At 48.5% G+C, this 132,421-nt stretch overlaps 2 protein-coding genes across 15 annotated transcripts; one reads left to right on the top strand and one right to left on the bottom strand.

The window, feature by feature from the left end:
• Positions 1-18,732: 18,732 nt before the first annotated feature.
• Positions 18,733-27,253, top strand: LOC116938520 (transcription factor Sp3-like). 3 transcript variants are annotated; one of them, XM_032945673.2, is made up of 6 exons: positions 18,733-18,793; positions 19,018-19,100; positions 19,325-20,786; positions 22,304-22,505; positions 23,643-23,845; positions 24,610-27,253. In XM_032945673.2, exons 2-6 carry the CDS (start codon positions 19,035-19,037, stop codon positions 24,873-24,875), a joined length of 2,199 nt encoding a protein of 732 aa, XP_032801564.1. In that variant the 5' UTR covers positions 18,733-18,793; positions 19,018-19,034; the 3' UTR covers positions 24,876-27,253. The 3 variants fall into 3 exon arrangements, with proteins under 3 accessions (XP_032801564.1, XP_032801567.1, XP_032801565.1); XM_032945676.2 differs by lacking the exon at positions 18,733-18,793 and having other exon boundaries at positions 18,821-19,100; positions 19,556-20,786; XM_032945674.2 differs by lacking the exon at positions 18,733-18,793 and having other exon boundaries at positions 18,822-19,100; positions 23,646-23,845.
• Positions 27,254-42,678: 15,425 nt separating this feature from the next.
• RAPGEF4 (Rap guanine nucleotide exchange factor 4) lies at positions 42,679-131,087 on the bottom strand. Of its 12 annotated transcripts, XM_032945677.2 has the most exons (32): positions 130,438-131,018; positions 121,604-121,746; positions 120,177-120,265; positions 116,735-116,881; positions 88,250-88,319; positions 86,721-86,785; positions 73,306-73,377; positions 71,181-71,287; positions 69,495-69,616; positions 68,268-68,451; positions 63,655-63,739; positions 62,575-62,635; positions 62,083-62,159; positions 59,273-59,419; positions 58,278-58,393; positions 57,666-57,754; positions 56,668-56,746; positions 55,320-55,476; positions 54,338-54,426; positions 54,185-54,221; positions 53,863-53,938; positions 53,083-53,229; positions 52,183-52,280; positions 51,323-51,448; positions 50,082-50,260; positions 49,260-49,350; positions 49,035-49,085; positions 48,089-48,176; positions 47,905-47,969; positions 47,565-47,619; positions 46,829-46,879; positions 42,679-45,976 (listed from the first exon to the last, which is right to left on the bottom strand). In XM_032945677.2, the coding sequence occupies exons 1-32, from the start codon at positions 130,515-130,517 to the stop codon at positions 45,849-45,851; spliced, it is 3,171 nt and encodes a 1,056-aa protein (XP_032801568.1). In that variant the 5' UTR covers positions 130,518-131,018; the 3' UTR covers positions 42,679-45,848. The 12 variants fall into 12 exon arrangements, with proteins under 12 accessions (XP_032801568.1, XP_032801569.1, XP_032801578.1 ...); XM_032945678.2 differs by lacking the exon at positions 46,829-46,879 and having other exon boundaries at positions 130,438-131,017; XM_032945687.2 differs by lacking the exons at positions 46,829-46,879; positions 73,306-73,377.
• Between the last annotated feature and the right edge of the window lie 1,334 nt (positions 131,088-132,421).

Raw genomic sequence — 132,421 nt, 5'->3', positions numbered from 1 at the left:
ATGTTCTGCCTATTTGATTAGACGATGCCAAATTCATGAATGACACGAGTGTTATTACAACATCAACACTGGGTCAGCACAGTGTTGAGGTGACAAGTCGACGTCAGTATGGTAATACAGTTGACTCTTGCTATTTGGGTGAAATTACAAGATAATGCACTGTCATTTTCACGCCAGTACCGTACAAGCGCTGCACGTTCATCTCCCTTCACTCCGGTGTCTCGGCGCCGTTAATGTTACGTAATCGAGCAACCCTCCCGTGCGACCGTGGAGCTGTGCTGCCCCATGGAGGGCAGGGTCGGCTCACGCCACTGCCCTCCCCCACCACCCAAGCCCCTTCACACAAAGCCGCCGCTGTGCCGCTCGGCAGGGCGGAGGTGGGCACGCATTCTTTACAAGGGGTCTCGAGTGACTCCGAGAGCGCCTTGCGCTGTACGCGTAAGCACGCCGTTGCCAAGAGCGTCCAGTTAAACTGGTTTCGCGCGTGATACGTCTTGTGGAAGACTTGGGGAAGTTTACTCCGACGAGTTGCCTCGCACGCTTTCTCCGCTTTGCAACGCCACGCCGCCGCTCGACGTGCCAATTGTGGCTGACCACCCCCCCCCCCCCCTCCACGGCTACGGGAGAGCCACGGTACACACCTCGGCACATCACCGGAATTAATCGCCCTCTCCCCAGCAAGGTGTCATTTTTTGTGAGACTCTGCTTCTTTCTGCCAAAATTAACCTTGCGTTTCCATCAACGCTTACTCACAAGCCCCTCCCCCTACTTACCCCACAGTTACTCACAAACCCCCCATGATCACTTACAAACACTCCGTTTTCATCCATAATAAAGGTTTTCAACACTGTAGTCTTGCAAATCTTTTTTGGCTTGGGCCCTCCTTTTCAGAGCAGTAAAAAGGGGGACACGAAGAGCTGCATATGTGGTTTATGTGGCATAACGACGGCGGTGATCGTTTTTGTCATGACTCGAGAAGTCTCCCTATTTCCACGTGCGTGGGGAGATCATCATTTTGTGATGTGCAGTTTTCTCCAGTTTCTTACCCGCATGCGCCAATTGATTTGACGTGCATTCAATAACAAATGCAGTCCCTGCTCAGTGTCAATAGACATCTAAGAGAGCCGCACTCTTCAGTATCTCACAAGACGAAGTAAATTAACACATTTTCGTGAAATGTCAATACGTGTAAATATGCTGCCATAGTCGTATTCGGCGAGGAAATGTTAATGCGGTTCATATGATTGGACGTGCAGCTTCCACTGCACGTCGTTAAGCTCCGACTTCTACAATTTTCGTCTGATGGGATTGACATTTAATTATCGCCGTGAGGCTGCATTCTCCTTCCCCTGCAAAGCTTGTTTAACCTGTGGCTATGCATTCATCTGGCATGCGGCTAAATGAGTCTTTAGTGGACATTAACCAGAAACACGACCAAACACACAGGCGCCCCGTGCTCCTACCGAGCGATGCGTTCGGCGCGTATTGGTCACGTGCTCGCAACCTGGGCTCATGCCATTCCGGTGTAGATCGTGATGGTGATTGTGAAGGTTCGCGCTGCTCAGCAGTGCGGGCTCGAAGTCGCACACAGCGCAAATCACTGGGAGGGTTCGGTTCTTCGGCATGCAAGGGACGGTCCCAAGCTGAGGCGCTCGCTCTCTCTGTGCGTGGACGAGAGAGGCCCTTTGTGGGAGTGCCATGGTGTATCGTGGACGCACGCTGCACGGGCGACCTGCCGTGGACGCGAAGTGACACAAACATCTGCTTATACTGTACCACAGGCGCCAATTGCTGCACCTGGCACAACTCCAATCCCCTCGGAATTCCACTATAAATGGTGTGCCCGTTGATGTCGCGTGGTTGGCTTGGGCCCTGGTGCAAGAAATGAAATTGGGCCCGCTCTACAAATCCCCCCGTTTCCACCCCCCCCCCCCCCTATTTGTAGCCCGGAGCCCAGGCCCCTCTGGGCCGCAGTCTCTAGTTCAATTGAATTTGCAGAACCCTCGATAGTCATGCCACCGGATGTGCCAGTGTCAAGCAAATAAATGTGCACTAAACTGGGTAAGAACGCCATTCTGTCACTGTAAATTGAGCACAATAATATTATAAACAAAGTCCTCCAAAAAGCCGCCATGATGTGGAATTGTAACTTAATGTAAAACTACTGCAATCCTGGGTATATATATATATTTTATTAGAAAATTGGGATTATTCCAACGCATTTGGGACCCAAATGAATCGGTCATGGCCATAGCTGAAAGCGGTCGTGGCTGGTACGACCCTGGCCACAAGGAGGCGCCAGTGTTGCACCTAACCTCCCCAACCTCCTCACTCATCTGGTTGAGTCACCCGTCGTGAGCAGGAGCTGCTAACACAAGAAAACGTCATTCATTGTCCGTCAAGTCATTTACCAAGATTCAAGGGGACTTTGGTTAAAGACAGACTGCCTCCCTGCTCAAGCGCGCATTTAAGTGTGACTCCTCTCCCTCGGCGGGTCCTGAATCAGTGGCGAAAACTCCACATTCTCATGACAGGAACATTCAGTCCCCATGTTTTGCGGAGTAAATGTACTTGGACTATGTTTTCATAGTCCAATTAATATAACACGCAAATTACAATTCATGAAGTCTACATTTTAAATCATTAGTTGGGGGTTGACTTAACCCATCGTCCCTCCTGGGTGGATAGAAGAGCACCACTTTGTGGGAAGTGCTGTGGACTGACTTGCTCCTGCCATAACAATGTATAATTTCCACTACTGGCTCAAGGCTGTAAAACAAAGAAGATGAGCACGGGGCCCACGCTCTGAACGGGAAACCGCAATGATGGTTTTTTTATGTAAGAAAGAAAACCACTTCTGCATATTGTAATTACATATTTTAAGCGTGTACGTGGAGTTTCAGTTTGTTGTAACTTATATGCACATTATACCAGGAAATTCCGTGTAACAAGCCGACTCACTGGACCAAGAAGATATTTTTTGTAAATATCTATTTTAGATTAAATGTGCGTGTACATTTTTTTTATACAGTGCAGTATATGATGGCATACGTTGGTTTATGATGGCGACACTGCAGATGTAGTCTTCCCAGAAACACATAATGATAAAGATGTGTCATCATTCTACGTGACTTACCGAAAGAACCAAGAAGATGTTTAAAAACGTTAACAGGATTGAGATATTGACAAGGCTGTATCTGTGGGCGAAACAGTTTTCAGAAAGAGTTTAATTTGCCATCTTCATGGAGATAAAGGTTTCCATGATAGCCTGATGAGGCTGGTTGTAATTACCGGCGAAACGTCGTACCCAAATTGTAAATGCTGTGGGTTTACCCTGCAACACTCTCCAACACACCAACACTCTCCAACACACCGCTGTGATGTACCAGTAACGAATTGGCATATTTTGTTTACGTGACAAACCCTACTAATTGGCTGTGGCGGGTAGTAGCGGGTTAACGACACAATACTTACGCGATTTAACCCCCACAAAAAAAACCTGTTATGGATAATACTGGTCGCGAAGGCCTACGTGTTAAACAGATAAAGGTTTATCACAACGGTTTAATGTTCTGAGTTTAAAAAAAATGCCATTGCCTTTGCGTCATGGGGGTGACGTTCAGCTGCATGAGGTTATAGTGCCAACTAAACCACACTGTTTTTGAGGAAACCAAACGGAAAGCCACTTAAACATTCCTTCCTCAGTCATGGCCAAAGAACCATAGCGTGGTGTTGTGAGGTGAAGAGATGGATTTGGATCGGACGGCACAGGAGGGATCTTGAGCCATGGATCTGCCCTTAGGTAAAGCACTTTATTGTTGTAAAAAAACTCGATAAACTATTAGAATTGTATGTACTGTACATGAATACATATACAGTACAGAGCATTGGGTTTATCGTCAGAATTAGTTTGTGTTACAATCTGCAACGATTGGCTTAATTTGAATTAAAATCCCTGGTTGTCATTTCCATTCGATGAATACCCTCCCCCAGTGATGTTATCCCTCCCCGCACAACCCCCTCTCCAGCTGATCCCTCCTCTTCCTCTCCGTGGTATACACCCTGATCCCTGCCTCCCTCTCCTCCTTGCCACGCCCGTCCATCCCACTTCCCGCCTCCTGTGTTCCTCCTCTCTATCATCCCAGCTCCTCTGACGCCCTGTTGTTAAACCCACTCCATCCACCACTCCCCGTGTCCGTGCCATACACTTAATGAAGTGCACCGGCGTGCTGCAGTGTTGCGTGGTGCGTAGTGATGGGAGGAATTGCCCGTAAGTCGCTAATACGAATCTGCCCCACGAAAGCTCGAGGTTGATTGCGACACGATCACATGAGCACGCTTATCTCCCATATAGCAGCCAGCTGTGCGCCGCGAATTCAGGGATGGGCTGACTTCACTGATACAACCGAAAGGCAAAATTTCATTCTTTTTTAACCTTTAACAGGTCCCTGCAGGGTGGGCTGGTAGGACAAGTCTCTGCGCTGTCTATTGCTGATTTTACACCCAACAGCACGAGATTTCACTTCGTTAAAGTATTGAAAGGGGACGGACGGACACATTAATCTATTGCAGGCTGGTACACTCAGTTTACAACTTCGTTCCTACCAGTAAAATATTGCTGCTATTCTACCAATTTAGTTATGTTATTGCGTTACAAATAATGCAATACTATAGTTCTAATAAATACGCATGTTTTACCAGTCGTAAACCAACCAACATTGTAATGTAAAAAAAAAACAGACAAAGTCTCCAAAACGACGTATAAAAGTATAATTTACATTTTAAAAACCAGTTAAAGCAATCCTTCCGAACAAAATGTAGGAATAATCGAGCAAAGCACCTGGTGCCGCTCCCACGCGCATCTGCTATTGTGTTTCGCGTGCGCGGCGAGTAGCGGGCGGCCAGGTGCGGCGCACCAGAACGAGACTGACTCAGCAGCTGAAGCGGCTGACTCATAGCTGCGTTGGCGTGCGGGCAGGCGGGCGGTTCTGTTTGTGCCTCCTCGATCCAGGCACGCCCACTCCCCGTTAATTGTCTCTCGAGCACCTGCAGCCACTTCCCTGTTTGTTGCCTTTATTAGTCTCTCATCACCCACCTTCATTCGCCTTTGTGAGGGTGTACATTGATGGGGGACGCCTTAATTAAGAAATATAGACACATTCAGTGGGTTGAATGTTAATAGCTTTTTTATATTAAATAGTATTTTAATCACGAATTTTAGTGACGGTATTTCATGCAAAAGAGATATGGTATTGACACTTGGCCCTCATTTTGATATATTGAATCAATGCGGTTATTCTGGTCACCTTCGCCAACACTGATGATGACTGAGCTTGCTGCACCAATGCAGGAGGAAGTCACCAACAGGTGCCACGGTGGCGAGATGTTACCTCCCTCGCCTGGTATGCAGGAGATCGTGGGTTGGATCCCGATCCCGAAGCCTGTAAATTTGGAGTTTGCATGTTCTCTCTCTCTCTACCCGTAGTCGTGTGGATTTATTTCTCCGGATCCTCCGGGTTTTTCTCTCCACATTTAGAAACATGCCTTTCGAGTGTTTGGCTGCTCTAGATATCCACGTAATAAGCCACTGCGTTGAGCCTTAATTTGTAGCCAGATCGCGTCTGAAAAAGAGCTATAGAGTTTAGTGAGCCTTAACTGGGGCGAAAAAAACATACCTCGTTTTTAGTTTTAACAACTTTCCCTGCCCCACTGCCGATTCAAAGTCACAATATCAAACAATGAGGCGGGTAAAGCAGGACCTTTCACTAGAAAGTAGAAGCTACTGCCAAGTATAGCGCACGCTGCTGTTTCCAGGCACAGGGCTGTGCCACATTGGACTCCCATAGTACAATTCAATTTAAAGCGCTACACTTCCTACACAGCGGCGCTCCAAGAGAGGTGGAAGTCTTAGATTTGGTACTTCAAATGTAGGTTTGCGCACAATTGTGTACCAGAATGCGCCCGATCGTGTTAGATCTTGGAATCTAGCGAGGTCGCGTTTTGACTCTGCTTGGACGGACGATCACCATGCACCAAACAGGTGCCTTAACCAGCAGAGGGCAGTATTCCCACCATCATCTCTCTACTCCCCACCTGCATCCACCCGCACTGATCAACGTGGGTGAGTGAGGTTTGGTCAAATAACCTCCACGACCCACACTCATCCACAAAATGGGTTGCTGTGCATGTACACATAAACAAAATATCAATCTTTTACAATGCACAAGAGATTTAATGGGGATAAAAACAAAATGCAAGAACAAATGTTGTGCAAATAGGGAGGAAGAGTATGCTAGTGGGTAAGGGTTAAATGTCACCCTGCACAGTGCAGAAGGAAGCCCGTTGGGCTTCTGGGGCCCGGTATGGGAGCGGCTCCCACAGGCGTGAGTGCCCGCACGACAGCTCTATGAACGATTAACATGTCATGCCCTAAAACAACAACACGGTGGAATATTACACTTTCGCCATATGGACTCGTGAAAGGTCACGCTTAGACCAATTCCTCGACCACATCAATTCCATACACCCAGCCATCAGATTTACTATGGAAGTCGAAAAAGATGGCAAGCTACCTTTTTTGGATGTCCTAATAAAAAAGAGACCGAATTGTTTAATGAGCCACTCTGTCTACAGGAAAGCTACCCATACGGATGCTTACCTGAAACCGGATTCCCACCACCATCCATCCCAGAAGAATTCCCTCATCAAGACTCTGCACCATAGAGCCCAATGCATATCCGACCAGGAACACACAGCCAGTGAACTCAAGCACGTACACCAAGCTCTTAAGGCTAATGGTTATTCCGACTACACAATCCGGAAAGCTATCACTCCAACCATGAAGAAGGACCCTCTTGAGGAGCCATTCAAAACCATCACTTTACCCTACATTGCGGGGATCACAAAAAAGATCTCCAAAATCTTGAATAAACACAAGATCTAGGTTCGATTCAACACATTACATAAAATCCGTGATCTGGTTCCGTCTGTAAAAGATGTGATTCCGGACATACAATACCCTGGCGTCTACTAACTATGTTGCCTCTGTGGTAGTAGTTACATTGGAGAAACCAAACGACATGTCTCGGACCGCATCCGTGAACACAAAGCAGACCTAAAACACGGTAGGACCAACACCTCGGCCGTGGCAGATCACTGTTATAATTCAGTAGACTCACATGACATTGATTTCTCCAAGACAGAGGTTCTCTGCAAGCCATCTGGCTACCATGAGAGATTTGTTCATGAGGCTATCCACATATACAAACACAGACAATTTCAACCGAGAAGATGGATTTTGACTTAGCAATCATTGAAAGGATTTGATAAACCATTTCGGGTCTTAAGTGATTGTTCACGCTTACGGTGGCTTTCAGACCGCATCCATTATTTTCGTCTCCCCCCTCCTCTTTTCCGAACATAGATGGACTCGTCCATCTGAATAACTGCCAAATCGCTCTCCGTGGTGCTAACGTAAAAAAACCGCCACTTTTTTCAAATTTTCTTGCTGTGGTTTTCACACCTGATGATAATTGCTTGTGTTGCAGTCGAAACGTCGTGAAATTTTATTGTTTTATATTTTTATTATTTTATTGTTTCCCTTCTACGTGACTTTACCGAAAGAACCAAGAATATACGTGTTGATGTTTACCATTTTGGTTTTTATAATTATCCCGGGTTAATCTAGGTCACACCATGCAGATGTGTGTTTTGTGCAATTGTAAATGTGTACCGATTTTTTTGAATGCATATTTACTTCAAATGAGATTGTATTGCAATATTCCACATTCGTAACAGCTTACAGTCAGAATAGGTTTTTTTCCCCCTTCTTTCTGGCAACAAAAAAACACCTGTTGCAAGGAATCATATTTGGAGTTTGCATGTTCTCTCTCTCTCTACCCGTGGCCGTGTGGATTTATTTCTCCGGATCCTCCGGTTTTTCGCTCCACATTTAGAAACATGCCTTTCGAGTGTTTGGCTGCTCTAGATTTCCACGTAATAAGCCACTTCGTTGAGCCTGGCAACAAAAAAAAACACCTTTTACTTAAAATCATGTCTGCATTAACCACTGCTTTTGGTCAGAATGCAAACAAAAAATATACTCTGATAATATATGCATTGTCTTTGAAACTGATTGGTCCACACCAGAGACAGCTTTCTTTTGAGCATCGTTTTAAAACGGTGTTAGACCAGAGGACGCCTAAAGGCGAACAGCACAAAGACAATGCCACTATCAGAGTAATGAGAGCTCGGGGTGAGCATCTACATCATAGGACCTCCTTTGCCAGTACCAAAAGATGAGAATAGGTTTTTTCCCCCTTTTTTCTGGCGTTAAAAAACTATTCTCATATTTTGGTACTGGCAAAAGAGGTCCCATAGTGTAGATGCTCACCCCGAGCCCTCATTACTCTGATAGTGGATTGTCTTTTGGCGTCCTCTGCTCTAACACCGTTTTGAGACGAGGCTTAAAAGAAAGTTGTCTCCGGTGTGGACCAATCAGTTTCAAAGACAATGCATATATCATCAGAATATGTTTTTTGTTTGCATTCTGACCACAAGCATTGTGGTTAATGCAGACATGATTCCTTGTAAAAAGTGTTTTTTGTTGCCAGAAAGTGAGTTTAAAAAAAACTATTCTCATATTTTGGTACTGGCAAAGGAGGTCCCATGATGTAGAACCTTCCAGTCACTGTAGAATTAAAAGCGGGAGATGTAATTTGAGCCAAAATGAACAAAAGCCATAAAAATTACGTTCACATATATATTTATTAACATGGTGCGTCAGATACAAACGGCATGTTTATTATTTATAATTGAATTTCGTGCTAGACCACGTGAATGATCTGACCAAATATGAGTCGCGAGTCCTCCGTCCACCCGACATAGCCAAACTATTTCAATTGTCACGTGTACAACAATCATTTTAACAAGCTATTATTTTCAGCTCACCGGTAGAACATTATTTTAAAATTGTATGCTTCACACAAGAGTAGCTTGCCAAGAAAGTTGGTCAGATCATAATGTGGCATCCCCCAGAAATCAATTATTAATCATATTGGCTACGAAAACACGTGTGTTAAGCATGTTTATTCATGCAGACACCTGGCCTCTGGAGCATTTGGGACAGTGAACCCTGGCAAACGCAGCGAGAACCCTGAGGGCAATGGCTCATGCGCCTGGACAAATAAAAATAACATTGACAGCAACACGCATGGGCTGAACCATTTTCCTACATGGAAAATGTAGCATATGGTAAGCCAACTAACGCTTACATTAAAGACACTTGACACGTGAGCTTTGCAGCTGAGAGATGACATATGGAGAAGGTGAGTTTAAAAAAATGTAAAATCTGCATTTAGAATGGCATGCAGCGATGCTGTACATGACAAAATATATTAACCAATTGTATAATGAATATTTTTTTTCATATACTTTGGAAATTCACAATTTTACTGTGATCTTGATAATGGGTTCATACAGTAGCTTCGAAAGATGTACGCTTTCGACATATCCCTGGCTATTATTAGCACGAGGGTATGTAGTAGTTTGTTGTCATGGTTACAGCAACGGGTATCTGGAAAATTCCAGGATGGGACCGAGACTTCCAGCTGCTCCTTCCCAGGAGAGGTTGTGTTTTGGAAAGGTGGTCTGGTGAATGTGGCTCTAATTTAACACGTGTTTGCACGTCGTACCCGAATCATATCTACTTTTTTTTCTGAACTCTTGTATTATTTACACATATATTTCGCAATTCCAAGAAAAAATAGCACATTTCGGAAAGGTATACTGTTATGGCACTATGAACTCAGTGAACGCAGCTTAAATCCCAACCACAGCGAGCATTCGTGGCGAGCGATATCTAAACCAGTCCTGGGCCTCCCCCTTCACAAAGCAGCACTGACCAGCGTGATGACGTATGGTCAAGCAACCCCCTACGAGCGTCAAGGCATGGATACGCCTTCATTCATAGCAGTGGGTTTATAAACGGCTGTACATTTATATGCCTTTTTTCTATTTCGTTACCTTTATTTTACCAGGTGAGAACTCGCTGAGACTGCTCGTTTCTCCCTTACACTGGTGGCACGGATCAACAGGTGCCATCAAAACTAAAATGATTTCATGTACGAACAGCCTTGCAATAGGTGGCGTAGGTTCTGTCACATATGATCAACAGCAGCTATTGCTCCCATTATCTGGAGAGGTCAGTGACCACCACACTCCCACGGTGTGGCTGTGGATTCAGCAGAACACGCCAACGGAGTGAAATTGGGGTGGAATATAACCACGCTGTGAATTAGCATGAATCAAAACTATTTAAATGCTTTTAAATGTCGTAAAATACTTGTATACCATCCACGTGGTCATTGCCTTACGGTGACTGGCCTTCATAATATAATGTACTGTCCTTTTGTCAATCCACGGCTGGATGACAACCTCTCCATGTTGTGTTGTTCGCACCTCCGATTAGCACGGTTGGCTACGTACGGTGTGAAAGAAATTCAACATACATAGGGATTTTTTGACCATACTTCATCACGCTGGTCAGTGCGGGGGAGGTGGAGGGATGGCGTGTCGTGGACCAGGTGAGATATTTCCTGCCGCCGATGATATTGGCGGCCAGGAATCTAACTCAGATTTGGCCTGGGGTGGGCGAACCACTTCCGCCATAGCTCCGCCATAGGAATGTGTAATTTCCGTCTCCGGCTCTTGGAGTGCCAACGGAGAAGAGCATCGTCACACACTTTGCTCGGGGCAGGGGGAGAGAGGTGCTCGGTTGGGACTCGTTCATAACAGAGAAATTCATTTTCATCTGTCACTCTTGTTGCCATCATCTCTGTTCAAAACCACCAGCCTCGGTCAGACATAGATGGACTCGAATGACTGTATTGGCTGGCAGGTGTTTTGTGAATCGACAGATACCCCTTGCGAGCTGATGCTTTGCCGGTCCCTGGCCGGTTCAATTCACATTCCACACGCACCACAAATCCATTCTTCTCGTGTACGCATGTGTACCCAACCGGCATTACTCCACACAGCACTGTACTTCTTTTAGCAAACGACTCCTGTGGGACGGCCTGCAGTGGGGTTCTGGGCAAGCGGTGTCCTCCACCACCTCCTCCACCACCTCCTCCTCCACCTCCTCCTCCACGAACTGCGCTCTTTTTGTAAAGAGAAAACACAGATCGTCCGAACCTCTACAAACATGACCGAGAGCCTTCCACAAGTAGCCGTGCTGATGGGTTCCGTGCAGGGCCATGTGGAGTGTTAAGGGCATCGATCATTTGGCGTTTGTAAATTGGTGTTTGAGCAGCGTTACGGAGTTCGGACGTGTGGGGTCCAATTTACAAACAAAAACACTAAAAGCACCATAAGTCATCAACCGCTATGCCCCTTCAACAGAATTAGTCATGCGCGTTGTATAACCATCGCACGTTTCCGTGTGTTATCCATAACACAGGGGTTTTTGGGGGGCGGGGGACGGTTAGATCACGTAAAATGTGTTTAGTTAAACCCGCCACCACCCAACACAGCCAATTAGAAATGTTTGTCACGTAAACAGAACGTGCCAATGCGTTACTAGCACAGCAACTCCGGTGTGCCGGAGAGGCAATTCACAACATTTACAATCAAGGGTACGACGTCTGTGTGTGTGTGTTATATTGCACTTTTATCGCCCAGAGGCATCTAGAAGTCGCATTGCTGCTGGAACAAGAACGGAGACTGTACAAAGTGCCAACGGGAACCGAGAGAGAAGCGACGCAATAAGCGAACCGGCATGGGCTGAATGAGCAGCAGTGTGAGTGGTGTGATTTTTACACGCTTTTATTTAACTCTTTTTTATTACACGCTTTCTATTAAATCACCGGCTGTTATCATATCCTCAAATCTTGTAACTCAATTTTAACCCACTTCTCAATGTGGTATCGACTGCAAACGTGGTATAATTATGTCATACTGATGACAATACTATATATTCTATCATTAAAACATAAACAAATTTTAAACAATCTTTTTTTATATGTTATGTTTCGGCTTGGGTCTAATTGTCCACGCTCATCTGACGTTGGCTGTAAATCACCACGGTCCCCTTACGTTATGCCAAGCTTCGGGGCCACTTCCTGGAGTCGTGGAGCTTTGCCATTACTAGTACGGTACATTTAATTAAAGCGTGTTTTTTTAAAGTTTTTTTTAAATATTACGTATTTTTGAACAGGTAAGGTCCACTGAGCTACATAGCTCTTTTTTCACAAGCGACCTGGCCACAAATGATAGCTCAACAAAAGTGGCTTATCAAATCTATGCCAATTTACGCGACCACGGGGTAGAACATGCAAACTCCAAATACACAGGGGTTAGGGCCGGGATCGATCCCATGACCTCCTGTATACCAGGTAAGGTAGTTAACATCTCAAATCCGACAGGCGGCTCTGGCAGCGCCGTCGTGGTGTGCCATGGCTCCTGCGGTGATGGGGTTGCCAATGCCATCACTTTTCCTGCCACTGCTGCTACTGCTGTACGAGGTGGACGAGGAGGTTCTGGTGGGATACCTCATCGGGGATCTCAGGCAAAGCAAGGAAGTAGCTGATATGGGACCTAACCTGGAATTTAAGGTCATGTATTCGACAGAGAGCCAAGCATCTCATTAAAGGTAAGCACTGGACACGGGTTTAAGTTCTGCGACCAATTGCATAACACTTTCTTAGTGAAAATCTCTCTTTACTGACACTGATTCAGATCGGGGTAGCTAAGAGATATCATATTTTAAGTTGTGATTATTTACATTATTTTGCTGCTATAAATGTCCAAATGATGGGCCACTTTATTGAACTTGTATTTGTGGCCAGGTCGCTTGTGAAAAATAACTTAATACCTCAGTGGGCTGTGCTTGGTAGGATGGGGATAGTTTATTTTTATTTGCATGCGTTTGGGTTATTTGTTTACATTTCTTGTACTTTGCACTGTAATCATGTTTTTGTATTGTTTGTTGTTATAACGTTCTTAGCCGCCCCGACTGGACATCTTGAAAAAAGAGCTTTATAGCTCATCGGATTTCTCCAGTATAAATATATTCTGATTCTGATCTCACCACCGTGGCGATACGTTCACTAACTAGCAAGACGAGTGAGGAGTGATTGTGATGACATTGTGGGGCGATTCTAATTAAGTGCAGCGATTGTCATGAGTGAGAAGTGTGAGTAGTGATTGTGATGATAGTAGTGATTGTGATGATTGTAGTGATTGTGATGATAGTAGTGATTGTGATGAGAGTAGTGATTGTGATGATAGTAGTGATTGTGATGATAGTAGTGATTGTGATGATTGTAGTGATTGTGATCAGAGTAGTGATTGTGATGATAGTAGTGATTGTGATGAGAGTAGTGATTGTGATGATTGTAGTGATTGTGATGAGAGTCGTGATTGTGGTGATAGTAGTGATTGTAATGATAGTAGTGATTGTGATGAGATTAGTGATTGTGATGATAGTAGTGATTGTGATGAGAGTAGTGATTGTGATGAGCGTGAGTAGTGAATTATGAGTCCTGATTGTGATGAGCAATAGTGAGGATTCTCATTACAGAGGTTGTGATGCGCGAGTGTGATTAGTGAAGATTCTCATTGGAGTGATGAGTGGTGAGTACAGTATTGTGGTGAGTGCAATTACTCTGAGTTCGTGAAGAGTGATTCTCATAAACGAGCCTGTGATGAGTGTGAGCAGTAAGGAGTCGTTTTTATTGGAGCGTGAAGTTGTTATCATTTGGCTGAGAAGTAGTTTGGAGTGATTGCGATGAATGATTCCACGCAGCTCGGCTCGCGCGCACTGTACGGGACGCCGGTGGCCATGGCGAATAAACACAGCGACACGTGGGTGGGCGCGTCCTGCCCGTGTAGGCCGCTGCCTCCCCTGCCCTCCCCCACTACCCCCTCTCCCCTCCCCCTCTACACCCTCTCCCCTCCCCCTCTACACCCTCATCCCTCCCATTCCCTCATCCCTCCCATTCCCTCCCCCTCTACCCCCTCTCCCCTCCCCCTGTACCCCATCACCCCTCCCCTTGTACCCCCTCACCCCTCCCCCTGCACTCCCTCATCCCTCCCACTCCCTCCCCCTGTACCCCATCATCCCTCCCCCTCTACACCCTCATCCCTCCCATTCCCTCCCCCTGCACCCCCTCATCCCTCCCCCTGCACCCCCTCATCCCTCCCCCTGTACCCCCTCATCCCTCCCATTCCCTCCCCCTGTACCCCATCACCCCTCCCCCTGCCCCCCTCATCCCTCCCCCTGCACCCCCTCATCCCTCCCATTCCCTCCCCCTGCACCCCCTCATCCCTCCCCCTGCACCCCCTCATCCCTCCCCCTGCACCCCCTCATCCCTCCCATTCCCTCCCCCTGCATCTCCTCATCCCTCCCCCTTGTACCCCCTCACCACTCCCCTTGTACCCCCTCACCACTCCCCCTGTACCCCCTCACCCCTCCCCCTGTACCCCTCCCCCTCCCTCCCCCTGTGTGTACTCTCATCCCTCCCATTGGCATCAACTCATCACTCGCCCCTTTCACTCCGCATCCACTGCACCAGCCTCGCATCCCTTCCCCTCTGCCCCCTGAATTCACCCTCTCGCAAGAAGGGGGACTTTCGCCGAATCGACGAGACGAGTGAGGCAGTGGAAGCGGCCAAAGGACACGCTGGAGAGAACGCGCCACTTGTGTGTAGTTAGAAGCGATTAGATCAAGACATGCGCCGGAGTCTGATACGTGCAAACTACTGTACTGTGTTGGCATTTCAAACGAACGATCGCGAGGAACGGGGCGACGTGTGAAGACACACATCCAGCAGTGGATGGAGAGTGACGGCCTCATCCCTCCCTCCCTCCCGCCTTCTCTTCAGCTCACGACGTTTTTTTACACCGAATCTCGTCCCCCCACCTCCGATTAGCACGGTTGCCTACGTACGGTACGAAAGAAGAATCAGAAAGGAGGGTTTTATTCGCCGTGAAAGTTCACACAGACGCGGAATTTACTTTGGCAGGATGGTGCATACATTTCAACATATCGGAATCTAAAATCTTAAACAAGTGGTAAACACGTCTTACTATAATAAGGGTTCAAAGTCTAACTAACACCAAGGGGCTAAAGTATATAAAATTGAATAAATGTCGAATATAAAATAGCTATAAGATACAATCTAAAAATAAAAAAATACAAATAGGGTAACGTAGTTAATATTGTTTAACATACGTGCAATCCCACCCCGTGGCTTCCGGAATCGACTTGCAATTATGGCTTTATTTTTTGGTGATTTCGAAAAAGTTTTTTGGTTTGGACATGTTTGTTTTGTCGTAGTACGGAGTTAGACTGATGGCTTTAATCTAAGTTTTCTTGTGGTTGTTGTTGTTTGACTTGCATCCCACTGGGATTTTTTGCACACAGCGTTGGTGTACGGTGCTTTTTTCAGGAATATTTTGCTGTTCTTTTTAATGAATTTTCTGATTGCACAGTCACACAAAGTCACTTTAAGATGTTTTTCTTGTTCGTGTTTTTGTTTGTCGTGGTTGCACCCGATTCAAGAGCCGAATGGCTCACAGGGCTATACCTAAATAAATAAACTGAAAACTGACTTCTATCCATTCTCATCCCTCCTTTTTCCCCCATCCTCCCATCAATCCCCTCCCACTGCCTCCTCTCTCCGTGTTGTCCTCCCCTTCCCACGCCTCTCTCTCCTGCATGCCTCCTCCCCTGCTCCCCCCGTGTGTTTACTCTCCTCGCCCCCCACCTCCACCACGCCTCCCCCTGTCTGTACTCCGCCCCAGCTTCCTCTGCGACCTCCCCCCACCCCGACGTCTCCTCCCCAGTTCCCTCCCGCCGACCTTCTCCCCCTTGGCCCTCCTCCGCCTCCCCTGCTTCCACCCGCCCCTCCCACGCCTCCTCCCCTCCTACCGGGGCAGCTGCATCGGCCACGGGCATTGTGTCCGCCTATCGCCAATAGGTAGTGCGGCACACGCGTATACAAAACCATACGTGTACACGTAATCCTACACACACACATACACGCGCGTGTATATAGCACACACACGCCGAGTACACACACCGCTACACAACCACGTGTACACGTCACGCACGTATACACACATCACGTGTACACGTCACGCACGTATACACACATCACCAGTACGTGTACATGTCACGCACGTATACACATCACCATCACGTGTTAACGTCACGCACGTATACACACATCACGTGTACACGTCACGCACGTATACACACATCATCACGTGTACACGTCTCGCACGTATACACATCACCATCACGTGTACACGTCTCGCACGTATACACATCACCATCACGTGTACACGTCACGCCTATGCCCCCCCCCCCCTATATCCCTACCGCCGGAAACGCTCCGTGGCAGGCGGAGGCACATAGACCCCTCCCCCTCCTCCCTTTGAGCACCTCCCCCTAACCCGCCCCCATACACAGCCCCCTCCCCACCTCTCCCCCCACTTCTCGATCCCCGATCCTTGTGCCCCCCCCCCCGGCTCCTCAACCCCTCCCATATCCTCCCTCCCCCAATTCTCCCCTCCCTCACACCCCAGGCCCCCCCCACCCTCCCCTACTACCCACTTCGCGAGCCCCCCTCTCCTCCCCCCGTTCCCGATGTCCCCTCCTCCCACTTCTCATACTCACCACCCACTCATAGCCCAAGGGACCGTCCATAAATGACGTCACGCGATTTTGGACGATTATTTACCCCCCCCCCCCTCGTCACACGGCGTCACAAAAAGTCAGACCCCCCTCAAATATGACGTCACAAAGCTCTGCCCCCCCCCCCCAAAAAAAATATATAAAACATGCTTCAAATCGCTTTAAACTATTGTCATTGTAGTGCATATTTAATGTGCCACTGCACTCTGATGTTGTTGGAGAAAATATTTATTTTAAAAAAGTCTATTTAATTAAGTAGAACGTGTTGTCTATATTCATTTAAAGTTGCGCATTTTGATGTGACGTCACATTTCTCAAACCCCACCCCCCCCTTAGGGGCGTGACGTCATTTATGGACGTCCCCCAATCACTCACCACCCACTCACCACCCACTTCCCGCACGCGCCCACAGCAGCGCTGACATTTGACCGTTAACTATGGCCGTGCAACAACAACAACAATAGCAAAACACACACACGCGCACGGCCAATCCGCGTTTGCTTTGGGGACCCAGGGGACGCGACGATGGTGCGCAACATGCCCGTATATGGGTGGCCAAGGGGGGTAGGGCTACGGTGAGCAACAAGGGGAGGCAATGAGAATGACCCTTCGATGTGTTGTAGGAGAAAGGCAAATGCCCGAAACGTCGCCTATTTTTTTTTGTTTCAAAGGCCACAGTGTTGTTGAATTTGTTGAGTTTGTTATCGTTGTTAATTGTGCTTTGTGCACCACTGCTAAAGCAGCGGCAGCATCACCAAAACATTTTTTTCAATAATAAGTTAAATTCCCGTTTAATATTTAATATTTTAATCCAGTAACTGCCCTAGATATGCATGCAAGTACTCTTAATGCTATTTACAATTGTGCCCCGCTAACAAATATGAAATTGGTCAAATAAATGTTTTTGTGTTCATGACTTTAGTTTCGCTCAGATTTATCTTGTGCCCAAATTTGTTTGCATCCTTCTTGATAAAGTTATTTAATCAATTTCCCGACGATCATTTCCATTGGTTGTGACTATAAAGTATAAAGGAAGGCTATGTCATAAATATAACATGGCAGACTATGAAATTGCATTTGACTCGACGCACCCAGTTGAAAATGGTGCAGTCATCCAAGCTGTCACCGTCATAGATTTAAATAAACAAAATAGATTTAGAATGAATACAGATAACATACAAAAATGGAACGGCCTACACCGAGACCGCAGAAAGTTAAGCTGACAAAGCTTTCGTCTTTTATTCACGGCCACATTGGAAGATGTTTTCTGAAATTTGGAAGAAAAAAAATGCATAAATACAAATGGAAATAATTATGACCCAAGCCTCCTCTTTTTAGACTCTTGCATCACCCCCTCCCCAGTTCCTCCTCTTCCCACCCCCCCCCTCAGTAATTCGCCCCCCCCTCAGTTATTCACCCCCCCTCAGTAATTCGCCCCCCCTCTCAGTAATTCGCCCCCCCCTCAGGAATTCGCCCCCCCCCTCAGGAATTCGCCCCCCCCCCTCAGTAATTCGCCCCCCCCTCTCAGTAATTCGCCCCATCCCCAGTTACTCGCCCCCCCCCCCCCCCCCAGTTACCGCCCCCCCAAGCTACTCGCTCCCCACCTCCCAAGTTAGTCGTCGTCGTCCCCTCAGTTACCCCCCCTCAGTAACCCCCCCCAGCTACCCCCCCCCAGTTACCCCCCCCAAGTTACCCACCCCCCAAAGCTACCCCCCCAGCTACCCCCCCCAGTTACCCCCCCCAAGTTACCCACCCCCCAAAGCTACCCCCCCAGCTACCCCCCACAGTTACCCCCCCCCCAAGTTGCCCACCCCCCAAAGCTACCCCCCCCCAGTTACCCCCCCAATTACCCCCCCAGTTACCCCCCCTCCAAGTTACTCGCTCCCCACCTCCCAAGTTAGTCGTCGTCCCCCCCTCAGTTACCCCCCCCCCCCCCCCCCAGTTACTCGCTCCCCCCCCCTAGTTACTAGCTCCCCCCCCCCCCATTTATAACTCTTCCCCTAACCCCTCCCCCTTTTCCTCCGGGCCCCTCCCCCTACCCCCTTCGGCCCCGCCCCCCTCCGCCCGCCCCTCTCCACCTCCGCGCCATCACCGGTACCGCTCTCGCCGCGTCTCCCGCCCTCTCTCTCCCCGCCTCCATCGCTCCTCTCTCCTCCTCGCGTCGCCTCTGGGGTTTCGGGGCGGGATCTGGAATCGGGGATCGCGGGGGGGATCGGAGATCGGGGCGGGATCGCGAGGAGGGATCGGGGCGGGAGTAGGTGGGAGGAGGAGGAGGAGGCGGCGAGGCCTCGCCTCTCACTGTTGTTTTTCCCGCCCAGAGCTGGAGAAGGGCGGCATGGCCGCCTCGCTGGATGCCGACAAGAAGGGCGACTACCTGCAGCCCAGCAACCCGGCCAACAAGGTAAGCGGCGCGGCGGGGCGAGCGGGCGGGCCGTGCGAGCGAGCGAGCGAAGCGGCGGGGCGGGCGGGTACACGGGGCCCGGCGCTTCCTGGCGAGCGGGCGGGCGGGCGGGCCGGACGGACAGCAGGCGGGACAGACAGGCGGGGACGGGCGGGACATGAGGGCGGGAGGGAGGCCGGGCCTGACGCTCCCCTCCCCGATTTCACCGATCCCGCCCCCGGCAGGACTCGCAGCCGTCCCCGCTGGCCCTGCTCGCCGCCACGTGCAGCAAGATCGGCTCCCCGGTGCTGCAGCCGGTGGAGCTGAGCGCAGCGGGCCCGGCTGCGGGCACTGCATGGCAGATCATTGCGGCCGGGCCCGGCACCGCCACCATAGCCAAGGACGCGGCAGGGAACCTTGTCCAGCTGGCCCCGGCTTCGGGCTCCGGGGGCCAACAGTTCGTGCTGCCCCTGCAGGGACTCTCGGGCCAGGCCGGGGGCACGGTGCAGTACCAGGTGGTGCAAGCCGACGGCGGTCAGCAACATCTGGTGGCGGCCCCTAGCGGGGGACAGCAGCAGGAAGCTTCGGGCCACATCCACATCATCCCCGCCTCCAACCAGGCATTCATCACTCGGGGGTCGCAGGCCAGCATCATCGGCACCACGGCCGCGGGACAGAACGTCATTCACATCCAGCCGTCAATGCAGCTCCAGGGCGTGAACCTGGGCGGGCAGGCGCAGATGCTCGCCAACCTCCCCGTCAACCTGGCAGGTAACGTCACCTTCGCGATGCCCTTTGCCAGTGTCACTCCCATGGCCGCGGTTCAGCAGCAGCAGCAGCCTCAGCAGCAACAGACAGCGACGACGACGACTGCGTCGGCTTCGACAACTACGAGCAGCAGCAGCAGCACGAATGGAGTGGCGAACGGCGGTGACTCTGCGGAGCCAGGCCCCGGCGGGGAGGATACGTTGGCCACGGAGGATACCCCCGCTGACAACTCGGCGCTGGAGCAGGGTGCCGAAGAGTCCGAGGCAGCAGCCTCTCCCAGTGGGGCTTCCTCCCCCCTGCCTTCCACCACGTCCACGGTTAACGGGATGGCTTCCTCCACGTGCTCCACGTCCGCGCAGACGCAGGCCAGCATTGCGCAGCTGGTGTCGTCGCAAGCTCAGGGTCAGCAGTACCAGCTGGCTTCAGGGCAGGCCGTATTCCAGCAAGTTCAACTGCAGCAGCAGCCTGGAGGCCAAGCTCAGATTATACAGGCCTTTCCCCAGCAGCAGACATTCCAGATCGACACGCAGGGGCAGACCATCCAAGCACAATCCGTGCCGCAAAACATACAATTTCAAAACGCGGTCCCCATAGTCCTGCGTGTCCCGACTCTCAGCGCTGATGGGCAGATCACCTACCAGACCATCCAGATTCTGCCCAGCCTGCCCAATATGCAGCTCCAAAGCGCATCGCCGCAGCAGCTGACCCTGGCCCCCATGCAGACGGCTGTGATGACTCCCGTGAGCCAGGCGGGCACGGCGGGAGCACAGCAGCTCACCTCGGGCACCACGACGTGCGTGGCCATGAGCTCCCCACAGGTCACGGCGCTGCCCAGCTTGCAGACCATCAACCTGAGCTCCTTGGGGAGCACGGGCATCCAGGTGCAGCAGATCCAAGCGTTGCCCATCTCCACGACCTCGGCCAGCACAAACACCGGCGGTAAGGACCGGGCCCTCGGCAACAGCTGCACACACACACTGCCGTTCATCGTCGCCGCATGGCAATGGCACTTGCACAAGAAGAGGTTGTTTTTTTATATTCTTCCAATTCTGGTATGCCTCACGAAGCACAGAGAAGTAGTCGTTCGAGGAGTTGGTAAGCACGGTGCATGAATCGCAAGCGATCAATAAGCCGCGGTTTGAGTTGAGAAGCACCCGGAGTTGAAAACTAACAGTGATACAACTTGCATCTTTGGCGGTACTTCAGGGCTGCGGCTCTTAAACGCTGTTATGTAATAATGTACTTGTATTTATTCTGTAGGTTATATAAATATAAAACTTTACAATGAAAAAAATGTTGTTCATTCATTTTAGCCCTTTTAGTGAAAACATGTGTTGCATCCAAGACAACTGTTGCATAACCAAGTTGGTGAAAGCCGCCTTGTGTAGTCGCTTAAAAAAAAACTCACTTAGGTTTATAATGTGAAACTGAAAGCATGTCACCTTGTTTGTTGGGTATTGGAACAGCCGTGTAGATGTCACATTGTCGCCGGGTTGGAGGTCACTAGAGTCGAGCATCCCCTTGTGAAGTGAGGGCTGCGTGCAGGCGTTTCATGTGCAGCACTTAAAGAATGTTTTTTCTGGTATTTTCATGGCCTCGAAAATGGCTTGTGGAAGTCGGCGATGTGTTTCGCAGGATAGCATGAATGTTCAGTCTATTTCTGAGGACGTTTCACCAAATTGTTGGTGCTGATTATTACTTCGTTACCTGCCAAGTAATTCTAGCCAAACTTTAGGGTTGCTTTGTGATGCCTGCTGCTGGGGAACACTGCATAGTTTAATACACTTGTGAATGATTTTGGTCAAAGTGTGTGTTATCGCAGCACAATGGCTGTGCTTGTAGAGGGTAAGAAAGATTATTTCCTGGTGAAATGCCAAATGTGGAAACTTGTGCTACTGTGCTCACTGTATAATGTGTTGCTAAACCGAGCTCCACATTTTCAAGGCTTTTTGTGCTTCTGCAAGGGCCAACTTGTAGATATATTCAGTCGAGCTTTGACCAGTATGAGCACACGTGTTTTGTACATATTTTAGAGCCTAGAATTCCTGGAGAGTTAGGAATACAACATAGCATAATTTTTGTTTGTTAAACTACCAAGTTCAAACTTCTCTTTTCATTCAGTTGGTTGTGTTTTTTTTTTTACAAAATGTATCTTACGTCGGCGTGCCATCACTCTTAAGTCTGAAAGTATCGAAGGGAAACGCGTGGGTGACCTTAACGTTTCTAGGCATCATGCATTTATAATAAAAGTATAGCATGCCTAACCACAAAAAAAAATAATTTACGCTCATTTCATCTCACTGCGTTACGTGGTATGAAAAATGCAAGACCCATCGCACGCCTGTTGTTACACAGCGTTGTGTGACCGAATTCTGCAGCGTCAACCGCAGGGGCTGGGGAGGGGGTGGGAAAAGCGGTGCATTTTGGGACCTGTGCGTTATTGTTGACGCGAGCAGGCCAGCACCTGTCCCAGGAGGGCAGCGACACGAAGTGGCAGCTGGGAGTGGAGGCGGTGACGCCGATGAGCGTGAGCGCGCTCACCGCCGAGGAACTAAGCCAGGTGGCGGCGCAGGTGAGCGGCGAGCAACCCGCCGAGCCAGCCAAGCGCATCCGCCGCGTCGCCTGCGCCTGCCCCAACTGCCGCGACGGCGAGGGCCGGTAAGAGGCTCGCGGCGCGATTGAACCCGAGGTGGTTGAGAGGGGGGAGGCTGTTACCTTAAGTTGGGGTTGTTTTTATTTTGTTTTGTTGTGGACGGGTTGGAGGGGTGGGGAGTGCCTTGAGCACGGACCGGACCGTAGCACGGTCCGTGTTGGAAGCAAAAATAAATAAATTATGGAATGTGGGAATTAGTCCAAACAGCCGCAGCTGCTTTTCCTTAACTCAAAAAAAATATATAGAATTTTTGGTAACTGTAAGCAATGACTTCCTCGTTACAAGTGAAGCCACCAAGTAACTGCCACTGATGTACTGATAACGTTGTGGCTGTTTGCTTTGTTAGCTGGTTTGCACTGGGTTGTTGGAGGGGAGACCAACCAGTCATTTATATTTTCTTGATCGATTATTTAAACGTAGGTGATTTAGTACTTTGTTTGACTTGGGATTTTTGTTATGTATTTTATTTGCATACATCTGCATAGATGATTGGTTGATTGCCATTATCCCTCACAGCGGGTTTCGAAGTGTAAGTAAAACTCGAAAACGTGATGAACCAGAGCCACCAACAAAAAGGTCCCCACTTGCTGTAAAGTCTACACAGAGGCCAGCACTTGCTGTTAAGCACCTCCGCTTAGCACGGTTGGCTACGTACGGTGTGAAATTATTTACATACAAACAGCCACACCAAACTCGACCATCACAAAGGTTGAGTTGCAGTGGTGCAAGCACATGCACGTCGCACTAACTCCCAACACGTTTATCAAACCCACATTGACATGTCAGTGTTTCTGTAGGTGTTGTGGACAAGGGATTGGTTATTTATGAGTAGTTACTCAAAACACATGACCTTGCATCACAATGGTTAATCTTTCCTCTTTGAAAGACCTTGCAATAAATAATTACGTGTAGTTTTTGGGCTACGATTTATGTGGTTGCTAATTTGTATGTTGCGCAGGTGATAAATTATCGTCACTTCAATGTTGCCTGTATCGTACTGTAAAGTCATGGATTTTTCTGCAACGCCCTCTGCCGACAACATAGCAATGCAAAGCAATAGCCTCTAAAAAAAAAAAACAGTTGGCTCCAATTATTTGGTTCGGCATCAGGCATTTGTCATCTTGGATTATGTTTTGCCCCAGCAGGAGTGGCAGTGAGCCTGGCAAAAAGAAGCAACATGTGTGCCACATCCCGGGCTGCAGCAAGGTGTACGGCAAGACGTCGCACCTGCGCGCGCACCTGCGCTGGCACACGGGCGAGCGGCCGTTCGTGTGCGGCTGGCTCTTTTGCGGGAAGCGCTTCACACGCTCTGATGAGCTGCAGCGACACCGTCGCACACACACAGGTTGGTTTGCGGTGGCTTGGCCTCGCGTTGATGCTTGCGCAGCCCTGGCCAATCGCGCTGTGATGTTTACGTTACCCTTGTTTCGAGCGTTTATGCGTACATAAGCATCATCATTGTTGTTAATTAGCAGCTAATTACTTTTTACACTATAAGGCTTGGTTTTTCATTCAGCCTTATAAATATTGGCTTGTATAAAGAATATATACGTGGGCTTTCGCGACCAATATCCATAATACAGGTTTTTTTGGGTTCGATCGCGTAAATATATAAATGTGTTGTTAAACCAGCCACCACCCGACACAGCCAATTAGTAAGGTTTGTCACGTAAACAGAACATGCCAATCCGTTACTAGTACAGCACACCGGTGTGTTGGAGAGCCAAGCCACAACATTTACAATCTGAGTAAGGCGTTTAGCCATTAATTACATCTAGCTTCATCAGGCGACAATTCGTACTAGTAACGAATTGGGCACGTTCTGTTTACGTGACAAACCTTACTAATTGGCTGTGTCGGGTGGTGGCGGGTTTAACGATACATTTATATATTTCCGCGATCTAACCCAAAAAACCTGTATTATGGAATATATTTTCATTTTATTGTTATACTAATACAATTGTGCTGCGTGGTGAATTAAGAAATGAGTTCTTAACAGGGTTTCATCCACAATTAGTGCGTTATACAATAAGTGACCAGTAGCTCTTGTCTCGCACTGTGCATGACCTGAGACCAGGCTGTCGCATGCACGCTGTCGATGGTTTTCAGGCGAGAAGAAGTTCCCGTGCCCTCACTGCAGCAAGCGGTTCATGCGGAGCGACCACCTCTCCAAGCACATTCGTACCCACCAGAACAAGAAGTCGGGCCTCGTGGGAGGGGCTTCTAATGTGGCGGTGGTGCAGAGCATCGTGACCGCCACGGAGGTGATGGAGATGGCGGTGTCGGCCGACAGCGACATTATGGCAGCGGCGGGCATGGTCAACCTGGGCCACTTCAAGCAGGAGATGGGAAGTGCCGGCACGGGGGTGGTGTAGCTCTCGCGTCTCGCGTGAGCACAACGGCGGTGTGAGTACAGGTTTCGGTAAAAGAGGCAGTGTTTATTTTGAGTCTCTTGTTTATTTGCTTGCTTTCAAAGAAAGGGAAAACTTACATTCATGGAACTTGCTGTTATTCTTTTGTATTTTTGCAATACAATTGGGTCTTGACTATCCAGAGGAAATGACAAGCCACTTAAGTACACTCAGTAAGACATGTACTTTTGTACACATCACCAGCTAAGGCTGTTCAACAAAACAAACACAATGCAGCTAAAAAAAGCAACCAGGACAAACTGCTTCACCAGCAATACTTAAGGTGTGTATTCCATTACATTGGAGTGTATGGAAGCATCTAATTTATAAGAAAAGAAAAAGACAAAAATTACCGGGATCCAACATTGTTGACTGTGCCTTCAATAAACAAGAACAGTACATGTGCATTTATTGCACTTAGTCGTATCACTTTCTTAAAAAACAACTCGTACAACACGGTAGTAGTATGTTATTAAGGTGAAGAAGCCTCGTCCCTCACGATTTGTCACGTGGGTGTTTTTTGTAAATGAAGGCAATGAAACATGTGTTCTTTCTTGAATACAGTTTTACTAACATTTGTTATATGTGTCAACAACTTGGCAGATTTCTACCCGAGTAAAATTATAAACTTTATAACCACAGTAGGCGTTTATTTAGGCACGCTTTTTGTGAGGTCAGGTGAACAGTTTAACGGCTAAGATGTTAATTGTAAGCTTAAATTCAATATATTTAAGCCCAACTGACTTGCATTTTAATTGTACTGGATTCCAGTTAAGCATTAAGCAAAGCACATGCACACGTTTTGGCTATCTACTGTAAAGGCCATCTTAATGCATTTTCAGCCTGGTCACTTCAATCATCGCACCCGGTTCCTTCAATCAGACGTGGATGTTGCAGTCACATCCAACGGGGACACTGCATATAGGTCAGAGTAACATGAATGCAGCATTGTGTGTGTTTTTATGGTTGGCCTTGACTTTGGGTAATTACCCGTATGTAGGTTTAGCTACATTCTCAATTTTGCCCATTTGTCAACACGTGCAGCCAGTGCTGTTCGGCAAATCTATGATGCAGATCCCTTTTTACCCAAAGATCGGTCTCATTTTACCAAAAAATGTTTTGTTGTACCGGATAATTTGCTCGTCCTAAACATAATTTAGGCCATGAACAAATGTAGAATTACCAGTATGTCTGCTTTCTAAATATTTTCAAAACATTATTTCAGTATGCATTGAAACAGCTGGCAAATGGCTGTGGGCTAGTTTTGAGAACGAGGCATAATGTTATTTTTAGAGTCATTTTACATTGCATTATTAGTGAGGTCATATGCTATTGAAATAATTATATATGATGTGTGCATACATGAAAATAAGAAACTTTATACAATGCCTGTATAAATACATGTCGAATGCAGCTTATCCTCCGGTGGTCAGGAAATATTTTTTTCTAGCATAGCACAGTATAAATACAGCTGATGTATTAAGTGTGTAAAAAAAACAAATCTCATCCAAAAAGATCTTTGATGGGACTGGCCTTAAGACATCATCAAGTACTCGGTAAAAGCGGAGTCTTAAACATTCAGCACTATCATTTTTATTTTTGTAATTTTATTTAAAATATGTATTCAGACAATTTGGTATTTTGTTTGTTTCCCCTTGGAATAAATCCCCGCTTTTCATTGCATAGATTGGTGCTAGTTTGATCCCAATGTGCGTGTTGGATAGATGCAGAGGCCACAGCTGCCAAGCTCCATTGCTTTATTTCTAATGGGTGTTTCGTGTAATTTCTACTCACATTTACTTTAGTATTTTAGATGCTTTTATTTATATATTACCTTTATTATATATTGCTGTGGTTGGGGTCTATAATTGTTACTGTCATTGGCATGTCTCAATAATAATAATTGTTGTTTGCTTTCCTTCATGTAAAATATGAAAAAATGTAAATATTAAAAAGTGAATATGGAGAAATCATAATGCTTTAGTGGGTGATTGTACTTGGGATGAAGCTATAAATTGTCATTTGTTAGCATACACATTTTTACACAATGTTAGACAACTTAGACTTTTAACAAAAAAATTGCGTTTGTTTTCAATAGATTGTATAAGAATGCGCTTCTGAGTAAAGCCCAAACCAAAAGTAGTTGTGTTGTAAGTCATGAATATCTGGTTTGTGTTCATTAAAACAATCAGGTTGCAGAGCTTCGGTTGATTTTGCTTCTAAATGTAGGATTGCTTGTAAGTACACAGCTGGATAAGGGTACAATATTCCTTTTCGGGCCCTTTTCTAATGTTTTTCAATATTGTAGTCTGCTGTAAAATAAACCTCATTTGGTTCAATTATTTACAAGAGTGACGTTTTTTATTTCACGCTTTCGAATGTTTAAAAAAAAAATACTGTTCAACTCTTACCACGTAGACTTTCACGACCAGTATTAATGATGCCGTTTTTTTTTTGATCGTGGAAATGTAAATGTCTCGTACAATTCTGACAATCACCTGATGATGTTGGTTGTAATTACCGGTGAAACACTCGATTGTAAGTTTTGTGGGTTTTCTCACTAACACACCGGTGCTAAAGTGGTGAAATGGCACGTTTTATTCACGTGAAAAACCTTACTGATAATATATAAGTATCGGGTGATTGTGGGTGTACGACACTTAATAGAATCAGAATATTTATACTGGAGGAATTCGATGATCTATAAAGCTCGTATTAACAGATGTCCAGTAGGGGCAGGTCTAACTGAAAAAAAAACCCATCACGAGTGATGCATACCAACAATACCCTACAAGCATTTGGCCTCCTTAATCAATCTACAGCAGCCTCTGCTAAGAGTCCTTCGAAGCTGGCATCTGCTGTTCGAGGGGCTTTCTCTTCCATGTCTAATAAAAAGAGACTCCGACACGTTTATCAATAACACTGCTTCAAAAGGAAAAGTATATACTAGGTGACGTTTTAAAAATAATTATCCATGCTTCCAGTTTTTTTTAATTTTTCTGGCTGGCAGCTGACTGGGCTCCTTTCCACCCCTTCAATAACTGCTGTTGGTGGCTTTTGCGGTCCGTTACCACCGAAGCCCGTTGGGTAACTGGATTAACGGGATTTTCCGTGTCGCAAACATTGGATTGGTTTGAAATGACGGAGGAAGTTCGGAAGACGAGCAACACCGAAAAGGCAGGAGTTACAAATACATGAGACTTGACATGGTTAATTTTACATTGCTTAAATTTTCCATATGTGCTCTTGTTAATGTTATTACGTCTCCGCGATTTGTTTGTTATTGTAGGGAATATATTTAACATCAAATCACACTTCATGAATATTAGCATTTTATTATGAAACGGCGTTACTTTTAGTGTTATATTCTTTGGGTCTTTCGGTAAAGCCACGTTAGATAGAAAATTAATAATAAAATACAAATCACGACGTTTCGATCGCAACACAAGAAATCGTCATCAGGTGAAAAAATATAGCGGGAGAGCTGCTGAGGCAATATTTTTTCACCTGATGACGATTGTTTGTGTTGCGATCGAAGCGTGATATTTTTTCCTTTATTAATTTTCTATCTACGTGGCTTTACCGAAAGACCCAAATAATATGTATTCCTGCAGTCACGAAAGCTTTAAGTCAAGATTTTAGTGTATTGAGTACAGGATTGTGAGAAGAGTGAAAATGACAGCTGTGGATTATATGAACATTTACAAAGGCACGGCTGTTGTTGCAGAGCCAACACTCAATCGATAGAAAACTTGTCCACTTTACGGAATATTAACTTTAAACCTTTCACCAGCATATACACCTGTCAACAACGTATGGAGAGGGACCTGCTTTTTTCATCATCCTCATGGCTTCAAATGTATGTGGCCAAAAGGAAAACATCGTTTTGAAGATGTTATCGAAAAAATCAACATCGTTGCCAAAACATCAATGTATGTGTTGGAAATAAAACATCGATGTTACCGATGTGTATCTATCCCTATTCTACTGCACTTGCACAGCCACAAGAACCCGCACAAACCAAGGATTCGCGGAGTTTCCCAGTCCACAGAGTCTCCGCACACCCGGTTAGACACCGGGTGTCAAATGTCCTCAGGGCGTGTGTAGATGTTGAGCTGTCGCTCGGTGGATGCCAAGAGGCGACTTGGAGTTTGGGGACTGCAGCGACAAATCCCACACAGCCGAGGGTATGACAGGGTAAGGGGCAGCTAAGATTATCTGGGTAACTCGGGACCCTGAACCCGGGCACCCAGCACCTCGACCCTGGGACCCTGCACCTGGACCTGGGACCCTGCACCTTGGCCCTGGGACCCTGCACCTGGACCCTGGGACCCTGCACCTGGACCTGGGCACCCTGCACCTGGACCCTGGGACCCTGCACCTGGACCCTGGGACCCTGCACCTGGACCTGGGCTCCTTACACTTGCACCTGGAGACCCTGCACCTGGACCCTGGGACCCTGGACCTGGGGCCCTGCACCTGGACCCAGGCACCCTGCACCTGGACCCTGGAACCCTGCACCTGGACCTGGGACCCTGCACCTGGACCCGGGCACCCTGCACCTGGACCCTGCATCTGGACCTGGGACCCTGAACCTGGGACCCTGCACCTGGACCCTGGGACCCTGCACGTGGACCTGAGACCCTGCACCTGGACCCTGGGACCCTGCACCTGGACCCTGGGACCCTGCACCTGGACCCTGTGACCCTGCACCTGGACCTGGGACCCTGCACCTGGACCTGGGATCCTGCACCTGGACCCGGGCACCCTGCACCTGGACCCATGGACCCTGCACCTTGACCCGGGGACAAGAGAGCGATACGATGTGAGCTTAACAAAATCCTCTTTAGTGTACTATTAAGTAATACATCTTACAGTTATAATACCTTATAGAGGAAACGCATACTGATTCACTGATTACTAATCTATTATATAATTACAATACCCCCCCCCTTCTCCGCCTGTGATCTCTGCACCTGATTGGATTCAGTGATGACGTCGTGCTGCTGCTCCATCTAAGACCGCAAGCCGGTGAATTGCTTCACTATTCTGGCAAATCGCCCGATGATGCTGGATGTAAATACCAGCGAAACGTCGTACTACTCAAATTGTTAATGTTGCGGATTTGCTCTCCAACACACCGGTGGGCTGAAGTCACTATTTGGCGTTATTTTGTTTGTTTACGTGACAAATACCTTACTAATTGACTGTGTCGGGTGGTGGAGGTTTACGACACATTTATACTTACGCGATATCACCCAAAAACCTTTATTATGAATAATGTTGGTCGCGAAAGTCTACGTGGTAAACTCTTAAGTGTGACTTGCATCTCGAGACGCTGCACAGACAGGAGCTCCCACGTGCATCTTAGAAACAAGGAATGGAGGATTTGTGTTATTGTTGTTTCTTATTATTGTTGTTTATCGTTAGACGGAGAATGAGGGGTGGGAGAACTCACGATGGTGAAAGACGAAACTTCACGTGGGGAAAGCGAGATATTGAGGGCCTCACCGGCAGAGGGACCAGAGGATTTGAGCCACAACGTGGGCAGGTAACCGTGACTGCAGTTTGCGCGGTCATGGAGGTGGAGGCAACGTCACACCGAGGGAGCAGCAGCGAGCGGGAGTGCCCTCCCACTAAGCGCGTGTTGAGCGAGAGTTTTGAAACGAGGCCTCGGATTTTGGTTTCGGTATATGGTTGGTGTTCGTGATACGTTTAGAGTTAGGGGAAAGTTTAGGGTTAGTGATGAGACCTACAACCTCTATGTGTAAGAGCAGCAGGGACACGAGACTGAGTTGAAGACGACGCCTCAATATCCCCAACTGTGGCTCCCAAAGCCTCTTGTGACACGAGGCGTGTGGTGGCGTTAAAATCATGTGCACTTTGTGGTTAAGAAGTAGTTTCATTTGCAATTATTTTTTTCCATGATGGGTTTTTTTGTCCACGAAATGCATTTTACGTAAAAATTTTTACAATAAGTAGCTTTAAAATACTGCATGAATAATATTTTTCTCAGGTTCAAAGCTTTTAACACAGATTTTTTTTGTAATTAACCTTTTGTCCACTGCGATGCGTGTTCTACCACTAGGGGCGCTGTGCTTGATTACTGTAATGTACATATTTGTCTTACAACGCTCATTTTGAAGCAAATACGTCGATTCACCAAAACAATCGAACTGCACGCGCGTAGATTTATGCAAGATCACTGTCAAAATAAGCCCCTTGAGACATTTCCGTGTTCACACAGTATGTGACATTGTCTGTAATCCCTTAAAAAAACTGTTTATTTTTGTATGGCGTCTAAATATCAAGCTTTAATTCATCTTTAATTCAGCTTTAAATGCCGTCTGCCCTCTATTGCCATTGAATGACCAAATTGCCGCGTGGCGCGCTGTGGTGTCTCGTCGCTCAGTTTCCCGGTGATTTTGCGTAAAACCACTGCTTAAATGTCGGTGAAACGGTGCAAATGGATACATTTGCTTTAAAAAAATGCATTTCAAAGGAAAATATCATAAAACAGCGCCCCCTAGTGATGAAACAGTGGTCTAGGTCAGAGGCTGCAATAGCATTCCACAGCGCAATTCAAGCTTGTGCTCGCAGTTAGATGTTTTGGTTATTAAGTACAGTAGTTGTTAATTGAGGGTATTGAAAACTTTGATATTAAACGCTTGCAATAACGCATATACTGACTGTAATGGTGATTGTTGCTTTAAGTGTATGATTTAAGGTAATTAAATAAATTGTGCTAAAATTGTGTTGGACTTGAAAACACTTCCCTGTGATTCACAACTCTGTGACTCCACTCAACCACCGTGTGACAATGGCATCATCGCAAATGCATCTTTGACATAGTTGATATTTTGTTATTGACAAGGCATCGAATTCAACAGCTCTAAATTATAGTATCCAACACGGATTTTTAATAAAGGCAAGCATTGTATAATATTACCGTATTTAAACTTGATTTGGAGCTTTCGTGACTGCAGGAATTACTTTTTGGTTCTTTCGGTAAAGTCACGTAGAAATAAAATAAATAAAATCATAGAATACGACGTTTCGATTGCAACACAAGCAATCGTCATCAGGTACGAATGCTTGTGTTGCAATCGAAACGTCGTAGTCTATTATTTAATTTATATTCTTTCTACGTGACGATACCGAAAGAACCAAAAAGTAATAACCGTATTTGTTACACATCCCATCGGTTACACGGCCTTCTGCATAATTTCAGCAACATTAGCAAACTGTGGACGGGTTTCGACATGCCAGTATCTCATATCAGCGTCCGGTTTGCGTGAACCGCTGCTGGTGAGCTGGCCAGATGGACCCCTCCCTCTTTAGATATCAGCCCGAGTTCGATTCAAAATTACACAATATCGATTGCTTGTGTTAAATCCAATGCTGTCATTTGAAGGGGGATTTTGTTTTATCATCAAAGAGCTTAAACCATATTTTGGCCTTTTTAAAATTCATGTTCCGATATTAACATAGGGATCTACATAATTATGAAAAAATCAAAGTATCGAAGCCAAATCGTCTACGTCACCGATGTATCCGATGTTTTTGTTGCCCATCTATAATTGACAGCTAGGTTGGTATAGGTTTTGTTGTCTGCTGTTACGCATGCTGTGTGTGCTGTGCGATCACAAAGAATGATCGATGGAAGCTCGTTTGTTTGAAATTAATGGCGTGCATTTCACACTCGCCACAAACATAATGATGTGTGAAATTCCCGCATGCAGATATTTAATTAGAATTAACTGATGGCATGTTACACAGCCTGGCAGCACTTGGCCTCGGTGAACTTTAATTTATAAATGTGCCTTTGCTGCCGATCTCATTATGATGGGCCCTGGTACGGAAACAGCAAACACAAAGCCAGTAGTGGTGTCTAATCGGCCAGCAGGAATCGAAACACAGTCTCGTTGGAGCACACTTGGCGCACTTTCACGAGATTTGACTAATTACAATTTCTCTGTTTTAATTTCAACTTGTTATGTTTGAGTGTGACTTGGCCTAAATAAACATCTCATCTGTTGTCATTGCAAGCGCTAGTAAATGGCAACATTTTCTCCGTGAAAAAAAATGGACAGAAGGCATCCTAAATTAAATATTCCTCGGAGGGATTTGTCTCTAGATGGGTTCTAGCGATATGCCACGACAGCGGCTGCATTTATAATTTAAATACAAACATATGATGACCGTTAAGGTAAATTTTGATTTAAAGCTTTCGTGACTGCAGGGATTAATATTCTTGGTTCTTTCGGTAAAGTCACGTAGAAGGGAAACAATAAAATAATAAAAAATATAAACCAATAAAATTATCACGACGTTTCGACTGCAACACAAGCAATCATCATCAGGTGTTAAAACCACAAGAAAATCACACCTGATGATGATTGCTTGTGTTGCAGTCGAAACGTCGTGAGAATTTAGTTTTATATTTGTATTATTTTATTGTTTCCCTTCTACGTGACTTTACCGAAAGAACCAAGAATATGACCGTTCAGGTGTTAAGATTGTGAGAGCAGTATACATATACCGGGTAGCCCAAAAGTCAGGACACGTATGGTTATTTCATTTAATTTAGCACTGGCATTAAAACATTTGAACGGTTTACTCTTTCAGTTAATATTTAACCGATTATCATTATTAAAACATGTTTCTTCTTCCTGTGAGGATAACTTAAACATTCGTTGTTTAAAAAAAAACTCGACCAAGAACCCCGTAGATCATTTATGCACGTGTAGTGGGTCCAACTGAGTCGCAGACGTTCTTCTTCAGAGGCAACACATTTATTACACAACAAGTATTTACAAAAAGGGTAGCTGCCCCTTTACCAGATACAGCCTAGGGTGGCGACCACCCAGCTAACTACACTACCATACAGGAGTCAGGGCTACGACGGACCGGACCCGGACTCGGGTCCCGGGCCACGTGTTGGTGCCCCCCTTCAGACGTAGGACGTGGAGCTTCCAGCTTGCTGAACGTAGCAACCCCGGTCCCTCCCAGGGACCCACCTTATATCCTCGCGGGTGGGCGGGGCCGGCTCCACCCTTGGCTCCGCCCACCCTCGAGAGCGTTCCAGCTCTCTCTCGATCCCTCTCGAGAGCTCCGGACACGTGATCACCCCCTAGCCCCCCCCCCCACCTGGTGGCCTCCCTATGGACCTTCCGGATCACGTGCCTACGAGGTCAACCAGAGTGCCATGGCCCGGGGCAACCCTGTCCCTAGGCTGACACTTTCCCGCTCCCTCTAGTGGGAGTCCGCAGTGCACGCTATGCGTGGTGCCCTCGCTACCCGAGTGCTCACCAAGCCCCGCCAGGGCTGGCGCTACACCCACCTACGGGGTGTACGCGATGACGGTGCATCGCACGCCGTGCTCTGCTAGAACCGGCATCACTCTGCAACACACACACACGACGCCGTCCGCGATGTAAGTACATCGCACGCCACGGCCGTCTAGGGCCGGCACCATACAGTGACATCCACAATGCCACTACACATGCATTCGTGTTAATGGAAGTCAACTTGAAGCTGTAAAAATAAATGAAATAACCCTGCGCGATTTATTAAAATAAATACAATAACCCGGTGTGTCCTGACTTGTGGGCCACCCTGTATAATGTGAGGTCACACGCGTTGGGCCACGTGTGCGGTGCTGCACATCCCCCCCCTCCCCATGGAAATCTCGGCAAGCGCACAGAGTCGGCCGACGAAGATAATTATTTAGCCCAGGACACGCCGTGCTTACAGGCGCGGGGAGGAGGGCGGGCAGCAGGCAAGCGTCGGTGTGAGCACGCGCGACTCGCTATTCCGGAGCACGACAAATTGCTGCAATTACTGGCAGCAAGCCGGACTTAATGCAAGCACGGGCATCTTGGCTTCCGAATGGGTCGCTCAAACCTTACAGAAAATCGCAGTCGTATTTGTCACGATGCAGGTAATACAAAAAAAAAAGTTTCCTCGGCGGTGTGATTTCAGTGGGTGAATTACTCGTGGCGAAATGTATGCAGATATAGAGCAGGGATTCGATTTTCATTTTCAAATTTTAGAGAGAGAAAAGCAAAATAGGGCAATTTCTGATATTTTTGGGAATTTAAAATATTCGGATAGTTTCCATCGTGCGCTCATGTATAAATAATGTATTTTTGCTAACAATAGTGACGTTAACGATACCACGTGACACCACTTTGGACATCACATTGATTCTGGGGTTTGGATCAATACGAAACAAAACAAAATGATCCGGATTCTCGAAAATGTATCCAGGCTTGATTTTCTGACATATTTTTTAAAACAAAAATCTGAAAGTTCGGAGAATATATCTAGGAAAAAAATACAGTATGTTTGTAAACTTGACATTCGATCGTATTTGTACAAAAGTGTTGTGAAACATAAGATTTAAAAAAATATTATTTCAAACAATAATTGAAATCAAGTTGTACGACATTTAACGACGGAGTATGAGAGTAAACACTTTTTAGTTTTCCATCAGCACAATTTCATCAGAAAGTTATCCTGATGAAATCCATTATATCTGTGTATTGTAATTTATTTCAGCTGGAGTATGATGAGCGTGATGAACTAATTAAAAACGGATGGTGCACGCAGGGTGATTGAACGTATCTGCATGTTTAAATAGCTGTCTAATTAGACTCACAATATGCACGGGCCGGGCGCGCTTTTAAATCTCTCGCTTGACAAGCAAAACTACTTTCATTTAACCTTGACTTCAGAACTGGGAGTCTATCGGCCTTAATTGCTGACATCATTTAACGAGGCAACGCAAACAGCCCCCTTATCTGTTCTGGTCGACGCTTATTGTCACGTGCCTGGTAATTAAATCTGTGGTGGGAACGCCCGCGATATAAATTGGAAATCATGGCCGTGTGATGCGCTGCAGGCTTGGGAGTGGCTCTGCCGGAATCTCGTGTAAATTATGCCCGTCTGTCATGCGGCAAGGCAGCGTGACAAGAGACGCTCGCCGCTGAGGGCTGCCGTTTCATTAGATCCCAAAATGCGGCGGCTCGTCTCCGTCGGCGATTTACAGCCGCTGGGGAAAAAGAAAAAAAAATCTGCAGGGAGAACGGCCGTTTAATGGGATCTCTTTAAGAAGTGGATGCTGGGGCACTCGGTGATGGACGGGACGGGTGGGGGGAGGCCTGTCACGGGCACTTCTCGCTGGGGAATATCAAATTAGGTGAGATGTACGTGGCGTCGTTAAGCTCTTTATGCGTGTGATATTCCTCTCCGTTATATGCACCAAATGCGCGCGTTTTATTCTCCTGTTGCACTCATTAAGCGAGGGGAGTCGTTCACGGGAGGTTAGGTGTCAAAGTGCCGTAGAAGTTAAACTCCACTCGCATTGTCAAACCAAAATTAGGAAGTCAGCCACTGCAGTTTACTCTGCAGCGACACGCGTACCACGTCCTCCGAGTCGTATTAATGCTAATAATATCCACGCAAAATTAATGTAAATAGGTATTCAATTAGAATACAATGTTCTAACTAATTAACTTGACAAAAGCCGTCAATGTTCATTATAATTGTCGAGTTAATGGTGTATAAAATGATCACGCGTGCAAAAATAATTGTACTCCCAGAACGTATTTTTTTTTTTGCAGAGCCGTCGAACCACAGCAAGCGAAACACCGAAATCCGCCGTCCTTCGCGCTCATTTGCTGAGCCAGGATGTGGTGCACCGATCGGGAAGCCCGTTTCGCCAAAAGCACAACTAATCACTGGCGGGTCCCGGGCAGGTCACGCGACACTGGGAGACGAGTGTGGAAAATTGCGATTGTGTTGTGAAAACAGCCACTCAGGCGTGCGAGTGAAAATGAACAAGTAATTTAGCGGAGGACAGCCAGAAGCAATTGGCAGCATGATTCATCCCCAATCTGCCTCCTTGCATAATAAGAAATCAGCGCCTGCCACTGAGGAATTGTCTGTTCGGTTACCGCTGGGTGACAGCCTAATGTATTCATTTAAGTACAGGCAACACGGAAATATGCAATTACTTCAATCAGCCGCGCAGCCTTCAAACTCCAGTCAGTGCTGTTTGTCAGAGGAAGCAGTGCTCATTTACATAGAGTGCAACTAGCTATAACCAATTACAGCAGCTTGTAGTAGTACATCTCACAATTTCATTGCAAACAAATATGCCTCGAGTTCGGTTTGCAAAAAAAGCTGACGACCGGTGCATGGCAGAGCCCCATTCACACAGCAGCACGGGCCGTGAGCGTGCGTCTCTATAAATTGTTCAAACGCGGAAAAATGCCTGTGATGGTTTTTGCAATATGTCAGGACACTATTTCATATTGCGCATCCCTAATATATAAAGTATATATATATAAAATTCGTGTGTGTGTGTGTGGGGGTGAACGGAAGTGTGGTGGTTAGCGCGCTGCGCTACGAACCCGGCGACCCGACACTGAACCGGTCCTGGGCCTATCCTAGGTTGACTCGGCATTAAATGAGTACTTGGTGCGGTGTGTAAACATCAGCACTGGGGAGACAATAGCGGGCGGCCTTCATAGGTGCTAGCTAAAAGCACTTGCCCCAACAGTTTGTAACATGACCAAGTTCCTCTTGCTCATGTTAGTGGCTTGCCCAAGCACTATCAAAAAAAGACAAAACACGCAAAATGTTTGTTTTGTGGGCATGTTCCGTGCCCGTCACCCTTTTTTGTTAGCATTGTAAAACAATTATGACAGATACTGTCAAGTAAGCATCGACACACACCCCCCCCCCCCCTGCTAGGATGAGCAATGCCGCTCTGCCATGCAGGTAGTAAAGGTTGCGTCTGTGCATGTGCCGCGTGCTAACGAGCTGGATGAGTGGTGTACCTCACGCGCAGGACGCCTGTGATCATTAACGAGTCGTCAACGAAACGTCGTGATTTGTTTCATTTTATTTTTAACCACGTGACTTTACCGATAGAACCAATGAGTATGAGTCGTCAACGCGCAACCCGTGCCGGCCCAAGGGTCGCTTTGGAGAGAATGGCTCTGTCTTGCAGGGTGACCTTTTCAACAGCCAATTTGGCCATTTTATGGACAATAAGCGATTGTCAGAAGAGAATTAATCAGTAGGCAGCCCTAACCAGAAGCGCTGTCATAACGGCGAACGCGAAAATCCATTTTGTTTGGGGTTTTACCGGTCATTCCGTGGTTGCAGGTAAAATTACAGAGCCCATAGCTTGTATTGACTCAGTGTTCCTTTGGTGCGGTTTTAGAGGGCTTTGCGCAACGCTTAAACACACTCAAAACTCGCTCAATTCACACCGTTCGCGCTGATGAGAGTCAATACTGCATGTCCGTTCAGGACTCGTTCACAAGGACGCAATGCAATTATCACCCCACATTTGGTTGACTGCCTTAAAGCTCCAGTATTCACTCGCTTTCCAGGAAACGACAGTGACATCGACAGCTGAATATTATCCCACGCGCACAAATGTAGCGACCTTAGGACTTTAATAAATTGCAAAGTTGTCAACAAAAGGTGAGGCATGTGAATTGATATATCAGGATTAACCTAGCGTGCCAGAGGAGCGCTCGGTCACGCTGAGCCTCACGCTCTCTGACACGAGGGTTGAGTCCCAGGCTAGGATTTGGACTAAGGACATTAGTTCACACAGGTACGGCGCTTTTGTCAGTCCACTGCTGGATGACGGGGGCTCCCCACGCCGTGCGGGTCGTGGGGGTTACTCAACCACACTACGCCACGATGGTCAATGGCATGTGATGAAGGCGGGGGAGGGGTATAGATACGAAAGCAGGTACAGGCCAGAACAATGGATGTTCCTGCTGCACCACTGCCCTCTGCTGAGCGGTTGTGTAAGCGGTTAGCGCGCAGTGCAACGAACCCGGACACCCGAGTTCGACTCCCGCTCACGGGCAATACCAGTGACGATTATCTGACACAGGACCTGGGCCTCCCCTAGGTCGACTCAGCCTCAAAACGAGTACCCTGGTGCGGTGTTTAGTAAACATCGCCACTAGGGAGGCAAAGGCGGCCGGGCGTGGTGCCCGGTCACACCCACCCTCTCGTGTGCCGTGCCGGCCTTCATCGGGTGCGCTTATCGGGCCGTCCATAAATGACGTCACGCGATTTTGGACGATTTTTGACCCCCCCCCCCCCCATCGTCACACGGCGTCACAAAAAGTCAGACCCCTCCCCCTCAAATATGACGTCACAAAGCTCTGCCCCCCCCCCCCAAAATAAAACATGCTTCAAATCGCTTTAAACTATTGTCATTGTAGTGCGTATTTAATGTGACGCTGCACTCTGATGTTGTAGGAGAAAACATTTATTAAAAAAAGTCTATTTAATAAAGTAGAACGTGTTGTCTATATTTATTTAAAGTTTCGCATTTTGATGTGACGTCACATTTCTCAACCCACCCCCCTCGTCACACATCGTCACAAATGCCTGACCCCCCCCCCCCCCAGGTGCGTGACGTCATTTATGAACGGCCCCCTAACGCAAGGAGTGGAATCGACGCGCGCCCCTGGCAGCGGTGGTGAAGAAACCCCCTTTGAGGCGTCAGAGTTCCATTGCGACAGACAGCAGTTTCACCTCGGGGGGGGGGGGGGGGGGTTTGGCCGTGAGCGAGCGCCTTGCGGAGCAGAGGGCTGGCCCCCCCAGCCCCCCCCCCTCTCCTGCCCCCCCATGGTGGATTCAGAATCCGCGTCGTTCAATCGGCTCCCCAGTGGGGGTAGGAAGTACAGAGTGGTCCAGATGTCTTGTGACCCCCGCCCCCCAATTTTAGTTTTGTGAAACGTATTATTTTGGAAAGTAAAGTTTAATTAAAACAGGAATGAATATGCAAATAGAAAAATGTGTTATGGGTCGATTAATTGGGGGGGGGGGGGGGGGGGCGGGATAGTCACAATACATCTGGACCTGCAGTACCGTACAGTTGTAGGTATAGACTATAGAGCGATAACCCCCCCCCGCCCTCATCCCACAACTCGCATCCACATCCTCCACGCCGGTTGTTGACCGACAATACCCACGCAACCTTTTACAAGTGGCACATTCCTCCCTGGCGACTGCACGGACAATAGGTGCAGGTGCCGTGGGAAGTGGTACGGCCAGCGTTAGCGGCACCGCTTTAACACGTGGGGCTTTCGCGACCAATATCAACGACAAAGGTTTTTGGGGTTATATCGCGTAAATGTCTCGTTAAATCCGCCGCCAGCACCACCCCGTCGCGACCGATCGGTCAGGTTCGTCACGTGAACAAAACGTGCCATTTGGTGACTGCTTCAGCACACCGGTGTGTTGGAGAGTATTTGGTGACTGCTTCAGCACACCGGTGTGTTGGAGAGTGTTTGGTGACTGCTTCAGCAGCACACCGGTGTGTTGGAGAGTGTTTGGTGACTGCTTCAGCACACCGGTGTGTTGGGGAGTATTTGGTGACTTCTTGAGCACACCGGTGTGTTGGAGAGTATTTGGTGACTTCTTGAACACACCGGTGTGTTGGAGAGTATTTGGTGACTGCTTCAGCACACCGGTGTGTTGGGGAGTATTTGGTGACTACTTGAGCACACCGGTGTGTTGGAGAGTGTTTGGTGACTGCTTCAGCACACCGGTGTGTTGGAGAGTATTTGGTGACTGCTTCAGCACACCGGTGTGTTGGAGAGTGTTTGGTGATTGCTTCAGCACACCGGTGTGTTGGAGAGTATTTGGTGACTGCTTCAGCACACCGGTGTGTTGGAGAGTATTTGGTGACTGCTTCAGCACACCGGTGTGTTGGAGAGTATTTGGTGACTGCTTCAGCACACCGATGTGTTGGAGAGTATTTGGTGACTGCTTCAGCAACCGGTGTGTTGGAGAGTGTTTGGTGACTGCCTGAGCACACCGGTGTGTTGGAGAGTATTTGGTGACTGCTTCAGCACACCGGTGTGTTGGAGAGTATTTGGTGACTGCTTCAACACACCGGTGTGTTGGAGAGTGTTTGGTGACTGCTTCAGCACACCGGTGTGTTGGAGAGTATTTGGTGACTTCTTGAGTACACCGGTGTGTTGGAGAGTGTTTGGTGACTGCTTCAGCACACCGGTGTGTTGGAGAGTATTTGGTGACTGCTTCAGCACACCGGTGTGTTGGAGAGTGTTTGGTGACTGCTTCAGCACACCGGTGTGTTGGAGAGTGTTTGGTGACTGCTTCAGCACACCGGTGTGTTGGGGAGTATTTGGTGACTGCTTCAGCACACCGGTGTGTTGGAGAGTGTTTGGTGACTGCTTCAGCACAGCGGTGTGTTGGAGAGTGTTTGGTGACTGCTTCAGCACACCGGTGTGTTGGAGAGTATTTGGTGACTGCTTCAGCACACCGGTGTGTTGGAGAGTATTTGGTGACTGCTTCAGCACACCGGTGTGTTGGAGAGTGTTTGGTGACTGCTTCAGCACACCGGTGTGTTGGAGAGTATTTGGTGACTACTTCAGCACACCGGTGTGTTGGAGAGTGTTTGGTGACTGCTTCAGCACACCGGTGTGTTGGAGAGTATTTGGTGACTGCTTCAGCACACCGGTGTGTTGGAGAGTGTTTGGTGACTGCTTCAGCACACCGGTGTGTTGGGGAGTATTTGGTGACTGCTTCAGCACACCGGTGTGTTGGAGAGTGTTTGGTGACTGCTTCAGCACACCGGTGTGTTGGAGAGTGTTTGGTGACTGCTTCAGCACACCGGTGTGTTGGAGAGTATTTGGTGACTGCTTCAGCACACCGGTGTGTTGGAGAGTATTTGGTGACTACTTCAGCACACCGGTGTGTTGGAGAGTATTTGGTGACTACTTGAGCACACCGGTGTGTTGGAGAGTAAATGCACAACATTTACAATTCGAGTACGACCTTCTCGCTGGTGATTTACAACCGGCTTCATCAGGCGGTTAGCCAGAACTGTAAAGAAGTCTTCCTGTTTCGTAGCAGCAGCAGCAGAACGCCACACGATGTTCTCGAGGCGACCGCGCAATGTACGAGGCGGTGGAGTTCACGAGCACCGCGCGGGATTCCCTGTCCGGGTCGGGGGGGGGTCTCAGTGGCCCCTATCGCGAGCGCCTTGGCAAGGAGAGTGGAGCTAAAGGGACGCTGCGGCGATTATAGCAATGGCCAAAACAAGAATGTAATTTATCCATCCGCGATGGCAAGGTCTTTTAGTCCAAGCCGAGGCAAGACGACAGGACGGTGACAGTAATGGGCTTAAAAATGGCCAATTGTGGTGAATGCTTTTGGTATAATCATGCATATTTTATTCGGGCCGTTTATTGAGCACAAACTACTAATGCGGCCGCGGAAGCGTGCTTGCTAACGCAGCTGGAAATGGGGCAAACGCATTAAAAAAGGTGCTCGAAGGACGTGAAAGACCCTCGGTTGTCATGGCCGATCCAAAGCTCGGCATCCGTCGTCAAAAGTTTTCTCGCCTTCTTTACCGCAACGGGGGTCTTAATTGCCCCCTGCATCTGCTTTGTCTTTAATCTCGCTTTCACTACCGGCATTTTTACAGAGTCATTGGTGTGAGTGTCCAGAGTGAAAGCATTTTATGAAATAAATCATTGAGTACAGTCTTGTGTTTTCTGTTTTACTATAGAGCCGGCCTTCAGGAGAGAGGGAATTCAGAGAGGTGGCCTTCTCCACTTGAGCAGTAACACCACACTCCCAGGGCTATTTCTGCCGCATCCCAGCAACGCGTGGAGAGAGATCTCATCACGTTAAAATATAGATTTTTTAAATGTCAATAAAAACCAAAGCCATGCCATGATCACACCAACACTTTTTGTATTTTTTTAATGAAATACATGCACGACAAATGGACAGTTGTATATATTATTGCAAGAACCCACTTGCTGCTTTGCAAGAGCATTGCAAAGAGATCCATGTATACTCCAAGGGGCAACTCAGGCTTAAAACATGTTGGCATGTATGCGAGGATGCTGGAGTTACGCTAGCAGCAAGTAATCAGCACGCTTCTCCGTTTAACATATGTACGACTAAAAAGGTCTAATTGCAGGGAGACATGTACATGGTTAATTATATTACAATATAGATGTGCATATAAATTAACAATAAATACTGGGCTATACAAAAGAAAGTAACAGGCTCGTCATTTTCAAAATACTTTTGGCAAAATTAAACCCTAATTATAAGAACAGGTGAGAGACTAATAAGGCTTGCGCCATAGTTTAGTAAGGTTTGCCAATTCAGTAGTTGCAATGAGATTGCGCGTTTAAAACAAAAAAAAAACAGCGCGAAAGGTAATTGTATCATAGTGCGTACTGTGTTCATGTGCAACACATTTGGTTGACAACAGCAAAAAACACATTTTGGCCAAAAACAATACAGTACACAGTGTTTGGATACCTCCAACAGTTTAACACTTGGAATAAAGTTGACCGTTAAATGCATGAATATGGTAAATTGAACGAAACTGGGATTTGCACAGTAGTTCAACATCACTACCCATGTCTGATGACTCCTGGGCAGATTTATTCCTGGGAAGCGCCAAAGTTACTCTTGCAGGAGCGGGGCTGAGCAATGCTAGCTTAAGTATCCCTCCCCTGTTGCCTGGCCCTCCTCATCAGCACCACCACCCAGACCACTTCATCACCACCGCGGCGCACACCACTCGTTACCACTGCTACACCACTCATCAGCACCACCACACGCATCATTCATCAGCAGCATCACCACATGCACCACTCATCAGCACCACCACACGCACACCACTCATTAGCACCGTCACTTCTCCCTGCTCAACAGATCACCATGCATATGCACATCACTAATTACTATCGACAAATAAACACTTGTCAGCATGACCCCCCCCCACACACACACACACCACCACCTACATTTGAGTGCCTGAGCATCAGCCACAATCACCACTGAAACAGGGTGATTGTTCCTTTGGAGACAGTGACATTTACATTTCCCAAGTTCATATCAGGGAACTTGTCACACCACGGCTACTTTCCTGGCGCCGTGCTACACGAATGCAAGCTCAGCTAGCAGGCGATGGAAATGCCATAGGTGCTGCTTGCCAACAGCACTCGCCCCAACAGTCTTGTCAAGGCTACACGGGGGGGGGGGGGGCTCATGTCTTCGGTGTAAAATGCCGTTTGGAAACAACGGCAAATCGCGGCGGTCGGCGACGCCCCGCTCACGGCTCGTACAAACGCGGAGCCGCGTGCGAGCGCGGAGCTCCGGACTCCTCACGCGAGCACGCACGAGCGTCGCGCGCGAGAGCCTCACGCGAGAGCCTCACGCGAGAGCCTCACGCGAGAGCCTCGCGCGCGAGCGCGTGCTCTCAAGCGTGCGCGTGGCCGCTGTGCCACCCCGCGCGCCTCGGCGTGCAGCTGGCGTCGGCGGCCACTCAACGCTGGTTGCAAGCGCTCCGGGTGCGTTTGTCTGGTTGTGACGCGTGGTGTTGTTCGTTCGGCACGATGCACGTACACACGTACGTACGGGTAACTTCTTTCGCATCGTGCGTGGTCAACCGTGCTACGTACGTGTGTACGTTGAACTTCTTTCGCACCGTGCAAAGCCGACGGAGGCGCTAATCGCGATGGCAGCAGCTTCGGGAGACGTCAGGCATCGTAGCCGAGCAACATGCTGCACGGCCACCGAAATACACATCGGAGAGCTGCAGGAGCAAAACCGCAAAAACCTTACGTACGCAGCTTTGTCGTACTCGACGCCGGTGTGCGCCGGTCATGGACTGTGGCACTAACCGGGGCACAGCGGAGACGCGGGAAAGTCTCATCGCAAACCCTGCAGGCTTGCAGGCGTCATTTAACAACTGCAGCCGACGAACAATAACCATGAACGTGGCGCGATGAACGTACGCAAAGGTCATGCACGCAACGCGTGACCGAGCATGTTTCTGAAGGGAGTTGGTAATTCTGCAGTTTTACACCGCAAAGCGGCATCCGGGAGAACACGCGCACGGCTCGAAGGTTTGGGCCGCTGCAAGTCGACTCTAATTTCAATTATATAAAAATGCAAAAATACCATCTCTTCCTTCCCAAGAGAAAAGCAAAGAAATCGCTCCGTTCGCACGCATTCCGTTTGTGTATTTTACGACACAATCTGTTTTTTTTGTCCACAACATTTTTAAAAAGCATTCTGTGCTTTGCTTGGAGCGTGTTTTTTTTTTTTAGGCTGGAAACTTAGTTAAGCCCCTTCTTTGCAACAGGAAAAAAAATCATTAACAAACGGTTAAGACTTCGGTGCCACAGAAATTGTGAAGCACAATTGCAGTCAACGCAATGCTTCGTCGACGAAGAGACAACAGCGATTGAAGGGGCGGTAAAATCGGCCACCTCGGCGTCATGATTTTTACAGAAATAGTATACAAGTGCCGTGTTGACACGACCGAGGGGGGAGGGGGGATGCAGCCTGATAAATCGTCCAAGTTTTAACGCAAGAGAACATAACACAACCGCACGGTGCAATGGGGGTGGCCTCACAGGGTCATCATTCAAAGCCACAAAAAAAAACTGTCGAGAAATGTCAGGAAAAAAAAACATTCAAAATCATATATACCGGCGGAAAAAAAAAATCACCAGAATATAACGAGCTTCATTAGCTGTAGAAAAAAAGTACAAATCTTTGTGAACGTTTTCCCGCTGCAAGTCTCCCCGTGCGGAGATTCACATTTCCGTGTGCTTCAAAAACTTTGTGCAATCGAGACGAGTGCCATGCGGCCGTTGGGGTCGTGAAGTCGATGGGTCGTGGGGGTCGTGGGGGTCGTGGGGGTCGTGGGGGTCGTGGGGGTCGTGGGGGTCGTGGGGGTCGTGGGGGTCACGTGGCGGCGCGCGGAAACGGATCACGCCACCGCCGCCCCTCACTGGGTGCAGCGGTGGTGCCGATCGGAGCGACCTCGAGGGGCCGCGACCTCGAGGGGCAGCGGCGGGGCGCTGGCACCAGGGGGGGGGAGGTTCAGGGGCGCCGCGGCTCCAGCTTGTTGGAGAGCTGCGAGAGCGTGCGCTGGTTGTCGATGACAGACAGCTGCCGCACGTAGGCGCGCACGTCTGCGTGGTTCTTGGCGGCGAGCGATGGGTCGGGGCCTGGGGGCGGAACACGCGCAGGGCATTCACGCCATGTACGGCCCTCGGTAAATCAACTGCTGGACGAAGGCCTCCGCACGCCTCTCGGTCATGGGGGTTGTTTTTTTTACTCTCCTTCACCACGCTCATCAAAGCGGGTTGGTGAAGCGAGGGAGCCTTGCACCGGTTCAGATATCGCTGGTCACTCATGTCGGGCGTGGCCAGGAATCGCCACAACTCCATCTTTAACTACACATTCACAAACATTACAACGGCATTCTCATGGTAATACCACGACGTAGCAGCCTATGACGCTCGTTACGCATGGTGGCCATACATCCTAGGACACTGCCCAGGCCCAACCATGCAAAGCTTCCACTATCTGACGAGATCGGTCGAACTCCGCGTTCATTTGGTCATAGGTTACGTTATGAGTCCGCAGAGGGCGGTCCACTGTAGTACCAACAATAATCTGAATTTGAAACGTGCAGAGTGTCCGCTCACTCAACTCAGCGCGAGGAAACAGCCAAGGGAGAAAGGCAGCCAGGCAGTGACCCAGCGTCAGATTTACCACCCCTCCAAGTACCTCCATATGTGAAAGTGTCATTGGCCACTTAATGAGCATTTAAATGTGGGAGGAAACTGGAGCGTCGCTCCCATCCCGTACAGATCGAATAGGTGGGGTGGTCCCCATTCGCTGTACCGCCTTCTCCTGGGCAAGCCGGGGTACGGCAAACTTCCTCGACAACCTCGCGAAGCGAGTTTCACAACATGTGTGTGCGCTCCACCAACCCTCGCTGCCTCCACAGTGCTGGATTACAGGTGAGTCTCGTTCTAAGCCTCTCGTGTGTCTATGCTCCAACCCCTACTTACCAGCGTGGGGAAGTATGGACAAATAAGCCCGGCTTGTGGAGGCGATTTCATCTAGCGGTGGATTGACAAAAAAGGGCTGTACATGTACACACACTACGTTTGCGAGCATAAGAATGAGCACAGATGGATGTGTGACGGCTGCGTGCATCATCGTAAGTGGGTGCGGAGTGTGGCTCAAGATGCAGATAATCGCCACGTGGTCGTGCAGCGCTACCGTGCGCGCGAGACGTCTGCCCCACGTCTCACAATAAAGGCAAAGCGATCACGTCACAAGGGGCTTTAACGTTAAAATAACCCTTTGCGTCAAGGTGACCGCGGTATGTGCAGTGGCTGACCAATGGTAGGCACGTGTTGCTGGTGTACGTATTCATGCTGAACTTCTATCGGAGCAGCGGAGATGCGGGGGAAGGGCAACAAACTCAATACAAAAAAGCAGTTCTGAAGAAATTCGTTTTCAATTTAGATTTTAAAAGTGCATAGCTCTCGTGGCTTCCTAATATTGGAAGGAAGAGCGTTCCGGACGGCCGCAGAAGCGCATCCGAAAGTGCGCGATGCAGTGGCCGTCTTTGTTCAACGGTTAACCAAAAGCCGCTGCGAGGATGGCCGGAGTTCGCGTGTTGGTTTGTGCTCCTTGGCAAGATCGGCAAGGTGTTGCGGTTCACTCGTGGAAAGCACTTTGTACGTATCGAGTGCGACCTTATGTTGCAAGCGGTGGGTGAGGGCGTGCGACGCTTACTGAAGGACCGGCTGCGACACACCCGCACCGTCCGCACCGTCTCGGCGATCATGTGCTGCGCAGACACACGAAGGAGGGTTCCACCAGCCAAACCGGCACCGCAGACACCACATGCACGGCAGTTTTCAGTTCGTTAGACTTCGCCATGATTGCCTCAACGGAACGATGACGGCAACCGCTCCGCATTGGTTCGGCCACCGGGCGGAGAAGCGCGGCGTTGCAAGTTGCGAGCGCGAGGACGGTGCCGTCGATTACGGTCAAGCTTATATATGGCACCTCACAGGTCGTGCAAGGTGTTTGCAGGCAAAATAAATGAATGAATAAATAAATAGGCGCTCACCATTTTTTCAAAATTCACCAGGCTGTCGATGAACGTCTTGTTCCCCTCGTGCGTAAATGTCATGTCTGTAAAGGAAAGATCACTTAGTCGTGCAATCAGCGCAACACGAATAACAACAACGACGATGACGACGATGATGATGGTACTCAGGGAAGTACAGTGACGATCGTGTGGCCGAACTCACCCTTCATGAGCAGCGGCATGAACGGGATGTACGGCGGCTCCAGCTTGGACACAGCCATGCGGTACGCGCGGTGGTTGCGAGAGGGATCCTGGCGTACCAACGGCAGCACAACGGGGACATACTGATGAGGACCAGCGCGGTGGAAACGCGGCGATGAGTCTCTCTTTAGCCGCTTGTAGCTCAGCCGGGACGAAAAAATAAATCACGTCCATGTGGGGGGGGGGGGGGGGGGGGGGGGGGGGTTGCCCCCACCATGGTGACGGCCATGGAGGGGGGGTCCGGGGGCCACTTGAGGAGTTTTATTATTTTATTATTGTTGTTTTTTTTTTATTCCAGGCAAAGTCGGAGCCTTCCCCCTCAAGGGAACAAAGGGACGGCACTCATCCCCATCTAAAATGTAACTGTAAACAATTTATATTTTATTTTACCAGGTAAGGGCCACTAAGCTATGTAGCTCTGTTTCAGAAGCGACCTGGCCACAAATGATAGCCCAACAGAGTGGCTCATCGTGTTGGAAATGTATAGCAGCCAAATACTCTAAACGGAATGTTTCTAAATGTGGAGGAAAAAACCGGAGGACCCGGAGAAAAATCCACGCGACCACGTGGAGGAGAGACACGCAAACTCCAAATATATAGGCGTCAGGGTTGGGATCGAATCCACGACCTCCTGCATACCAGGCGAGGGAGATAACATCTCGCCAACGTGGCACCGACATCTGACACTTCTGCAAAGCATATGACTTCTGTAATCAGTGCTGGAACCTCCAAAATTCCTATGCCAAAAAATATCTTAACCGTCCGCTAAACTGGTACTCATTTAACAGATCCCCCGCCCACAGGAGTGATTGGTTCTGTTGATTGCCGCCTGATTTTTTTTATACTCGCAACTTTCCGATCGTTAGTCGAGTCCTCTGACCACATCGAACCCGGTCCGGTTTCCTCACCATGAGACTTTCGAATTCCGAGTAGATTTTCTTGAACTTTCCGGGAAGTTTCTAAAGCCACGCAAACACAAAAAAAACGCAGCATTGTCAAGGCGTTAAAAAACTCAAGGCGTCGGGTGGCGCGTTTCTCGGCGGCACGGTGACGCCAATGCTGCTCGTCACGGAGCGGCGCCGTTTTTTAGGCCGGGCCGTGATGCGAGAAACCGCGGGCGGCGTCACTTTTACCTCCCAGGTCTGCGTGAGGCGGCTCACGGCGACGTTGCTCAGCCCCATCACGATGGCGAAGAACGAGTTGAGGTTGCGGTACTCCTTACAGCTGGGGAAGCACAGCACAGGGGAGGGAGGGGGGGGGCGATGACACGGGAGCGCACGCAAGCCAGCTGTAGCCCCACAGTGCCGCTGCGGTGACCGACGCAGGCCGAGGGTGTGTGGGTGGTGGTGGTGGTGATGTCGGGGAGCGGTGGCGCAGTGGTTAGCGCGCCGCTCGACGAACCCGGTGACCCGAGTTGGATCCCCGCTCACGGCCAACGTCCGTGGAGAAATATCTGAACCGGTCCTGTGTCTCCCCTAGGTCAACTGGGTGTGGCGGGTAAACATCACCACTGGGGGAGACAAAGGCGACCGAGTGCGGTGCTGGCCACCTACCGCATCACGTGCCGCGCCTGTGCACGCGAACAGCGCTTGCTCCAACAGTCTGTTAAAACCGATATGGGGGAACTTTGTCCTTGTGGTGATGCTATGTTGGTGACATGTGATTGGTGATGCGTGCTGTGGTGGTGGTGTGTTCGTGGTTGGTGGTGGTGGTGTGTTTGTGGTGACGGTGTGTGCGTGATGGTGGTGTGTTTGTGGTGACGGTGTGTGTGTGGTGGTGTGTTTGTGGTGACGGTGTGTGCGTGGTGGTGGTGGTGCCAGGTTGGTGATAATGTGCAAGGTGGGTGGCAGCGGATGCGTGTGTATGTTGGCGAGTGCTGTCCGTGTCGATGGCGCGTGGCTGCCCTCTGCTGGCCCGTGAGTTTCATCTCGCCTCGTCGTTCGAGAGAGACTTACTGTGCGGCCACCTTGATGAACTTGCGCAGCAGCTGCACGCGTTTGCTCAGCTGCTGGCAGAGGCAGATCTCGGTGAGCACCCAAAACTGCAGCTCGTTAAAGCGCCGCAGGAACAGGTCCAGGTTTGCCGTGGTCCTTCTGAAGTTGTGTCGCCCAAACGTGTGGTATATGAGCTCCAGCTGGGATGCGAGCCGCGTGGCCGCAGGGAAGAGCGGCGGGGATGGGGAAAATGCGAGCAGATGAAGGTAAGGATGGGAGGGTCGGAGTAAACGCTCAGCGGCAGCGATGTGTGTTTAATCTGCAACAACGCTTCAAACATTAATTTTGCACGTATCTATAGCTCGTCCACCGCCATTGTAACTCTTAACACATTGCACCACAGCCGTGCTTTTAACTCGGAGAGACAATCTGTCCACAGGCTCGAAAGCTGGATGTAGGTATTGCAAATTAAAATGATAAATAAATCGTAATTTACTGCCCTCTAGTCACTCCACGGCTGGGTGACGGCCTCCCCAACGTCACGTCGCTTGTTGGGGTTTATTTGGCCATACTTCACCATGTTGGTCGTTGGGGGGTGGGGGGGGGTGAAGGACTGAGGGGTGCCCAGGACCTGTTTAGGTTATTACTCGGCACAGATGCCGGAACTTGAACTGAGGTCGCCGGTTTCTCATCGCGCTGTGTTAACCACTGCGCCACCGCTCCACCACCACAACAACATTAGTTCTTCAGATTCGAGAATCACGGAATCACGGAGATTGCATGATAATAGAGGGGTCGGGGGGGGGTTTGGGTTACTTCGCGGGTCTTTCACCCCTTTCTAAAACCTCCCGATTGCTCTCAGTCGTCACCGTGAGATCGATTGCAATTCCGGTAGACTCCTGGAAAACCCGGGAGGGTTGGCAACCCGAGTAGCATCTCGCCTGACACAGAGGTTGCTGGAGCGAGCGGATGCTGTACCTCGTGGAGCCTCACCTCGTGGGCCCTCACCTCGTAGGGCCTCACCTCGTGGGGCCTCACCTCGTGGGCCCTCACCTCGTAGGGCCTCACCTCGTGGGGCCTCACCTCGTGGGCCCTCACCTCGGGGCCCTCACCTCGGGGCCCTCACCTCGGGGGACCTCAATTCGTGGGGCCTCACCTCGTGGGGCCTTACCTCGTGGGGCCTTCACTTCGAGGGCCCTCACCTCGTGGGCCCTCACCTCGTGGGCCCTCACCTCGGGGGACCTCAATTCGTGTGGCCTCACCTCGTGCACGCAGTGGAAGAGCTCCCAGTCGTAGACTGTGAGCTGGTGAGCCAGATCCTTGGAGCCCATCACCTCGAAGGTACCGACTGAGCCCACGGCGGGGCCCTCCTGCTCCGCCAGTGGCGTCTGCGGCCACACGCACACACGCTCGCGTGACCACGCGCGCTCCCTCACACCGGCCCCAGGTCTCCGGAAACCAAACCCACCCGCAGTGGGGGCTGAGCCCGGCAAACGGCGACATGGAAAATTAAGTAAATTTATTGTAACGGGCGCAGTGAAACACACGCGTGCGCATGCACGCACGACGGCCCGCTTAACGTTTCATAGTTACGACATACTGTAGGTTTAATTGCCGATGACCAAATCACTCAGAAACCTTTTTAAAAATCATCTCAGAAACTAACCAGGGTTTTAAAGGCTGGATAGTGCTCGGATGGGCAACTCCCTTACGTAAAAAGGCTGCTGTGGGGCTACATTGTCAGCAGAGTGCAGTGCTGTATCACGCTTCAACGTTTCTCTTCTTGACCCACGCTGACCAGCATGGTGAAGTATGGTGGAATAATCTCATGACCCCGCACAACGCGAGGAGACCCTCACGCAGGGGCGGAATCACCGTGAGTGCGTGCACACACATGCAGGTTACAGCCCACGCGCATGTATACGCGCCAGTTTTTAACGATTCATACAAAAAAAAAAGCTGTGCCCCACAGACACGGAGCGCTGAAGCAGAGCGGCGCTCCTCCTCTTCGCCGCCGCACAGGGGGGGGGGGACAAACGCGGGGCAGATTGCGGAGAAACGCCGGGCTCAGGGCGGCAGGGGGGGGGCGGGCAGGCTGTGAGCGGCAGGAAGCGGCGCCCACCAGGGAGTCGATGACGTCGCGCGCGCACACGAAGAGCCGCCCGTTGACGCTGAGCGTGGTGAACACCGACACGTCGCTGGGCTTCAGTACCACTTTCTCTGCAGCGTCGCACGCGCCGGGACGAGTTGGAAAAATGACGACAACAACGACAACGACAAAAACACGTTTAATTTGAAAGGGAGAGTTTTATCATTTGGCAAGGCGAACGGTGGATTTGTTTTACACGTGGGGGATTAATTTTTAACACGTAGGCTTTCATGACCAATATCATCCATAATACAGGTTTTTTTTGTTGGGTTAGATCGTTTCAATATAGAAATGTGTCGTTAATACCGCCACCACCCGACACAGCCAATTAGTAAGGTTTGTCACGTAAACAGAACGTGGCCAATTCGTTACTAGTACAGCACACCGGTGTGTTGGAGAGCCAAGCGGCAACGTTACGAGTAACGAATTGGCATGCTCTGTTTACGTGACAAACCTTACTAATTGGCTGTGTCGGGTGGTGGCGGGTTTAATGACACATTTATACATTTACGCGATCTAACCCAAAAAACCTGTTTTATATGGATTATTTTTGTTACTTTTCTTAAATTAAGTAGGGCCCCCCCCCCCAACCCCCCGCTGGCCCCAACCAAGTGGGGACCTTGTGCAAGGGGGAAGATGAAGATTTCAATGAGGGGGGGGGGTGGGGGGGGTGAAACAGGGAGGGGGAAAATAAGAATAACAACGAAGCGTGCTAAGGAAAAGCCAGGGGTGGGGTGTGGGGGTGTGGGGTGGGGGTGTGGGGTGGGGGTGTGGGGTGGGGGTGTGGGGTGGGGGTGTGGGGTGGGGGTGCACGTGAGGAATATTTAAAGAGGGGATCGCCCTCCTTGCGCGCTCCCCGGCTCGCCGTCTCACCACCGGCAGAGCTGACTTTGACGAGCACCAGGTCCTCGGCGGAGCCCAGCTTGTCGGTCGTTGGCGCTATCGCCTCCCTCACGGTGGCGGCCATCGGCACCCGGATCGTCATGTAGGTGTGGTCGGTGCAGTAGACCTTGAAGAGGACTGCGTGCCAACCGGGGGGGGGGGGGGTGCACAGAGGGAGGCAACGGTCACCCGCAGCTCGCTGTGCACGTGGGAGTGCAAGAGGCACCAGCACGTAGACAGATGTGGGGGGGTCAAGCAGCAGTAGTTAGGGCCAAAAACGGGAGGACAGGGGAAGTGTCATCCTATAATCATCTTCATGATGCACACTTAGTGCACTCAAGATAGCAGGGTTTTATATATATAGTCTGCAATTGTGCACCGAACGTCAGAGACTTTCACAGTAATTGCATATCATGTAGCAAATAAAATTGCTTGGACACTCCATTAAGGCCCCTTTCATATTTAAACCGGGATAAAATAATGTTTCTCATCGCAGCAGGTAACGGGCGCAATCTTGAACAAACACTCTTTTGAAAGGCCACTATAATATCCAGGTCCCAATTGTCTGTGGTCTCTTTTGATATGTCATTTGCGGAAAAACTTTACCCCACCTGTGCGTCTTTAAGCCCTGCAACATCAAATTTTTGTCTCTTCTACCGGGGAAGTTTCTGACGACGCGAGGCGTGTTGCCGACTCGGAATCTCGCACGCGCAACGCAGGCGAAGACGCCGGTCGTGTATTGATGACGGCTGCGTGTGGGGCACTGCTCACTCTCATCAGTCCCTCGGATGGGCTGGCACTTCTGCAGACGCTCCTCTCCGATGCTGAACTGTCGCAGGAGACGTTTCTGTGGGGGGCGGGGGGGGGGGGCGGGGAGGGCAGACATGAATGTGGAGCGCGGGAAAAAAGCTCGTATCCCCGCCGCTCCCCTCAACTCCGCGGTGCACAGGGGTACACGGGAGAGAACGTGTCATCGCGAGACCCACGGAGGCCAATGATGAAATTTTTGTTTCTCCGTAACACCGTGCATCGCTGAAGTGTCAAGTGTTTTCGTCGTTTGTGCACATACGCATGGGTAAGTAAGGACACTTGCCTTCGGCGTGGACTTGTTTTGGATGCCGTTCGATAAACTGAAAAGCAAGTACGAAACTTCGTTAACAGAAATGCATAAAAACACAAAGACTAAAACAACATGCGGACACGGACATTTGCTGTCGTGTTTAAGCCTTTGCTCGGCCGTGCTCACGTCTTGGCTTTGAGCTTCTCCAGCTCGATCAGGTCTTCCTTGAGGATGGGATGCAGACGTGCGTCATCCAGCACTGAGATGTGGAACTCCTGCACAATCAGAGGCACACCCCACTCAGTCAGTACCCTCACCCCACTCACACCCCACTCGCTCAGTACCCTCACCCCACTCACACCCCACTTAGTCAGTACCCTCACCCCACTCACACCCCACTCGCTCAGTACCCTCACCCCACTCACACCCCACTCGCTCAGTACCCTCACCCCACTTACACCCCACTCGCTCAGTACCCTCACCCCACTCACACCCCACTCGCTCAGTACCCTCACCCCACTCACACCCCACTCGCTCAGTACCCTCACCCCACTCACACCCCACTCGCTCAGTACCTTCACCCCACTCACACCCCACTCGCTCAGTACCCTCACCCCACTCACACCCCACTCGCTCAGTACCCTCACCCCACTTACACCCCACTCGCTCAGTACCCTCACCCCACTCACACCCCACTCACTCAGTACCCTCACCTCGCTCACACCCCACTCGCTCAGTACCCTCACCCCACTCACACCCCACTCAGTCAGTACCCTCACCTCGCTCACTCAGTACCCTCACCCCCACTCACACCCCACTCACTCAGTACCCTCACCTCGCTCACTCAGTACCCTCATCCCACTCACACCCCACTCACTCAGTACCCTCACCCCCACTCACACCCCACTCACTCAGTACCCTCACCCCCACTCACACCCCACTCACTCAGTACCCTCACCCCCACTCACACCCCACTCACTCAGTACCCTCACCCCCACTCACACCCCACTCACTCAGTACCCTCTCCCCCACTCACACCCCACTCACTCAGTACCCTCACCTCGCTCACTCAGTACCCTCACCTCCACTCACACCCCACGCGAGTGTGCGCGTACACACGTGTACATGCGCGTGTACGTGCGCGTGTGCGTGCGCGAGTGGCTGGAACCTCGAGGAAGGCGGTGGCGGCGACGTCCTCATGCAGGAGCTCCGCATAGACGGCCGCCCACTGCAGCACGAGCCGCACGACGCGCCGCTTGGTGCTCAGCGAGTAGTCGGCCTTCTCCTGCTCCGAGCCCTGCGACCGCGTCGACTCGGCGTGGTACGTGCGGCGGCCTCGTCAAGGACACGCACGGGAGCCCCCTACTCGCGGTGTCTCGCCCAACGCGTCGCGCACGGCCGTCGCGCGTCGCGTTCGGTTCGCCGTCGCACCCGCTTCGGAGACTTGGCCGGCCGTACGCCGCCGGCGGGCGGCCGGCGGCTGGAGCTTCGCAAGCGTTCCGAGATGTTGAACGGCGGCGTTTTGTTCGGACGACCCCCCGGCGCGTGGAGCGAGACGCGGGAGACGTCACGCCGAAAAGCGCGCGGGGGCACGATCCGGAAAACGCACCGCAGAGCTCGGCTGCGCGACGGCGGCACAACAAAAACCTGCCGCGGTGACATTGCCCAGAATCGTCGCGTCAGACATCCAACGGGGACGGGAGCTTGTGATCGCGGCAGCAGGGCACAAATCGCGCGGGCGATGAACGAAGATCAATTGCGTCCGTGCCGATGCTCCGGTCAACGCCGGACGGGCGACTACGCACGAGGGCGTCCAGGAGACCCGGTGGCTGCGTCGGTCGTTACTCCACGCTGCTTGGCTTAACGCGTGCAATGACGGCGCCGATCAGGTGGAGAGTCTTCACCGTGGAGGATGGTTAAAACGCCGACGCGTTAATCGGCGGCGAGTGCGGGGCGTTGTGTCAACATGTGATGCAAGTGCACTCGTAGGTGGATTTTGACTTTTATATTCGGGGGGGGGGGGGGGAGGAAGAAGTTCGCTTTGTCCCTCACATTACGAATCGTGGGTGCATATAATAAAGAAATTTACATAATATAAAGAAATTTATTATAAACTACTAAAAATAATAATTAATAAAGGTGCCCAATTTGGGCGGGGCATTGCCCCCCTGTACCCCCCCCCCCACCCCTGCAAACTCCGCCCATGGACGCGCTGCGGGTGCAAGTGCGAGCACGGCTCGTGGATCAATGCGGACAGCGGGCGACGGCATTGACGGAACCTCTAAATGCAGCTGCGTTATTCAGTCAACTTTAAATTGATTTCAAAGAAGCCGCCGCGATTCGGCATCGGCAGCTTGCCATTCATCCGAGCTAAGCGCTCGGGACGGGCGCCTCTCTTGGACGCCGGGCCTGCTAGCGCGTCCGCGACGACTTTTATTTTTTTACGCGCGCGCCGCCATCGTCGTTGTTCGCCACGCGTGTGCGTCTGTGTGCGCTTGCGCGGCAGGGAAGGATATTGTCCCATGAGAGCGGGGCACAGCTGGCTGCTCGGCATGAACGCCACGTGGGTGAGCAGGAAGTCTCCCAGGAAGGTCTCTGCGAGGAAACACGGCGGGGGTGCCATCAATCTCCACGCAGAGCCAGGGGCCGGGAGGAAACCCGTGACACGATGCGCGAGCGCATTGCACAAGAGTGGCTCGCGCGATCCCAGCGGGACCGCAGCAGAATTTAAGGGAACACAAGTGACCCAAGTTAGATTAATCCCATTGGATACCAAGTCGCAGTTGTGTCTTATCGGTCTATTTCCATTGGATAATGTCATTCGGTGGGATTATTCAAGTAATGGTAGGAACCTGAAAGAAAGGTAGACCTCATAGAGAATGGCATGACGAGATTGGTGCCAAAAAGATGTTGCATTTCTTGAGCACACTGGCACAAGACTGAGAGGAAAGTGGAAAAAAATAACGCAATGTACAGTGGACACCTACGGGCTATCTGCCCCATGGGTCGTGAGGATGATGATAATAATTCACGTACAATCCACAATAGATTTTTTTTTTGGGTGAGATCGCAATCTACCCCAAAAAACCTGTATTATTGATGATATTACTCTTTGGTTCTTTCGGTAAAGTCACGTAGGTAGAAAAATAATAGACCACGACGTTCGATCGCAACACAAGCAATCGTCATCAGGTGGGACAACCACAGCAAGAAAAAACTGGCCTACTTCAGCAGTTTTATTTCTTGCTGTGGATGTCCCACCTGATGACGATTGCTTGTGTTGCGATCAAAATGTCGTGAACTTTTATTTTTTTATACCTACGTGACTTTACCGAAAGAACCAAGGAGTATGGATTCCTGCAGTCACGAAAGCTTCAAATCAAGATTGATGATATCGGTCGCGAAAGCCTACGTGTTAAACTCCACGTACAATGTTTTAAAGCGGATTACAAACGGTCGACTGCGGTGTTGGGTTTTAGAAGCGATGGAGCGCGCTGGTAGGGGAGGCGGCTACCCTTCGTGTCATCGAACTTGGTGTCGGGCCGCATCGTCTCCAGCAGGTGCTCGAGGATCTTGTCGGGGGTCCCTGACATCACCGAGTACCTGGGGCATGAGGAAGACACGAGCGCCATTCAGTGCTTCGCCTGTGCCCGGGCGCACGGAATGAAATGGAGCCTCTTGTTCGATATCCCCTCCCTCTTCAGAGCCAGCCCGTGGGCCCCTCTGGCCCATTGACCCACGGTGCAGTTGCACCCCCTGCGCACCCGATAGCTACGCCACCGGAGCCGGCAGGTGGTCAGCAGCTGGGTCCAACAGCGTCACGGCGAAAAGTTCACAAGCATCGTGGCTCACATTTGCCTCTTCAGCGTAGAAAGGGATGTTGAAGCATCGAAAACCGTCACCATGACGATGATGATTTACATTCGGTAACAAAACACCAGAATCGAATTCGGGATCCGTGTCTTTGGTGGTCACCGCACCGCTAGGTGGACCGCTCGTGTTCGCTGTGTGGGCATGGAACAATTCACATTTCAAAATGCAAACTTGATGTTGGTTGCGCGTGTGGATGCCCAACAGCGTTGAGTTTGTTGCAATGTAAGAATGGGTGCATCTGGGCCGGGCTTACTTGTAGTGCACCTGGGAGCCGCCCTGCAGGGCCACCCTGCCCCCCGACGGGATCTTCTCGAGCACCAGGACGTCTTGGCCGTGCTCCTTGAGCCGCACCGTGTTGGCCTCCACATCCTGCAGGGAGGGGGGGGGGGGTGCACACGGTGGTGATGGTCGCAGCGGTTAGCGTAGCGCAGTGAGTAATGAGCTGCACTATGCTAACTCGATGACCCAAGTTTACATTTTCGCTCGTGGCCAACACAAGTGCCAAATCTCTTAACCAGATTCTGGGCCTACCCTAGGTTGACTCAGCCTCTCACGAGTACCTTGTGCGATGTGTAAACATCGCCATTGGGGAGACAAAGGTGGCCAGGCATAGTGCTGGCCACCCACCCCCACGTGTGCCGTGTCGGCCTTCATAGAAGCTCGATAAAAAACACTTGCCCCAACAGTCTGTTAAGGCTACATGGAGGATCTTTGTCTTTGGTGGTTGCCGTACCGTAAGGCGAATGGCTGGTGTTTGCTGTGGGCGTGGAACCATTCTGCCCTCCTCCTCCCAGTGATGCCATTGTCACGATTTGGGATCATAATTAAAAACGAGAATCAATTATCTTGGCGACTCACCTTTAGCGAGTAATTTGTGTAATTTCTCATTTATTTTCGTCTCGTTTGCATAGTTTTGTTTGCGTCGTTAACCAAAAGTAACAGCATATTAGTGGGATATAATTGTCATTAATAATAAATATATAATCATGAAATGCATTATTTTATTTATGTATTATGGGTATAAGAATTGCTCTCAAGTACCGTAATTAATAAATGTCTAGCTCTGTACCTATTGCCGTGGTATTGATACCGATATTAAAATTGGCTCATTTCACATATGATGAATGGTGTTAATGCTTATTAATACCATTCATCCGAGGCCAGAGCCCTCATCCCCTGCCACCTCCTGTAGCCCAGATCTCTGCACTTTAAAACACCCCTAGAGATTGACTGCAAAGCGAAACATACTCGCAGGATTCGGTTGAAGTCCTCTTTGTCCACACGGAGGAAGTGGCAGTTGTCTTCTCGCAGGACAATGGAGGCCGCCCGAGGAGCGTCGTTCACCAGGGCCAACTTCCCAAAATCATCGCCTTCGTGGAGGGTGCACACAACGCCCTGCGACGCACACACCACCACGGACAAGCCTCCGTAATCCACCCGCCGCCGTACCTCACACATCCCACGGTGCCACGCCTTACAGGACACGTCAGCCTTTACCGGAGTCGGCAGACTTACAGGAGGCAGCCTGGAGTGAGAAGGGTGTTTGGGAAGTCTGCAAAACTATATATAAATTATTTTTTACTACCAGGTAAGGCCCACTGAGCTGTATAGCTCTTTTTCAGAAACGACCTGGCCACAAATGATAGCCCAATGAAGTGGCTTACCAAGTGGAAATTTCATAGCAGCCAAATACTCTTAAATGTATGTTTATAAATGTGGATGGAAAAACCGGAGGACCCGGAGACAACTCCATGTGACCATGGGGAGAGAGAACACGCAAACTCCAAATATACAGGCATCAGGGTCAGGATCGAACCCACAACCTCCTGTATACCGGGCGAGGTAGTTAACATCTCGCCACCGCGGCACCCGTAGAGGCTAGACACCCGCGAAACGCAGACTCGCGCACGCTCTTCTCTGCCACCCTGGCACTCATCTCCTCGTTCACACAAACATAATTCCAGAAATGCTCCACTGTGAACAAAACGGAGGCCTCTGTGGTCAGTGAAGTTGCGGCTTCCTTAAAACCATGAGCAAGATGGTGGCCACAGAGATGGCCGCACACAGGAGGAAGGCTTGCATTTCACGATCGCCTGCAGTGACCCTCAAGTGCACAGAAGTGCAACGCGCCACTTTCCAAGGTTTCAGGGGTGAGGGGGGGGGGAATCACCCCCTCCTCCCCAACATCCTAGGATCTGCCAGTGATTCTGCCATGCTAAAATCAAAATATTATATTTAGTTTTTTTTATATATATATCTAAATTATATTTCACATTCGTAATTGATGTAAAAGAGATGTTTAACATTAAATAATTCAACACAATGTTAATTTTACTGTGTTTTTTTTATTTTATATATACAGTGAGGGAAAAAAAGTATTTGATCGCCTGCTGATTTTGTACGTTTGCCCACTGAAAAAGAAATGATCACTCTATAATTTTAATGGTAGGTTTATTTAAAAAGTGAGAGACAGAATAACAAAAAAAATCCAGAAAAACGCATGTCAAAAAAGTTATTAATTTGCATTTTAATGAGGGAAAAAAAGTATTTGACCCCTCTGTAAAACATGACTTAGTACTTGGTGGCAAAACCCTTGTTGGCAATCACAGAGGTCAGACGTTTCTTGTAGTTGGCCACCAGGTTTGCACACATCTCAGGAGGGATTTTGTCCCACTCCTCTTTGCAGATTTTCTCCAAGTCATTAAGGTTTCGAGGCTGACGTTTGGCAACTCGAACCTTCAGCTCCCTCCACAGATTTTCTATGGGATTAAGGTCTGGAGACTGGCTAGGCCACTCCAGGACCTTAATGTGCTTCTTCTTGAGCCACTCCTTTGTTGCCTTGGCCGTGTGTTTTGGGTCATTGTCATGCTGAAATACCCATCCATGACCCATTTTCAATGCCCTGGCTGATGGAAGGAGGTTCTCACCCACGATTTGATGGTACATGGCCCCGTCCATCGTCCCTTTGATGCAGTGAAGTTGTCCTGTCCCCTTAGCAGAAAAACACCCCCAAAGCATAATGTTTCCACCTCCATGTTTGACGGTGGGGATGGTGTTCTTGGGGTCATAGGCAGCATTCCTCCTCCTCCAAACACGGCGAGTTGAGTTGATGCCAAAGAGCTCCATTTTGGTCTCATCTGACCACAACACTTTCACCCAGTTGTCCTCTGAATCATTCAGATGTTCATTGGCAAACTTCAGACGAGCATGTATATGTGCTTTCTTGAGCAGGGGGACCTTGCGGGCGCTGCAGGATTTCAGTCCTTCACGGCGTAGTGTGTTACCAATTGTTTTCTTAGTGACTATAGTCCCAGCTGCCTTGAGATCATTGACAAGATCCTCCCGTGTAGTTCTGGGCTGATTTATCACCGTTCTCATGATCATTGGAACTCCACGAGGTGAGATCTTGCATGGAGCCCCAGGCCGAGGGAGATTGACAGTTCTTTTGTGTTTCTTCCATTTGCGAATAATCGCACCAATTGTTGTCACCTTGTCACCACGCTGCTTGGCAATGGTCTTGTAGCCCATTCCAGCCTTTTGTAGGTCTATAATCTTGTCCCTGACATCCTTGGAGAGCTCTTTGGTCTTGGCCATGGTGGAGAGTTTGGAATCTGATTGATTGGTTGCTTCTGTGGACAGGTGTCTCTTATACAGGTAACACGCTGAGATTAGGAGCACTCCCTTTAAGAGTGTGCTCCTAATCTCAGCTCGTTACCTGTATAAAAGACACCTGGGAGCCAGAAATCTTTCTGATTGAGTGGGAGTCAAATACTTATTTCCCTCATTAAAATGCAAATCAATTGATAACATTTTTGACATGCGTTTTTCTGGATTTAGTTGTTGTTATTCTGTCTCTCATTGTTCAAATAAACCTACCATTAAAATTATAGACTGATCATTTCTTTGTCAGTGGGCAAACGTACAAAATCAGCAGGGGATCAAATACTTTTTTCCCTCACCATACACATAAATAAAAGTGTCTCAAGGATTGAGACACAAACTGTTACGTGGCGCAGGCCTGAGAAGCGAGGGCTGCTCTGCGCCTGCAGCGCCATTACCTTTCCATAGATGACGACGTTGACGGAGCCCTTGAGGATGATGTACCACGAGGTGCCCTCCTCACCCTGGTTAAACACTGCGGAGGGCAAATGCAACCGCGGGTCATTGCGAGCACTCGCACGCCCTTGAATTTAAATCAAGTAAAGTGGAGCGTCAAGAAGTGTTTAATCTGTGCGTGTTACCTGCCAGCGAATATGGATGAGAAACATTGACATTGACAAAGACATTCTGTTGGTTGGTTTACTTGAACTGTAAACGTATTCATGTCATGCTTCCAAAGATGGAATTTAGATGCAAACATCTGTAGAAACTGAAGAATAGTTGAAAGAAATGCAGATCAAGTCAGATAAACTGGAGTCACAACAATCTACTCATTTGGTGTCAAGGTGTAGTATGGGGAATAAAAAAATGCATTTAAAAGTGAAAATAAAAAAAGAAAACTGCCACTTTATGGGTTAAAGCATTGCTTGGAAGGACACGTGACCACTTACAGATGGTGCCAGCTTTGGCGTGGGATTCAAAGATCAGCACGCTGGCCAGCTCCCGCCTCACCTGCACCCACAGGATCGCACACACGCGCGGGACGGTGAAGCAGCGCAGTGCGGCACCACCTCCATATCAACACGAACCGCTCTAGCCCGAACCCCTCCAGATGAACACGAACCGCTATATCCATAACCCCTCCAGATGAACACGAACCGCTCTAACCCTAACCCCTCCAGATGAACACGAACCGCTCTAACCCTAACCCCTCCAGATGAACACGAACCGCTCTAACCCTAACCCCTCCAGATGAACATGAACCGCTCTAACCCTAACCCCTCCAGATGAACACGAACCGCTCTAACCCTAACACCCCTCCAGATGAACACGAACCGCTCTAACCCTAACCCCTCCAGATGAACACGAACCGCTCTAGCCCTAACCCCTCAGGATGAACACGAACCGCTATAACCCTAACCCCTCCAGATGAACATGAACCGCTATATCCATAACCCCTCCAGATGAACATGAACCACTCTAACCCTAATCCCTCCAGATGAACATGAACCGCTCTAACCCTAATCCCTCCAGATGAACATGAACCGCTCTAACCTGAACCCCTCAAGATGAACACGAACCGCCCTCACACCTAACCCCTCCAGATGAACATTAACCCCATCTAACACTAACCCCTCCAGATGAACATTAACCCCTCTAACCCTATCCTTGAAGTTGAACTCTAACCCCCGTTAACACTGGACCGCGTGACTCATTTTGTAAATAAACCTCAGCACGCGTGGGTTGTCTGGCTTCTCATGGTGTCAATGGCACAGTTTCTTAAGTAATTACAGATTTTGCATTAAATTCGTTTAATTCACAGCAATAAAAACCACAAATACTCATGCATACACCTCAATGCTGCTTCTGCTCGAATAACCTAAATGTGAAGCATCACTAAAAGTCGAGCGCAATGCTACCTAGTACCGCTCAGCTAATGCACGTAAACATTGCTCCGGGTAGACATACATTGTTTTCCATCCATTGAGTCTTCTGATAAACTTGAGCAGGATTCGGATCTGTGCACTCACCGTGATGGAGAGATGGGAGAGGGCCTTGATGTGAAGAAGCTCCTCATAGATTATCTCCAGGTCGTCCGGCCCCCGCTGACCGGGTCTGCATCGGTCATAAACAACCACGCTCACTTAGAAACCGTCCTGTATGCAGGACACCCATGCCCCTTGTGCCAATCCACTGCTGGACGAAGGCCTGCCCACGTTGTTTGGGCAAGCAGTAAGTTAGTTGACCACGTTTGGTTCGAGTGGGTCGAAGACGGCAACACATCTTCTGTGGATGGCAGTCACCCATCCATCCAAGTGCCTATCCAGGCTGAAATATACTGCTTAGCTTCCGAGATATGACGATATCTTACCTTATCTTAACGGAATTTATATAGCGCCTTAACGAAGGCGCTTTACAAATAATCAACAACGGTACGCGGGATAATAGGTTTCCCCCCTTTTTGCTGGCAACAAAACAGGTGTTAAGATGTTAAAACACCAAACTGAAACCTTTTACAAGGAATCATGTTCCGCACTGACCACAATGCTTGTGGTTAGAATGCAAAAAAAACGTACTCTGATAATATATGCATTGTCCCTTGAAACTGATTGGTCCACACCAGAGACAGCTTTCTTTTGAGCCAGAGGACGCCAAAAGGCATACGGTACACGTGTGAATGTAATGGTGAAAGAAGTAGATGAGAGGAAACAGTGGGCAAATCTGTGATGCGTGAATTCGGTGAAAGCGAAATTAATGACAGAAAATGATGATAAATCGATTGAATGAATGGAGGTTAATGAGGGATAGTTATGTAATGCGAATACGAAGGGGGAACAGTATGGGTGGTAGTTATGCGGGGGACATTAAGGGGTCGTGGGGTGAGCTAGGGAACAACAATTAACACTTTTTTCAAAATGTTCTTGCGGTGGCAATCAAAACGTCGTGAATATGAATCCCTGCAGTCGCGAAAGCTTTAAATGTAAACAATAAGAGAGGTTTGAGTGAGGAGCAGAAGTGAGTGAGTGAAGGTGACTGTTTCATGTGGAGGAGAAGTTTGCTCCAGGAAGAGAAAAAAAGTGACAGCGAGGTTTGAGCACACGGAGGAGGAGGAGGGACAGAGAGAGAGAGAGACTGGAAAGACTGAGAACGCGTGCATTTGTGGGCGTTTTGTTCTTCGGCGCAGAGCACCGATAAATAGCCAGATACACAGATACACAGGGATGTGCATTCGTAATGCTGCCAGCCCGACCACCCCCTAATGGTCGTCCAAGACTCGCGCGCGTGGGTTTCATTTGCCGTCGCAGAGAACAGCTGCCCCCGAATGCTCAACGCAAATCAGTTGCACCGCGTGCACGAAGAAGACTCGGCAGAAGAGCACCCTCCCCTGACTGCATGGCCTCCGCTCAGGGCGGTCAATGTCCCCTTCGCTAATTAAAGCCTCCGCAGTCCGAAATCCGTTTCTTCACGGAAATAGCCACACGGTTATTCCTCCAGGCAGCGGCAGTGGCAGCGGCATCATCATCATCACCAAGTGTGATCGCCTCTGCCTGGGAATTACACAGCATGACACACTGGCTCCGGCTTTCATCCATATTTCAGAGAGTTTATGTAATCTGTGTATGTATGTTGAACTTCTGTTGCACTGTACGCATCCAACCGTGCTAATCGGAGGTGCGTGGGTGGAGGGCCAACAATCTAAACACAAAAAAACTGGTTAATGAGGACAAAAATATGTTTCGGTGATACTCTCGACAGATTTTGTCAATGTCATCACAAGTCATGATCAATCCACTGCTGGCTGAAGGCCTCCCCAATGCGTCTCCATCTACCACGGTCCTGTGCATGTCCCAAGGGGGATATAATCCGGATATTTTTTGCTTTTAAATATAGGTTTGCATTAATGTGTGTGTATGTATATATATATAAACAACATTCCACGTATTTTCTATGGTAAATATTAAAACACCCCCCCCCCCCACCCCAAGTCCCTCGGATCTGCCACTGATCCTGCCATGCAATATTGTCAATTTTATATATAAAAAAATAGTGCGTAAATAGAATTGTACATTCGTAATTGATGTAAAAAGATGTTTGGCATGAAATAGTCCAACACAATGTTAATTTGACAGTTTTTTTCTTTTTGATTTAAAGCTTTCGTGACTGCAGGGATTCATATTCTTGTTTCTTTCGGTAAAGTCACGTAGAAGGGAAACAATAAAATAATAAAAATATAAAACAATAAAATTCTTATATAAATGATATATATATAAAAGTGTCTCATGGATTGAGACACAAACAGGTTAGCGTCAAGTGTCGAGGTTTGCAGTTTGCACTCCAACCACACAGTGTCACTCGGGTAGCTGGATATCCCTATTCTGCCTCGGGTGCAAAACAGGAAACATCACCGTCCGCCGGGAACACCGCGGGAACTGGCGACTGTTGGGGAAAGTGCTGCCAGCGAGCACCTGTGAAGACCACTGTTCCCAGACGAGGCGTACACACCTGACAGCTCAAGCTCTCAGCTCCCGGAAACAACAACCTCGCTCTCAATCCGCCACACTCTGCATTAACCACATGTACTTGTGGAAAAAACATGTAAACAAGCACGCTCCGATAATATTTGGGCATTGCCTTTGAAACCGATTGGCCTACACCAGAGACGGCCTTCTTTTTGGACTTGTCTCACCAGTGCTAGAGACCAGAGAACGTCAAAAGGCAAATTAATTGGCGCGTTGGGATTAGAGAACATTGGCGGGTGAGAGCAATTTTTTTATTTGGCCGTTGAGAAGAGTGGAGTAGGCTCGGGCGGGACTCGGCATGGCTAGAAGACGTCGACCACAAAGACGGAGCGATGGGAACAGGCTGTGTGCAGATGCCAGACGGACCGTTTGCATCGCAGAACCGTGAGAGAAGAGGCCTTGGTCCAGAAGTGGATTGATCATGGTTGATGACGATGTTGATCGCTCGTCAAAGCGTGCGTCGGTAAATTCGAGTGCATCAGTCACGAGAGTGCACGTGGGTCAAAAGTGGTAGAGCAATGATGAAGATCGCATCAGTCATCCGGTACAATCGTCACAAACAGTGTAACTCAGTAACAGCAAGGAGTGCGTTCTAAGAGAGTAATTTGGTGGTAAGTGGCACAGCACGAGGCCACATTGTTATGGGGACAACAAAACCACGCACGCGCTACACACACGCCCTACACGTCACACACACACACGCACCACACAAACACGCCACGCACACGCTCTGTATGCCACACACACATACACCACACACACACTCTATACTCCACACACACATACACCACACACACACTCTATACTCCACACACACATACACCACACACACACTCTATACTCCACACACACATACACCACACACACACTCTATACTCCACACACACATACACCACACACACACTCTATACACCACACACACATACGACACACCCCACATACATACGCTCCACGCACTATACACTCCACACAACAACGACCTTTGCCACTTAGTGTCGTCACCACAGCGCTTGTGCCAGGCTAGGTGCACTTTGAGGCCCCGTGAAGTGTGAATGGCTTGCTGACAGGAGGTCACAGGAGAGACCCAGGTCTTTTATGGGTTTACTGACGGGGAAGACTGGCAGATGCACCACTTGTGCTCCCCACTGTACCAAATGGCTGCATTTTATCCACACGGTACTCCCACTCGTTGCTTCTCTGCACTCCGTTGTTGTTGGAGGGCGACGGCCTCCAAATGCCAAGTAACGTCCACTGCTACCAGTCATCTGCAAGTCCAGTTAGTGCCACGTCTTTCTGTCCAGCATCAACTCCATCTCTCCTCTAGTCCGTTGGCTGCCCATTTAGGCCCAAGAGAAGCTGCTTGGTCATGCGGTGCCCGGGGATGCGGGCGACATCACCCAGCCAACGCAGCCTTGCCCGCCAGCAAAAACTCAATGTTGGGACTGTGTCCAGATCTTGACACTACACACAACAACCGCCATTCGCCACGAAGTGGCGGTGACGTCACCACGGCGCTTGTGCCAGGCTTGGTGCACTTTGAGGTTACGTGAAATGTCGAAAGGCTCGCTGGTGGGAGGTAACGGGACAGACCCAAGTCCCATGGGTTGACTGACTGAGATGACTGGCAGATGCACCACCATCTGTGCTCCTCAACAAAGACAAGGGTCCCCCTATAGCCTTAACAGACTCTTGGGAGCAAGTGCTGTTAGCCAGCACCTTATAACGGCTCGGAAGGCACACAAGGGGGTGGGTGGCCAATACCATGCCCGGGCCGCCTTTGCCAGGTACTCATTTGAGGCTGAGTCGAAGCAGGGGAGGCCCATGACTGGTTCAGATAGTCGGCGTTGGCCGTGAGCATGAATCGAACTCGGGTCGCTGGGTTCATAGTGCAGCACGCGCCAACCGCTGTACAACTGCTCCCCACACACACACACACATGCCGAGCGTGTGGCGCTGCGCCTGCGACTCACGAGCACTGACCGAGTCAACCCACTGCACCTGGGTCTCTCCTGTGACCTCCTGCAGGCGGGTCGTTCGATACTTCACGTGACCTTAACGTGCACGTGGCTTGTCACAAGTTGCCGTGGTGAAATGCGGTTGTTGTTGTTGTTGTTGTGACTCACGGCTTGCGCAGGATCATCCTCATGAGGGCGTCGGGGCCGAGCTGCGACAGGAGGATGAGCGTCTCCTGCAGCTCCTCCTCGCTCTCGCGCAGCTCGTCCACCAGGGGGAACAGCGGCGTCTCCGCCTCGTCCTCCAAGAAGCGGTAAAAGAGCAGCTTGTCCTGGAAGTTCTGCTCCTGGTCGACTATGTGTGAGAGACGACACGGGACACGGAGCAAAAACGTCGCCGCCGGTCGATTCATTTTAGCGGAGACACTTGTTTGCACGGACGAACTGCAACAAGGAGCTGTGCAAGCCAACCATAAATGACATGAACACTAAGAGACAAATAATTAGATACCGTGTATAATAGCCTATTAACAGACCGTTAGGGCAAGTGCTGTTAGCGAGCACCTATGAAGGCTGGAAAGGCACTCGAGGTGGTGGGTGGCCAGCACCATGTCCGGCCGGCCTTATCTCCCTAGTGGCGATGTTTAAACACCGCACAGGTATTCATTTGAGGCTGAGTCAACCTAGAGGAGGCCCAGGACCGATTCAGATAATAGTGACTGGTGTTGGGCGTAACCGGGAATCGAACTCAGGTAGCTGGGTTCGTAACGCAGCGTGCTAATCGTTGCACTGCCGTTTCCACTTCAATAATTTTGTTTTTAGTTTGTTTGGCACAGTACAGTACTCATTTCAAATGTGATGCGTCTATTTTTGGTTTCCGTGTACCTAACCCCATTATTTTTAGGTCAGGCTTAAGTATTGAATATCGCGGATTTTGCCTTTCATGGTACTTTACAAGAATGTAACCTCCCCCCCCCCCGCGATATTCAAGGGTCTTCTGTAATTAATTCCTCGCCAGACATGTTTGGAATTCCTGGCTTTTGTGAAAAATCACCAATGAAGTACGCGTGGCCGGAGTAAAATAGAGGAGAGCACTTGAAAACAAAAAACTTTTCTTGTTGATCTGTTTGGTCGGTGATCAACAAGAAACAGGGGTTTTCCTCCTCCCACTCACAGCCTCTCCGCACAGTGGGGCCCCGGTGAAAGAGACTGAAAATGTCACCAGGGCTGTCCAATCTCCTGCCTCTTCAATGGCCCAGCAACCCGGTGCAGTTGCAGTGACGACGATGCTGCCGCCACCGCCGGCCCACTCGATTGGCGCGTGACCCGGCCCCCTTAGTCGCGCGCGCGCGCCACCTCGGCTACGCCGCCACCGGCAACGTCTGCGACGACCATTACCGTGATTGAGGACGCCCTCCTCCAGCAGCACCTGCCACATGGCGACGGCCTGGGTGCGCGCGTGCACGCTCGGACTCTGCTGCATCAGCCAATCGACGAGCTCGGCCCCCACGCAGCACCGCCTGTCCCACAAACACGCACGTACGCACGCCAAGACGTAATTAAGATCTCCCGTATAGCCTTTAACAACAGGCCGTTGGGCCAAGTACTATGGACCCTTTTTTGTTTTGACAATTTTTTTTTCTTTTACCAAGTAAGGCCCACTGAGGTGTATGGCTCTTTTTCAGATGCGACCTGGCCACAAATGATAGCTCAACGAGGTGGCTCGTCACGTGGAAATGTATAGCAGCTAAATACTCTGAACGCACGTTTTCGAAATGTGGAGTGAAAAACCAGAGGAGCCAGAGAAAAATCCACGCGACCACGGGGAGAGAGACACGCAAACTCCATATAGACAGTAGGCGTCAGGGTCGGAATCGAACCTACGACCATCTGTATACCAGGCGAGGTAGTTAACATCTCGCCACCGCGGTGTCCAAAGTGAAGTTCTGTTCGGGAGCACTTATTAAGACTGTTCACGGAATGCGAAGGGTTGGTTTGCGAGCACCATTCCTTTGTCTCCCCAATGCTGATGTTTACAGAACACACCAGGTAATCGTTCAAGGTTGAGTCGACCTAGAGGAGGCCCAAGACCAGTTCAGATATTCGTTGCCGACGTTGGCTGTCAGCGGGAATCAAACTCGGGTCACCGCTGATTCGGAGCACGGTCCCGCTAACTGATACACTACCGCTCCCCACACACATACATTTAAATTAATCTCAAATGGTTCCAACCTCAGCATCATCAACACCCGTGAGATCATCTCCATCAATGTTAACGTCAACATCATCATTAGCTGATACATATTTTGTATAAAAGTGGCTAAACTGTGTTTTTGTGTTTGTCCGTCTGGAGAACTCCTCTTTGAGGTGTCATTTGAAAGCTCATCTTATGTATCTCAGGTCAAACCTATTTCACAAAGAGACTTTGGATCTAATTCAGCTCATCAGCCCTGATAGCTGCTTATCAACTCTGCAATAAGTCAGCAAATGTCGCAGTCCCATTTCAAAACCATACACTGGATACGTGTGTGCGATTGAGTGTCAGCAAGCACAAGTGCCGGATTATCCCAGTTCAGTTATTCTGCACTTGCTCTATTACTATAGTACCACACTGCCTTCAACTTTTATGAACGATTGGGTGTTTACGGTTATCGATTTGTCGTATTATTTGGCTGTATATCAAATGAAAAAATACAATTACTTTACTATGCAAGTAAAAAATTGCGTTTTAATGTTTATGTGTTTTTTTAATTTATTTTAGGGCCCCTTTATAACATATGCCACAGGCCCCGCACTAGCTTAATCCGGCACTGGTCAGAAGCCATGAAATCTCCACGGGCTTGCCGCTGTATTGTGTAAACTGGCGTGTGGCGAGGGACAGGTGAGCTTTGCTGAATGTCTGAGAGGGGTCGCGTGAATGTCACGTCACTCCGTCCGTAGGATACGGCACCCACGTTATATATATAAAACAATAATGTAGGCTTTTAAAGCACATGGCAATATCACAATTATTTCGATACCTTGGCTTAAAGTTAACACCGACAAGATTTATAATAGGTGATCGGATGTTGAGCTCGGACGCACCTGTAGGTTTTCAAGTGGTACTTGCGGTCCCTGATCATGTGAGAGGCCCTGCTCAGGATCACGTTCCTCAGGACGACGCCAGCGTGGAGGATCTTCTCCGAGGGGACCTGCGAACCAACCCGGCGTCGTCTTTGTAACATCGCTCGTGGGTTTTTTTTCGCGTGAACGCGACGTCGCGATCAGACTTTAACGACACACGCGCAGGTGTGAGCTGCGTGCACTAAAGTCCCCTCCACTCCGTCTTACGCAGACCACCGGCTCACTACTCCTGTGACCATTTTGTAGTGTCTTATGTGACCAACTAATAAAAAAAAGAGAAATATGTGACGAGCCGACATGTTCTTGTTAAATCTAGTTGTGTTCCGGCCGGAACTACGTTTTGAGTTGTGATGGCTGTTCTCGTCAGGGATTTAATTATTGTTCCCTAGAGACGTAGCTATTGGAACTTGATCTTGATAAAAAATTGTGCTTACGCATGCACGCGCCCCACAAGAGTAAATACCATTTTAGTGGTGCTGCTCAGTAACGGAATGATAGGACCGTGTACCATACAGGATGTGGCAGCATCAAGCGTATACGACTGAAGTGGGCCTTGAAAACCAAACGCCTCTGCTGGACTGCCAATGACCGAACAATATCATAGAGCGAGCGAATTTCTTATTGCACCAGGATAGCTACTCAGCAGGGATCATGGCACTGTTGTTGATCCTGATGTAAATGTCAGTCGCCATGTGCAAAGATGGACTATGATAAAATATCACCGTGAACTGGGATGCAACCATGCAACTGACTTATGACTCCACCATTGAGTTAATATGTCTTCAGGCAATACAGTTTCACCCACTGAAGCAATGACTCATTATACTTTTAACATTGCAAAAGGCAAAGAGGTTAATTCCAACAATGTCAACGTACAGCACATTGCATTCCATGGTGGCCTGACACAAAGCTTCACAAAGTCCGGTGCTTGTCACATAACAAGGTCAGCTGATTGTGGAATTCAGTAGCAATATCCACGCACAGACACTGACAACAACAACAACACGTGGATATCGTGTCACACGTTGTGGTCACTTATATGCGTTGTGTGAGGCTGCACATAGCGAACCCACGCCAGTGGATTCCTGACCGACACAATGTTGCGGTATGGGCTATATGACTTGTGAAACTGCTCTTGCGGGCGATACGATTTTACAATCACCGAGTGTGCACGTCACGTGCTCCAGAGGCACATGAGATAACAGCAATGAGTCAACGTGAAGCACGGTGGACTGGAATGAAAGAATCTCTGTGCTAGGATCTGAATGTCAGTGCACAGCGATGGCAATGAGGTCCGCTCATCCCAACCTCCCATAGCGCAAGCCAGCTGAGTTACGGCAGTTTACACTTCCACTGGGGTGGAGTGCTGGCACAGTGGTTCGCACACTGCATGATGAATCCAACAATAGGTAGAGTGTGTGTGTTTTACCGTGGAGTGGTGGCAGCTTGGTTAAGCACAGAGCTATGAACTCGGCGAACTGAGTTCCATTCCCGACCATGAATAAAGTCAATGGCGAGCGATTTCTGAAATTGTCCTGGGCCCCCCTTCGCCAACCCGCACTGACCAGTGTGATGATGAATGGTCAAACAAACCTCCACGACTGAAGAGTGTGGGGAAGCCGTCACTCAGCAGTATTTTGACGAAAGGCTGTAAATCACTAATGTTGTATTTTATACCTCCATTAGTCAGCATTGTGTTTGAGATAGAAATGGACAAATTTGTAAGCGTCTTTAATTATTGCATCTGCAGAGAAGAAAGAAAAAACGTCGATTTAATTACATCTGGTTACGCTGCAACCACTGTATTATATTTCTGCATGTTTCCTTTATTGAGTGGTGCAGTGTAATTGGCACGGGCCCTGATGCAAGGAATGACGTATGGGGCCCCCTGTCCAATTTGCCAGCCATGTTTGTGGCTCGATGCCTGGGCGCCCCCCTCCAGCTCACGGCCACTGGTGCAATTGCACCGCCTTCACACTCTACAGCTGGACCAAAAACCCCGCGAAGAAGGCCAAGGTTCACGTCCATCCAGTGCCGCGGTGCGTGTGGTGTGTGTGGCGAGCAAACAGAAGGGGTGGGGGGTTACCTGGCTCATGAGCGAAACCTGGCCCAGAGGTTTTAATGGACGGTGGGAGACTGTGTTCTCTATTATAGGAGTCTGGAACAAACAAAAAAAATACAAAAAAACGAAACATGCATGCATGGCAAACAATGCAACAGAACGAAAGCAAAAATGAACCCACTAAAATGAATCAAACTTTGAACAACAAAACAAGACTTGCACCGAATACAATGAATTACAGTACGTGGTAAACGAACGGAACTGTCAATTAAAGTACGTGGTGAGTAATTAAATAAGCAATAGGAAACGTTTGAAAAGAGGCGCCTGTAAATGCCACTCCAGGTTTAGTGTTCCCAACAGTGGCAACCGTAAGCACCACGGCCGTGAGTCACAACACAGCCGCTCAGGTGACGTGTTTATGACTCTGCCGCCTGACACTGTCAGGCTGGAGGTTGCCGGCACCTGGCAGGTGTTTCCAACGTCACGCGAGGAGGGCCCGGTTCCAGCAGCGCATGCATCGCGTTCATGGGCCAGGTGACCGTGCATGTGCACAGGCCTGCTTCCGCAGTGAAGCTAAACGCAAGTGACGAATGCGCAATGGGCTTTGCCGAGACCGTTTCGGTGATCGCGCGGCTTCGCTGCTGCCCAAATAAAGCTTTAATCTCTTGCCTCTGTGAATCTCCGAATGCTTCATTTGCTCGCCGCTCTCGTGATTGCCGCTTCTACCGAGTTCTCTTCAATAGCTCCCTTCTCACTCCCGCACATCTCCGAGATCGTCATCAGCCACGGTCAATCCACGTTTGGATGAGGGCCTTCCCTGAGCTATCGTCGTCACCATCTCTCACGTTACAGCAATATCGAATGAGAATTAGTCCACCGTAAAACTGTGCCCGAATTCCCAGCTGGACAGCGCTACACTTCCCATCAGTACATCTTCCTTTCTCTTGAATTTTGCATTGTTACACAAGCGGACGTCAATGCATTGTATCGGTCGCATTTCCTATTCTACTACAATGTTGTAAAGTGGTAAATCGTCATAGCTTTGAAATCTACTTTTCACTGCACTTCATTGCTTTAATTTAAAATAACTACTCACATTTTGTAATTATTTATTATTGTAAAAATGCATGTGCAGTTACAAATCGTTGCCAGTACTGTGATGGTTTATTGTTTATTTCATGATTACTTCACAAATGTATTTTGTTAAATGAAATGCTTGTATGTTTAAACCGATATTTTACTGTAAATACAAAGTTAATTAAGACGACTATCCATACAGGTTTTTTTCTTGCGTTAGATCGCGTAAATATATAAATGTGTTTTGATTTAAAGCTTTCGTGACTGCAGGGATGCATACTCTTGGTTCTTTCGATAAAGTCACGTAGAAGGGAAACAATAAAATAAAAAAAATTTGAAACAATAAATTTCTCACGATGTTTCGACTGCAACACAAGCAATCATCGTCAGGTGTGAAAACCACAGCAAGTTTTTTTTTAAAAAAGTGGCGGTTTTTTTAACGTTAGCACCACGGAGAGCGATTTGGCAGTTATTCAGATGGACGAGTCCATCTATGTTCGGAAAAGAGGAGGGGGGAGACGAAAATAATGGATGCGGTCTGAAAGCCACCGTAAGCGTGAACAATCAATTAAGACCCGAAATGGTTTATCAAATCCTTCCAAAGATTGCTAAGCCAGAATCCATCTTCTCCGTTGAAATTGTCTCTGTGTTTGTATATGTGGATAGCCTCATGAACGAATCTCTCATGGTAGCCAGATGGCTTGCAAAGAAACTCTATCTTGGAGAAGTCAATGTCATGTGAGCCTACCGAATTATAACAGTGATCTGCCATGGCCGAGGTGTTGGTCCTACAGTGTTTTAGGTCTGCTTTGTGTTCATGAATGCAGTCCGAGACATGTTTGGTTTCTCCAATGTAACTACTACCACAGAGGCAACACAGTTTGTAGACGCCAGGGTACTGTATGTCTGGAATCACATCTGTTTACAGAGGGAACCAGATCACAGATTTTATGTAATGTGTTGAATCGGACCTGGATCTTGTGTTTATTCAAGATTTGGAGATGTTTTTGTGATCCCCGCAATGTAGGGTAAAGTGATGGTTTTGAAAGGCTCCTCAAGAGGGTCCTTCTTCATGGTTGGAGTGATAGCTTTGCAGATTGTGTAGTCGGAGTAACCATTAGCCTTAAGAGCTTGGTGTACGTGCTTGAGTTCACTGGCTATGTGTTCCTGGTCGGATATGCATTGGGCTCAATGGTGCAGAGTCTTGATGAGGGAATTCTTCTGGGATGGATGGTGGTGGGAATCCGGTTTCAGGTAAGCATCCGTATGGGTAGCTTTCCTGTAAGCAGAGTGGCTCATTGAATCATCAGGTCTCTTTTTATTAGGACATCCAAAAAAGGTAGCTTGGCATCTTTATTTTATTATTTCCTTTCTACGTGACTTTACGAAAAGAACCAAGAATATATAAATGTGTCTTTAAAACCCGCCACACATTTATATATTTACGCGATCTAACCCAAAAAAACCTCTATTATGGATGATGTTGGTCGCGAAAGCCTACATGTTAAACCAAGTCGACCATACGCTTCCTTCCTTCCCGTACCTGTCCCTCCACATGAAGCAAACTATTTTTCACAAGTACTGTACAAGTATTTACACGCATCCAATCGGCCTCATTGCCTTCTGGGAGTGAATTCTTCCAGCATCTTTGATTTAATACTCGTAATCTCTGGACCGGTTTCAACATTCGGTGTCTCATCAGCAGAGTCAGCTTTTCTCAAGCCAATGCTGGCGAGCCACCACATGTTTATAGGTAGGGACCTATTTCATTTAAATCGGTCTCAATCCTATGGTATTCATGCGACACTAAGGAACAAAACCGTGGATCATTTGAGCATCACCGTCCGTTAGGGCAGCTTCCATAGGTTCACAACAATGGCCCCCAGAGTCGATGTTCTCCAATCCGAGGGGTCAGGGTTTGTCGAGACCACAGGCTACGAATATCAAAACTAAGCTCATCAGATTTGAAATGCAGTTCGCTTAAATTGATCCGCAAGCTGATTTTCCGTGCAGTTTTCAAAACAGAAATTGGGCGCAGCATTCTACGCTCAATCTAGCCTCTAATAGGCGCTCGATCTATTATTAGCCGCTCCTTATTCGTGACACAGTGACTTATTACTTGATGAGAGAATAAAAACAGACTGACATCGTCTAGATTCTTCATTCCCCACCCCCCCAAGTCGACATATACTTCACTGTATGAGCCATAATTATGACAGTATAAACTAATTTACAAGTGTCTGTGTACAGTATTTATTTTTATCCGAGGCTACAACCATGCCCCCCATTACATAGGGTGTGAAAGAAGTTCAACATGCATACGTAAATCTCGGAGAGTTGATCCGAAGGTAGAAAAACTACTTCATTAATTTACTTTGTTTTTGCTGTACGTCAATTATATCATGGGACCTTTTTTTCCAGTATCCAAAATTATGAATAATAGCAATAGGTTTTACATTTGGTGTTTGAATACCAAATAGTGAGACAAGGTGAACCAAGGCCATAAAGAAGGCCGTCTCTGGTGTAGGCCAATCCGTTTCAAAGACAATGCCCACACATTTATCAGAGCGTGTTTGCTCGTATGTTTTTGCCACATGTACTTAAATGCGTTTTTTTTAATCCCTTGAAAAAAAATAAAGTTTTCACCTAAAACACTTAAAATATTAATCCCGGACATTGCGTCCTCCTGCCCCATCCGAGTGATTATTGCAGAAGCACGCAACCGCGAAATTTTACATCTCCATGGCCGAATTAAGCACACAAGTACGCCTCTGCCACGGTCAACTTCTGACAATGGTTGCGCAACACGGTCGCGTGGAAATTGTGTCCATTTTGCAGTTCGTGACCCGGTCCTAATGATGTCACGGACAAATGAATTACGCACAATGGGTGTGATGAAGCTAAAAATATATATATAATTGGCAATCGCGGCAAAAATCCGGCAGACTGAGCAGTCGACACGAACCGCACGAACAAAAAAGTTAATCTCAATCGGATCATCGCGCCGAAACGCACAGCGCCAGCAATTTGGAGTACACGCGTGTACACTTCGTCGTTTGTATCACGCAGGTACAATCTAATTGGCAGGCTTTTGCTTTCGCGTGGTATGATATATGTAAGAACATTGGGGATTTTATTTTCCAACAAAAAATTTAGAGCTCCAGAAGGGAAGATTTGTGTGGTCGAGTGAGTGCGTTGTAGGGCAGCAAAGGTAGTTTGATGTTCATAGTCATCAATGCACTTGAAAAAGGTGTCTTCAGGATAGTCGCTAAACTTGACTGTCAAGAATCACATTGTCAAGGCACTAGCATAATTTATTTCCCTGGGTTAAGGATACACCACATGCAAAAAGGGGCACTTTAACCACCCTCAGGCCATTATTTGTTAACTTCAATTCTAAAAGTTGCTTATAAACTCAAGACTCGATCAGCTGACTCACCAGATAGCATTACTCACAAGCTGTACTGTAAACTGCTCCAAGCAATGCATTTTACCAACGTGTTTGCAACATGAAAACAAGAAATGCCGGTAATGAGAATAATCGGGGGAATGAACGCGTTTGACGAGAATTCCAGCCAATATTAATTAAAATAAGCATTTAATTGTTGTGGCATGGGGAAAAGGGGGGGGGGGGAGGGGAGGACTCTAATGGTGCAGGAAAACAGGCGTGCTATGAAGAGAGTGCGGACCAAACCGTGTTGCGATACGTTTCCGCGAAATAAAAATAAACTCTGAGAAACTCATCAACAAGAGTAACGATATACACGCAAAAGGCTGTTCAGAGGAAGCAAATGTCGCGATTCAAGAGGCCGAGATGGAGTCTCCATTTGCAAGAAAGGCCTGGGTCACAAAAAATGACAAAAGTACGATAATGAAGAAAAAGGCAGTCGGAACAGATTGTGACCGTGTGAAGAAGTGGATATAAAAAGATTCCCCCGGAGGATTTCATTGCAAGATGGGATAGGTGCTATATTTCCCCTGTATTGTGAAGGACAAAAACCAGAAATGCATTAGTCCGCCGCTACTGCCGACGGTGAATAGTCGCATGGTAGCGAGATCAAGGCACCTGGCATTTAGCGGCATCACGGTGCTTTGTGTATAGCAACAACCGATGTTGTGATAAAGCTGCTGACATTACAAATAGAGCCATCTACATGGCCATCTCCTGTGTGCCGACTCAAGGTTATAGAACTCGCAGTGCCCGGGTACTGAATGTACACCTCTATAGGGAAATTCCCTGTGGCAATGTTTAACTGCGGTACGGCCACGGCCAGGCGCCAGGCAATGCAGTTCCCACATCGCCAGTGCCAAGTAGGCACTGCCAAGAGGGGCGATTACTGCAAAAATCCGGAATAACCAATTACAATTCTTATCTATTTTAAAAAAAAATCACTCCGTTATGCAACAAGAGGAATTTGCCTGGAATAAGTTGGTTTGACCTTTATGATGCGAAGCCAATTTCCAGAGCTGGCAATGAGCCAAGGATTCTAAAGCTGCACGGGGTGGGGAAGGGGGGTCTGTTCAGGCAGAAGTTACGTGGCTTAACAATGATCACTTCAGATATCTCCACCACTACCAGCAAGCACTGGCTGAGGGACCTTTTGAAAGCAGAGTTAATATCCAATATACACAGCACAACGCTAAAGTTCCAGATGACGATCGGCGTTCTGCCAAATACACGTCATAAAAAAAAAACTTTCTGCTCTCAAAATATCACGCAGCAATAGAGGACACATTTTGTCAGGATACCCGGCATTGGCTGAATCTATTGAGCAGCTGCCATCGTGATTACAAGCGATGGCATTTTTCGTTTCATGGACTGTGTTGCAGGTCACAGAAAAATAACCGCCAGACAGCGTGGGTGTCCGACGACATCGCATCGACTCAAAAGGGCCGCGTACGCACAACAATGCAGACGATGTATACGTTTGACAATTTCAAAAACAAAAATGCCAAAGCGAACCATTCTATTTACCCATCGCAATCCGCGTATCGTGAAATCAAGACCGTTGCCGTCGGGAAGTTCGTATCTGCGTCCCAGCGAGTGGTGCGACAGGTTCGGCCAGTTGAGCCTCAGCTCTCGGTCGGTGTTGAAGGCGCCGTCGGAGAGCTGCCGCCGCAGCGTCCGCTTCAGCATCTCCATGGGACCGCGGACTTTGGCGCTTCCAGCCGCCGCGTCTTGAGTGGGGGAGACTTCCATTTGGAAGCGTCTCCGCCGACTCTCCCGACTCTTCGGACAAGTCCAGTCGAGAGATGTTCAGCGCTTGCCGAGCCAAGGTCTTTCGGACGCGATGGGCATCGCGGGCGGAGGTGATTGAACGCGCGCGCTCGCAGCTTCGAAATCGAATTTGGAAAGCCGAGATCGGATGAATTTAGTAAGCAAAAGGCACCCGCTTCATCTTCATTCGGCGGCGAACCGAGAGGCGAACCCCGCGCCCCTTCCCGGCACGGTGTTCTGCCGAGGCCCTCGGCTGCAGCCGTGGGTGATGTGAGAAATCTCAGCGGTGGACTCCGGCAGCGGCAGACCTCGCGCTACAACTCTGGCTCGCCCGGGTGCCGTCTCGTGGAGTCCGCGAAGCGGTTTGGGGGCAAGGGTAGTCGGCTCCGACTGCGCTCCCAGCGCCTCGATACTCGCGCCCTCAATAACCCACGCACGCTGGGCGGCGTAGAGGCCACGGTAGCGCCTCCCACAGCGGCCTTTGGCACGCTCGCGGCGATAATAAAACGAAGGCGTGGGGAAGGCGTGGGCGGGCGGGCACGGGCTCCTGAAATCGCGGCGACGAAGCTCCTTGACGGACGCGGCGCCCGCACAGAGCGCCACCCCGGCACAGCGACGCAGCCCACATTCCGATCGCGCACGCCTGCGCACGCCTCTTCGCGGATTTTAACAGATGATATTTACTGGCAAACACACAAAAAAATCTAGTTCGAGATTCCTCGGGCAATTAACAATAACGAATGTGCCGCGTTAGTCGTATTTGTTGTTCCTTACTACCTACGGTGCCAACAGTTCAACGTGCGTGCACGCAGGTGCATTTTTTTTTTCATTTTTACATCAAACACGCCAACAAAGTCAAAACACGCGGCTGATAACCCGTAAGCAAAAAAAAAATCTGCTGGCACAACGCTGACATGAACGTTTCCCAAAAAATTACAAATATCTGAGCACGTCAGTGTCAGGTATGTGGGGTGTGGCATTTTGAAACGCACCTGTTGGACAAAAGCGTGTGCGTGTGTTTTTTTTGTTACGATGGCTTTGTGAACAGGCCTGTAAGGAGATGCGTGCACGGGCTGGGAGGCGGGGGGGGGGGGAGTGTTTCGGTACTTCACAGACTTTTGTTTAACCATGGGCAAAACCCAAGAGGACATACACAGGTGAAATACATCATTTTGACCTTACAGTGGGTGGACTTGGCCAGGACACACGTCTGCAAGGGATGGATGATGGCCATTGATCAAAACTCATGACAGAGTGTCAGTCGGGGGGCGGTGGGGGGGGACACGCCTGAGGGGGATGTCCACCGTAAAATATCGAGCGATGAAATCCGCATCTCCTGAGATGCTGACATCTCCTGGGATGCTGACATCTCAGGAGATGTCATCATCTCAGGAGCATCTCAGGAGATGCTGACATCTCAGGAGATGCTGATAGCGGCAGCTCGGGGAGGACTCCATCCAGGAGTGGACTGATCGTGGCTCGTGACGTCTCATGAATATTTGCCAACGATCGATACTGTGACTGCACCTTCACGCGGCTTTGCGTTTGGTCAGCACTTGTTCATGCATATTTGACGGGGATGAAAAGAAAATACTGCGTTGTCTCAGCAGTCGCCAAACAATTATGAACAGCCACCTTCCAACAACACAAAAGGAGAGCAACCTTAACACTGATCATTAACATGCCGGAATCAACGCCGTGCAAACCCACCTCTAATGGTAACCGATGGCCCTGGCTTAAGAGTTGGGGGGTCCTAAGGTGAACGCCGATGTAGGGGGTGGCGTTTGAGCAACACTGATGATCAGGGATGTTCAGCGACAACCGAGGAGTTCCCCGCCCCACCACACACACACAACCACACAAGTGATTAGAACACCACCCACAAGGGCCCTCGGCCAATGGCTGGTGGAGATGGGGGGCACTGCCCACGTTGATCATTAGCGAGCGGCGTTTTCTGCAAACCTCCCCCCCACCCACCCGACCCTCCTGCGGGGTGTTTTGGAAACAGGTTTTACCGAACGTGCAAGTTTTGTGCACGTGCGGGTGATTATACAAACACGCCTGCCGCCGCATTTATCATCATGATCACCATCAATGCGCGTCCAACCAAAAAAAGCTCGTGGAGTGTTCAAGGTGTCATTTCTACCGGGTGAGAGAATTTCAAACAGATAAGAAGCGACTGGGGTTTATTTTATTTTCAATATCTGAGCGGAGTCAGAGAGTGAGGCGCGATGATGAAGCAGGCAGCTTTTTGGTGGACGATCACTTTCAGCAGTGGTCCTGGGTTACCTGTTGTTTCAAAAACGCCTCGGAGCGACGCGTTGCAGCGATTGCACAATTTTTGTACGACACGTAATAAGCAGAGTTACATAAATGAACAAGCTGCGCCTCACCCATACGTAATGTGCATTAGATAATGGTAGAGCGATGCTCTTAATAAGACAACGTTAAACAAGAAGTGTGTTACTCTTTGGTTCTTTCGGTAAAGTCACGTAGAAAGAAAATAAATTAAATAATAGAGTACGACGTTTCGATTGCAACACAAGCAACCGTCATCAGGTAGAACTAAATTTGAGAGAGAGACTTAAACGCAGACACGGAGACACAGACAGACACACATGCAGAGAGAGACCCAATGCCGCTATGTCGAGGCCTTAAATAGGCGGAGTTTGACTTCTATATTGGGGGGGGGGGGCAGGGGGTTAGCTTTGTTCCTCACATTAAATGTAAACTACTGAAAATAAATGGTGTCCAGTTTTGGAGGGGCATTGCCCCCACCTACCCCCCCCCCGCAAACTCTGCCCATGGTTTTGTTTTTGTTGCAGCAGTTTGCGAGCACACACACACACACGTGTGGCAGCGCTGCTTCTGTCATTGCATTGTGGAGGGTTTTTCTCTTCTCCCAATCGAATCCCGCCCCAGCGAAGTGCAGCAGTGAACTCAGCAGGCGGCGTCCCTTGACGCAGCGAAACGTCGCCCCCAGTGACGGCGGCTCAACATCTCTCGAGATACATTGCAGCCGCCGCACGAACAGATCCCTGGGCTGAGACTCCGCTAAAACAAATGCCACCGGTGATTATCTCAGGCACCCTTTTTTTATTTGCCAGTATCAAAATGACGTGAGAAAAAATATAATAATAGGTTTCAGCCTTCCTGCCAATAAAACGGATGTTAAGGTGTTCAAACACCAAATAGTTACCTTTTGCAAGGCATCAAAAAATGTGCATTCGCCACACATATATTTGTGGGGAAAAAAAACATGCACACAAACATGCCGTGCTAATATACGCATTGTCTTTGATGCCTTGCCATAGGTAGCTATTTGGTGTTTGGACATCTAAACACCTGTTTTTATTGCCAGTAAGGGTAAAGCCTATTTCCACCGGTGATATCTTCAATGTGTGTGAACAGTGAACACTTGCTCGATTCTTCTTCGTCTGGCTTGATGAACCGCATTTTTCGCTCGACGTCCAGATGAGTTACTCAGGAAACTGCTTTGGTTGATGTGCAGTGTATTGCTTCAATACCTTCGTTGAGTTTTCAGAGTTCAGAATTGTTCACGACTGTGTGATCTCACACTGAGAGTCACACTCACATAAACCTCATAGACATAATAACCCACAGACTTACATAGAATTAACAGTGGTTCACTACTTTGTGGTCAATAATGGTCTTTTCGATGTTTCTGAAATGACACGCCGGGCTTTATTTGAATTTCTACTTGTCAGGGCCGTAGTGGGATGATTGATGGAATGTCGTATCTAGATTCAATCCTGAAAGTTCCTTAATGGGACCGGTGATCAGGTGCTGGTTCAGGATACATTCGCTTGCAAGGATATTCATGAAAGCATCACGTGAGCAGCCTTTTCACTCTGCACAAAAGCCTGCGTCTTGCCATTGGTGCCTTCTAAAGCTTTTTCCGAACAAAAGTTTGGTAAACTTTGCATGACTGCACGTTCACAGCCAGTGGCACTGCTGGTGTGTGTTGGGAACCGATATAAACATCTAAGAAATATAACTAATGTTAAATCCATGGAGAAAAACCTCGAGAAACTTTGAAAACCAAGATATATATTTTCAAACCAGTATTCTGAAAACACAACAAACTCACCCATCAATGCAAGACGAGTGCTATTGACGTTCTCTGCAACCTAGAAAATCTGAATTAAAAAAAAAACGCTCAAAGTTCACCACGAGACAAACATCTGTAAAACTGTTCGTACTAAATATCTTGTCAGTTCACGTTCAGATCTGAAGGTAAATGCTCTTATCCAGCAGCACTTGCCTATCTCTTATATTTATCCTCCAGAAATATCCGTCCCTTTAAGAGCTGTAGTGGCGGTGATAATGCTGCACAAAGGTCACAACTCAAGCGAGCACACAGAACATGCACCTGTGCCTCGCTGGTTTAATTACGGTTAACTATTGGACATTGGTTAAATATACAAAACACGCATATCCATATGTACAGTGCAACAACAATGGTACAGATGCCCGATAGCCTTTACAGGACTGCAGTTAGCTAGCGTCTATTTAGGACGGCATGTATGCATGTTGAACTTATTTCGCACAATAGTAGCCACTCTGCAAATCGGAGGAGCGAGAGGAGGACAACAAACTAAACACATTGGCCGCACGAGGGGTGGTTTCACTGGCACCATGCCTCTGTCTCCCCCAGTGCCGTCATTTTCAAACTCCACTGGGTGCTCATTTAAGGCTGCGACAACCTAGGGGATGCCGGGGAGCATTTCTCATATCACTTGCCACTGATGTTGTTGGCGTTGGACTTGGCCGGGAATTGAACTCGGGTGCCGGGGTCGTTGCACACTGCGCTAATCATGGCTCCACCGCTCTCCCACTCTACCACACTTACATACACAACACAAAAACAAAGAATCCTCCATATAGCCTTAGCAGACTGTTGGAGCAAGTGCTGACAGCGAGCACCTATGAAGGCCGGAACGGCACACGAGGGACGTGGGAGGTCAGCACCACGCCCGGCCGCCTTTGTCTCCCCAGTGGCGATATTTAAACACTACACCAGGTACTCGTTTGCAGCTGAGTCGACCTAGGGGAGGCCAGAACCGATTCGGATAATCGTCACTGGTGTTGGCCATGAGCGGGAATCAAACTCGGTTCGCTTGGTTTGTAGCACAGCGCGCTAACAACTGCTACCCTACCGCTTCCTTGCACAGTACAGGCCACACACACGCATGCCAACATTTAAGGTTATTTGTTAGCACTGTCTACTGTTGTGGTGCTGCGAGCGAATACCCGCGATGGCACAAAGTGGGCACGGTGGGGACGGCGCCATTCGAAGGATGCCATGAAAAACAGACATGCCCTACATGAAAAGATCAGGCAACAATTCCATTAAGCACGCCAAGTGTTGTGTTTATACCGGGTCAGTCAGAAAGTGTTTCAGCACTGTAAGAGGTGTGTGCCATGGTGAGAGAACTTTAAACATTCTCAGTGCCTCCAGCGCAGGTGGAGTGTGTTTTTGCCCGTGTGCACTTTAATCAAATGCCGAACCCAAAAACACTATTTCGTCAAAAAGCATCCCAAACCCTACCCTCACTAAATCATCATCATCAATCATCGTAACGTGGAACCAAGGGAAGTGGATACAAAACGGAACTAAATGAACAACAAAATCTAAAATAATGACATCACAAGCAGCCATCGCGGGCAGCAGTGACATTGACCGCCAAGGTGACGGGCTCGTCCGTGGCACGCGAGCCGACCGTGAGAGGGCACCTGGGAGCCACGGGCTCAGAGAGCGGCTCGGATTGCGCCACGTTTGGGACAGACGCTTTATCCAGGTCATCGGAAACCGACGCGGCTCCGCAAAGACAACACCGCCCGTTCACGATCGATGCAACGTTAAGAGGCGGCAATCAGAGGGAGGAAGGGGGGGGGGGTTAGTTGCGCCAGTGGAGACTCCTCACCATTTAAACCCGGACTGGAGGCACAGTTGATATTGTTCACGTGGATATTGGTCTCACATTACTTAATAATTAACACACCGTCCAAAGTGGCCTCTTTGAGAAAGTGACAAAATGCTTTTTTTGTGTGCTGGAAGTTGTCTTCGTGCGTGGTAATTTTGGAATGCGGTATTTGTCGGTAGTTCGTGACGCAGGCTGTTGTTGTTTTTTGACGTTACGGAACACAGACCTGATCGGGCATCATTTCAGCGGCGTGAATTTCACAACGGCAGTCTGTTTAAACGGCATGGCCCCATACCCGCACGTTTTTATTCTTATCCGATTTCTGCCGCGAGACAATTCTAATCTACCACCCAAGGGGGGCCCATCTCTGGCAGGGCTTTTTCAGCACGATGCGAAGCGTTAACGAGGCTACAGCTTGCGAGCGATGGCTACATGCCGCAGCGCCGTGCGCAGAAGGGTCAAGCTCCCTGAATGCCATGACATTTCGATCAACAAGTTGTTTAAAGTGCGTCATACAGATGTTCGAGGCCTGCATAGGCATTAATAGGTCCACCAAATACAATCCGAAAAGCATTGCATGTGCTACTATTCTATTCTATTTCGGATTTATAAATGCAGGATTAGCTCTCTTCGTGACCAGAATGTGTTGTTGTTGTTATTATTGACATCTCCATGAGATTAAAGCAACCACTTGTAATCTGCCGAAATGAAATGGCTCGGCTTTTTCGGTTAATCCATGTCTGACGTTCATTTAATAGGAAAGTTTCCACTTTACCTACATCTTCTCAATACAACGGTTGCAGACTAAACCAGCCAGTTTGACGGTCACAATGGCGACATGTCAGGCCTATACATGGCATCGCTTTGTGTAATGTTTAAATACCGATGGCAGAGTGAACAATTCACTCCGTGTCTTTTCTATGGTGCCGAGCTCCAAGGCTCAAGTTTCTACGATGTTTGTGACACAAATATCGCGCCGTTGAGAGTTGCTTCACAATTGTAGTTTTTGCCCGATTCTGTAACGTGCCTTTTGGAACAATGGCCAATGACGACAATTCCGCTGCATTCTTATCACTTAATGGCAACTGTTCCGTTGTGCGGCAAAGCGAGGCAGGGGGAGATGTGTGGTCGGGACTTCTCATAACACACGCGGCACGGAGGACACGCGGTTCGAACAATGACGAGCACACACGCACCTTGCTCGGAAGCTTGGCGGAGGCGTACGAGGCATTGCCGCTGATGTTTTCTTTGTCAGCTATGCCTGGAAAATTAAAATATAAGGGAACAAAAATTCGCAAAAACGCTGAAACGTTAGAAACAGTCAATATTGTTAGTCCGTGTAAAATGTTAATGTACCCACCATTGCATGGCTGGAGCAGGAGCAATATAAATTATTTAATGCATACAAGGGGAATGATGCTGCGGTGGTTCGCACACTGTGCTATGAACTCCATGACCTGAGTTTGAATCCCAGCCAGGGCTAAGATCAGTGGCGAGTGATCTCTGAACCAGTCCTGGGACAGCACTCCCCCCCTCACCCACCCACCTTCACCAACCTGCACTGACCAGGATGGTGAAGTATGGTCACACAACTCCCATGACCAACAGTGTGGGGAAGTCTTCTTCCAGCAGTGGATTGGCTAAAGGGCATCACCATGGCTGGAAATTCCTTCTCATCTGCCACGGATTCCCCACAGTTACCAAATACAACTATTGGAACTGGTGGCACCTGGCTTGTATTGGACTGTAAATGTATCAACATACAAATGGGTTTAATAAAATTGTATCATCAGAAACATGAGCCATACAACACGACAGCGAGTTTTCTTTGTCAAATAAACCTGGGAGGGAGCGATGCTCATCTCTCTTTACACGGCTGAGCCAGTGGCGTAATGGAAACATTCTCATGGCGGGGACTGGTCACTTCACAGGACAACCACTGTCAGCTCCCCACAGAGTGGTATCGATTTTAGCAACTATATACCAAATCAAAATAAAGGAACAGTCCCATTTCAAATCCCATAATTGGACCAAATAATCAACATTATGCTTTTAAAAAATCGTGGTGTAAAACTGCAAAAAATACGATCATCAAATTTGTTCTACTCATAAATGAATAGAAAGACACAAAAAAAAACACGGAATAACGCGGTTTCGCAATCTACATTCCACGAGCACGATAGGCAGCACTGAGCGTCTATGAGCGGCGTCACGGCCTCGCACATCTCGAGCCAATTCTCGCGCAGGTAAGGCCAGGTGAAACAGCTGCCCAAGCAATGCCCGCCGATCAAATATTCAGCAACGGCCCCATTTTGCGAAGAGACAATACAGAAAACATTCATAATGAATGCTTTTCAAGGAAGGCCACACAATGTGTGAACTCCCCCCCAAAAAATTGACGCACAAAGAAAGCACTCTTGCGGCCGTGTTTCAAGTGACCTCTAATCCTTCCCACAGTAAACACGGGACTCCAAAACACATGGCTGCACAGAAACCATCCCATGCCAAAACGCACAAGAGATGTCAAGCGGAAACTCATCAACGTCGTGTCCACGATCGCTGCAGCCCATAATTGCACGTGGCCACAGAGACCCGGCCCACTTGAGTGGAACCGACGCGGATAAATCTGTTGGGCTGAACTGTGCGATGTGCAGCCGTGCGCCGTCTCCGCCGTGGATGTGTGGGCGAGCGGCCATGACAGGACCAGGGAGAGAAGAGAACGTACCGTTTCCAGGTGTGGCTTCAGTCACCCCATACGGAGGAGCGAGAAGTCCAGCCATATATTGTCGATATTTCTGCAAAGAAACACAAAGACGTCGTGGCAATATGAAGTGTGAATCGTGGAGACATCCCGTGCCGTTGACGGCCTGCTGTCCACAGTCGGTCACACGACGGCAACGGAGGCTTGGTGATGGCTTGGTGAAGGCCAGGTGATGCCGACGCTCGTGCGAGTTGTTCTTAGCAGCGTGCGATCGTGTCTCATGCACGTGGAAACCCGTCGCAGAGAGAACGCACGGACAACCCAGTTTTACGTCGGTGTCTCTAAATCAGGGGACATTCAATACCAGCTCCAAATCCAATCCCAAATAAATTTTAAGATCGCACTCTCTGGCTTCAAGACCCTCTGTGGGCTCACCCCTGCCTACGCCCCCCTTCTCATCTCACTCTACTCCCCTCGATGCGATTAGCGCGGTTGGTTACGTACAGTTGCGAAAGAAGTTAAACATACAGTAGATACATGCCCTCTACACTGCATCAAGCAAGGCTTTAATTTTATTGAAGTCCCTTCCCTTGACAACCTGCGCTCAGTTGTGGGTCACTCATTCTCCTTTGCTGCTCCCATTGTCTGCAGCTCCCTTCTGGCCAGGGTCTTCATTCTCCTGTGCCTTTGGTTGCCTTTCTCTCGGAAATATATTTGCCCACTTTTTCTGCACACCATCTTCAGATCCAGTTGTACTGACAAGCTATGTACACATTGTACGGTATTGTATTTAATAATAATTTCCCTCTGCTGTTACAGTCATCGCCATATTTTATTTTAAAAATTAAGTTCGCTATTAAGCGCTCATCATATTTATTTTAACACTGCTCGCCTTAATTAGCTCGTCATATTTCTGCTACACAGACATGCGTTACGAACGTATTTCACAAGAAGTTAAGACCCGACGAGGACGCTTTGAAGCATCCACAGGATACGCGGCTTGCAAAGAACAAAGATTTCCCAGCTTGTCAAAGGCGTGTGAGGTTCAGTGCGATGGCGAGGATTAGTGGGCCCGTGTCTCTTCCACGTGAGCGGCTTTCTCAATCGCCTGGACTACCACCCAATCCGTGCATGGACACGAGTGGGCGCCACGGTGGCCAGATGTTAACTGCCTCGCTTGGTGTACAAGGAGGTCGTGGGTTGGATCCCGACCCTGACGTCTGTATATTTGGAGTTTGCATGTCTCTCTCTCCCCGTGGTTGCGTGGATTTCTCTCCGGGTCCTCCGGGTTTTCCCTCCACATTTAGAAACATGCGTTTAGAGTATGTGGCTGCTATACATTTCATTGACATGCCAATCTCTCTGCTCCAGCAGACCCACCTTTCTCTCTGCCCCCCCCCCCCCTCTCTATTTAAGGCCACGACACAGAGAAATTGGGTCTCTGTGTGTCTATGTTGTCTGTCTCTCTCTCTCTCGGTGTTGTCTCTCTCTGCTTGTGTGCCTGTCTGTGTGTCCCCGTGCCTGTGTTTTGTCTCTCTCTCAAATTTAGTTCTACCTGATAACGACTGCTTGTGATGCAATCCAAACGTCGTATTCTATTATTTAATTTATTTTCTTTCTACGTGACTTTACCGAAAGAACCAAAGAGTAATTCCTGCAGTCACGAAAGCTTCAAATCAAGTTTATGCGTTTAGAGTATTTGGCTGTTATAAATTTCCACATGATAAGGCACTTCGTTGAGCTATCATTTATGGCCAGGTCGCTTCTGAAAAAGAGCTATACAGCTCAGTGAGCCTTACCTGGTGAAATAAAAATAGTTAATAATTTATAAATATTTGTTTTGTAATTTAAAGATACCACCCCGTGTGGTATATCTGTACAACCCACACATGCATTTCAACGATGGAAAACTGTTTATTTTCGCGAATAAACGTTAAATCATTGATTCTTCTCACGGGTATTTTAGAGCTTCACCAAATCGCTGAGGTTTCCACTGACTTTTTGGGTCGGAGGATGAGACTCAGCGCGCCGCTATAACACATTGCATCGTTCTCGCTCCGTCTCCCGCTCCCTTTGCTTTCATGCAATACAGACACGTAAGTCTTCTATACACGACGAAGGTCCACGCAATATAAACATATTGTAACTGATGACAATTCGAATGGAATTAACGTCACGAAAAATAATTTTAAAAATACCAAACGGCACTGCACACGAAAGCGCACCAAAACGTTCCGGATATTAAAGCCACCTGTTCACCTTGCACACGATGATCCGCATTGAAGATTAAACGGATGAGAGAGTGGCAGCCGCCCCTCGTGGTTTTAACTTTCGATGTTACTGTGGCCGTGTGCACCGTCCCCTTAGCTCCCCCCCCCCGCCCCACCCCGAACACGATGAGTCGCATATTCTTGATTCTTTCGGTAAAGTCACGTAGAAAGAAAGTGAAATTAAATAAAAATGAAAAATTATAAAATTAAATAACATGTAAATATTTTTTTTAGAATCATTAAAACAAAAAACCAACCACGACGTTTGGATCTCAACACAAGAGGTCTTCTCTCCGACTGATGGAGACCGCTTGTGTTGTGATCGAAATTTCGTGGGGTTTTTTTGCTTAAATTATTTTCAATTTATTATTTTTTATTTTATTTAGTTTTATTGTTAATTTTTTCATTTTTTTCATCGTGACTTTACCGAAAGAACCAAGAATATGAATTCCTGCAGTCACGAAAGTTTTAAGTCAAAATGTAACTACGAGTCTCCCCCGCATTCCCCTGCACGAGACGCGTGGCTGGCGATCGGTTGACAAAGCAAGCCACGGAGAGACTCCGGCTCGGTGAGAGAGAGAGAGAGAGAAAGAGAGAGAGACGTCGCCCGTCGCGTGATCTGTACGCCGGACCTGCCGCTGTGTCTCGCTCGGCGTCGTTCTTCACGCCGCGCGTTTATCTGTCACGGCGGCGCTGCACTGCCTGCGAAGTTATTCACGGGGAGGCTTGCGGCGGAGGCCCGCGGCCTCGAGTGAATTCAAAGTTCTGTCCAAGCCCTCGCCCCCACCCTCTCCCCCGAGTCAGATGCTGCCACTCTGCCCAGGCTGTACATGGAACGTACTGCGTGACAAACAGGGTTATATTGCTCACCGAAGTGCTTTCAGGTTGCACCACGTGTTCACTGGCACGATATCCGACACTTTCCATAAGTGAGGTTTTTTTAGGGGAGCGGGGTTATATCTCGTGAATATAAATGTGTCGTTAAGCCCGCCATCACCCGACACAGCCAATTATAAATATAAATGTGTCGGGTGGTGGCGGGTTTAACGACACATTAATATAACCGAGATCTCACCGCAAAAAAACACTGATGGATAATATTGGTCGCGAAAACCCCACGTGTTAATCCGACACTTTGCTCCCCATGCTGGGAGGCTTCTACTAAAAAGTGAACTGAGCAGCTCCCACATTTCCCCTTGATGATGACGCCGTATTCCCAAGGGATAACGTAATCATCTCGATTCGCATCCTGAAGAAGCTCCCAATGCGTGAAGTGAAACAACGAAAGCCTACGTAGGAGTAGGGTTATTATTTAATTGTCTAGTACGTGCCGACGTATAACACGCGGTTATTTTCTGTTATGATGGCCTTTTCTTTTAATTTACAGAGTTTAATTTTGTAAGAAACCTTGACACACGCTGCTAGTTGTGTACCCCACCACCCCCGTCTCAACGATGACGTGAAGAGAGCGTCACGAATAAAAGAAAAGGAACAACAGCTGACACGCTACTTAGTACCCACGTGACATTTATCTTTCAGTGAGACAAGGAGACCAGACTGCATCTCCGATTAGCATGGGTTGCTAGGTACGGTGCAAAAAAAAGTTAAACATATGTATATACAGCCACATAAGCGAGCTCAACGGTGGATCATAGGACACAGCACTCTAGCGCTGGGGTTTTTCCTTCAGAATGAGTCACCGAGGGAGCAGTGTCATTAAAAGACATCACAGCCTTTGGCCCGGCTGACGGTGATCAATATCGAACAGTGAAAAATTTGTCTCCTCGTTCCCTCTAATTGCACGGAAAACACCCTCCTCCGGACATATTTCGCAACGAACGGCACAACCCCAGTGGCAGGACACACCGCTGGACCGAGTGCGCGCGCGTGTACCCCGTAAATGTTCGCGTCCCACGCCGCCTGCGAGGGCAGCTGGGAGGTAAGTGGGGGTTCTCGCGATGGTCCCCAAGGGTTGTAACGTAAGCAGCTTTTAGCTCCGGCCATCCCCTGCTCTCTCTGAAATTTTAGATCATGCTGTCACGATCGTACCTAATATGTAATTGGCTAAAAGCCACCTCTGCGTTGGCCGAGCTCGTAAAAATTTCTGTCAATCTCGCCGTTTTTCACGTTTCATCTGACATGTCTCCTGCATATGTCACTTCACATTTACACGTATGTCACGAGAGACGTGCGTTACCTTCCTTTCCACTGTAAACGTTTGTGCTCTACACTTTAACTTTTTGGAAAACAAGTGTCTTTCACAAGTGCCCATTCAATATTTGCTGAAATAATAACTCTACTCATATTTTGGAATGGATTCATCACTATGACGTCGAACTAAAGGGAATAAACATATTAAAAGAAATACAACCTACCGTTAAATAAATGAAACTGATATACGACATTGTTAAATACTATATCACAAATCAAATGGATCGTGATACCTTGGGGCAATTACAAAGTTCCCCAATAGTGATTGACCTCAGGCCTCTGTGGAGTTTTGGGCCCTGGAAAAATATCCATTTGCCCCCCCAATTCCTCAATTAAAATTGGGCCCTGAAGCTGCCATCAGTGTTCATGCATCTCTGGCTTTGAAGCACAAAGGATAAAATAAATATCACGCCTCATCACGGACAGAGGAGTGGGGGGTGGGGGGCCTGGTCATGACAACCTCGCTTGAATAATCCCAGTTAAGAGCGCGACGCACAGTCGGGTTACGCTGCTCTCGAGCTCACGTGACCAACCGTGGCAGGCATCAAAACCGAGCCGTCTTCCCCCCCTCAAGCCACCGTCGCAAGGTCCCCGGACACATGAATTTCACATGAGCCAGACTTTTCATTCCCGTACATCTCCCGCGTTCACGCTCTCCGCCAGATGTTCCGCATTTAGCGCCCTCTCTTCTAATGATAATAGTTTACAGCCCCTTTTTCAAATCCACTGCTGGATGAGGTGCCTATGCACACTGATGAGCCTACATAAATGTGTCTCTCAAACGATGAAGCACAAAACGCAGCAAGTGGTGGACAATCAGCTGCCACAATGAGCAGTTATGGACAATCAGTCGTTCGCAAGACTATTTTCTCACTTATGTCAATATTTAGCGGTGATATATCATTCCAATACCTCGGCGATATATTACGCTGTCACTTTACAACAGATGATTATGCCTAAAAATGCTCCGTCATGCTTGACCTCCGCGCCACCTTTTGACACGAATCATCGCGCTCGCTGCTCGTCTGCCTCGAACGCTACTGTGACTGCCTCCGGTGAAATTCCCCGTGGGGTTTAATTTGTAATTTTCACTTTGCCTTTTCTAGGCCATGGTGTTTCCCGGGGCACTTTGTCTCCTTCTCTCTCTCTCTCTCTCCTTAGTCCTCTGCCCGATGGCGGGTCTTTGGCTCACACTCCCTACATCTTGTTTGATCTTCACTGTACACCCCCACCCCTCTCTTCCTTCACGCTGTCAAAGCGGGCGTCTTTATTTTTCTGCCACTTGGCATCCTTGCCAACATCCTTCCAGAACTTCATTCATCGAACTATCAACCTCTGAGTGCCCAATACATATCCGTCGTATCTCCTGCATTGTTCATCTCATTCCCTGTAATATATCACGCTCCATCTCCTTCCCCTTGGAACAATAGATGTGTTCTATATCTCTCTTTCTATTCACTCCCTTGTCAATGTTTATCCACTCTGTATTCTTGTCTCTATCCTGTTTGTTCCTGGATTAGCTAAGACCTTTTTTTTTTCACTGAACACACAAGGAGCCAATGTTCTTTCGCTTCGTAAGCAATCCATTATTTTCAAAGACTCCACTATTTCGGACCATTTCCTTAACTCTGAATTTACAGCCACTGACCTATTCTCCTCAACCATGAACCACTATCATTACACATCTTAGCTCCGTTAGGTTTCCTATCGCCACCACTGTCTCCACGGACTCTGTGTTATATTTTGCCACCAAGCCGCTGCATGTGTTTCCGAATGCTGACGCTTGTCTTGTAGCCATGCAGTCCCATAGCATCGGGAGAGTGGAGGGGCTGTAGGGGGCAAGACCCCGCCCCCCGCCCCGCCACCCTTCCCCACCACTGCTGAAGGCTCATCTCTCTAAATGGGTATTGTCAGGTAAAAAATAAAAATGTGGTACAAAATAAAAAAAAAATTCTTACAATTTACGTAATGAGCATCTCAGCCTCATGTACACAGCAGGAGGTGGGAGCCAGAGCAGAATGAATGACAGACAAAAGCCCACCATGTCAGTGCTCATTCTGTTTAGGGTTTAACATTTGTTTCACGTACATCTAACATTGAGTGTCGTGGCCCCCATTCTTAATTTTTGTATGCCCCTCCCCCCTTTAAACAAGGCCGTGCTACAGGGGAAATATACCACTTCTCTTTTAACATTTTCACAATCCTCCATAAGCTTGTGTTTGGCATCCTCTCCCATGATTAGCTTCTTCCAACTCACTGCCACTCGAGCAGACACAGACACTTCTCACTACTTTCCGTTAACCTTTGCACAACGCAAAGGAAGATCTTTGTTCTCCGTCATCCAAATTGTCTGCAGAAATATTAACTTCGCTGTGGTCACACAATACCGCTCCCTCACACTCTGTTTCATCTCCGCACCAAATACTTCTTCTGTAATCTTTGTAGGACGGATTCTACGGAAATTCACGCGCACCAACTGACTACCTTTTATGTTTCCTATCTAATTTACATGCGATTTCATAAGTGCAAAAATTCTGCCTTATTGTTGACACAACAAAGCGCGGCAGGAGTGCGTGCTTGCGTGCGTGAGTGCGTGAGTGTTTGAGAGCTTGGATTTCGTGGTAAAAATCAAGCAATCGCTGCGATGATCATGCCGACCACGTCGTGGTTCTGTCGGCCCTGTGCCACAGCCTTTCAACCGAGACCGTTTGGCGCAGCGGAGAGCGTGACACTCCGGCTCTGGCAAAGTGAAAATTACAGCGGCGCTTGCCACCTCAGTGGAGTGGGCGGGCGGGAGGCAAAATCCTGCGGCGTCCGTGCCCTCGCGACGACTCTCAGAACGTGACGTCTCTCCCCCCCCCCCTCTCCCCGGAGCAGCTCCGGCGAGCGTGCTCAGCGTGAGCGCAAAGTCGGGGGGGGGGGTGGGGGGGGGGCATAGCAACGGGCCTGGGGCTGTCACGTTCTTGGAAACTTTGTGGTCTTGTCGTGCTGTCACGATAATTCGCGATAACTGGTGGGCCTTCTCGGAGCAAGAAGCACCTGGGTTCGATTCTCTCCTTGTTGTGCATGGCTTTCTTCCGGGTCCTTCGGTTTTCTCCCACAACTAGTAACCCCCCCCCCCCGCCCAATGCTACAGGGCATCGACCAAACATCCTAATCCTACAAAATTACCTGCAAGTGACCCAATTGTGGGTTACACACCGCAGTCACATCGCCGGATAAAAATCCGAAAACGTGGCATGATCCTCCTGAAAAAGAGCCCCGAGACTCAGTAAGGCTTTCCTGCGTAAACAAGCAGAGTAATAATAATAACAATAATAATAAAATAAATGCATTCCATGGTCTCACATCGCCACTCATGACGCGCCACCTGTTTTGATCCTAGCCTCAAATTCGTGTTGTTAAAAAGCGAAGTGACTAACAGGTCACGGATTAAACACAGATCCTTCACACTCAAGCGTCCAGAGCGGAATGGATTGAAATGTGAACCTCGTGCATAATTGATAATCGGCAGTGACCCAAGCGTTAACCTCTTGCAACAACAGCAACACGTTCAACGGGCACCTGCTCCCGGCGTAATCACGCGTGCGCTGGGCTTTGCCTGCACGAGCCACCAGCCCGGTTGACACTTCTCGCCCCGAAGTGGCCTTCACTGGGTGTTGAGGGTTGACACCACAGCGCCGTACCGTGACGAACGATGTCGGCACCACGCGTGCTCGTGACATGCTATGGCATGTGGCAAGTATGTCGTTTGCAGCGGATATATATTAATGTCGACACATGCACGCACGCACGCACGCTGCACGCGTGGAGTGTACGCGCGTGGGGAAATGTGTTAGAAAAAATACTGCTGGAGAAGAATCAAACTCCCTTATGCATGCTTAGCGTTTGGTTAAGATTAACTTCAAGTGCTGGCTTTGAAAGAGTGTTTGGCTTCCGCAGAACGTCGCCTGTCATGATGCAAACACACGGTCACGCTGTAGGGTTAAGAGTTAACAGTGCTGAGCAGCTCAAAGCAAAAGACAGGACAAGAGAGCATGGACTGAGTACAAGTGACAGGAGTGAGAGTGGGGAGTGAGAGTGGGCAGTGAGAGTGGGCAGTGAGAGTGGGGAGTGAGAGTGGGGAGTGAGAATGGGGAGTGAGAGTGAGAAATGAGAGTGGGGAGTGAGAGTGGGGAGTGAGAGTTGGGAGTGAGAGTGGGGAGTGAGAGTGGGGAGTGAGAGTGGGGAGTGAGAGTGGGGAATGAGAGTTGGGAGTGAGAGTGGTGAGTAAGAGTGGGGAGTGACAGTGGAGAGTGACAGTGGGGAGTGAGAGTGGTGAGTAAGAGTGGGAAGTGAGAGTGGGGAGTGAGAGCAGGGAGTGAGAGCAGGGAGTGAGAGTGGGGAGTGAGGGTGGTGAGCGAGAGTGAGGAGTGAGAGTGGGGAGTGAGAGCAGGGACACACATTAACCATGATCATGCTCCACAACTAGAACAACGCAACGTGCGTTGCAACACAAATTGTGTAATCTTATTGTTTGCAAAGAGAACATGTGAATACGTGAAGAGACAACGATTATAAAAATGATAAAATATTCCAGTTTCCATTTAACGTTGTTGGGGGTGAAGGAACGGCGGAGTGTGTGTAGTGCACTGCACTTTCAACCCCTGTCAACTGAGTTTGATTCCTGGCCACGGTTATCTCGCACTGACCAGTGTGTTGAAGTATGGTCAAACAACTCCCATGAGCAAAACGTACGTGGAGGTCTTCATCCAGGAGTAGATTGACAAAGGGCTGGATTCATAAAGGGCTGTGATTACAGCTAAGAGTTGTATAACCATCGTGATAGCAGTCATGCTATGTAACATCGTCATCATCATGGGATGTGTGTGGCCTGTTGCGTGTTCAGTGACAGTGCGGCTTTGAGAGACGAATGAACAGAGGAACTCAAAACAGGGTCACGCGCTTCGCGAACGTCCGTCGATCGCGCTGCACAATCAGCATCGGCGCCACAGTGCCGGTCACGCTTCCTCCGTACACGTACAGGCACTCGCTGCTCAACTGCAATTTGGAAGGCGCAGAATATTTCACAGACGACCCTGAGGCGCGAAATCGGCCCGTCTGAGACGCTTGTTAAATCGCGCTGCAGTGGGTAAAGTCCTCCACGCAATGCGCGGTGCTCCGCTGAGCTGCATTGGCTTCCTGTTGCCAAGCGAACACGTTATACGAGGTCGCACTCGTCGCGCTCAGAGTGCCTGCCGCCAATGAACCACAACGCCTCGCCGATCTTGTCAAAGAGCTCAAACCAGCGCGCAAACTCCGGTCATCCTCGCCGCGGCTCTTGGCTGAACCATCGGACAAAGTCGGCCACCGCATCGCGCGCTTTCAGACGCGCTTCTGCGGCCGTCTGGAACGCTCTTCCTTCCGATATTAGGAAGCCACTGAGAGCTGTGGCACTTTTAAATCTAAATTAAAAACTCATTGATCGTTGTGTTTAGTTTGTTGTCCTTCCCCTGCACCTGCAATGAGCACGGTTGGCTGTGTACGGTGCGAACTAAGTTCAACACACATACAATCAGCCGCTGTAAAGCATTGATGGTATTGACATGCCCTAAACAAGGTCACACAGTTGCCAGATAGTGCAGCTGGTCACACAGTTTTACAAGGACAATCTCTTCACCTTATCGTGTAGTGACACATTTTTACAACGTAGAAAACGGCTTAAAACTAATAAGAGATACCTTAAATGATGAACGACAAAATTTGTATCCTAAAACTGAGGTATTCATTGGCTATTAGGTTATTTGAGACTGCAATTAATACGTGAAACAATAATTCAAATTCAGAATGCATGCAATTTTAATATACATGTAAGAAAACAGCATTAACATTGTATTATGGAAATTAAAATCACAAGGAAAAGGAGTTGTTCCAACCTGCAGGCTTCCCTCTCCTCTCAGGAAGGAGTCTCCGAGAAGGTGGCGATACGGAACTTGCTCATCCTCAATTTTTAAAATTGCAGTAAAAATGAACAAAATGCTCCATACGTTAAAACCCGAAGAGAGAGAGAGAACAAAACCAGAGTGCAGCGGCCAGGAAGTGCTCCTCCGGTCTCTTCAGCCCGACTCGTGCTCTCCTCCTCCAGCCCCAGGAGCAGGAAAAAACATCACCAGAGTGGCTTTTATATTCGGAGTGGGGGGGGGGGGGGGGGGGGAGCGGCGCATTGGGGAGGGGCCAGAGGAATTAGCTACATGGACCGGCGGGCAATGCAGTTTTGGAAGGACGGATGACGACTACGAAGAATAATCACGGAACTTTGAGGTGTGTCTTGTTTCCACAGCGACGATGGATGATGGGTCTCCATCGGATTTCAGAATGTCCACCTGAGTCGTCGCTATGCAGGGGTACAGCCGGGGCTTAACGTGAGCAGCGGAGCCGGGGACCCCAGAACATCGTTCCACACCCAGCACCCCCGACATCCAAAACGCCTCCCGCTGCGGTTGTGGCAACTATTTGCCGTGCCACCGCTTCCAGTTTACCAGTGGTCGAGGAAATATTCGGCGAGAAAATGAATCCTTGGCCACAGCCAAAGTGAGAGTGAGGGCATCGAGCAAGTTCAGTCGCATTGGGGGCACTGCTATCGCACGACCGAGTCGGTTTGTTTTATTCTATAAAACACTTTTGTCTTAACAATGAATGTGATTAACAGCTCAGTAAACCTCCTCGTAAGAGTCAAATGACAAGCTGGCACACGTATTTGACTACCGGAGTAAAATATCTTCATTAAAATTGCAGGACAAATACTACATTGCACATCTGCAGGGTGCCATGTGCTTTTGTAATAACCCTGAGGGGAGGCCCTAATCCAGCAGTGGATTCACAAAAGGCTGTACATTTATATCCAAACGCATGTAGTACAGACACATTGTGCAGCACACTGTCATGCATAATGCAGGGTGCTCTTATGTTTATGAATGATTACTGTTTGCGCCATGTAGCTCTTATCAGTGAATGTATTCGGCTTAATGCATACCTTCAGCCAACGGTACACTAAAAGGAAAAAGGAGTAATTTTCTTGACTCACTGGAACAAATGTGTTCTTCTTTTTAAGAGTTAGGATGCATGAAAGTTAAAGTCGCAGGTCGTTTCACGAGCTTGATTCAAATGAAGAGAGAAAACTACAGTAATTTCTCTGTCACGAGCATCTCTCGTTCTCAGCCGCAAATCATCACTCTGGCTCTCCACGAGACGGGAACGTTGTTCTTCCGAGCGAATTGCAGACAGAGAAGCGGGTAAATGGGTCACGGAAAAGGCCTTCACGGTGGTTGCTGTGAGGGCAAGGAGGGAAAACCGAGGGCACTGGGAGGGAGGGCCGCTGGCTCAACAAATGTTCTATAAATACATTGGAAAAAAATAAATAGTCGAAAGTACATTTTTTTTAAATCTGCAGGAGCAATGCAATGCCCAATTTGTGAAAGGGTGGGGAAAAAGGGACAACTTATTTATTTAGAGCACTCTTTAAGGCCTTACAGCACTTACAATGAATCTTTTATACTCGTTTCACCCTCCATCTGTAAAGCCCGGCGATCGGAGGGGAGGTTGCGTTCCTGCGCTGGTTGGAGGCTCTTGCCGTGGCTGCCTTCCCCAGCACAAGCCCACGAGCACGTCCACGAAGCTGCTCGCTTCATCTCGCCCGCTCCTTCAGGTGGTGCTTGAACTTTGCGTGCGCGCTGCCTACCTAAACTTAGCTACCAGGTAAGGCCCACCGAGCTATGTAGCTCTTTTTCAGAAGCGACCTGGCTATCACAAATGATAGCTCAACGAAGTGGCTCATCGTGTGTTAAATGTCTTGCAGCCAAATACTCTAAACGCGCGTTGATTCTAAATGTGGAGGGACAAAACCGAAGGACCCCGGGGTAAAAAAAAAATCCACGTGACCACAGGGACAGAGGCACGCAAACTCCAAATATACAGCCAACGTTACAGGGTCGGGATCGAACCCACGACCTCCTGCATACCTGGCGGGGTAGTTAACATCTCCTAGCCACCGTGGCGCCTACCGAACGAGTGCGGTTTGAATCGTGGAGTGCAGGGACGAGCGGGGGCGAGCGCTGGTGAAGCGTGTGCCGAGCTCTGCCCCACCACCACCACCACTGTCCCGCTTCTCTTCACGCTTCGGAAGAGAGGATCCCTCCAGCCGACATCGCGTTGAGCGCCCCTCTCGTAACGCGGCGACGCAAACGGATCACGGACAGACGACGCCACAATTTGTTTTGTTCAAACTTGGCGCAGTTTGGCGCGGGGAAAAAGAAGAAAAAAAACCCCAGCCACAAATTTAGCGAAACGTCTTCTTCGCAATGTTCTTTAGCTTAAAAAGAATTCGTTGGGTAATTTTTGAGTGTACGCATCCATGAAGGCAGATATTATTTTACATATCCAGAGCACAGTCGATGCATTTGCATGCCCTATGTCACAAAACAAGGTAATTAATTGACACCACGGATAGTGTAAAACAGGGGGGGGGGAAATGCTTTCCTAACAAGACAATTTAAGCCAGAATATAAAGTGTCAAATACACATCAGGGCAATATGTACCTGACATTCATAAAAATCCACGTTCATCACGGCATTCTGGCCGTCTTCACGGTCATTTCAGCCACAGTTTAGCTGTCTGACGACTACAGAGGGGCTCAGGACACAAGTCACCAGAGGCACGGGGATGGGGGAACACCGCGAGTAAATCTAACCCTCGGCTCTGCTCGCATCACCGAGCACCGTGCGGAGCAAATAGCGTGCGACGTTTTTTTTAAAAAAAAAAATCAATGCTGTGACTTCTACGTGCGCCCCAACGGTATTACGCAATCGCTGGAGAAGCGTCCTGCACGGGGCGTCTTTGGAGAGTGTACGTTTGCATTTTGAACATCGTCTTGTGCAATGGTTGCAAACTGACGCATAGAATACAACCAGTATTGATCCTGCAAAGCAATCCCCAGCTTTCGCCGGATAATTTCCTTGTCAATGATTGTTCGTCTCTGCATCCATTGGGGTATTTTTTCCAGTATCAAAATGATGAAAAATAAAAAATAGGCTTCTTTCCGGCAATAAAACAAGTGTTAATATAATCGCTCAACCCGAGCTATTAATACTTTGATAGTTGCATTGCCTTTGTACTGTTCGCCTCTTGGTGTTCTCTGGTGAAACCAAGCCATGTCGAAGGCTGTGTCTCTCTGGTGTAGGCCAATTAGTTTCAAAGACAACGCATATATAATTATAAGAGCATGTTTGTTTGCATCTTTTTCCACAAGTACGTGCGGCTAATGCAGCTCGTGACGCCTTGTAATAGGTATAATCTATTTGGTGTTTGAACATCTTAACACCTATTCTTGGTTCTTTTCATGCTGTGGTTTTCACACCTGATGCGGATTGCTTGTGTTGCAGTCGAAACGTCGTGAGAATGTTATTGTTTTATATTTTTATTATTTTATTGCTTCCCTTCTACGTGACTTTACCGAAAGAACCAAGAATATGAATCCCTGCAGTCACGAACGCTTTAAATCAAAATCTTAACACCTGTTTTACTGCCAGAAAGGGTAAAGCCTATTCTTATTTGTGTACATCTCTGCTTGTCACGTGTGGTTGCTTGCAGTGGGCCACAGCGAGCTTGGGTCAACTGGCCCAGACAGTTCAACCCTCACCTCCATCCCCTCTCCCCCAACCCCCCTCCTCTGCCCCCCCCCACTCTACGCCAGTTTCCTTCATCATCACGAGCAGGTGGCACTGGCAATGGAAAGCGTTTCCATCTTCACGGCAGCGTTATGCGTGCTTTGACTTAACTCCATTAACCACGCTTTTAGTCGTACCACGGCTCAGCCTTGAAGGGCATGGGGACAAACACACATCTGGGAAATCGCCATCGTGCCTAACAAGGCACTAACAGGAAGACGCCACCATGTGACCATCAGTGGTCCACAAGCCGGCCACGGCACCCGCAGTCACCTCGTCCACAAATGACGTGCGACGGTAGTACACCACACTGAACGATGGAGCCAATTGTAAACACTCCCGGCAGTTCCTGGAGGTACAAGTGGCATGCACTTTTTATCTTCCGAAGCCATCAAGTGGATTTCAAATTGGGACACCCGAATTATGATTGTTACTCAAACCATATCCACGCCAAGAAGCGAGAACCCAGCTGACTGCTGGGTGCGTGTGGCACTGCGCAGCCTCCTCGCCACACGGCAGAAGACTTTGGGGGATAAAGAGCGACTCACAGAACCTCTGTTGTCTTTATGACACCAAATGTCTTGGGTTGCTCAACGTTTGCCACGACTATAACAATCACATTCCTCGAATTGCCCAATAATACCTCGTTAAGTAATGGTTAGAAAGTGTGATCGGTCCTTTTCGAGTATTTCTGAAAAGCGACATTAAACCAAATCTGTCAGCCAACTTACATCTGTACTGAGCCATCCCGGAACATCGCTGCCTCTGCAAATCTCAATGTGTGACACCCCCGTCTTTAATGTGGACACACATCTGCTCAGCAGAAGAACGATCTCACAACAAATATGAACAAAAATAAAACAAATTATACCAAATTATTATAACTGAAAGAATGGCCTCATGCGTTTATGTTACGGTTAATAGCTTGCCTTGCAGTATCCTCCATAAAAGCTGTTAACACAGTGTTGCGACTGCACCGATCCATGGCCGTATGTTATTTCTGAGATAGAGTTTGGAATAATCGTAGCAACTTGCATCCTTTAGTCACAAAACAACGGTGAGAACGTCTCTGCTTCTGCAACTCAGAATCACAAACCAATACAATCCACATCTGCTGTTCATTACCTGTTCACGGCGTTTGTTTTGCATTTACACGGACCACTAATTATTGACTTTAAAAAAAGCAAGACACGCAGCAACATATCACGTTGACATTCCCGTGCATGTGGGATGATCTGAGTCTGAATCGTTCATAATTTTTCGGATAATGAAGATTGCTCTCTTAAGTGTCAGAGCAGCATGAATAGTCAATCTAACCACAAAGATTACTTCTTTTATTGGCATTCGTAATCACTGCACGTCATTCACTGGTAATTATCAATCATCCTTGACGCCCAAAGCTTGGCCCTATCTCGCGAGTCGGCGACACACGCGAAAGGCCAAATCTGAAATGGGGTGGCAATAACATTTTACCCCTGAGTTTGTCTTGTTCAACCGTGTTCACAATGCACATCCTTTATGTATGAGAAACCGCGTAGTAGACGCCCATATGCACATTGCGGCGTACCTTGACACTAATTGACTGAGACAAGTCATTCTATTTATAGTCTGCTGTATGAAAACAGCCATTACTGCCCTCGAACGTGGCCCAATGAGTCTAGTAACATGTCAAGGGCAAATGCTTTTTCATCGCTATTAGCGTGCCACAAATTCAATTACAATGAAGCAGGCATGTTCCCAATTTCTAATATTTCCAGGGAAATTATACTTAAGAAACCCTTAGCAGAGCTTCTGGACATGTTCGCCCTCAATCTGTTTTTCCTCAGCGCAGGGTCAATGCGTGCATTCACACCGATGCTCACGAAGGCTCCATCATTAAGCTCAGCGCTGCGGCTTGTCGAGTGTGGTGCGTGCGGTGTGAGCTCTGTGCACCGGACATAGTTCTCCAGTTCGGGCACGGTGTTATGATGACACTCTGGCAATGTGCAGGCTGCATCATAAAACACGTAAACACGTAAGTTAACAGCCAGCATGCGTCGCCGTGTATTTATTCGTTCTGTAATTTTCGCAGATTAATGTTCAGCATCAAATGCGCGTGTGCTTATCCCTCGCACGACATTGCCCCCTGATGGAAGCAGCAGGAGACCTTTGCGCCAACGTATCGGTGTGAAATGCGCGTCAGATCACCCTGCTATGGTGGTTAATTAAATCAAACTACCATCATCAGTCTCCTCGACCCGTCGCCAACATTTACGGTGTCACGACGCGACAGCCTCTCTCCTGCTCGCAGGGCCCCATCTCTCGACTCTCCCATTTCCACGGGGCAGGAGACACTCGTGAGCGGGTCTGCTCCCTCGACTGCCAGTACCGTCGTTAGCCTCCAACATCATCCATACTCCCGTCGAGCGATGCCTCCTGCCACAGGCCCACTTTGCTTTAACTCAGCAGTCACCGTGACGTCCCGAACTTGCACGTGTCCTCATGGTATTCCTCTTTTGTCCCTCAGCGCAATCGCAAGCGTGCCGCGTATATGTTACGTTGCGCGCTGTTTTCCAGCTTTCTTTCCACGTCTTTTTTTTTAAATCAAAGCTCATGTTTCAAATCTCTACGTCATAGCTGGTAATACACACCGATTCTAACCTGCTCTGCTTGAGGCAACTGTATTTCGTCATTCATCCCGGTCCATCTTCGATCACGTCCTGAAATTCATTTTGCACGAGCAGTTCTCAGAAAATCTGAAATTGTGTCAATAGTTGCTGCATTTATGTTCATGTTTTCATTGCTCCAATCCAATTTTTTTTGTAAAAGCTTCTCTCTGTAAATAACGTTGGCTAATTAAGGGCAAGAAAGATAGCAAGAAAGATAGCATCAAAATCTAGGTCAAGAGACAGCAAGATTTAGACGAAGTCTAAGCAACAGATTATAATTGTCTCGAGAAGCAAAATGAGGAAATGGATGGAATGCTTAGTACAGTATAGTGATGGATTGTGCGTTGAATATTTGGGGGGAGATGAACATGCAAACAGAAGGGAAACAATAAAATAATAAAAATATAAAACAATAAAATTCTCACGACGTTTCGACTGCAACACAAGCAATCATCATCAGGTGTGAAAACCACAGCAAGATAATTTGAAAATAAACACTGCCACTTTTTTCAAATTTTCTTGCTGTGGTTTTCACACCTGATGATGATTGCTTGTGTTGCCGTCGAAACGTCGTGATAATTTTATTGTTTTATATTTTTATTATTTTATTCTTTCCCTTCTACGTGACTTTATCGAAAGAACCAAGAATATGAATCCCTGCAGTCACGAAAGCTTTAAATCAAAATTTAAGCCAATCAAAATCAAGTTATCTAGAACAACAACAGGCATTGAACAATGCCAGCGATATGAAAATAGGCAAACATTCTCAACAATAGATAGAAAAAAAAACAGAACTCTGTAAAATTGTTGGGAAGATAATGAGAAATAAATCAGAGAACAGGGCAAACATGATTGATGACATTATTCCGGGCTGTGGGAGCAGGAAATCAGCAAAAGGAGTTTAATGCTTGGCAATTCACAGATGGGAACTGGTAGAAATATAAAACCATAACACATGTAACACATAGAACTTTTAACATTTGTGGAAGGATAATACAGTATATATATCCCAGGAATGAACTGATTTTCAGATGAAAAAGGGGAATTTGAAGAAGCACACTCTGCCTATGGCCCAGATGGCAAAACTGTGGACATCATCGAAGAATTTGGACCAGCCATAGTACAATAGTAGTGAACCTATTTACTCAATGTTTACACACAAATAACATACCTCATTCACGTAAACATGCCCCGAATCATTCTTCTATTCAAATATTCAGAGGAAACTAATTCGAAGAATTAACAGACCCATTAGTAGGCGGTTATCGCTTATCGCACATGTATACATTTGTCACGCAGATCTTTATCTTCGGGAATAGCGTAATGGTAACTTTCGAGGCCAACCACCAAAGGGAGTATGCAGGGTTAAAGTGAAGCTTTTTCTACAATTGATCACGTACAAACTTGCAATCAGAGTCAATAAATAAAAATATATGAACATAAAATGCCATTATGCCTCGCCTCTGTAGACAATGGATGACAAGGCATTTGACTCGGTAGAAAGTGATGCAATAACCAAAGCTATCACGAAAGCATTATTACGTCACCTCAGGTGAAATAACTTTAGCGATTCCGATTTTTCTATGCCGCCGATAATAGTTTATTCAGTGAAAACAACTTGAAATTAGCGGGTTATCAAATAATTCACCATAGAAATAAATCAGCATTTGTTAAAGTTTTTGCTACCTTAGGTGGTACCATTTTTTTGGTTTGGCTCATGCACTCATGTCAGAAGGTGAGTCGGGAAAGGGGTGGTGCTTTTTGCCAAATTGTTACATCGGTGTATTGAGAAGAGATTTAAAAAAAAAACCCAGAATAGTTAATCGCATGCGTAAGGCGGAAAAGTTGACTAAACTAAATGAAGAACAACGTTCATAGGGCCAGGATGTAGACATCGCTTTAAGCATAGTCGGGACGCCAGTCAGGAGCTTGCTCAGCAGATCTCTCATCCTCGTGATAGCCGAGTCTGGTGACATTGTCACCGTCACCGCATTTTTAGCAACGAAGAACGAGCACCTGTGTCGTCATTCGTATAAAAACCCAGCACTAACAACGTGTTAGCCATCGACGCAGCATGCAGCCTCCATGTGTACACCGATTCCTCTGGTCAACGGACGTCAAAATACATTACGGTATCGTATAACCTTACAGTATTACATTGTTCTAAATATCAAAATTCATGCAATCAGTAACTTACACATTGTATATGTGTATTTGTTTTCTATAGCCGAGGGTAGCAGTTTATGGCATTCAGAGGCAGGAAATTTGGTACAATTAACAGCACAATTCCAAAAAACAAAAGGACAATACCTTACCACCAGATTACACACCCCACAGCTGTGAGTTCATAGTTTATTTTTTTTCTGTCGAGGTGCAGCTGTGGGAACAAATTCAGGCCACACAGTTCCTAGACACAGCGGTGATCAGAGTAAACTTTGAAACGTATGGTCCCTTGTTCAATCTAACGCTGCCTGAAGGCCTCCCAGTGGTAGTCGTTGATGCTATAGGTGTCATCTGGCCATCTCTGTGGGTTGGTCATGGGAGCTCAGGGCCAGTTCGTATATCACTCGCACCTGATCTTAGCCGTGGCCAGCAAATTTAACCCAGGTCACACGGGTCCATTGCCTCGTGTGCTAACCATTGCGCCACTGCTCCATCCCGCCGTCCTGATAGCACGTGTCCAAAAAAATAGGAAGCAGTCTCATTTAATAATCCATGGCTGCTGTCAGTGTTCGGTGAGGTAGCAGCAGCAGGAGCAACTTGACAGCGCCACGGTGCATTTGCTTAATTGTTTGAGCCACGTTACCACTTTGATCAAACGTTGTAGGCATATGTAAAATCGTCGCTTTTCACGGTGTTATGGAAGAGACGCTTTTGGTTTTAATTAATTCCTCAGACAACACCTCCAAGTGTTTACTTTGCATCCCAGTGATCGGCATATAGTGTTTATTCTGTACAGCCTGTAACCAGATAATTCCAATTGTGCCCAAATCTAGTCGGGCCTCAGAAACTAAGCACAGTGGCACCAGGCCCGGATAGTGCTTGGATGGGTGACCACCATACACAAGCAGGGTGTGTTAACTGGCTGCAGGTCTACTCAGTGGGCAGAGGGGGGGAAAAACATAAAACCCCATTGTTGCATTTTACTATCTATGGTCCACGCATTTGCTTCCCGCACTCACATGCTTGGTGAAGTACGTTCAAATAACCACCCCCCACCCCCTCCAACCGTACAATGGGTATCTTAGGCCGTGTGTAGAACGAGAGCCACGTATTCCATTCAAAAGGGTTCTTTGGTGGGGGATCAGATCGTGTAAATATAAATGTGTTGTAAACCCACCACCACCCGACACAGCCAATTGGGTAAGGTTTGTCACGTAAAAACAAAACGTGCCAAGTCAGTTGCTACTTCAGCACACCGGGTGCGTTGGAGAGTAAACCCAGAGCAACATTTAACAATGCGAGAGCCGCTTACCTCTTCTTCCCTGTGCACGTGCACCCATTTCCAAAGAAGAGGCCCCCGGTGGACGTCTCCCGGACAATGGGGTTATTTTTCTGGGAACTGTTCCCACTAACACGGATTGCGTAATGCGATTTTGAAAACAAATTAACTCGACACTCCATCGCACTATCGCGCCGAATCTCCGATAGACAGTGCACCACAGCGGGAGAGTGCGTAATGGGATCGTTGGGAGATTTAATCTTATACAGTGCGTATCTGCAGTACGTTTCGCATGACAAAGAGCGCAAATTCTGTAAAGGATTCCTTTCGTTCATTCCACTTGATAAATTATGAAGCCATTAAGAGACAGGGACGGAACGCGAAGGGTACGTCGCCAAAACAGAAATGCACTCGAAGGGGCTTTTCTTAAAGTTCACTTTAACACATCCATCAGCGATGACCTCTATTTCAATGTAAAATGTTGCCTGTGTGTGGGCAAAAAAAATACATGATGTAGCACACGATACAGCACACGATAATAAATTGATGAGGGTGGTTTTTATCCCAGAACTATGAAACCTGGAATGTACAAACACAAGTCAGTGGCTCGTGCCATACGCTACAAGTTGATGTGGCTACTGGATTACTGCAGGCACTGCCTTGTGAATTATAAGCACACATATTATTGTTGTTATTTTAAGCACATCTTGCTCCTCCTGCAAGTCACCACCTTTCCACTGCGAGACCAGATCCAGACATGTCTCTCAGTCAGCGGAGGTCCATTAAAACGGTGCATTGTACCATAATAAAAGTTCCAACACAACGCCCGTACCGAATATCGGTACAAGCAATGCCTACCACCCCAACGCGGATAGCTGCCAAATCCCAGACTGTCCGGGTTCAAGCCCGGAAAGGTGGCAACCCAATTCGTGTGCTCAAAAAAGTTTCTGGCCTGCAGATTTAAAATATGCGCTTAAAGTTCACTTAAGACTGAGGGCCACATGTGACTTCCCGACTGCGGGTGATTGTGCCGAGTTGACATTTTACCGCAGAACAATTGGCAGGATGCTTATTAAGGCGTGCAGAAAGGGAACAGGCAGCGCAGGAAACGGGGGACAGCCACGCCCCGTGCACTCCCCCCTGGGGTCACTCAAGAGTCGAGGTTATTGCTGCGCAATAATCCCGGCAAGGAGGCAACCGGAGACGAATCTAGAAACCTTCCTAAGCGGGCAGAGGGAAGTAGAAGGGAGGGAGGTCGTGATATTTCAAGATTTATAAATAGAGCCCTACGTTTTATATATACAAAGTATTTTCTCCGGTAACTATCAATAAAATACCAATTTTTGTGGTCTCAATGGTGGGGGAGGGGGCAGTGGTGCCCCCTATCGCCCCTCGGATTCTGTCACTGAAGGGCAATAGCAACGAAGGAGTGAGCAACTCAAGACGCCCACGCAACTCCACAAAGGCACGAAGCTGACGTACACTTTGGATGTATTCTCTCCTGGAATTTAGTTTTTGTCCATCCTAAATATCATTGCCTGCATCCCCTCAATAATTATCAATGTCGGTTACGCTCACCATGAGCTTCCAAAACGCAGGAGCGAGGGAGGAGTCCTGGTGTGAGCAGTAAGAAGCTACTTGGAGCGATGCACTTTTGAATATAGATCGAAAACTCATTTCTTTAGAACTGATTTTTGTGTTTAGTCTGTTGTATCCCCCCCCCCCCCGCACCTTCGATTAGCACGGTTGGTTACGTACGGTGCGAAAGAAGTCCAAAACACACACATTGGCCTCTCGGCTCATTTACACCGCCCATCTTCCACGGGCCCGGTATGAGTCGCGTGGTGGCAGCCATGAAGGAGCTTTGTGGATTGCGCCCTTCATACCCGAACCCGTTCTCCGCCGTCTCCCTCAACAAAGCGCAACGCAAGCGCACGTCACTTAGGCCCCGTTCGGGCTTCTCCGGCATGGGAGGATCCAGTTAGAGCTGCCCATGTGATCCACTGTGACAGCGATTCACCGCTCAGGAGAGGGCACTTGGTGGGCCAGAGAGAGACAACATTTGGATGGTGCAGGCCCCCCCCCACCCACCCCATTTAAAGCCGGCCCTGATGTTACAAATGACCTCGCATTCCGAAATTTGCGAGGTTGAGTTTCACCAGGAATGTATTCGTGCGAAATAAAAATGACACAGGTGGCATAACGTCTTATTGGTCGTTCAAATGAAAAGACAAACATTGCAAATGCGTTCAATTGTATAGCCGTGGTGTTTGGCTCTAGCTGCTGTGATTTGGACTTGGTAAACAAAGGGGTGTTCGATTAAAAAAAAAAACCTCTGTACGATGGCGTGTTATATAACGTTCAAACAGCACACACGTTGCCTACACTGGGGAGCTCATTTATTGCATAACCATTACTCTAAAATGATTATTCCCGATTTGTTAAACAGGTCATCATTCTTGAATATATTTTGTTTAAAATTGTGCTGCGAAGTAAATGCCGTCTTTCTTTATTTGTACAAAATGCATACCCCATACTTGCCCCTGATTTCCTTTTACATTTAATGATATCGTTTCTCACTGCCCTTTTGCACCACCTTAAGGCATTTATTTTGAGAAAGGCATGCCTTCTCTTCTGAGCTGTACAAGGATAATAATCTGCAACATTAGCACCACTCCTTGCTGAATGCACCATCACAATCCTCAGGGAAATCAGTATTTTTAATACAAGGCCACATGCAAGCAGCCATGGCTATGCGATGTGAAATCTGGTACACGGAATATGCATTGGCATCCGTTGCATAAGCCAACCATTGACCCGATCACCCAGTTGTTTTGTCCTGCTAGGTTTTATGTCACGGCGGGTTTTATAACAGAGAGTTCAAATGCTAAGCACTGGATTAAAGTATAAAATCTGTTTCATATGATTACAGCACATGGTGTACATACACGTTCCATCAGCACAGTTTTCTGATTCGCTATAAAACACGATTCAAATACGGTGTATATATGTATATGATGGATTCATGATTATCGAGTAGCAACTCGTGACCTGCAACTTTAAAGTTACAATCTCTACAAAGCGGAAACCTTAGCCGCTGTTTCAGTAAGTCATTTAGTGCAACAACAAAAAAAACATTCGTGTTATCTATTAAACTACTAAAGACCGCAATCATATATCGGATAAAATCTGGAATATTGCGCGCAACCTTTCCGCTGTAGAATCACAGAACAATTCTGAGCCAGGGGAAACGGCCTTTGCGATACATTTGGGCCCTTCAAAACGTCCTCACGTATCGTTACTCTGGTCACTTATCGAACGTTTAACAAAAAAAATGATCTGAGGTTTCCACCCGAAGTTTGGCGTGCGATCGTCGTCGCTCAAGCCGCCCTTGAAGGCGAGAGTGGCTACTCACGGCCAGAAGCTCGGACAGGCAGCGCAACATGGAGAGAGGTTCGTCTTGCCGCGCGCTCTGTGGACGAACACCGGCGCTGATCGCGTGGGGACCTGCGTCTGGAAGCCTCGCGGCCACGCGGTGAAGTATATAGCAAGGGCTCATCCGGCCCGAAGCAGGGCCTGCCACCACCCCGCTTCCAAGCTCGAGGAAGTTTACTTTGGCAAGTGTGGAGGAAACACTCGCTACCCCCCCCCCCCCGCCAAATCACACACAATGCGTGCGAGCAAGCGAGCGCACAACACAGCAGTGGCCTCGCGTAATCTTCTGACACTGTATGTCTGTGCGCATACAGACATGAAATTGGCAAAGCCGTCCGGAAAAAAAGGTAGGTGTTCCCACCTAAACGTGGAAATGGATTTACATGATTTGCACCATTACCTGCATGGTAATCCATAGCGGTTTAACCCTCCTGCCAACACCGCCAATTATACAATCGACAGACACTGTGAAACGGGCCGGCAGCTGATGTGCGAGACTCCTGGGACATCCACGGTACAGCAACAACAACAACAACTTGCATTTACAAGGCGCTAAATCACGTAACCACACGTCTCAAAGCACAGCAACGACGGGGAGAGTACGCATCGGATACTGAGCGGGACAAAGGTCAAACTATACAGGGTGGAAATCGCGGTCAAAGAGACGAGTTTTGAGTTGTGAATTTAATGTTGGAAGCGAGGAGAAGAGCCGAGGATGAGTGGGGACTGAGTTCCAGAGGGTGGGAGCGCAGTGTCTGAACGAGAAGGCCACCGATAGTCAGCCGGAGAGGGCGAGAGGTGAGGAGGAGGCCAGAGTTGGGCAAGCAAAGAGGGCAAGCAGGACTGTATGCTTTCAATAGGTTACTCAGGTAGGGGGGAGGTGGTGGCAGGGGAGAAGGTGAGACCACGGAGGGACTTGTAAGGTGCGGGGACGTCTACAGTGCAGGTGGCTCCTCGGACTGACCTTTTGGGTCATCGCCGGAAACCCGCACGTGAACGAAACGGTGCATGATGGAGCGCAACACGATATTGCAACATCAGGCAAAAACATGCGCATCATCCAAACAATGCCAAATAACAGGAGCCCCTCAACTGCCACGTGAGGCACACTCACCCAAAACCTGAACGCAGGAATGAACGTGCAAAAATAACAAAGGAATAAAACAAATCTTGCACGCGTTTGGAGTCTGTAACGCATTATGAACCATTACGTGTCAAGTAGAACAAGGCGGTCATGTCGCATGGCACGTGACATAATCGGGAGTGGAGGGAGATGGGAGGCGAGGCGCGCTTCCTTTTAGCGCTCCCTTGGCAAAATCCTTTCCACGTCGGTTTCCGCCTCTAAGCTTTGGGCCACCCTTTAGGCAGCCCGATTTGGCTGGATTTGAATCGAGTTAAGTCCCTACTGGCAACACAACTTGATACTAAAGTCTTCCTCCTGATATTGGATCATCTTTATGATTGTAATCGTGCCCCCCGCCCCCCTACAGACGGACAGAGCTCATGCATACACTCTTCAACGTTCGTTGTAAAGCATTAGGGAGAAGAAAAAAAAGTAACAGCAGCATGTTGCACTACGTCTGACCAAGTAAGCACTATCCACACCACAGTTGAGAACAGATTTCCTGACGGAAATCACGAGATTTCTCAGTGCCACCTGGGGCTGTACACCGCTTGAGATAAGGATACCGCTGCGGATTCCCACACCCTAAATATTTTACACCGTTTAGCATAAAGTCCCCATAAAACGCCTACTAGGCGCACACACACAAGATCGCACACACTCGCACCTTACCGGATTGAGGCTAACCTTGCACTTTTATAAAACAGCCCCCGATAGAGCTTGACGGGAAACGCGAACATTGGCCGACCGAAGAGACGCAGAGGCCAGTTCAGGGCTTCACGTTTTCACCCTCGAGTCACACTGCTTAGCGAGTTCCGCTCCATTGTTTGCTCCTCTGCTAGAGTGGTAAAAACAATTTACGTGGACGCTGCAGCTGTGTTTATCATTTTGCTGCGTTAAGCGGTAAGGAAACGAAGCAACCTGTTAAAAGTACGTCGAAAGATTATTTCTCAGTATTTATTACCACTTTGAATATTATCTTAAGACAATAAAGTCAGGTTGTAACACACGTACACCTGCAAAACAAACTTCAGAATCCCACAAAAAAGCTCAATTGTCACTCAGTGTTAAAGGCCACGAGGTCAGATGAGCTGCGTTGTATACTGATAGTCAAAGATACAACACTGAGTCCACACTAAGACTCTGAAGACATACGCTCCGAATGAGAACCGTTGCTCAAATTTCACTTCAAAAGCCTCAGGGCAAGCGACGCATTTCCTTTGAAAGAATTCAATTTATTCAATCACGTCTTCAAATAAAAGAGCCAATGGATATCTGGGAATGAAAAAAATATATTTTTCTATACACGTATCTATAAACGAAACACCGAGAGATTTCCAACCAAATTCCAACCGTACGATATGAGCATACACACGTCATCTATAGAGAGGGCTCTGATCTGGCGTCAACACCAAAGCCGACAAAGCGCCCCCCGCCGCCCGATCCGAGCGAGGGAGCCAGGCGCCCCCCTCGGTGTGTGCCCGACGCCACCAGGTGGCTAAGACGCCGACTCACGCGCGCACGTGCCCCGCCGAGTCCCCACGAGTCGTGGACGCCCAGCGGAGCCTTGCGTGATTCTTCTCGACGGGGCCTCCAAAGTGCACCCAGCCTGGCACGGGGAGCAGTCGGTGACCGTCGCGCTGTCGCCGAGTGGCAAGCGGCGGCTGTCGTTGATGTTTTTTTGACCGCTTTCGCGACCAATATCGTCCATATTACAGGGGGGGGGGGGGGGGTGTTTGTTTTGTTACATCGCGTCGATTTACGCGATTTAACCCAAATCCCCCCCCCCCCCCCCCCGAATTATAGATTTGTCTCGTCCAGCGGTTGCCAGCCTCGTCGAGCGTGTGGACCTCTTTTCAACCTCCACACATTTTGCCGACCACCACACGCCACCGCTAGTTATTTGATATTTGATATTTCCTTGGTGAGGATGTTATTATTTTTGTTTCTTCTTTTCCGCAGACCCCCCCCCCTCCGACGCCCGACCCTGTAGTCGCCTCGCGGACCACCGAGGATCCGCGGATCACGGGTTGGGAGAACCGCTGCTCGAGCGTTGACCAACACCATTGGTCAACGTGTAGCCTGTAACAGACTGTTGGGGCAAGTGCTGTTAGCGAGCACCTATGAAGGCCAGCACAGCACACGAGGGGGGTGGGGTGGCCAGCGACACGCCCGACCGCCTTTGTCTCCCCAGTGGCGATGTTGACACACCACACTCGGTACTAATTTCAGGCTGAGTCGACCTAGGGGAGGCCCAGGACCGATTCACATAATCGTCACCGGTGTTGGCCATGAAGGGGAATCGGAACTGGGGTGTCTGGGTTCGTAGCGCAGCGTAGCGCTAACCGCGACACTACCGCTCAGCACACTCCCCACAGGGTCGTGCTGGTGCGCTAAGCACGATTGAGACATAACTCACGTCGGGGGTCGTCCCGTATACGTGGGCAGTGTCTCACCAAGTGTGTGGAAAAGCAGCAATCCCACCTTTGATTCTTAAAAAAAACTGAATGTGTTGTAATACCTCTCACTTCTCATTCGTAGCAGCGACACACCAGTTTCAAGGTATACTATATCGTATCGACGCGGGACATTGAAACACCTTCCAATAACCTGAGTGACACGAACACAACCCGATGAGCATCTTCTCCGCTGGGTGCGTGACAGTTGGGACCCGTGAAAACGGAGGGGCTCATGAATGCGCAGCCATGCTGCAGCCACGGGGGTCCATGCATCCCCTGTCACTGCCACTCTTTCCACAGCGGTCACGCCAGGGCAATTGCATCTCTGCGCCGTGTACATGCACTGCAACCACCACCACCACTTCCAGCTTCGTCGCGTGTCTGGTTTTGGTTCTCGTCCTGTCATTCGTCAAAGGTGTACATTTTGCTTTCTGTGAGAATAAAATATCTTCTTTTGATGGAATGAAAAATACATACGCCACTTTCCTTTTTACAAAACATACAATGTCCCATAATGCACTTGCAAGTCTCTGAATTTCACCAGCGTTCCAACTTTGGAAAACCATCAAACAAACCTAATAAAGTCAATCGACGATTTTGCTATATGGAACTTCAAAAAACATTTTATGTCACTAGGCTATTTATTAAGTAATGTAGCAAATGTCGTAAATTGATACAGAAACTGAAATACACGCCTACAATTACTCCGAAATCTGCACCGTGTCCTCATTCTACAAAGTCGCTATATATGTAATTAGTGACTTCGATAGAAAAAATTGGCACGAGGGAAACCCAAAAATTCGCAAGATCGAGCAATAAAAACCTTAAACTGGCAACTACTGCCTAAAATATCTTCGCAGCGACTTTTTGCTCAACATCGAACAAAGACTGTCACTGGATTGCACGCTTTCAGATGCCCTTCCGCGGCTGTCTGGAACGCTCTTCTTTCCGATAACAGGAATCCACTGGGAGCTATGATGCACTTTTAAATCTCGATTGGAAACTCACTTCTTCAAAACTGCTTTTTGTGCTTAGTTTGTCGTCCTTCCCCCGCACCTCCGATTAGCACGGCTGGCTACGTGCGGTGCGAAAGAAGTTCAACGTACACACACGACATAAATGATAGGACTCGATGTTGACGCGTGGCCCGTCCGCCGCCCCCCCCCCCAACCCCCGCCACGATGCCCTCCCCCCACCACCCCACCGGCGAGCCACGTACCTCCCAAAGGGCCCTGAAGTCCTTCTGCTCGATGCGCAGGAGCTCGCTACGCTCGCGCGTGAGGATGGTGGCATGGCGCGGCGTGTTGTCCAGGATCGACTCGCCGAACGCCGTGCCCACGCCCAGCGTGCACAGCGTGACCGAGTCCTGCGAGGGGGAGCAGCAGCGTTTGGTGAGGAGGTTGTCGCTCCGAACGCGCGACGGTCATCGGCTCACGCGACCCACCGCTGCGCGGAGCCACTAACGCGCGGCTTAAACAACGCACAGCCTCCCTCTTTTCACTCACACTGCTCGATGGAGGGCCCTTCCCACACCGCGCGACCCGTGGGGGGTGATTTGACCATACTTCACCGCACCGGTCACTTCGGATTGAAAGCGCGAAGCAGAGTATGTATATTGGAGCATCGTACGGTTCGACGATTAATTGTCCTGCATTGCTGCTCTGTGCGTGCTGACAACGAAACCGGGGCAGCAGCCTAACAGCAGCAGCTGTGTGCGTTGTGCGGAGGTCGCTGCCCATGGTGGATTGCCCATCCAAGATCCCCGCCAAATGCGCGTGCGTCGCGCACAGCGCACAGCACCCCGTGGCCACGCACACAGCAGCAGCAGCAGCACCAACACGTGGCCATGAACAGATGAGCAGCAGCAGCAGCACCCTGTGGTCACGCAGAGAACAGCAGCAGCAGCTGTCCTGGTGAACGGGCGAACGTTGGAGCTCAGGCTGATTGGCGTCTGGCACAAGCGGAGCTGTCAAATCCACGTGTGAACGGATATCTCTGTGTTTAGAGGGAAGCTGCAATGGCAAAATATTTACTTGACAAGGTAATGTACTTGAAAATATATAATTGATCAATATTTTTTTTATTGCCTGGCGGCCCTTTGTTTGGTGTCGACCGACTGCCGGTGTCGTTGTTTTCTCCAACATTGCCATTAGCTGTCCCGCCCATGCTGCTGACACACTTGGGCTACGCCCATCTCTAAACCTTGATAAACAGTTTGCCTTTAGAGGCTAACCCCCCTTTTCCTGATGACGACTGCTTGTGTTGTGATCGAAACGTTGAGGTTTTTTGTTTTTATTTTATTTGTATTACATTAGTGATTTTTTTAAATTTTCATTTTATGAATATTTTTATTCACCTTATTTTTTTATTATTTTTCTATCTACGTGACTTTACCGAAATAACCAAATAATATAATTTTAAAATAATTTTATATTATATTACTTTTGTAAAAGTGTTACCTTGCAAATGTAATTAATAACAGTGGTTTTAATGCTACACTAATTGAAGCCACATTTGTTCACGATCGATAACGGCAGAGCTGTTTTTATGCTGGAACAGAGCGGAGCTAATGCGCTAATTGTCTGTGCAGACTACACCTGCCATTGGGGAACGTGCAAACCTGGCCTGGATCACATGATAGCCTGGAGCTGTCGCAGCAACCAAAGCCTACATTTGCAGCACAGTAATTTCCGTCGCCAGAACCGAAATGTAGATTGCTCTGCTGAAACAGCCTCAAAATGCCAAACCTGTCATGTTGGGAGCCCGTAATCGCCTTAGAAGACATTTAATAGAGCTTGCTTTTTTTTCTTTCCTCGGGTCACTGAGGGATGGAGTGAAAAACACACCCCCGGTTTTTGACGCGGTAATTTCTGACTTCAGAGAGAATGAATGCAGCCCCCACCCCGCCGCCCACGCCCCGGGGCCTGCAGGCAAAGTACATCACGATGCATTGTGACACCTTTTGCTTTTTATTTCAATGCCCCCTACCGCACGCTGTGACAGCGCCGCCACGCAGTAACGTGGCCCCTGTCTATCATTCATCTCCTTCGGCTCGGGGCATGCGGCATGCGGGCAAGCGGCGCTCGTGCGGATCGCTCGGGGTTCACGCGCATCTTCTCCGGCTCGTCCATCGCGAACGATGATGACCGCTGAAAACAGCGAGCAGCAGCGGCGGCGGCGGCGACGGCATTTTCCTGCGCGCCGCTGGGATGAGAGCCCAGCCGTCGAGCGGAGGCATCGGCCGCAACGTGCGCGAAGAATTTGCGCTCCGTCCGCTCGATGGGAGTTGTGGCGTTGATGCTGCTGATCGTGATTTTTTTCCTCCCCCCCCCCCCTCCTCCTTTGTTTTTTTCCTTCAAACCCTCTTGACCGAGTCGGCTACAGCAGCACCCTTCTCCACTGGTCTCGCGCGCATACAGCGTGGGGTTGAGCGAGGCGTCCGCGTTCACGGACCGCTTCTGCCTGCGTCCGTGAATGTGTGCCCGTGACGGAAGCGATCGCAGGAGGCCTGTCAAACCCGGCGACTTGGCAGTGAGACAGACCATCGTGCCCAGGCATTGCTGGGTCGCGTGTCGCCTCGTCTCTGTTGTTCAAAGGGAATAACGTAGAGGCCTCGTGCGCACGTTTAACTTGATCCAGCATTGGTTTAGGGTGGGGTTTTTTTTTGTTAAACGAAAAAACCTATTCTAAAAGTTACGCTGTCACATGTAAGAACAAACAAACCGCGTTGGTGATGCTGCTGCTGCTGCCGTACAGACAGAACACTTTCCTTGCACTCATTATTTTCTGTTATTCTTTCCCCTTGCGACGAGAAGCCAGACCTTGATGCGCGCTTATTTATTTTGCTCGCCCATTTACCGAGCGTAAAACCGTGCCGACTTCTTCATCATTTCGCTCGAGATGCTCTGTGTCCCTGCTGCTGTGGTTGTTTACACTTGGCCGCTGTTCACACGCGAGACTGGGGCGCGTTAATGAACCAAACAGAATTTTTAACTCAACCCCGCGACGACGCACTCACTGCTGCTGATGCCGTCATCCCCGTCCTTTGGAACCCGTGTGTGTGTGTGTTTACAGAGCCCTGTGCGTATAACAACAGCACGCAGGGCAATAGGTACCGCTCACAGCCGTATCTCTGGCTGTAAACACACACCATATGGGCCACTTGGACACGTCATTGTCATTGCACAGTGCGGCACCGTTTAGTGGAAAAAACGCCCGACCATCGCATAATATCGTGTTCTGTCGTAACGGTTTACTCCAGCCGGTGAAGAGAGTTCCTATCGGTAAATGGGGACCTCCGTGGGTCTGGGCTCCCCCTCCACCAGCGCTGCTCATCTTTTGCTTCCTGACATTTGTCGCAGGCCCCCAACGGCAGCCCCTTTGTGGGCACTCCTGAGAATCGTTGAGCACAACGTGGAGCGCCGCTTCGAGCGGTGAACAGCAACAGCGTGAAGTCCACGCGTTTCACCGAATGTCTAAAACGCAACTTTTGCGGAACGCAATTCATTTCGGGGGCGAAAACCACGTTTGCGTGAACGTCGCGTCATCGAGTTACGCAGCGACAGGTGGCCATTCACGATTTCCCGTAAACGTTATTGTTTTTGCAAATTAAATGACAATGCAGCAAACAGATGAGGAGGAGGAGGAGGAGGCGGCGTTACCTGGTGGCTTCCTGTGGCAGACACCTTGACGTCGAGAGAGCCAGACAGCACGGCGTACCAGCTGGTGCCGATGTCTCCCTGCCGGAAGACTGCGCGGAGAATGTGAACAGTTCGACGGACATATTCTTAGCTCTTTCGGTAAAGTCACGTTGAAGGGAAACAATAAAATAATAATATATATATAAAACAATAAAAAAATTATCACGACGTTTCGACCATAACACAAACGGTCGTCATCAGGTGTGTCGGTTCGCATTAATTTATTTATTTTAAACGGTGTGTTTATTTATTTATAGAAAATACACCGTTTTAAAATAAATAAACTAATGCAAACCGACACACCTGATGACGACCGTTTGTGTTATGGTCGAAACGTCGTGAGAATTTTTTTGTTTTATATATATTTTATTATTGTATTGTTTCCCTTCAACGTGACTTTACCGAAAGAGCTAAGAATATGAATTACTGCAGTCACGAAAGCTTTAAATCAAAGTTCGACGGACGTCAAGCAACGGCTGAGCAAATGCAGCAACATTCATGGTGAACGTGGTTCCTTTTGTGAGGGGAGTGGGGGGGGGTCTTATAAATAATGAAACTCACGTTTAGTAAAGCAGAGATTCTCACTGTGTTTTTTTTATTTCACAGTTTTATTGTGATTTGACCAGGTATGGCCCACTGAGCTATAACAGCTCTTTTTCAGACGCGGCCTGGCTATCACAAATTAATCCTCGAAAAAAGTGGCTTATCGCGTGGAAATGTATCGGAGCCAAATTCTCTAAACGCGTGATGTTGATTCTGAATGTGGAGGATAAAAACCGGAGGACCCGGAGAAAATCCACACGACCACGGGGAGAGAGAGAGAGAGGGAACACGCAAACTCCAAATATACAGGTGTCAAGGTTGGGATCGAACTCGCGACCTCCTGTATACCAGTGGGGGGGGGGGGGGGGGTAGAGCAACCCCGTTGTGGGAGGCGAACGAAGGGAGGAGTGTAGGTGCCGTTACTGAGGTTAAAGAAGCAAGTGGCAGACGAGGAGAGAGCCCAAGGAAGTGGCTCTGCAATGTGATGGTTGGAATGTGAGGAGTGTGAATGGTAAGTGTACATGGCGGTCCAGATGTACTGTCATCCCCAATTAATTGACCCCTCATTTTTTTAATTCGCACATTCATTTCTGTTTAAAATAAACCTTTAAAACGTATTAAGTTTGAGACAATTAAATGGCGGATGAGGGGTGTGTCACAAGACATCTGGACAATCCTGTAGAGAGATCGTTGACGTGTTGCAGGCCGAGAGAGAAGAGGCACAGAATAGAAGAACGTGGAGTGAGAAATTGCGAGCAAGCTGGCCCCATGCGATGCCGACGGTCCACTCCATCATTGGCCTAGACGAAGGAGGATGAAGCGTGCGGCGAGTTCCGGACACGTACGGGTGATGCCCCTCTCCAGCTCCTCGTAGTATCCCAGCAGTGAGATCTGCTGCAGCAGGTTGGGGTGGAACTCCTCGAAGGCCTTCAGCTGCTTGAGGCGGGCGGCCACGAGCTCCACGTCCTCCATGCTCCGCTCAGACTGCCTTTTGGCCAGCAGAGCAGGGGGGGGGGGGGGTGCACGTGAACACAGAGCACACAGAGTGCATGTGAACACAGAGTGCATGTGAACACAGAGTGCATGTGAACACAGAGCACACAGAGTGCACGTGAACACAGAGCACACAGAGTGCACGTGAACACAGAGCACACAGAGTGCACGTGAACACAGAATGCACGTGAACACAGAGCACACAGAGTGCATGTGAACACAGTGCATGTGAACACAGAGCACACAGAGTGCACGTGAACACAGAGCACACAAAGTGCATGTGAACACAGAGTGCATGTGAACACAAAGAACACAGAGTGCATGTGAACACAGAGTGCATGTGAACACAGAGTGCACGTGAACACAGAGTGCACGTGAACACAGAGTGCATGTGAACACAAAGCACACGGAGTGCATGTGAACACAGCACACAGAGTGCATGTGAACACAAAGTGCATGTGAACACATAGAACACAGAGTGCATGTGAACACAAAGTGCATGTGAACACAGAGGACACAGAGTGCACGTGAACACAAAGTGCATGTGAACACAGAGCACACAAAGTGCATGTGAACACAAAGAACACAGAGTGCATGTGAACACAGAGTGCACGTGAACACAGAGTGCACCTGAACACAGAGCAGACAGGGAATACAGAGGACACAAAGCCGCTGCTAGGATGCTCCTTGGCTGTCGTGCCCTCGTGTGCCTGCTAGAATCGTCAATCTCCCCTCTGTTCGTCATGTCCCTCGTTCGTTGCTTTACATATTCTTGATGTTCGTTTCCCCCCCCCACCGACCCGCCTCTCTTTGCCCCTTTCTCGCCCGGGTGATTCATTTCCGTGGCTTTGTGCTTCATCAGAGACACTTCCGAGATGTGATGGTATTTAAGCGCCAACTACATGCCAATCTCCATCTTAGTGCATGGCACAAAAGGGACAGAGCAGATGTGCATACATTAACCAGCAGGTTCGAGAAACAGCTCGCGTTTGCCTGGGTATGCAACATCACCGACAGGCTCTGTGGGTATCTGTGTTGAATTTCTTTCGCACCGTACGTAGCAAAAACCGTGCTAATCCGAGGCGCGGGGGAAGGACAACAAACGAAACACACCAAAATCTTGATTTGAAGCTTTCGTGACTGCAGGGATCCCTACTCTTTGGTTCTTTCGGTAAGGTCACGTAGGGTAGAAAACTAAATAAATCACGACGTTTCGGGCGCAACACAAGCGTCCGTCATTTGACTTTACCGCAAGAACCAAAGGGCATGTAAACACACCAAAGGCTAAGAAGATTAGAGTAAGAGCCGGCGTAGCCAGGCACAAAGCGTCGCCAATGATGCCTCCCACAGAGGCTTCTCCCAGAGGAACCTTCTTCCAGAGGACCCACGCGAGAGGAGATTCACCCCACGAGACTGCCGACAGAACACTATCCATGGAGTCTCGTGCACGCTGTTCAGTACAGGGGCATCTCTCTGCGGTTGCCTCGCAAAGAGGAATGAATCTTCACAGAGCCGAGCCCTGTGAGGCGTGCCCTTTGCCGTGCGATTCCACTTTAACTCGCTATCAGCACCACCGACATGGAACGTCGCATGCCTGGGGTAAAATAACAGAGACAGGGCAATGAATGTCAACTAGTGTCCAGCGGCAGTACTGGCTTGCGGGTGACAGGGCCATTAGGGCGCAATGCCGATGGTGCATTGCACCTGGAGATCGCGCAACACAACGTGAGCCCGAGGAGCTGCGTTCGTCCAAGCATCCTCAGCTGGCGCTGAGTTGGGGGGCTCTACTGCACGAGGCCGAGGGGAGGGGCCCCGGGCTACCCCCCCCCATCCCACCTCCCCCCACCGACCGCCTGTGATTTATTTGGTTTTAGTGGTACCGACCGCGCGATATGTGCGTGTGGGCGTGTTTATAATTTATGAACCGCGTTTCGTCGACTCAATTGATCACTCCGTCAAGAGCAGCTACGAAGTTAACGATATACGACCGGCGTTGCACAGACGTTAACCTGCATCGTTTAAGGCCACAGAGGGGAATCTCAGTAAGTTATTTTGCTTCGGAAATGTGTCATTAAATTGCTACGGAAATTGCTACAAATCCTGAGCAGCTAGCGTGTCAAGAACGGATAGAGCAAAGATTAGCGAAGAGCACAAATTTTCGTTAATGTATCCAAACCATCTTCAGGAGTACTTTAAAATCGTTTTTTTTTTATCATATTGTAGGAGCACATGGTGTGCGAGTAGGATATTATCTCGAGAACGATTTTGCTTTGTCAGAGCATTAGCAGCCTTCTTGCAGAAAGCATCCTCGATGGAAATGAATGACGTGTCAAGGTGAATGACCAGCAAGAACGGGTTATAGCCTTTAGCTGAGAGCTTCTGGGAAAGGGTACATCGATCCCTGCCTTCCACAGCTCAAGTGCGGTGCGCACAGTTGGCATAGACATCAAGTGTGCAGGCGGTGCAGCTGCACCAGGAGGTGCAATGCCAACCGTGCTGGGCGACTTGCTGCACAGTTCCCTGGGACCTTCTTCAAACGGCCACTCAAATGTCAGAAATTCCCAGCAGCGCCAGGAGATGGAAAATGAACGCATGAATTAATGAAACGAGTTGTTTGTTTTCCAGGTGACGCTGTGGACGTGTGTCTCTGTGCTGCGTTTTACATCATCGTGCGTGGGTGAATCACAGAGTGTGTGTGGCGCCGACGTCATTGAGTGCCTTCCCTGTTCCTCTGCTACGATGATAATAAGAATATTAAAACGTCCAAAACAATTAATTGATGCAACTATTTTATCGTTTTCTATTGCAGTATTTTGTTATGTAACGCTTAACGCGAATGGCTTATGTGCAATGCACACCCACACACTCGTATGTATACCTTGATATAACCACCTCGGCTTGTCACTCAAATTCACAGAGTGGACCACATTACATGATTAAAGCCCCTCCGCGGATTCCCATTCACCGATGTATCAACATTAAATCTCTCTCACTGTCTTAGATGTTTTGTAATGGCCCTGCTAATGGGGAACTCTCTCGCCGCATTTTCCTCCCCTCCGTCTCTCTAAATATATCCTTCCAAAATAACCTCGATTTATTTCAGCCTTTCCTCCAATCCCAGCACAGCACTCACACCACTCACTGCTCTATCTCTTCTGAGACAGTAAGTACGTAAACATGTTTTTGTATTTTACCAGGTAAGGCCCACTGAGCTATATAGTTGTTTTTTTTCGGAAGCAACCTGGCCACAAATGATAGCTCAACGGAATGGTTTATCACGTGGAAATCTACAGCAGCCAAATACTCTAAACGCGTGACGTTGATTCTAAATGCGAAGGGAAAACCCCGGATGAACCGGAGAAAAAAAATCCACGCAACCACGGGGAGAGAGACACGCAAACCCCAAATATACAGCAGGCGTCAGGGTCGAGATACCAGGTGAGGTAGTTAACCGTGGCGCGCACGGTAATCGTGAGCACGCGTTGCGAACGCATAGGTTGAATGTGCTTTAAGAAAACACACCATGCACTTGTTGACAACGCATAGTCACGTTCTCGGGCTAAGGTTGCATGCAGTGTCTCGAGCTTGAGCTGTCTGCGTGCGTGCTGAGCTCATGGGCTGCGATCGTGCAGTGGTTAATGCACTGCACCTAGGAACCCGGCGACCCAAGTTCGATTCCCGCTCACGACCAATAACGATGGGGACTATTCGAACTGGTCCTCGGCCTACCCGAGGTCGACTGAGCCCCCTCGTGTACTGTGCCAGCTTTCATGTGTGTTCGCTAACAGCACTTGCCCCAACAGTCTGGTAATGGTTATACTGCACAAGGGACCTTTGCCTTTGTGGTGAACTTGGCTGGGAGCGCTTGTGTTTGTGGGAGGCTTTGTTTATCGAACAATGCAGGTGTCAGAAGTGCCAACCCAGCTGTGCACTTCTTGGACCACCAAAGCACAGGAGAAATGGCAGTTCCCCGTATCTATGAATCGCAGATTCTGTGACCACATGATTGAAAGGTCAGCTACCCACATTTTTAAACAAAGTGCACTGTACGTATGAGAATGAAAAAAATATATTCGGTGAATAAATAATACATCGAGTGATTGAAAATATAACTTTCAATGTGCTTATATTTAAAGAATCACGTCAAAATTACAACTTAAAAAACACCACTAAAAACGTAGAGCAAATGTGAAATGTTGAATGCTGTATGCCAAAGGGGTCCGGATTTTATTTAACTTTAAAATGACATTACTGCGCTGCTATTTTTGGACCATTCTCTGGAAGGCCGATTGCACAGACCCACTCCCGGAAAGCTACATCAAACGACGGCTCATCCATTCCCACCAGCTGATATTCTAAATGGCTACGGTGCATAAAATTTGCGTGTCATATGTGTCGCCACCAAGCATTGGAGGGCGCACACCAATAAAATCACGCTGCTTCAAGCCAGGAGGGTGAAGATTTCCACCTGCAGTAGATGCAGACACTGTACATCACACAGAAATTGTCACTCCGATACCTCATTTGCATTTTGCAGCAGTAAATCCATATTCTAGAAATATTAACGTTGCATAATTGAATGGGTGCGTTTTTTAATTGATTATCATTACGATTTCTGAGCGCGCGTGTGTTTCTTGCTAATTAATGTAATTCTTTCCGACTTGGAAATGTGGCAATAGACAATGCATTTTTTTTTAAACCGCCACCCGTAAAAAAAAAACATTAGTGGCACTTACAGAAGATCAGGCTAATGAGGTCCACGCTTCAACACTGGTTACGAAATTACCAATATTCTTGCTGAGCCATCTGTACCGAATGCATCCCCATGGACTCAGCAGCACTGAGCACTTTACCCAAAGGCAGCTGTGCCTTCACTGACCCCCTTGCCTTGCAATCTGCGCAATGCATGGGAAACACTCTGTTTTAGCATTTTAATGTATCCGTATATATATGCTCTTTAAAAATAGCATATATGTATACGAAGAGCATATGTGTGTATATACATGCCATTTTTTAAAAGAGCATATATAAAAAATAACATATAGCCATGATCTGTCGACTGCTGGTCGTCACCATCCATGCCGTATTTCATGATCCTGCGATACCACAATCCACCTCGCTCATGCACGGAAGCTGATCTCATCACTCCATCTCGGGGGGTGGGGGGGTGTTCCCTCCTTTGGCTACCCCTCTGTCGTGAGTCGTGACCACAGGCCATCATCCTTTCTCACAATGTGTTCCGCCAAAGTCCGCATCTCCTATTTGGATTGATTCTCCGATTGACGAGTTATTATTTCTATCTCACAAACACAAACCGATCTACGCTTCTATACACACTTTTCAGCATCCCCCGCCCCCCCCCCCCCCCCACATTTTCTTGTTATCAGTGTTCATGCTTCCAATCCGTATCGTAACAGGCAACGCCCAGTGATTGAAAACGCTCCTCTTTGGACACATTTGTATGTGGCTATTCATAATCAAGTTCAGTTTTCCATGAGCATTTCACCCTGCTCTCGCTTGCCTCTTTGATTTAAACATTTGATCCAGGGCTGCCTTCAATAATTACCATAGGTATACGTACTGTACTCTGATGTATTTTGCAGTTGTGTTTCTCCAACAAATATATTATTTTGTTCAGTGAATTTGTGGAATGTTAATTAGTTTTTTTTATATGTTTAGCCCAATTTTACAACATTCTTTTTTAAGTTCTTCAATAACTGAACTTGTAGTTCATTCCCAATGGTTGTTTTAATGTCTGCATTAGCACATCTGAGATGGTTATAAATCAACGCTAGCGCTTTTAATCGGATGAGTAATTAATTTCCTTTATTTATCTAAGTGAGGGACCAATTGAAATGTAATACTTCACAATAAAGGTCTGGATGATGTTAATAGTCACACAGGGACAGTTATCGCTGCAAATTGTTATCATTGCAACAATTTATGTGCAGATACAGTGAGGGAAAAATATTTGATCCCCTGCTGCTTTTGTACGTTTGTCGATTGACAAAGAAATGATCAGTCTATAATTTTAATGGTAGGTTTATTTGAACAGTGAGAAACAGAATAACAACAAAAAATCCAGAAAAACGCATGTCAAAAATGTTATAAATTGATTTGCATTTTAATGAGGGAAATAAGTATTTGACCCCTCTGCAAAACATGACTTAGTACTTGGTGGTAAAACCCTTGTTGGCAATCACAGAGGTCAGACGTTTCTTGTAGTTGGCCACCAGGTTGGACACATCTCAGGAGGGATTTTGTCCCACTCCTCTTTGCAGATCTTCTCCAAATCATTAAGGTTTCGAGGCTGACGTTTGGCAACTCGAACCTTCAGCTCCCTCCACAGATTTTTGATGGGATTAAGGTCTGGAGACTGGCTAGGCCACTCCAGGACCTTAATGTGCTTCTTCTTGAATCACTCCTTTGTTGCCTTGGCCGTGTGTTTTGGGTCATTGTCATGCTGGAATACCCATCCACGACCCATTTTCAATGCCCTGGCTGAGGGAAGGAGGTTCTCACCCAATATTTGACGGTACATGGCCCCGTCCATCGTCCCTTTGATGCAGTGAAGTTGTCCTGTCCCCTTAGCAGAAAAACACCCCCAAAGCATAATGTTTCAACCTCCATGTTTAACGGTGGGGATGGTGTTCTTGGGGTCATAGGCAGCATTCCTCCTCCAAACGCGGCGAGTTGAGTTGATGCCAAAGAGCTCCATTTTGGTCTCATCTGACCACAACACTTTCACCCAGTTCTCCTCTGAATCATTCAGATGTTTATTGGCAAACTTCACACGGGCATGTATATGTGCTTTCTTGAGCAGGGGGACCTTGCGGGCACTGCAGGATTTCAGTCCTTCATGGCGTAGTGTGTTACCAATTGTTTTCTTGGTGACTATGGTCACAGCTGCCTTGAGATCATTAACAATATCCTCCCGTCTAGTTCTTGGCTGATTCCTCACCGTTCTCATGATCATTGCAACTCCACGAGGTGAGATCTTGCATGGAGCCCCAGGCCGAGGGAGATTGACAGTTCTTTTGTGTTTCTTCCATTTGTGAATAATCGCACCAACTGTTGTCACCTTCTCACCAAGCTGCTTTGCAATGGTCTTGTAGCCCATTCCAGCCTTGTGTAGGTCTACAATCTTGTCCCTGATATCCTTGGAGAGCTCTTTGGTCTTGACCATGGTGGAGAGTTTGGAATCTGATTGATTGCTTCTGTGGACAGGTGTCTTTTATACAGGTAACAAGCTGAGATTAGGAGCACTCCCTTTAAGATTGTGCTCCTAATCTGAGCTCATTACCTGTATAAAAGACACCTGGGAGCCAGAAATCTTTCTGATTGAGAGGGGGTCAAATACTTATTTCCCTCATTAAAATGTAAATCAATTTATAACATTTTTGACATACCTTTTTCTGGATTTTTTGTCGTGATTCCGTCTCTCACTGTTCAAATAAACCTACCATTAAAATTATAGACTGATCATTTCTTTGTCAGTGGGCAAACGTACAAAATCAGCAGGTTATCAAATACTTTTTTCCCTCACTGTAATATTTCAGACGTGATTCTGACTATGGCAATGACACATTATGGCCTAATCTTGTGAATAACAACGTGATTGGGCCTTTAACGTCCACAATATATTTTTTTCATTATAATAAATGTCGTGGCAATTACCTGGGAACTGTTATCTCAAACTGGCACACAGGCCAACTGATAGCAAACGTCATTATTTCTAAATCAAAGCAAAATACAGCATCATAAATTGAATGCAAGTTGCATGCTCGTTGACATTTCAGACAACTCAAATTAATCATTACATGCATTTACTTGTCTTAATATGTTCATGAATTGCATTTCTTTTATGCATGACCAACACTGAAAATATAAGATACAATCATAAAAAATATATTTGTACGTGTTGAGATGCATAATTCCGTTTAAACATTCCTTTTGCCAGGCCATTGTCTATTTTGCACACTACCCATAACAAAAGGTTTACATAATCGCCATAGTCCGTCTCGCGTCGTGATCACGATTAATGTCCTAGTCTCACGTGCGATCATCAGCACCGTCATTCATCATCACCATCATCATTACACATCGCACGTGCGATCATTATCACCATCATTATCACCACCACCACCACAACTACCACCACAGACGCCTTACATGCGATCATACTGACAACCATCATCATCACCATCTCAAGTCTCATGTACAATTACGGTCACCACCACCATCATCATCATAGCGCACGTGTGACCATCCCCACCACCACCACCACATCACTCACCATCAGCACGCTTCACGTCGGAGCCGTCTGCGGGCAACGTGGACTGACAAGAGCGGAACAAAGGCGACCCTACGGGTGCAGTACCTCATCACGAGCCCCCGTCTCCTCGTGCATCACCGCGTCATCCCCCTTTCGCGCCTTTGTCTTTCCCAGCTGAGACACCACCCGCACGCAGCGGAGCGCCGGAGCCGGCTCCGCCGCTAGGTGACACCATGCATTGTCCTGCCGTGTGAGCCTCCGCGCTCACCCGGCAGGCGCGGCAGGGAGGGGCCGGCCCTGCCACAACTCCTCTCTACCTCTGTCCCCCGTCGAACCCGGCCCTGCCCTGACCCGACTTTGCCTACCGCTGCCCCCCCCCCCACGTCCACCCGACCCTGCCCCAGGCGTTACCTTTTGTCGAGACAGGGAACCCAGTCGCAAGGCACAGGGTGCGCGCCGCTCCGCGCCGCCACCATCGCTGTGGTCGGCATAGGCGGCGAGCCGCCTCCTCTCGTCCCTCTCTCCTGCTCGCTACTCCTCTCCTCTGTTCCTCCTCGCTCCTTCTCAGCTCGACCTGGGGAACCCCTGGGCTGCGAGCGCCGCCGCCCGGGCGGGGTGAGGGGGAGGCCGGGCCGAGGAGGAGCCTCCACGCTGGCCCGGCTCCTCCCAGAGACGCGAGCCGAGTGACGACAGCCGAGCGGGCTACGACCCACCTAAACTCGAGAACCACGACCCCAAGGCACCACGACCCCTTTACCTAAAGCACCATGACCCCCTTACCTAGGTTACCATGACCCGCTAATTCTCGCGATCATGAACCCCTCACACGGGGGACTGCGACGTCCCTACCCCACGGGATCACGAACTTCTCACACCGATAAGGGGGAGGGGGGGGGGGTGGCCTCACCAAGGGATTTGACCGCGACCTTCTCACCCATGGAATCACGACCCACTCATCGAGAGTGCCACGAATCCCTTTGTGGATACCTCACCCAGTGGGTCACAATCCAAGCGACGTTCTTTTCTGGCAGACTCACTCGCACGAGGCGCTCTCTCAGCACCCAGGGCGGGTGGACAGCTCCCGGGTTCTCTCTGCCGTGGTGCAGTCCATCCCTCCCGGTCCCTCTCTACCCCCCCCACCCCTCTCCCTGCGCATACCCTGTCTAGTGGCTGGGGTTCTCGTGCTGATGCGTCCACTCGGTGAAGGTTGGCGCACTTTGCCGAGTCGATAATGGGTGAGCGTTTATGCGCAAATGAGTTACACGCGAGCCGTCATCCGGGACTAACTATGGGAATTGTACAGGATAACGCTAATTGACGAACACGAGGCGGCTTCGTTCCAAATAATATATCGACGGCAACACAAGGCGGCTGTATTATAACGAGTCTCGTGCCATTAACACCCCACACGTTACAAATCACTGCCGCTCGTGCCGCTGCTCGCGACTCTTCTGGGCACGCGATCTGCGTCACTCCCAGGCGTTGACGCAAGAGGGCGCTGAAGGGCAGCGCTTGTGAATTTAATTTTGACCAAATTATTTGGCGATTACCCCAGTTGGCTGTTTGCACAAGCAAAGAAAAAAACAAACAACAACAACAACACAAATCAACAGATTCTTCAAAAACACTGCCTTAAAATAAAAAAATAGCAATTGCCTAAAAACGAAATATTACAGCTCATCTTCTTATTTCGTATGAATTAATATCAGCGGATTAAGGATACAATTTTAGATTTGTTCTAGATTTGAAGCTTTCGTGACTGCAAGGATGCATACGCTTTGGTGTTTTCGGTAAAGTCACGTAGGTAAAAATAAATAAATAAACACGGCAGAACAAATTCTTCGGTCGTAGCTGATCATTGTTTCAACACAGCGGGTTCTCATGATATTGTTTTCTCCGATACCAAAGTACTCTGCAAACCTCCCGGATACTACCAAAGATTTGTCCATGAAGCCATCGAGATATGCAAACATAGACACAACTTCAACCGAGAGGATGGTTTTAAATTAAGCAATCATTGGAAAGATGTCATCTACCAAGTCAAACTTTAGCTGCCTTATAATTGTACAGCCATTTCCATTTCTTCCAGTTAGTTTCTATTCCCAGCTTGATTAGCCCCTTTTTAACCTAAGTTAAACTTGAGCAGCCTTATAGTTTACTGCAGTATACTGCAAGGCAACCAGTTTGTCAGCTTAAATACTGCCTCCTGTTCATGTGTCTAACTTTCTTCAACCACTTGCCATCGCCTGCACATGGCGATCTCTCCGTCCCCCTAATCCCCTGCAGCATAACAAAAGGCGGCTTAACTTAGCCCCCCCCCCCACGGCCCATCCTGGCTCCCCCCCCCCCTTAACCTGTATATAATCTCGGGTCTCTTAGAGCTTTCTTCACTTGA

The sequence above is a fragment of the Petromyzon marinus genome, chromosome 4 (genome assembly GCF_048934315.1).
Source record: "Petromyzon marinus isolate PM22_M1 ecotype Great Lakes invasive population chromosome 4, UKy_Petmar_22M1.pri1.0, whole genome shotgun sequence".
Classification (NCBI taxonomy): Eukaryota; Metazoa; Chordata; class Hyperoartia; order Petromyzontiformes; family Petromyzontidae; genus Petromyzon; species Petromyzon marinus.
The sequence above is the reverse complement of the archived record's forward strand: the minus strand, read 5'-3'. Positions and strand labels throughout refer to the sequence as shown.

Bases quoted from the DNA above. Each gene is read 5' to 3' on its own strand.
- RAPGEF4 (XM_076059824.1), bottom strand. From the start codon at position 130,517: ATGCCGACCACAGCGATGGTGGCGGCGCGGAGCGGCGCGCACCCTGTG. The intron at 71,288-73,305 runs GTAACCCCCCAC...GTTGGTTCGCAG, and splicing joins AGGTTTCGCTCATGAGCCAG to GTCCCCTCGGAGAAGATCCT. The intron at 63,740-68,267 runs GTGAGTCACAAC...TGACCGATGCAG, and splicing joins AGGATGATCCTGCGCAAGCC to ACCCGGTCAGCGGGGGCCGG.
- LOC116938520 (XM_032945673.2), top strand. From the start codon at position 19,035: ATGGCCGCCTCGCTGGATGCCGACAAGAAGGGCGACTACCTGCAGCCC. The intron at 19,101-19,324 runs GTAAGCGGCGCG...CGCCCCCGGCAG, and splicing joins CCAGCAACCCGGCCAACAAG to GACTCGCAGCCGTCCCCGCT. The intron at 23,846-24,609 runs GTTGGTTTGCGG...GATGGTTTTCAG, and splicing joins ACACCGTCGCACACACACAG to GCGAGAAGAAGTTCCCGTGC.